Below are 144,179 nucleotides of genomic sequence, written 5' to 3'. Positions count from 1 at the left end.
GAGGAAGCATGACTAAATACATCAAAACCACATCCTAAATGTGGTTCCTCCACGATATGAAAAAAAAAAAAAACTGGGTAAAACCTATTCATCTCTAATACGTTTTGTTGCTGGACATACTTGAATTGAAATGCATGGATATTCCCTGTCTAATTCACAGATTAAAACACGCTATGGAAATGTATAACTTTTGAACTCAAAATGTTTTGTATTTTTCAGGCCTTTCTGCCTTATCAAATCAGAGGATGATGCATCATGACAACTTTTAAGTGAATTTGGAAAAGGTCTTCTTAATTATGGATGTCTGAGTTAACAATATCCAAATTCTAATGTATAAATATCTAATACCTATTGAACATTTGCAATTATGTGAATGAGGATTTGCTATTCTCACAGCTATACTGTGATATCCTATTCAGATTATAAGATCAGTATGGAATATTATTCAAGTAACTGCTTCTTAGAGCAGATATGTATTGCAAAGCAATCATTGAGACTCGTTAGTCAATGTTTCAGATTGGGCTTTGGTGCAATGGGTAGTGAATTTCAATTGTGCAGTGTCTAGTGGCGGCGAAGGAGAGCCAGAAGACATTAAACATATGATTGCTTTGATGCACATAAATGTGAGGGGAATAAAAGTAAATTTCGAGTTCTCCAGAATGGAAATAGCTATTTTCTGAAGTCTAAGAAAGTAAAGAATTTTCTTTCTTTTCCCATGGAACAAGCCAACCTAGTTGCTGAAAATTATTACAACTACATTTGGGATGTCAGGGGTAGAAAGTGAGAAAAGTTCTAATCACATACACGAGCCAAAGAAATGATTTACGTATCTAAGACTTAAAAGAAAGAAGAGAAGGCAAGTGACTGTTAACTGTGTCCTTCAGTTAACTGGATTCACCAAACAAGTCAGGATCTCTTCCTCCCCACGACGGACGATGTCCCACTAGTTGGTTTTCCACAGCAACAGCTACTTCTGTATAATGACTTCTCTAGGTCGGGTCACCGTTATTGGGATGTAGCTCATAAACCTCAATTTCGTTTTAGGAACTGAGAGAACTCAGCCACACTTCCACATATGGCAACGGCAGTGCTGACTTCCGGCATGAACTCGGACGACAAAGTCCCATTTCCTTTTAGTATGCATTGGTAGACTCCGATTCGGTATAAGAGAAATGTGTGAATATTCAGTAGAGGAATAATGTGAATGGATGTGTCACACTTTTCATCTTCACAGCAACTACTGATTCTACACATTCTATGTTCTATAAACCCACAATAAATCAATCTTTAGGTATTATTTTTTCTTGTTTAGTTTCTTTAGTCATCAATAATTTTATTAAGAGTTTCACAACAAAGACCCTCCTAGAACTTAATCATCTTATGACAAAAACGTTCTTTAGTCTTCCTTGCAATTTCTCTTTACGTCATCTTTTGAAGAAAATGTTTTAAAAACAGAGACACAAAATAACAACAGAAAAAAAAAACTGATTATGGTATTCAAATGCCCTTTTGATCTGAATGAAATAGAGGCAGCTTTACCACATATGACTATTATTGCATTGTGAGATTTTGTTCTTTTTAAGTTTTCCAAGGAAATTAGTGTTCCCTAATTGATACTGAAAATATGAGCAGGACATAAAAAGTTGATACAAACAATATACTGTTTGACATTAAACTGTAATAATTATGAAATGTTGTCGACCAAACTGTAACAGATGGATGATCTTCTTTTCTATTATCAAAGATAGAATTTGATACATGCAGAAAAATCAAAGTCTTTTGACCAGAAGTATAATGTTAACTTCATATTTATTACTATTCACAATGACTTAATCCCCTCAAAAGTTGTTGTCAAATGCATTATGATTTGAAATAAAAAAAACAAATGTAATGAAACGAGAAGATTAAATTCTGGTTTCGAAAAGAATGTGCCCTAAGGCAAATAGACAAAAATAAACCAATACCCCACTTTCATTATAGTTCAATGTGCATCCAAAAGTAGGTGCACCTTATCAACTTCATTGTATGCAGTAATTCATTCAACTGGTAAGAAAATAAAAAGAATAATTACAGTTAGTTTTATAATTTGGATTCATAGTGGGCTAAGAACTAATGAGGGACTTTGCTTAGTATACCGTTGTTTTGTGTGGTGTGGGTACCTGGATGTGCCACTTGACCACAGTTGTATTGAGGTGTAGAATATTTTCTAAAATTTATGAATTTCACTCTATAGTATAACTATATGTATAACTAGGTTCAATAGATTTTTAACAAATCACCTATTTTAAAATTTGACATGTGTTCTCCCTATCTGTAGGTTTTATTTTGCTATGAGTAACTACTGCAATCTAAAGGTATCATACAATTTTCACCCACTTACTCAGTGGTAACCTGTGATAGAATGATTATATCAAAGCTCTAGCAGTAGAGTATTCATGTTTAAAAAATGTGTTAAAAGTACTCATTACAATATCAGTGTGCATCCTTGAGTGGAGAATACATATACACATTAAATTTGTGTTGAACATTAACTTTTTAATGATTTATTTGGTACTAAAAACAGTAAGTAAATGGAAGAATACTATTTATGTTTACAAAACCATATTAATATATGATTTCTGCAAAAGACCTTTCTATGCCGTCTGTAATCTGGAAATATTTTTTTTAATTCTTTTTTTTTTAATTTTATTTTATTTTACATGAGAACATACTGTACAGAGGGGCTACAATTACATGGGCAGGATACTGCATACATTTCTTACCAAGCATTGCATCCTCCTCCTTTGTTTACCTTTCACCTCCCTTCCCAGCCTCCCCCCTCCACCCACCTAATTATACCCCCTTCCCCCCACACACACCGACATTGTATAGTTGGTTTTGACATGACATTTTTTACTTCTCATTGTTGCAACAGGTCCACCTGAATCCTTAAACGACTTGTTTGTCCCCATCTCCTCCACATGTTATACTGACATTAAATATAGTGAAATCGGGGGTTACACTGTGGTGGAGGGACATACAAAGCAACAAAGAAATAATCTTATAAATGCGTTAGAAACACATGCATGAAAGAAAGGAAAACATTAAAATACATATTTAAGGGTTCATTTTCCTAACATCACATTATCTGACCTTTTCCGCTTGACTCATACATATACTTGATATTGCAAATAAGGGAAACCATGGGACCAATGCTTCTTTGGGCCTGGCTTACTTCACTTAATATAATTTTTTCCAAACCTTTCATTTTCTATCAAATGGGGAAATGTCATTCTTTCTGATGGAGGCATAAAATTCCATTGTGTATATATAGCACATTTTCTTGATCCATTCATCTACTGAGGGGCATCCTGGTTGGTTCCATATCTTAGCGATGGTAAATAATGCTGCAATAAACATAGTTGTGCTGGTAGCTTTAGTGTGGTCTTGTTTGTAAACATTTAGGTAAATGCCAAAAAGTGGGATTGCTGGATCATAGGGGAGATCTATGTGAAGTCTTTTGAGGAACCTCCATACTGCTTTCCAAAGTGGTTGAACAAGTTTACATTCCCACCAACAATGAAGTAAGGTTCCTTTCTGTCCACATCCCCTCCATCATTTGTTGTTGTTAGAGTTCTTGATTTTTGCTGTTCTAACTGGAGTGAGGTGATATCTCAATGTTGTTTTGATTTGCATTTCTTTTATGGCTAGGGATGTTGAACATTTCTTCATGTGTCTATTGGCCATCCTTCTTTCTTCTTCAGAGAAGCTTCTCTTTAAGTCTTTCGCCCACTTATTTATTGGGCAGTTGTTTCTTTGAGGATTTGTTGTTGGGTGGTTTAATTTTTTGAGTTCCAAGTATATTTTAGATATGAGACCCTTGTCCGTTGTATGGCTAGTAAAGATCTTCTCCCAATCTGTGGGCTTTCCATTGATCTTGCTAGCTATGTCATTTGCCCTGCAGAAACTCTGCATCCTTATGCAATCCCATTTGTCCAAACTTCCTTTGATTTGTTGTGCTTCCGGGTCTCTATTCAGAAAATTTCAGCATGAGCCAAGGAGACCTAGGGTTTCTCCTATTCCATCCTCTAATGTTTTCAGAGTGTCTGCTTTGAGATCAAGGTCTTTGATCCATTTGGAGTTGATTCTGGTGCAGGGTGATATATAAGGATCTAGCTTTAGTTTTCTACATGTAGTTCACCAATTTTGCCAGCACCATTTACTGAAGAGGCTTTCTTTCTTCCATTCTATTGTTTTAGCTTCCTTATCGAAGATTAGATGGCTATACGTCTGTAGGTTTATTTCTGGGTTTTCACTTCTATTCCATTGGTCCTGAGGTCTGTTCTTATGCCAATACCAAGCTGTTTTGAGTACTATGGCTTTATAGTAGAGTTTGAAATTTGGTATTGATATTCCTCCAGCAGTGTTCTTTCTGTTGAGGAACGTTTTTGCTATTCGGGGTCTTTCATTGTTCCATATGAATTTTTGGATTGCCTCTTCTATTTCCTTGAAGAATGAGGGGGAATTTTGATAGGTATCGCGTTGAATTTGGAGATAGCCTTGGGAAGTATTGCCATTTTCACGATGTTAATCTTGCCAATCCAGGAGCATGGGAGGTTGTGCCATTTTTTAAGTTCTGTGTTGATTTCCTTTTTCAAGATTTTAAAGTTTTCATCATAGAGGTCCTTCACTTCTTTGGTTAAGTTAATTCCTAGGTATTTTATTTTTTGAGGGGCTATTACAAATGGAGTTGCTTTCCTAATTTCAGCCACAATTTTCTCATTGTTGGCATATAGAAAAGCCATTGATTTTTGCGGGTTAATTTTATAACCTGCTACTTTGGCAAAGTTTTGAATCAGCTTGAGTAATCTGGGAGTGGAGTCTATGGGATTCTTTAAATAGAAGATCATGTCATCTGCAAAGAGGGAGAGTTTTATTTCTTCTTTGCCTATTTGGATCCCCTTTATGTCTTCATCTTGTCTTATTGCTGTAGCTAGGCATTCTAATACTAGATTGAAGAGAAGTGGAGAGAGTCGGCATCCTTGTCTTGTTCCTGAGTTAAGAGGAAATGGCTTTAGTTTTTCACCATTGAGTATAATGCTGGCTGTAGGTTTGTCATTTACAGCCTTTATTGTATTGAGGAAAGATCCATGGATTCCTAATTTTTCCAGAACCTTCATCATAAAGGGGTGTTGGATCTTGTCAAATGCTTTTTCTGCATCTATTGAGATAACCATGTGGTTCTTATTCTTGCTCCTGTTGATGTGATGAATAATATTAATTGATTTGCGTATATTGAACCAGCTTTGCATCCCTGAAATGAATCCTATTTGATCATGGTATATGATTTTTTGGATGAATTGTTGAAGTCGATTGGCCAAAATTTTGTTGAGAAGTTTTGCATCAATGTTCATCAAAGAAATGGGTCTATAGTTCTCTTTCTTGATGAGTCCCTGCCTGGTTTTGGGATGAGGGTAATGATGGCTTCATAGAAAGTGTTCAGTAGTGAGCTTTTTCTTTCAATTTCATTGAAGAGTTGGCGGAGTATTGGTGTGAGCTCTGTTTTGAAGGCCTTGTAAAATTCCTCTGTAAAACCATCTGGTCCTGGACTTTTCTTAGCTGGAAGGTCTCTTATTGCTGTTTCTATTTCAATGCTTGATATGGGCCTGTGAAGCTGGTTTAACTCATCATGGTTTAGTTTTGGCATGTCAATATTTGCTAGGAAAAGGTCCATTTCTGTCAAGTTGTCATTTTTATTAGCATAAAGTTTTGAGAAATATTCCCTTATAATGTTCTGAATGTTGGTTTTTTCCGTGGTGATGTTTCCATTCTCATCTCTGAGTTTATTAATTTGGGTGTGTTACCTCCTTTTTCTGATAAGGTTTGCTACGGGTCTGTCAATTTTGTTAAGTTTTTCGAAGAACCAAGTCTTTGTTTTGTTGATTCTTTGTATAGTTTTTTTGGATTCTAATTCATTTATTTCTGATTTAATTTTGATTATTTCTTTCCGTCTACTGGATTGGGGTTTATCTTGCTGCTCTTTTTCAAGCAGGTTTAGATGTGTCATTAAATTGTTAGTTTCAGATCTCTCCAATTTGTTGATGTAGGAGCTCAGAGCTATAAACTTGCCTCTGAGGACTCCCTTTGCTGTGTCCCAAAGGAGGTGGTAATTCGTGTGTTCATTTTTGTTGAATTGCATGAACATTTGAATTTCTTTCTAATCTCTTCCATGACCCACTCTTGATTCCGCATTGTGTTGTTCAGCCTCCATGTGATACCGGACTTTCTTTGGTGGATTTTGGTGTTAAGTTCTAATTTTATTCCCTTGTGGTCAGAGAGAATGCAACGTATAAATTCAATGTTTCTGAATTTAGACAAGTTTGCTTTGTGGCCTAAAATGTGGTCTATTTTAGAAAACGTTCCATGTGCTGCTGAGAAGAACGTGTATTCTGATGCTGCTGGGTGAAATGTTCGGTAAATGTCTGTTAAGTCTACTTGATCTATGCAGCTGTTTAGATCTGCGGATTCTCTGTTGAGTTTTTGCCGAGTTGATCTATCTAGTGGGGAGAGTGGTGTGTTAAAATGACTGACAATTAATGTCTTTGGATCTATATGGGATTTGAGGGAAAGTAGTGTTTCTTTGATAAATTTGGGTGCTCCATTGTTTGGCGAATAGATATTAAGAATTGTAATATCCTCCTGAAGGAGAGATCCTTTAATTAGTATGTAGCGACTTTTTTTATCTCTTCTCACGATTTTTAATTTGAAGTCTATTTTATCTGATATTAGGATTGCAACTCCCGCCTGTTTACGAGGGATGTTTGCTTGGTAGATTTTGTTACAGCCTTTAACATTGAAAATGTGTTTGTTTTTATGGGCAAGATTTGACTCCGGCAGGCAGCAGATAGAAGGGTCTTGTTTTTTAATCCAACTAGACAGTGTATGTCGCTTAATTGGAGAGTTCAGTCCGTTAACGTTAAGAGATAGGACTGAGAGGTACTTGAGAGTTCCTGCCATATTATCCACCTTTTTGGGGGCTGCGAAAACTGGGTTCTTCATAAGGTTCTTGGATTCTCAGTTTGGGTGCAGTTTCTTGGCCTTTGTTGCGGTCTTGTTCGTTTTCTATGTATACGAATTCTTTAAGAATCTTTGTAGGGCTGGTTTGGTGGAGATGTATTGTTTCAATTTTTCTTTGCTATGGAAGGTTTTTATTTGGCCTACAGTTATTAAGGAGAGTTTAGCTGGGTACAGTATTCTTGGTTGATAGTTGTTTGTTTTTAGGGCATGGCATACGTCATTCCAGGCTCTTCTTGCCTTGATTGTCTCTGCTGAGTAATCTGAGGTAATTCTAATTGCTTTCCCTATATAGGTGATTAACCTTTTCTCCTTGACAGCTTTAAGGATCTTTTCCTTGGTCTGGGTTGATCCTGTTTGGATTATAATGTGACAGTGGGATGTCCTATTCTGGTCTGGTCTATTTGGGGTTCTAAAAGCTTCTTGTATCTGAATAGGCCTATCTTTTTGTATGTTTGGAAGTTTTCTGCTAGGATCCTGTAAAAGAGATTTCCTAGAACATTAACTTCTGTTTCTAGGTGCTCCTCTACACCCATTATCCTTAGATTGGGCCTTCTGATGGTGTCTTCCAGGTATTGGATAGACCTATCATGTTTCTTGGACTTGTCTTGCATGTTTGTATGTTCTTTCTCTATCATATCTAGGCTGTCTGCAATCCCTGAGTTTCGATCTTCTGCATGGTCTAACCTGCTGTCAAGACTATCTACTTTGTTTTTTTATCTCTTTTCCTTCTAATTGGTCAACTTTGATGACTTCAAGTTCTTTGTTGAAGCTCTGTTTTAGGTCTTGTATGAATTTCTCTACTTCCTTAATTTGGTGTTCAATGTTTGTTCTCAATTCACTTAGTTGATTGGTTATGGTTTCTTTGGACTCCCATTCCTTCTGTTGGGTTCCATTCAGCATTCCCTTTGTGGTCTCCCTGACTTCCTTCAGCTCTTTTTTAATGGATTCCATGAATGCCTTTAGTGATCTTTGTGTATTCTCTACCTGGTCTCTCAATTCCTGAATTACTCTTTGATTAGCTTCCTCCTGTCTGTGGGATTCCTGCAGTTCTCTTTCTTCCCGTTCGTGGGATTTCTGCAGTTCTCTTTGAGTGTTCTCTGCCTGCTTACCCCATTCCTGTCTTTCTCTTTGAGTTTTCTCAAGTTGTTCACGCAAATCCTGTATCAGTTTTTGAGTAGCTTCCTCACGCTTATGATATTCCTGTATAAACTTCTGGGATGCCTCCTCTCTCTCCCTATCATACAGAATCCTTTGTACATTGTCAAACTTCTCATTTATCATTTTTGCTATTAGTGTTTGTAGAGCTATTTGGGAACTATCCTCTGGATTATTCTTTGTCTGTTCTAATCCCTGATTATCAAGATTGGGAATTGAGATACCCGAATTTGCCATTTTTCTTGTGTTTTTCCGGCTTGCTCGGCCCTTTTGAGATGACGATTGCACCAGATTTGTGCTAGAACACTATCTTAAGGCAACCATCAACCAAAGTTTGCGTTTGTACAGTCAATAGTCTACAGATACAATCTAGTTCAACGGATACATCTATTCAACATCAAAGAACTATATGTTAAAGGACTTCCAACCGCAGAAAAGAATTTGGAAAACCAGAAATTATTAGGATTAGGGAGAGATGTGTGTAAAAAATAGGGATAGATTGGTGTGGGGAGGCACAGGGAGAGTTAACTATGTCCTAATCACAAAGCAGGAAATGGGTTGATTAGGATGCAAGTAGAGCGAGAGAGAAAAGAAGAGACGGAATGGGGAATGAAGAGAGACCAGAAAAAGAATAGAAACGTAAAAATTAATGTTATTATAGAGGTTAAAAGACCGTCTATTTAGAGAGGAATGTGAATATGTTCAGAGAAGGGGAGGGAAATAGAGGAGATGTGAAAAACTTTAAGGATGGGAAAGGGAGAAGAAAAGATCAGAAGTTCAGTAGAGCTAGACAAAAAACAAAAAGATAATTAAGAAAGAAAGAAAAAGAGAAAGAAGACAATAAAAGAAAGGAAAACGCTCATTCACATATTCCTAAAATAAAAATTATAAGATGAGAAAAAAAAAGTTACTGGAAAACAATTATTTTTTCAGAAGAGGCAAAAATTAAAGATTAATAAAAGTTTTAGAAGGGAAAAAATTTATATATATATGTATATATGTATATATATATATATATGTATATAAGGTAACAAAAAACAATAAACAAGCAAAAAAAAGGAAAGAAGAAGAAGAAAAAAAGAAAAAAGAAAAAAAAGTCTTTTGATATTTTTTTTGGGGGGTGGAGGAGTGGGAAGAATCCTGTATCCCTTTTGTCTGTAACCAGTCTCTTGTTGGAGTCTCTGGTCAACTTGAGGTCCTGTGGCTTGATTGGTTTCTTAAGTCTGTTGGTTGGAAGAGGCAGAAAAATGCTCTGCTTTAGCCAAGATTTTGAGATTCCCCCTCCCAGGTTAGTTTTCTGGGAGGGTGATCTGCTTTGAGAATCACAAAAGAGGGGGATGTGGTCATGAGGCTAGGTTCTGAGTAGAGTTGAGGCCTTTCAACAAACAGTAGCTTTTCCCTGGGGCTATTTTGTGATAAAGCTCACAGCACCAAGCCTGGAGCCATTTTCAGGGTTTCTGTTTTTTCAATTGATTGTGGTGGCTGCTAGAGGGAGGGGCAGCCTCTGGCTCTGGTTACCCAGTGAGGCAAGGCACTCCAATGGTTGGCGCCTGAGCTGGGTGACTTTTCCCTGGATGGAGCTGAGTCTGGCAGGTCACTTTCCCCTTAAGTTCTTGTGACCTGCTAAATGACTCGTTTTATTCCAAGGCCTGAGCTGGAGCTAGCAGCTCCTCCAAGCTTTGTCGGTATCCAACATGGAGATCACCGGTGCTGGGGGGGAGGGGTGGGTTTCCCTCCTCTGCTCCCTGAGAAGTAGTGAGGATGTCGGGCTTGTACTCACGCCGAGTCTTGGATCCTGGTTCGTCTCATGTCTGCAAACAGCAGGATGAAGATGTCTGTTCCTTGTCGGTTCTTGTTGGTGTTGAGTAGAATCTGCTTGTCCGCTGCCTCTGGCTCCTTTGTCCCGTACTCTCTGTGTCTCAGGTATGACCCCGCGGCAGTGGTCTCCGTCATGACCCTGCCGCCGCAGCGGCAGCTGATGTGTTTCCTTGGCTTCCCCTCTCTTGTCTAACCCTCTGTCCTGTGATGGCACACTTGGTGTGATTCTCTGGCTTAGGACTGTTCACTGGAACTCTAAAACTGCTTTCTATGCGAGAGCTTGTTCAGATTCCAGCTTCTCCTCCCCCATCTCCCCGGAACTCCTAATCTGGAAATAATTAACAAGCATATTCATAGGATTGTTTTAGATACAACAATTCTAAAATAATAATTGTCTACTGAGCCTAAAATTCTTTTCTGTTGTGTTTGTCTTGAATATGCAAAAAGAAGCTAATTGCAAAATTAGAATTCAAAGAATTAATAGATATTTTCATTACTATGTTTGAATAAGAGTTGAAGATGTACACTTGTGTTCCCATTTTTGCTATAATTTACGTCTAATATTTTCTTTCTTATTTAAATTTTATTGTCATAGTGACCTACATAGGGGTATAGTTATACAAGCTATGAGTTCAATGCTTCTTGAAATTGTTACATACTTCTTCATTTTTCTCTCTTTTTACCATTATCCATTAACCCCAGTGTTGTACAGATCATATCCAACATATTGTCTTATGAGTATTGTGTTACATAGGTTTCCCCATTGTCATTTGTCATGCAATATTATTTTCACACTAGTCATTGCATAAGTTCTATGGTGTAGATCTAACTTCTCACATTTTGTGTCCTGGTGAATACATAAGCCTCCACAGAGTTTACAAAGCTCTTGGAAATACATCACATTGATAAAATAAAATGGACTATCAGGAATTACAGACTGTCAAAAATCAGGATGAAATGAAGAATTACAATACAACTTTACTATCTTTGGAAGTATTGTATTTATGATTTTATGTGACTTCTGTACTCATTTGCTCATTTCCTAAGCTGTTGCAGATCACACTATGACGTGATCTGTGTTCTTGGCTGAGAAGAGTAAGAGGAATTCATTCAACAAGTATATGAATATTCAAAAAATTGGAAGTATAATGATCCAAAATCTTCCACATAATTACCATCAAAGCTGACCAATTAGAAGGAAAAGAGATAAAAAAAACAAAGTAGAGAGTCTTGACAGCAGGTTAGACCATGCAGAAGATCGAATCTCAGGGATTGAAGACAGCCTAGATATGATAGAGAAAGAACATACAACCATCCAAGTCAAGTCCAAGAAATATGATAGGTCTACCCAACACCTGGAAGACACCACCAGAAGGCCCAATCTAAGGATAATGGGTGTAGAGGAGCACCTAGAAACAGAAGTTAACGGTCTAGGAAATTTGTTTAACAGGATCCTAGCAGAGAACTTCCCAAACATACAAAAAGATAGGAATATTCAGATACAAGAAGCTTTTAGAACCCCAAATAGACCAGACCAGAATAGGACATCCCACTGTCACATTATAATCCACACAGGATCAACCCAGACCAAGGAAAAGATCCTTAATGCTGTCAAGGAGAAAAGGTTAATCACCTATAAAGGGAAACAAATTAGAATTACCTCAGATTTCCAAGCAGAGACAATCAAAGCAAGAAGAGCCTGGAATGACATATGCCATGCCCTAAAAATAAACAACTATCAACCAAGAATACTGTACCCAGCTATACTCTCCTTCATAACTGAAGGCCAAACAAAAAACTTCCATAGCAAAGAAAACATAAAACAATACATCTCCACCAAACCAGCCCTACAAAAGATTCTTAAAGATGTCCTATACATAGAAAACCAACAAGACTGCAACAAAGGCCAAGAAACTGCACCCAAACTGAGCATCCAAGAACCTTAGGAAGAACACAGTTTTCGCAGCCCCCAAGAAGGTGGATAACATGGCAGGAACTCCCAAATACCTCTCAGTCCTATCTCTTAACGTTAACGGACTGAACTCTCCAATTAAACGACATAGACTGTCGAGTTGGAATAAAAAAACAAGACCCTTCCATCTGCTGCATGCCGGAGTCACATCTTGCCCATAAAAACAAACACATTTTCAATGTTAAAGGCTGGAACAAAATCTACCAAGCAAACGGCCCTCATAAACAGGTGGGAGTTGCAATCCTAATATCAGATAAAATAGACTTCAAATTAAAATTTATGAGAAGAGATAAAGAAGGTCGCTACATACTAATTAAAGGATCTCTCCTTCAGGAGGATATTACAATTCTAAATATCTATTCGCCAAACAATGGAGCACCCAAATTTATCAAAGAAACACTACTTTCCCTCAAATCCCATATACATCCAAAGACATTAATTGTTGGGGATTTTAAAACACCACTCTCCCCACTAGATAGATCCACTCGGCAAAAACTGAACAGAGAAACCGCAGATCTAAACAGCTGCATAGATCAACTAGACTTAACAGACATTTACCTAACGTTTCACCCAGCAGCATCAGAATACACGTTCTTCTCAGCAGCACATGGAACGTTTGCTAAAATATACCACATTTTAGACCACAAAGCAAACTTGTCTAAATTCAAAAACATTGAATTTATACGTTGCATTCTCTCTGACCACAAGGGAATCAAATTAGAACTCAACACCAAAAGCCACCAAAGAAAGTTCGGTATCACATGGAGGCTGAACAACACACTGCGGAATCATGAGTGGGTCATGGAAGAGATTAGAAAGGAAATTCAAATGTTCATGCTATTCAACAAAAATGAACACACAAATTACCAGCTCCTCTGGGACACAGCAAGGCAGTCCTCAGAGGCAAGTTTATAGCTCTGAGCTCCTACATCAACAAATTGGACATATCTGAAACTAACAATTTAATGACACATCCAAACCTCCTTGAAAAAGAGCAGCAAGATAAACCCCATTCCAGTAGACTGAAAGAAAAAAATCAAAATTAAATGAATTAGAATCCAAAAAAACTATGGAAAGAATCAACAAAACAAAGAGATGGTTCTTCGAAAAACATAAAAAAATTGACAGACCTTTAGCAAACCTTATCAGAAAAAGGAGAGAACACACCCAAATTAATAAACTCAGAGATGAGAACGGAAACATCACCACGGAAACAACCAAGATTCACAATATTATAAGGGAATACTTCTCAAAACTTTATGTTAATATATTTAATTCAGTTCTTTTTAAAAATACTTTTTTATTCTAAAAATTGTGTAGAGAGGTGTTAGAATTACATGATTAAGGTAATGAGTACATTTTTATCCAGCATTGTTACTTTCCCTACCTCCCCTCGTTCCCCACACCCTAAAATTGTGAAATTTAAAGTCTTGTACATCTCATTGTTACAATACATCAAGTAGTATTCTGTTTCAGCATTTTATTATTGCCCTTCCCTACACAATGTAGAAAAAATGTATATGTAAGAGGCAGGCCACTGTCAGCAAATACAATGAAAACAGGGATAAAACTTGTGGAAGAACATTGAAGAAAAACAAATCACATAGAAGAGTTTAGAATCATGAAAAACAATAGCAAGAATGTAGAAATAAATTGTGTCCCTATCTAGTGGTTCATTTCATTTATCATCTTCTTGTATGGTCATGTTTGCACATGCCTAATTCTTATCAAATTACATGAAATACAGTATGTACCAAAATCCAATACAGTGGCAACATTGTATAAAACATAAACTAAAGGAAAAAGGCAAGTAAAGGGAAATAGATTCACATAACACAATTTAAAAAATCAAGAAAGTGAAACCAACAGCTTTTGTATTTCACAGCTTGTTTTGTTTAACCTAATATTCTATGGTCGTATGTATATTACTATTAAGCTATTGTGATCCTATTCTAGGACTAAAATGGGCATATACAAGTTTTTAGAAATAAGAGAATCTATGGAGTCTATGTTCGTTGGTTCTGGCACACATTAATTCATGTTTGTTTGTTTTTTTTTTTTTTACAGTTTTTCATTTCTTTACAAAGTTATCAGATGTCTTCGTTCTAAGTTTCTTAAGCGACCTGTACTAGGCTTCTTCTTTTTTTGTCATCCAAAATGTGCAAGTGATTTTTGAGTTTGTATCTTCCCAAGAATCGTGTACACTACAGGTCTCTGAGTAAACATGGCTTTTCTTAAGGATAAGATTCTCTATAGTATTTGATTTTGAGGAGATGATTTCCAGAAATGAATCTGAAAAAAATTCTTCTCTTTATTAATTTGTAATTAGATCCTTATATGTCAAATGCATGAGATGCTAGAATTAACAACATTTTCACCTGGTCAGACTCAAGTGTGATTTTTTACCCCAAATTAATTTCACATGACATAATCTTTTTCCCCTGCATTACAGCAGATGACAAACTCCCTACCCACAAGAATAAATGTATCCTGTTGTTCAATTACTAAATTGATCTGTTCAGTTTGTAAACATGATGAGTTTGAGTCATTTCCATAATCTTCCTGAATTAGAAAATTGTCACCAGATGCAAACGGAATGTATTTATTCCCATTATATTTCCACAGCACTTTTTCATTATATAAACTGCCCAATCATCCTTCACATAATACTGTAATACATTTGACATAGAACAGACGTTTGAATATAAGTTCTTAGTGTGCTTACTGCCTTTTGAGAGAAAAATATATGAGGCCCTCTTGTGTTGACAGACGCACATAAATTCAGCTAGGTCTAATGTTGAATAATCTTGTTTTTTATGTACTGAACAGAAGAAAATACTTAACAATATCAATACAATTTGAAATTATTACCTCATTTATAAAAAGCATGAGGTCACATATTTGCCAGGAAGAAAATAACATGATTTCGAGTTAAATAAATGCTTATGAAAAATTCCAAGCAAAATCATTACTATTCAATATTTCTTGTATTTTTTCCTTAGGATATCAGAGAAAAAATGTTTTCACATTCCATACAATAAAATGTACTATCTATTTTGTGTATCTAGAAGGACGTTTATGCTAGCAATTACAATTCTTTAAACCATCTCATAAGTACTAAGAGAGCAAAACCTTTGTAATTATACATCTAATTTTGAATTTCCAATCTAACACATATCCAATATATTCAAACTTTATTCAGGAATAAGAAATTTGAAATCAATGTACAAATTATTGTGGAAAAAATAGCTCTGAATACATTTTATTAAATGTATCTTTGCAAAGTGCAAATTGTAAATCATCTGAAGAATTTCAAATATTTTATACTAAGTCATGGAGTAAATTTAAATCCTATAGTCAATCCTAAAATATTCATTAATCAATTTCAGTAGGAAGACAGGGTAACCAACCAAACAGTCTGTACATTTATCAATTATCAGGTGAAGATACTGCCATTCACGCTATCATAATTGATGTGATGAGTGAATGTTAAAACCAGGATACAAGTACAAAAACTATTGGGCCAACATAATATGGTTATCTATGGCTATACTGATTTAAATTGATTATAAGAGAATAAGAAGAACATTCATATAAAGCAATTCAGATATGATGTAAGTTGGGTGATTTTCTTATTGGATCTAGTGAAACTATCCTTGAATTTGCCACCAATCACCGGATCACAAGTCAAAGAGCAATACAAACTTTATTTGAACTGAGCAAAATACTTGGGTATATAGTTAGTTATTCATTTCTCCAATTTCTTCACTTTGAATTTTAACAGACAATAGTGTGTCATTAAAAAACAGCATTTCCTTTACCTGTTGTCGCCAGAGGGTTTGATTGTGCCCCAAACAAAACTTGGGCTAGGATCTTCCAAGGATTCTGCCAAAGATAGAAATACATACTCGATTGAGGTGCTAGATTAGATGGGCTCTAACATTGTACCATTATTGATATAGAAAAACAACAAGCTTAACGGCCTTAAGATTCTTATGAGAAACATTTACCTGGATAATAAACATGGAAAAGAATGAGTTCTTAGCCAGGTGCAAAAACAAATCATGTAAATGTTTGACAAGGTTTTGAAACATTTATGACTGCATATGATCATATATGTTGTTGATATTAGCAGACAAGGAAATGCAAGTTGAACATAGATTTTAATTTCACTCCTAAAGTAAGATATCATACAATATCATAAGGTAAGGTTTAATTCAATCATGGAAATTGGAGAAAAATCTACAAGCTTTTTGGGGGGTGGCGAGGAATCCGTATGTGGGGCCTGAACTCTAGGCCTGGGCGCAGTGCCTCAGCTCTTCAGCTCAAGGCTAGCGCTCTACCATTTGAGCTATAGCAACACTTCCAGCTTTTGTTTTCTGCTTATATGGTGCTGAGGAATTGAACCCAGAGCCTCATGCATGCAAGGTAAGCCCTCTACCACTGAGCCACCTTCCCAGCCACCAAATCAACGAGCTTTGTACCTTTATCCCAGTCTTCCTCAGAGGAAACATATGGCTATGAATTTTTATAACTCTTGTTTTGTTTCCCGTTCCATTTTTTGTTATCTACAAATAAACAGAAATCAACCATCTGAGTAGGTGAAAATGGTCTAAATTGATTTAGTTTCTGTTTTCGTTTTAAGGCTTACCTACACTAACTACCACAGTTTTGTCCATACAAGTTGCAATATGTTCACTGAGTTGATCTCGTGGAATCAGGTGGCGAGCATTAGTGGGAAGAGTAGTGTGTTAAAATCCCCAACTATTAATGTCTTAGGATCTATATGGGATTTGAGGGAAAGTAGTGTTTCTTTGATAAATTTGGGTGCTCCATTGTTTGGCGAATAGATATTTAGAATTGTAATATCCTCCTGAAGTAGAGATCCTTGAATTAGTATGTAGCTACGTTCCTTATCTCTTCTCACGAATTTTAATTTGAAATCTATTTTATCTGATATTACGATTGGAACTACCTCCTGTTTATGAGGGCCGTTTGATTGGTAGATTTTTTCCAGCCTTTAACATTGAAAATGTGTTTGTTTTTACGGGTAAGATGTGACTCCGGCAGGCAGCAGATAGAAGGGTCTCGTTTTTTAATCCAACTAGACAGTCTATGTCGCTTAATTGGAGAGTTCAGTCCGTTAACGTTAAGAGATAGGAGTGTGAGGTACTTGGGAGTTCCTGCCATGTTATCCACCTTCTTGGGGGCTGCGAAAACTGGGTTCTTCCTAAGGTTCTTGGATTCTCAGTTTGGGTGCAGTTTCTTATCCTTTGTTGCAGTCTTGTCGGTTTTCTATGTGTAGGACATCTTTAAGAATCTTTTGTAGGGCTGGTTGGGTGGAGATGTATTGTTTCAATATTTCTTTGCTATGGAAGGTTTTTATTTGGCCTTCAGTTATGAAGGAGAGTTTAGCTGGGTACAGTATTCTTGTTTGATTGTTGTTGGTTTTTAGGGCATGGCATACGTCATTCCAGGCTCTTCTTGATTTGATTGTCTCTGCTGAGAAATCTGAGGTAATTCTAATTGGTTTCCCTTTATAGGTGATTAACCTTTTCTCCTTGACAGCTTTACGGATCTTTTCCTTGGTCTGGATTGATCCTGTGTGGATTATAATGTGACAGTGGGATGTCCTATTCTGGTCTGGTCTATTTGGGGTTCTAAAAGCTTCTTGTATCTGAATAGGCCTATCTTTTTGTATGTTTGGGAAGTTCTCTGCCAGGATCCTGTTAAACAAATTTCCTAGACCATTAATTTCTGTGTCTAGCTGCTCCTCTACACGCAATATCCTTAGATTGGGCCTTCTGATTGTGTCTTCCAGTTGTTGGATTGACCTATCATATTTCTTGGACTTGTCTTGGATGGTTGTATGTTCTTTCTCTATAATATCTAGGCTGTCTTCTATCGCTGAGATTCGATCTTCTGCATGGTCTAACCTGCTGTCAAGACTCTCTACTTTGTATTTTTTTTTTTAATCTCTTTTCCTTCAAATTGTTCAGCTTTGATGTTAATTATGTTGAAGATTTTGGATCATATTATTTCCAATTTTTTTAATATTCAACTCTTTTTCAAACGTAATAATGAAAATACTATTAATTCTTTGAATACTAATTTTGCAATTAGCTTTTTTTTCCATATACAAGACAAACACAACAGAAAATAATTTTAGGCTCATTAGACAATTATTATTTTAGAATTGTTGTATGTATAACAATCCTATGAATATCCTTGTTAATTATTTCCAATTACAGAAGGCATAGAAAAGTCTTTTGCACAGATCATATATTAATATGGTTTTGTTAACTGAATAGTATTCTTCCATATATTTACTATATTTAGTACCAAATAAATCATTAAAAAGTTAATATTCAACACAAATTTAATGTGGATATTTATTCTCCACTCAAGGATGCACACTGAGATTTTAATGAGAACTTTCAACACATTTTTTAGACATGAAAACACTACTGCTAGAGCTTTGATATAATCATTCTAACACAGGTGAGCACTGAGTAAGTGGGTGAAAATTGTATGATACATTTAGATTGCAGTAGTTACTCATAGCAAAATAAAACCTACAGATATGGAGAACACATGTCAAATTTTTAAAATACGTGATTTGTTAAAAACTCTATTGAATCTATTTATACATATAATTATACTATATGGTGAAATTCATAAATTTTTGAAAATATTCTACTCCTCAATACAACTGTGGTCAAGTGGCACTTCCACCTACCCACAGCACACAAAACAACGGTATACTAACCAAAGTTCCTCAGAAATTCTTTGCCCACTATGAATCCCAATTTTAACACTATCTGTAATTACTTCTTTTTATTTTCTGACCACTTGAATGAATTACTGCTTACATTGAAGTTGATAAGCTGCACCTACTTTTGGATGCACATTGAACTATAATGAAAGTGGGGTTTTTGTTTATTTTTTTTCTGTTTGCCTTAGGGCACACACGTTTCGAAACCAGAATTTACTCTTCTCCTTTCATTACATTTATTTTTTTTTTTTATTTCAAATCAGAATGCATTGACAACAACTTTTGAGGGGATTAAGTCATTGTGAATATTAATAAAAGTGAAGTTAACATTATACTTGTGGTCAATAGGCTTTCATTTTTCTGCATGTATCAAATTCTATCTTTGATAATAGAAAAGAAGATCATCAATCTGTTACAGTTTGGTAGACAACATTTCATAATTATTACAGTTTAATGTCAAACAGTATATTGTTTTTATCAACTTTTTATGTCCTTCTCATATTTTCAGTATCGATCAGGGAACACTAATTTCCTTGGAAAACTTAAGAAGAACAAAATCTCACAATCCAATAATAGTCACGTGTTGTAAAGCTGCCTCTATTTCATTCAGATCAATAGGGTATTTGAATACATAATCAGTTTTTTTTACTGTTGTTATTTTTTGTCTCTGTTTTTAAATCATTTGCTTCAAAAGATGACGAAAAAGAAAAAATGCAAGGAAGACTAAAGAACTTTTTTGTCAAAAGATGATTAAGCTCTAGAAGGGTCATTTTTGTGAAACTCTTCATAAAATTATTGAGGACTAAAGAAACTAAACAAGAAAAAATAATACCTTGCACTTGATTTATTGTGAGTTTATAGAACATAGAATTTGTAGAGATGTCTAGTCAGAACCATTTACAAAGAATCAGTAGTTGCTGTGAAGATGAAAAGTGTGACACATCCATTCACATTATTGCTCTACTGAATATTCACACATTTGTCTTATACCGAATCGGGGTCTACATATGCATACTAAAAGGAAATGGGACTTTGTGGTCCGAGTTCTGGCCGGAAGTCAGATCTTCCGTTGCCATATGCGGAAGTGTGGCTGAGTTCTGTCAGTTCCTAAAACGGAAGTGAGGTTTATGAGCTACATCACAATAACGGTGACCCCACCTGGAGAAGTCATTATACAGAAGTAGCTGTTGCTGTGGAAAACCAACTAGTGGGACAACGTCCGTCGTGGGGAGGAGGAGATCCTGACTTGTTTGGTGAATCCAGTTAACTGAAGGACACAGGTAACAGTCCCTTGCCTTCTCTTCTTTCTTTTAAGTCTTAGATATGTAAATCATCCCTTTGGCTCGTGTATGTGATTAGAACTTTTCTCAGTTTCTACCCCTGACATCCCAAATTTAGTTCTAATAATTTTCTCCAACTAAGCCGGCTTGTTCCATGGGAAAAAAATGAAAATTCTTTACTTTCTTAGACTTCAGAAAATAGCTATTTCCATTCTGGAGAACTCGAAATTTACTTTTATTCCCCTCACATTTATGTGCATCAAAGCAATCATATCTTTAATGTTTTCTGGCTCTACTTCACGGCCACTAGACACTGCACAACTGAAATTCACTACCCATTGAACCAAAGCCGAATCTGAAACCTAGACTAACGAGTCTCAATGATTCCTTTGCTTTGCAATACATATCTGCTCTAACAAGCAGTTACTTGAATAATATTCCATACTGATCTTATAATCTGAATAGGATATCACAGTATATCTCTGAGAATAGCAAATCCTCATTCACATAAGTTCATATGTTCAATAGGTATTAGATATTTATACATTGGAAGTTGGATATTGTTAACTCAGACATCCATAATTAAGAAGACCTTTTCCAAATTCACTTAAAAGTTGTCATGATGCATCATCCTCTGATTTGATAAGGTAGAAAGGCCTGAAAAAACAAAATATTTTGAGTTCAAAAGTTGTACCTTTCCATAGAGTGTTATAATGTGTGTATTAGACAGGGAATATCCATGCATTTCAATTCAAGTGTGTCCAGCAACAAAACGTATTAGAGATGAATAGGTTTTACCGAGGTTTTTTTTTTTGTTAATATCGCGGAGGAACCACATTTATGATGTGGGTTTGATGTATTTAGTCATGTTTCCTCTTAGAATTTTTTTTTATCCGCAGGACTGGCTAATATTTATCTGCCTGTCACAATGGAAAAAGGTAAAAATTGTTTACACATTTGTTTGGGGAAATTATCTTAAATGGTCTTGTTCACACTCTTTTTTGGAACAAGAGAAAGTATATTGATCTGAGAGAATGGGATAATGAGATTTCTCCTGATTGAATCTGAAACTTTAGACATTTTGATAATTATTACTGTGACTTTTGATGTTCTAGAGTGAAAAGTGAAAAGGAATGTAAATGATGGGCATATTGGAGTTTGAAATGTAAGAAAGCAATTAAATAAGGGGAGCTCAGTGGATGTATGCTCTCAGAAGATAAAACAAGCTAACTGTTCCACTTGACCTCATTGAATAATTTTCAACTAGAATAAATATTTTTCATAATGCTAAAAAGTAAAAACTCCCTATTAGAAAAAGAATACATAAGAAATTAAATTCCAGAGTAATACACTTTGTCAAATTTTGAATCTATATTCTCCAAATACACATTCCTAAGTTAAGCTAGAATTCATAAGGGGAATAAGATTGCAGACTTGGCGTGTTCCAAATGCATTGATTTTCCCGAGGTATTTTTCTCTTTCAGAGGAATGTGTGGATGCTGAGAAGTTACTGCAGTGTCCCTATGTTAAAAATCCAAAAATCAGATCATGCAGGTTCCCATACCATATTGTGAAATGTAGAAAGATAATGTTTCATTAGAACATGTTGATATTATGTAATTAATTTAGTGCATACATCAATTTGCATATTGTTTTTAAGAAAAATTGTGGGAAATGTACGTGAAAGATATGAAAGATTGTGAGCACAAATGTAATAGATTTTTGTATTTCTTTTGAAATCTCTTCAGCATGTAATGGAAAGTAAGACAATCGAAGCCCAGCTCGGTTATTTCTGGAGATGTATATCTCAATCTCTATTCAAAACAGAACAAAGGCAAGATGTGTGAAATTATGTTAAACTGTGTGTGCCATATTTCACAAAACATAGAGGTGGTTTCCTGTTCCTCCACATTGCCTAATGGTCGAAATATAAATTCATTTTATTATTAAACATTATTTTGCTAAAACAGCCATTGTATTATCATATGGCCTAGAATTCAGTTTGGATAATTAAGTTATGATGCCATGGTTATAAACTGTTAACATGGGAGATGCATTGTGTCTCTTCTTTATTTAGGGTATTGATTAAAAACTTGCTTTTAGTTTCATCCAAATTTCACCAAATTTGAAGGTTCTCAGAACTGTGGGGAGAACATTATGTTTTTCTTCTTGTAACCCTGCTATACTAAGTTCCAGATCAAATGGGGCAATGTCATTCTTTCTGATGGAGGCATAGTATTCCAATGAGTATAAATCCATTTTCTTGGTCCATTAATTTAGGGAGGGGTATCTGGGTTGTTTCCATATCTTAGCTAGGATAAATACTGCTGCAATATATCTAGCTGTGCTGGTAGCTTTAGTGTGGTCTTGTTTGTTATCATTTGGGTAAATGCACCAAAGTGGGATTGCTGGGTCATAGGAGAGCTGTATGTGGAGTCTTTTCATGAAACACCATGCTACTTTCCAAAGTGGTTGAACAAGTTCACACTCCCAATGACAATGCAGTAGGATTCCCTTCTGGCCACATGCCCTCCTGCATCTGATGTTAGGAGAATTCTTGAGTATAGCCATTCTATCTGGGATGAGGAGGAATGTCAATGTTCTTTTGATTTGCATTTATTTAATGGCTAGATGTGTTGAGCATTTCTTCCATCTTTTCTCTCCAGGTAGGTTTCTCTTTAATCTTTAGCCTAATGAATTATTGGTCAGTTGTTTTTTGAGTATTTGTTGTTGGGGGATATAAATTTTTGAGTTCAAGGTATATTTTAGATATGAGTCCCTTGTCAGTTGTACGGCTAGTGAAGACCTTCTCATAATCTGTGGGCTTTCTGTTGATATTGCTAGGTATGTCCTTTCCCATGCAGAAGCTCTGCAGCTTCATACAATCCTATTTTCCAAACTTTCTTTGATTGTGTTTCTGAATCTGTATTTCTCAAATTTTGGCCTGTGCCATGGAGACCTATATTTTCTCCTATTCCATCCTGTATGGTGTCAGGGTGTCTGTTTTAACTCAAAGGAATTTAATCTATTTGGAGTTGATTATGATGCAGGTTGCTACATGAGGATCTAGCTTTAGTTTTCTACAGGTGATGAATCAGTTTTGTCAGCACCACTTACTGAAAAGGCTAACTTTCTTCCATTCTATTTTTTACCTCTTTTATGGAAGTTTATGTAGCTATAGGACTGTGGGTTGATTTCTAATTTTTCAATTCTATTCCGTTGTTCCTGTTGTCTCTTGTTCCAGGAGCAAGCTGCTTTAATATGCTATGTTTCTGTAGTAGAGTTGGAAATTTGCTATTGATATTCCTCCAGGACAATTCTTTCTGTTGAGGATTGTTTGTGCCATTTGGGATCTTTATTGTTCCATATGAATTTTTGGATTGTTTCTTCCATTTCCTTGAAAAATGAGTTTGGAATATTGATATCCATCTTATTGAATTTCTAGATCGCTTTGGGAAGTATTGCCATTTTCTGGATGTGATCCTTCCTATTCAGGAACATGGCCGGCTTTTCCAATTTCTAAGTTCTGTTTGATTTCCCTTTTTAGATTGTTAAATATTTAATCATAGAGATACTTCACTTCTTTGGTTAAGTTAATTCTTTGGTATTTTAATTTTTGTGGGGCAATTAGGAATGGAGTTGCTTTCCTGATTTCAGGCACACCTTTCTCATTATTGGTATTCATAAAAGCCATTTACATTTAAGTGTGAATTTCATACGCTGCGACATTGCCAAAGTTTCTAATGAGCTCGAATCATTTGGGAGTGGAGTCCATGGGAATTTGTAAATACAAGATCATGTCCTCTGCAAAGAGGGAGCTTTTTTACTTCATTTTATGGTATTTGGATCCCCTTTATGTTTCCATCTTGTCTTAGTGCTGTTGTTGAGCATTCTAGTGCTAAATTGAAGAGAACTGGAGAGAGTGGACATCCTTGTCTGCTTCCTGAGTTAGACGGAATGGCTTTAAATTTTCATCATTGTGTAAAATGCTGGCTGTAGCTTTGTCTTTATTGTATTGAAGAATGTTCCATGGATTCCTATTTTTTTCCAGAGCCTTCATCATAAAGGAGTGTTGGATCTTGTCATTGGCTTTTCTGCATCTTTAGAAGTAACCATGTGTTACATATCCTAGCTCTTGTTGATGTGGTGAATTATAGCAATTGATTTGTGTATATTGAACTAATTAATTTGTGTATATTTGAATCCCTGAAATGCACCCAGTTTGATGTAAATGTATGATTATTTTTGTATGAATTGTTGAATTTTATTGACCAAAATATTGTTAAGTAGTTTTAGTTCGATGTTTTTGAAAGTAATGGGTCCTTAATTTCCTTTCTTTAATGAAACCAGGCCACATTTTGGGATTGAGGGTTATGATGGCTTCATACAAAGAGCATAGAAATCAAATTTTCCTTCAATTTCATTGAAGATTTCGAGGAGTACTGGTTTAATTCTGCTTTGAAGGCCTTGTAGAATTCCATTGAAAATCCATCCTGTCCTGGGCTTTTCTTACTTGTGTGGTCTGTTATTGCTGTTTCTATTTAGATTCTTGATATGGGTCTGTGAAGTTGGTTTAACTCACTATGGTTTAGGTTTTGCATGTCGAAATTTGATAGGAAATAGTCCATTTCTATACTCCATTTCTTCGAGAAACCAAAAATTATTAGCATAACGGTTTGAGATGTATTCCCTTATAATGTTCTGAATCCTGGTTCTTCCTGTGGTAATGTTTCCATTTTCCTCTCTGTTTACTTGGTGTGGTCCCTTCTTTTTCTGATAAGATTTGCTAAGACTGTCAATTCTTTAAAGTTATTCAAACAAACAACCCTGTATATTTTATTCTTTCTATTTTTAATTTTTTTTATGCTGGTAGTCTTGCTATTTTCTAAAAAAATTCTAATTCATTTAACTCTGATTTAATTTTAATGACTTCTTTCCATCTATGGATTGGGTTTATATTGCCACTCTTTTTCAGTTAGGTTCAGATGTCTCCATTAATATTCGTTTCAGATATCTTCAATTGTTCTTGATGGAACTCAGAGTTGTAAACTTGCCTCTGAGTACTGCTTTTACTGTGTGTCAGAGGAGCTGGGAATTTGTATGATAATTTTTGTTGAATATCATGAGTAATTGAAAATCTTTTCTAATCTCTTCCATGACCCACTTGTGATAGAGCAGTGTGTTGTTTAGCCTCCATGTGTTCTAGCGTTTTCTTTGGTGGCTTTTGATATTGAGTTCTAATTTTATCCCCTTGTGGTCTAAGGGAATACAGGGTGTAATTTTTACCTCTTCTCAATTTTAAATTGTAGTCTACTTTATTCTGACATTAGGATTGCAACTTCTGCCTGTTGATGTGGGCTTTGTGCTTGATAAATTTTAATCCAGCCTCTCCCTTCCAAATATGTTTATCCTTATGGGCAATGTGTTATTTATTCTTGGAGGCAGCAGATAGAATGATCTTGCTTTTTCATCGATCTAGACAGTCTATGTGGCTTAATTGGAAAGTTAAGTCCATTAATATTAAGAGTTAGGACTGAGAGATGTAAATGTACTCATTATCTTGCCCAGGTAATAGTAACCCCTCTGAACAATATTTTCACAACAACAGATAAAATAAAATAAAAATAAAAAAATAAAAAATGATAGCTAAAGAGTCCTTTGAATTTTGGGGATGGGGGGCGAGGAATCTTGTATATCGCCTGTGCTATAACCAGTCTCTTCATAGTGTCTCTAGTCTGCTTATGATGTTCGCCTTTCTGTTGCTTCATTGCTTCCTGAAGTCATTTTGTTTGATTAGGCAGAAAAATGCTCTGAATATTGATGGGATTTATTGCTTTCCTCCCAGGATAGTTGAATGGCAGGGAGATTGGCTTGAGTATCTCAAATGACTGAGATGCCTGTTTCCGGTAGCTTGTAGTTTATGTGATAAGGCTAGTTTCTGGGTAGTGTTAAGACCTATGACCAATGATAACTTTTCCGTGAGGACCTAGCTCCTAAAAAATTCACAGAGCCCAGCCTGGAGCCATTCTCAGTGTTTACGTTTACTGAGTTTCAATTCTCTGTCTAGGATGCAATGGGGAGGGGCATAATCTGACTCTGTTTACCCAGTGAAAAAGGTCAATTTTCATGGGATGGAGCTTCTCTGCCTGGGCAGGGTGACTTTCCCCTGGGTGGAGCTGAGCCTAGCAGTTCAGGTCAGATACCTGTAACCTGCTAAATGGCTCTTTGTTTAAAGATTTTCCAAAGCCTAGTGCTAGCTGCTCAGCCAGGCCTTTGTCAGTATCAGAGATGGAGAGCTATGGTGGTGGGGAGGGGCAGTCTTTCCACAGAAGCACTCTGGGAATGAATGACATGTCATGGTTCTACTTATACCATATTCTTGGTTTCTGGGCCATCCCTGGTTTGTGATCCTTAGGATGAAGATTTCTGCTCCCTGTCAGTTCTGACTGATTGTGAGAAGGGCCTGTCACCTATGTCTCATACTCTGTCTATTAGTATGTTGGCCATGGCCACCACATCCACCACAACCTCTGCACCCACACCTACCTGCAAGTGCTCAGATGTGTCTCCTTGATGGATTTCCCTCTCTGGCCAAAATCTCTATACTGTGATGGCTCACTTAGTGCAATTCTCTAGCCTAGAAAATTTCTCTGGAACACTAAAACCGCTTTCTCATCGAGAGATTTTCCTCCAGCTTCTCTTCTGTGATCTTCCTCAGCTCTTCCAAAAATAGGGGTTATTCTGTGGGGGAGGTATATACAATGGAACAAAAACCTCATGTGGTACTTTTGAAGCAATATGTTTGAACTGTAGCAAAAAAGAAAAATAAACTTCTTTCCTTATCTTGGGGTTCCTTTTAATTAATATTTACTGCTTGTCTCAGACATATACTAGTTATTGCAAATAAGGAAACCATGGGACATATGTTTCTTTGGGCCTGGCTTACTTCACTTGATATTAATTTTCCCTGTCTTCGGATTTGCTAACAAAATTGCCAATACCATTTATTCTGATGGAGACATCAAGCACCTTTGCCTCCTCCTTTGTTTCACTCTACCATCCCCTCGATCCAACCTCCTCAACTACACTCCCAACTTCGCATCACCACTCCTGAAATTGTAACATGCATTTTTTATGGTCCGATGTACATCACATTTGAACATTTTCTGATTATCCTTAACATACACTACTTATTCTAACTAATGGAAACAATGGACCTATGTTTCTTTGGGCCTGACTTGCTTCAATTAACATATTTTTTTTCTGAATCTTACCATTTACTAACAAATGGAGCAATATCATTCTTTCTGATGGAGGCACGGAATTCCATTTTACATATAATTGCCATATATTCTTAATCCATTCATCTACTGAGGGATTTCTGAGCTGATCCCTTATCTTAGGTATGGTAAACAATTGTGGTAGACTTACCATGGTCTTGTATATGATCATTCGTGTTAATGCACAAATGTGGGATTGCTGGATCATAGAGGAGCTCTATATGTAATCTTTTGAGGAAAATCTATACTGCTTTGTGATACAGGTTGACCCTTTCAACAATTATATATACAAGAAGCTATGTTGAAAACGAACTTTACAACCTTAGCTATGATTTCAGGAAAGGGCAGCATGAGTTGGGATGATAGGGAACGAAGGGATCATAGGGGAAAACAAAGGAGGCAGTAACAATGATCTATAGAAAATGTACTTATTCACAAAATTCTAACTCTTCTGAACAGTATCTTTACAAAAAATATGTATTTATTACAAACAGGATGAACTATCAGAGTACCCATACCGTGGTGTCAAGCCCATGGTAGGCATCCTGCCCAAAGTAATCTGAAAAGAGAAAAATTGAAAATATTTTTTCATATTTGAACTTGTCTTACACAGAATCACCCTGATATTGCTGCCAGATTGGCTATTTGTCCCTTTAATGCTCGCCACCTGATTCCACGAGATCACCTCAGTGAACATATTGCAACTTGTATGGACAAAACTCTTTTAGTGGATGTAGGTAAGCCTTAAAACGAAAAGAGAAACTAAATAAATTTAGGCCATTTTCACCTACTCAGATGGTTGATTTCTGTTTATTTGTAGATAACATCAAATGGAACGGGAAACAAGACAAGAGTTCTAAAAATACATGGCCATATGTTTCCTCTGAGGAAGACTGGGATAAAGGTAAAAAGCTTGTTGATTTGGGTGCTGGGAAGGTGGCTCTGTGGTAGAGGGCTTTCCTTGCATGCATGAGGCTCTGGGTTCAATTCCTCAGCACCATATAAGCAGAAAACAAAAGCTGGAAGTGGTGCGATAGCTCAAATGGTAGAGCGCTAGCCTTGAGCTGAAGAGCTGAGGTACAGCGCCCAGGTCTAGAGTTCAGGCCCCACGAACGGATTCCTCCCCACCCCACAAAAAAACTTGTAGATTTTTCTGCATTATCCATTATTGAATTACACCTTACCTTATATATTGAATGATTTCTTCCTTTAGGAGTGAAATTAAAATCTATGTTCATCTTGCATTTTCTTGTCTGCGAATATCAATAACATATATGATCATATGCAGTCATAAATGATTAAAAACCTTGTCAAACATTTAAATGATTTGTTTTTGCACTTGTCTAAGAACTCATTCTTTTCCATGTTTTTTATCCAGGTAAATGTTTCTCATAAGACTCTTAAGGCAGTTAAGCTTGTTGTTTTTCTATATCATTAATGGTATAATGTTAGAACCCATCTAATCTAGCACCTCAATCGAGTATGTATTTCTATCTCTGGCAGAATCCATTGAAGATCCTAGCCCAAGTTTTGTTTGGCGCACAATCAAACCCTCTGTCTACAACAAGTAAAGAAAATGCTGTTTTTTAATGACACACTATTGTCTGTCAAAATTCAAAGTGAAGAAATAGGATAAATGAATAACTAACTATATACCCAAGTATTTTGCTCAGTACAAATAAAGTTTGTATTGCTCTTTGACTGGTGATCCTTTGATTGGTGGCAAATTCAAGGATAGATTCACTAGAACCAAGAAGAAAATCTCCCAACTTACATCATATCTGAATTACTTTATATGAATGTTCTTCTCATTCTCTTATAATCAATTTACATCAGTAAAGCCATAGATAACCGTATTATGTTGTACCAATACTTTTTGTCCTTATTTCCTGGTTTCAACATTCACTTACCACATCAATTATGATAGTGTGAATGGCAGTATCTTCAACTGTTAATTGATAAATGTACGGACTGATTGGTGGGTTACCCTGTCTTCCTACTGAAATTGATTAATGAATATTTTCGGATTGACTATAGGATTTAAATTTACTCCATGAATTAGTATAAAATATTTGAAATTCTTGAGATGATTAACAATTTGCACTTTGCAAAGATACATTTTAATAAAATGTGTTCAGAGCTATTTTTACGCAATAATTTGTACATGGATTTCAAATGTCTCATTCCTGATTAACTTTGAATATATTGGATATGTTTTAGATTGGAAATTCAAAAATAGATGTGTAATATCAAAATTTTGCTCTCTTAGTACTTATGAGATTGTTTAAAGTATTGTAATTGCTAGCATAAACGTACTTGTAGATTCACAAAATAGTACATTTTATTGTATGGAATGTGAAAACATTTCTCTCTGATACCCTTAGGTGGAAAATACAAGAAAAATTGAACAGTAATGGTTTTGCTTGGAATTTTTCATAAGCATTTATTTAACTCGAAATCATGTAATTTTCTTCCTGGCAAATATGTGTCCTCATGCTTTTTATAAATGAGGTAATAAATTCAAATTGTATTGATATTGTCTAATATTTTCTTCTGTTCAGTACCTAAAAAACAAGCTTATTCAACATTAGACCTAGGTGAATTTATGTGCGACTGTCATAGCAAGTGGGCCTCATATATTTTTCTCTCAAAAGGCAGTAAGCACACTAAGAACTTATATTCAAACGTATGTTGTATGTCAAATGTATTACAATATGATGTGTAGGATGAATGGGCAGTTTATATAATGAAAAAGTGCTGTGGAAATGTAATGGGAATAGATAAATTCACGTTTGCATCTGGTGACAATTTTCTAATTCAGGAAGATTATGGAAATGAATTAAACTCATCATGTTTACAAAATGAACAGATCAATTTAGTAATTGAACAACAGGATACATTAATTTTTTTGTTTAGGGAGTTTTTCATCTGTTGTAATGCAGGGGAAAAAGATTATGTCATGTGAAATTAATTTGAGGTAGAAAATCACACTTGAGACCGACCAGGTGAAAATGTTGTTAATTCTAGCATCTCATGCATTTGACATGTAAGGATCTAATTACAAATTAAAAAAGAGAAGAATTTTTTTCAGATTCATTTCTGGAAATCATCTCCTCAAAATCAAATACTATAGAGAATCTTATCCTTAAGGAAAACCATGGTTATTCATAGACCTGCAGTGTGCACGATTGTTGGGAACATACAAACTCAAAAATCATTTGCACATTTTGGATAACAAAAAAAAGAAGAAGCCTGGTACAGGTCGCTTAAGAAACTTAGAACGATGAAATCTGAGAATCAGTTTTCAAAGTAGCCTAACAGGAATAGTTTTTCCACTCTCATCACAAATTAACCATCTCAAAAATGGATGTGGCACTGTAGATCAAGTGGTAGAACATTAGAGTGGTGAAGAAATCAGGGACTCTGCCCAAGCCCAAAGTTGAAGGCTAGCGACCCACAAGAAGATTAACCAAAGACAGGAACGTAATGACATATTCATCAACAATGCCACATATTTACTGGTTTTTCGGAAATCGCTGTGTTTTTTCTTCTACATAAGAGCCACTTCTATTTTATGAACACCCTACACTTACTATCATGTATTTTCTCTCCAAATTTCATACAAAAATATTTGATGGGGCAGTGATATTTATTTATTTCATTGGTTATTAGAACACATAATGTGAACCCATGGGATTACTAATTTTATTCCCTTGTGATAGTATTTCTTACTTATTTAATCAGAGTGTTTCTGGCATCTAAAACGTAGATCATAATAAAGGCCCTGAGAGAATCTGTGACAAAGTAGGAGGTCATGTTACATGCTGACTTTTCTCAAAGATTGATTCAAACCTACTTTGTCATTATATATATTTGAGCTGATTTGTGTATGTGATCTTATATTTCTATTGCCCGTCCATTTGTAGGTGCAAGTTTTGTGTCTGTGTGTGTACAAACTGAAAAGGAGTACAGTTTTTCCTACTGTTTCAACACCCATTCGTTGATACAGGACATATTTCTATGATTTTTGGAATTTCTCCTGCCTTCTTTTGATTTAAATAAATTATGATAAAATTATTCACAGGTTATCAAGGATTTTTATGTGTCTTCCTTGGTAATAAGTATTTAATCCTTGATTTGGCTGTTGGTATTCAAACCTCTATCCTAGGCATGATCCCTGTAATATATTCCCCATGTTGGTATCCTTCAGGGAGAGAATTCTCTGAACCATATTTATTTGAGAAAGCAATGTTAAGGTAGAAATGTTACCCTTAGTCAATGGAAATTTTCTTTGTTCATTTCAAAATCCAATATTTCAGTATTCATACTGCGAGGTGACATGCATGTCGTTTTTAATGGTCAATTATTTTTAAAAACTGCTGAATATATTTACCTGATACAACTTCACAATGGGATTGTGACTTCACAATAGCATTTGTTTTGTCCACATATAAGAATTGAAAAGCTGTTTATATATTTGAGCCACGGATTATTTCTTGTAATTGTACCAGTAGGAATTTGCATGGTATCCCTTCATATTTTACTTGCATACTCTGAAACATGTATCCTTTGGTAGATTACATCTCATGAAACAATCACTCTTTGTGAATTCATATATTCACAATTATTGAAATGGAGATCAACTTATCATGTTCATTTACATTCATTGCAATAACATTGTAAGGTAAAACACTATGGATTTTGTTTTCTATAAAATCACATGAATTATTTCTTCCTTTTTTCTGGATGCATGATACATCCATGAATATTTAACAAGAGACCCGTTTCAGAAATTGTGCGAAGACATGGGTGAGCCTGTATTGGTGGTATTAGAAAACTTTTGATGAACTGGACAATAATCACTCAAGTAATACAATAATTAGCATCACACTTCAAATGTTCAATGAAGTTTGAATGTTCTGAGACAGCGTGTCCACGTGTAATTTCTGAGATTTGTTTCCAATGATCAAATTACTGTAGAAATGGAAATGGAAGCAACCATGAAAATTTTTGAAAATAAGTGGGGATGTGCTCTCACTAGTTTTTGAGTATTTATCCAACTACTAGTGAAGTTATTGTTCATATGGAGAATACAGGAATATATATTCAAGTAATTTCCATTGAAAGTAAAATAATATTTTTTCTTTATTTCTATGCAGGAGTCAATCTATGAGCAAACCATGAGTTCAAACCATTTCTCATTGTACCATCTACAACTTACATTTATTACTATATTCTGATGCTCACTCAACCAAATGAATTAATTTTGATTTCTACTAACTATTCACTCCCTATCTCCCCTTACCTTGAATCCAGAAGTAAACCCTGGTGTTTATGTCCTATTTGGAATTCACCATGTCCCAATCCCCATAGACATAGTAAGGTTTGAATATAGAAGCTTCAATAATCAAATCGAAATCTAATTTGTTTCCCAATGGAGAATAAATCATACTTCATTTTTCACTGTCGTTGTTTGCCTGTGAAAATCATCTTCCATTTCATACATTGTTATAATTGCATAACCTAATACAAAACAAAAATGTAATGACATTAGACCTCTTACAAAAATCTTACACCAATTATATATTCCATACAGAATGGTCATTAAAATTTCAATGGGATTTTTCAACCAACATTCAGAAGTATAATCCTTACTATAAAATCTTCTCATCCATCTCAATGATTTCCACATGTAAACTCATCTAAAGAAGGATTCTGGGAGTTCCTCCTAAAAGCTGTGACATAATAAAACAGATTCATGGATGTGTACACAAACTTCTATTCAAACCATATTCTTTTTAGGGGCCAAATTGCAACTTGTGAAGAAGCCATGATTCTGTGCTAGAAGTGTGACATTTTGAGTGTGAGACGGTGTGCATCTATTGGTAATTTCCCAATGTATTTCCAAAGTGTTCCAAGAAGAGTGGACTGTATCTGTCGAGTGTAATACAATATTATGGAAACATATTTGATGGCTATCTTCATATGCAACTTGTGTGGGATTTGCTCCACATATATAAGGCCCTACATATTTACACTGGACTTGGCAGTGATGTCCAAAACCTTTCTGATGCAAAATGGAATAGTTTTTGAAACATAATTTAGGAAAACATATTGGTAGGACTCCTGTGAAATAAATAGAGTTGAATCTTTTGGGTACAGATGCAGAAGTTAAAGATGTGTGAATGTTGCTCATATTTATCATGGTGTTGAAAAGGGAGCATTTCTGATTATGGCCATCATTTGCAATTAGTGTATAATTTTAAATGTTTCTTGTTTTTCCTTCACATATTGTGAGCAGGAATGCATTAAACACTAATTTGTGAAGGATAGTTTGGAACCTGTATACTCATGGAAACCTGGGCCTTTTCTAGTCTGGTAGGGATATGAAGAGGTCAGGGTTATCTACACATGTCTGTGTATAGACTGCAACCCAATCTACATACGTATCCATTTGTAAACTTATGACAACTAAAATCAATATATGTACAAATACCCTTCTTTTTCGTTAAACTTATTGTCAATATTATGTACAGAGGGATTATAATTATGAAGGTAAGGTAGTGAATTTTTTTCTTGTCAAATGATATCCTATTCCTCATTTTTATTACACTTTATTCAGCTTAACATCACTCCCTGATGTAACTGATGTAAACGTAATTTTCTACATGAGGCCTTGTAATGAATTTTATGGCAGTGGGTCCCCCATTGTCCTCTATGAAAAAATTGAGATTCCCCTTCTTTGCCCTATTCAAAGTTTCTACAATCCACCGGTTACTGAACTCAAATATAGTGACAAGGAGAGAGAAATCCTATGAAAATTAAAGGAAATAAAGCACGAAAAAAATTGTGGTTGCTTTTTTTTAAAAAAAAAACAACATCAAATATAAAACTTACGTTTCTTGGAGTTCATTTTGTTCACCATGAACTTCTTGTTCCTATATATCTATCAATTAAGCACTTGCATTCCTCTTCCAGGATGAAATTGGATATAAACCAATTAAGACAAAAAGAGAAAGAAGGGCACCTATGTTTTAAAAGTCACTCCTAAAGGAAACAAATATGACTTCATTGGGTAAGTTTAAATAGAAGCATGATAGACCCATTGAAAGGAAATAGCAATATTCAATAAATAGTCTTGTAATGCTTGTTAAATGCCTATAACAAGGTTAGATTATACACCACGCTGTGTCATAACATTTTCCAAAGGAATCAGACCTCTAGGTTTAAAAAAAATACTCAGAATTTAAACAATAGAGAAATACGAGCTTTCTTAGGACAGGTTGAAACTTTCCATTACATATGCACAAATGCATTAAGCCAAAGAAAGTTTAGACAAAGTCTATAAATTGAACCTGCCAGCTTCTTTTTACCAAAGGACATAGTTATGTAGGAAAAAAGGAAGCCAAAAATACTGGGAGAAAATCTTCACTAGCTAAGAAAGTGAAAAGTGTCTTAGCGCTGAAATATAATCAACATTCAACAAGTCAAATCCCTCAGCCCCAAAGAATCCTGAACTATAAGACCGCTCTATGAAAGAAGAGTATTTAAAGGGAGACTTCAATGATGGCTAATTAAGAATTGCCTAAGGACATATGAAGAAATGCTGAAAAACTCTGATAATAAAAAAAAAAAGATAAATCAATTCAACATTGAAATTCCACCACATTCCATTAGTATGGCAAAGTTATGTTCATTGCAGAGGGAAAATCAGGAACCACTCCAGATGCCTGAATGTAGATTAATGGATCAATAAATGTGGGGTATAAACACCTCAGAATTCTACTTTCCATTAGAAAGAATGGCACAATGCCCTTTGTAAGGAAATGCAAAAATTGTAAAAAAAAAACAAACAAACATGAATTAAAGTGTGCCAGACCCAACGAACCTAGACTCCATAGATTCTCTTTTTTCTAAAAACTTGTTTATGCCCATTTTCGTCCTAGAATAGGACCACAATAGCTTAATAGTAATATACATACGACAATAGAATATTAGGTTAAACAAAACAAGCTGTGAAATACAAAACTATTTGGTTCCACTTTCTTGATTTTTTAAAATGTGCTATGTGAATCTCTTTCTTTTACTTGCCTTTTTCCTTGAGTTTATGTTTTATACAATGTTGCCACTGTATTGGATTTTGGTACATACTGAATTTCATGAAATTTGATGAGAATTAGGCATGTGTAAAAATGACCATACAAGAAGATGTTAAATGAAATGAACCCCTGTATAGGGACACAACTTATTTCTACTTACTTGCTATTGTTTTTCATGATTCTAAACTCTTCTATGTGATTTGTTTTTCTTCAATGTTCTTCTCAAATTTTATCCCTGTTTTCATTGTATTTGATGGCAGTGGCCTGCCTCTTACATATATTTTTTTCTACATTGTGGAGGGAAGGGAAATAATAAAATGCTGAAACAGAATACTAGTTGATGTATTGTAACGAGATGTACAAGACTTTAAATTTCACAATTTTAGGGTGTGGGGGATGAGGGGAGGTAGGGGAAGTAACAATGCTCTATAAAAAATTTACTCATTATTTTAATCATGTAATTCTATCCCCTTCTCTACACAATTTTTAGAATAAAAAGTATTTTTAAAAATAACTGAATTAAACTTATTATCATAAAATTTTGAGAAGTATTCCCTGATAATGTTCTGAATCTTGGTTTTTTCCATGGTGATGCTTCCGTTCTCATCTCTGAGTTTATTAATTTGGGTGTGTTCTCTCCTTTTTTCTGATAAGATTTGCTAAGGGTCTGTCAATTTTGTTAAGTTTTTCGAAGAACCAACTCTTTATTTTGTTGATTCTTTCTATAGTTAATTTGGACTCTAATTCATTTAATTTTGATTTACTTTTGATTATTTCTTTACTTCTACTGGATTGGGGTTTATTTTGCTGCGCTTTTTCAAGGAGGTTTAGATATGTCATTAAATTGTTAGTTTCAGATCTCTCCAATTTGTTGATGTAGGAGCTCAGAGCTATAAACTTGCCTCTGAGTACTGCCTTTGCTGTGTCCCAGAGGAGCTGGTAATTTGTGTGTTCATTTTTGTGGAATAGCATGAACATTTAAATTTCCTTTCTAATCTCTTCCATGACACACTGATGATTCAGCAGTGTGTTGTTCAGCCTCCATGTGATACCGGATTTTCTTTGGTGGCTTTTGTTGTTGAATTCTAATTTTAATCCCTTGTGGTCAGAGAGAATGCAAGGTATAACTTCAATGTTTGTGAATTTAGACAAGTTTGCTTTGTGGCCTAAAATGTGGTCTATTTTAGAAAACGTTCCATGTGCTGCTGAGAAGAACGTGTATTCTGATGCTGCTGGGTGAAATATTCGGTAAATGTCTGTTAAGTCTAGTTGATCTATGCAGCTGTTTAGATCTGGGGTTTCTCTGTGGGTTTTTTGCCAAGTTGTTCTATTTAATGGGGAGAGTGGTGTGTTAAAATCCCCAACAATTAATGTCTTTGGATGTATATGGGATTTGAGGGAAAGTAGTGTTTCTTTGATAAATTTGGGTGCTCCATTGTTTGGCGAATAGATATTTAGAATTGTAATATCCTGCTGAAGGAGAGATCCTTTAATTAGTATGTAGCAACCTTCTTTATCTCTTCTTACGAATTTTAATTTGACGTCTATTTTATCTGATATTAGGATTGCGACTCCCGGCTGTTTATGAGGGACTTTTTCTTGGTAGATTTTGTTCCAGCCTTTAACATTGAAAATGTGTTTGTTTTTACCGGCAAGATGTGACTCTGGTAGGCAGCAGATAGAAGGGTCTTGTTTTTTAACCCAACTAGACAGTCTATGTTGCTTAATTGTATAGTTCAGTCCGTTAACGTTAAGAGATAGGACTAAGAAGTATTTGGGAGGAATCCGTAAGTGGGGCTTGAACTATAGGCCTGGGCGCTCTCCCTCACCTCTTCAGCTCAAGGCTAGCGCTCTACCATTTGAACTATCCCACAACTTCCAGCTTTTGTTTTCTGCTTATATGGTGCTGAAGAATTGAACTCAGAGCCTCATGCATGCAAGGTAAGCCCTCTACCACTGAGCCACCTTCCCAGCCCCAAATCAACAAGCTTTGTACCTTTATCCCAGTCTTCCTCAGAGGAAACAAATGGCCACGTATTTTTAGAACACTTGTCTTGTTTCCCGTTACATTTGATGTTATCTACAAATAAACAGAAATCAACCATCTGAGTAGGTGAAAATGGCGTAAATTGATTTAATTTCTCTTTTCGTTTTAAGGCTTACCTACATCAACTACAAGAGTTTTGACCATACAAGTAGAGTTAGAATTTATGAATAAGTACAGTTCCTATAGATCATTGTTAATGCCTCCTTTGTTATTCCCTATGATCACTTCCTTCCTTATCATCCCAACTCCTCCTGCCCTTTCCTGAACTCATAGCTAAGGTTGTAAAGCTCATTTTCAACATAGCTTCTTGTATACATAATTGTTGAATGGGTCAACCTGTATCCCAAAGCAGTATAGAGATTCCTCAAAAGATTACATGTAGAGCTACTCTATGATCCAGCAATCCCACTTTTGCGCACTAACATGAATGATAATATACAAGACCATGGCAAATCTACCACAATTGTTTACCATAGCTAAGATATGGGACCAACTCAGAAGTCCCTCAGTAGACGAATGGATTAAGAAATATGGTAATTATATGTAAAATGGAATTCCATGCCTCCATCAGAAAGAATGATACTGCTCCATTTGTTAGTAAATGGTAAGATTCAGAAAAAAGTATGTTAATTGAAGCAAGTCAGGCCCAAAGATAATAGGTCCATTTTTTCCCTTAGTTAGAATACGTAGTGTATGTTAAGGATAAGCAGAAATATTCAGAAGTGATGTACATGGGACCATAAAAATGCACTTTACAATTTCTGGAGGGGTGATGGGAAGTTGGGAGTGTAGTTGAGGAGGTTGGAGGGAGGGGATTGTAGATTGAAACAAAGGAGGAGGCAAAAGTGCTTGATGTCTCCATCAGAATGAATGGTATTGGCAATTTTGTTAGCAAATCGGAAGACAGGGAAAATTTATATCAAGTGAAGTAAGCCAGGCCCAAAGAAACATAGGTCCCATGGTTCCCTTATTTGCAATAACTAGTATATGTCTGAGACAATCAGTAAATATTAATTAAAAGGAAACCCAAGATAAGGACAGAAGTGTACTTTTCCTTCTTGCTACAGTTCAAACATATTGCTTCAAAAGTACCACATGAGGTTTTTGTTCCATTGTATATACCTCCCCCACAGAATATCCTCTATTTTTGGAAGAGCTGAGGAAGATCACAGAAGAGAAGCTGGAGGAAAATTTCTCGATGAGAAAGCGGTTTTAGTGTTCCAGAGAAATTTTCTGGGCTAGAGAATTGCACTAAGTGAGACATCACAATATAGAGATTTTGGCCAGAGAGGGAAATCCATCAAGGAGACACATCTGAACACTTGCAGGTAGGTGTGGTGCAGAGGTTGTGGTGGATGTGGTGGCCATGGCCAACACACTAACAGACAGAGTCTCAGACATAGGTGACAGAGCCTTCTCACAATCAGTCAGAACAGACAGGGAGCAGAAATCTTCATCCTAAGGATCACAAACCAGGGATGGCCCAGAAACCAAGAATATGGTATAAGAACCATGACATGTCATTCATTCTCAGAGAGCAGCTGTGGAAAGTGTGCCCCTCCCCACGACCAGAGCTCTCCATCTCTGATAGTGACAAAGGCCTGGCTGAGCAGCTAGCTCTAGGCTTTGGAAGAACTTTAAACAACGAGACATTTAGCAGGTTACAGTTACCTGACCTGAACGGCCAGGCTCAGCTCCACCCAGGGGAAAGTCACCCTGCCCAGGCAGAGAAGCTCCATCCCATGAAAAGTGACCTTTTTCACTGGGTAAACAGAGTCAGATTATGCCCCTCCCCATTGCATCATATACACAGAATTGAAACTCAGTAAAACTAAACACTGAGAAGGTCTCCAGGCTGGGCTCTGTGAATTTTTTAGGAGCTAGGTCCTCACAGAAAATCTATCAATGGTCATAGGTCTTAACAGTACACAGAACCTAGCCTTATCACATAAACTACAAGCTAGAGGAAACAGGCATCTCACTCATTTGAGATACTCAAGCCAATCTCCCTGCCATTCAACTATCCTGGGAGTAAACCAATAAATTTCATCAACATTCAGAGCATTTTTCTGCCTAATCAAACAAAATGACTTAAGGAAGTAATTAAGCTACAGAAAAGCAAACATCATAAGCAGACTAGAGACTCTATGAAGAGACTGGTTACAGACACAGGCGACATACAAGATTCCCCGCCCCCCATCCCCCAAAATCATAGGGCTCTTTACATACCATTTTTTATTTTTTATTTTTATTTTATTTTATCTTTTGCTGTGAAAATATTGTTCAGAGGGGTTACTATTACCTGGGCAAGATAATGAGTACATTTACATCTCTCAGTCCTAATTCTTAATATTAATGGACTTAACTTTCCAATTAAGCCACATAGACTGTCTAGATCGATGAAAAAGCAAGATCATTCTATCTGCTGCCTCCAAGAATACATAACTCATTGCCCATAAGTATAGACATATTTGGAAGGGAGAGGCTGGATTAAAATTTACTAAGCACAGAGCCCACATCAACAGGCAGAAGTTGCAATCCTAATTTCAGATAAAATAGACTACAATTTAAAATTGAGAAGAGGTAAAAATTACACCCTGCAATCCCTTAGACCACAAGGGGATAAAATTAGAACTCAATATCAAAAGCCACCAAAGAAAACCCCAGAACACATGGAGGATAAACAACACATTGCTCTCTCACAAGTGGGTCATGCAAAAGATTAGAAAAGATTTTCAATTACTCAAGATATTCAACAAAAATGATCATACAAATTCCCAGCTCCTTGACACACGGTAAAAGCAGTACTCAGAGGCAAGTTTACAGCTCTGAATTCCATCCAGAACAATTGAAGATATCTGAAACCAATATTAATGGAGACATCTGAACCTAACTGAAAAAGAGTGGCAAGATAAAACCAATCCGTAGATGGAAAGAAGTCATTAAAATTAAATTAGAATTAAATAAATTAGATTTTTTTTAAAATAGAAAGAATAAAATATACAGGGTTTTTTCTTTGAAAAAATTTAAAGAATTGACAGTCTTAGCAAATCTTATCAGAAAAAGAAGAGACCACACCAAGTAAACAGAGAGGAAATTGGAATCATTACCATAGGAAGAACCAGGATTCAGAACATTATAAGGGAATACATCTCAAACCGTTATTCTAATAATTTTTGGTTTCTCGAAGAAATGGAGTATAGAAATGGACTATTTCCTATCAAATTTCGACATGCCAAAACTAAACCAAAGTGAGTTAAACCAACTTCACAGACCCATATCAAGAATCTAAATAGAAACAGCAGTAACAGACCACCCAACTCACAAAAACCAAGGACAGAGTGGATTTTCAATGGAATTCTACAAGGCCTTCAAAGCAGAATTAAACCAGTACTCCTCGAAATCTTTAATGAAATTGAAGGATAATTTGATTTCTATGCTCTTTGTATGCTCTTTGTATTTCCTTTCTTTAATGAAACCAGGCCACATTTTGGGATTGAGGGTTATGATCCCAAAATGTGGCCTGGTTTCATTGAAGAAAGGAAATTAAGGACCTATTACTTTTAAAACATCGAACTAAAACTACTCAACAATATTTTTGTCAATCAAATTCAACAATTCATACAAAAAATCATACATCAACATCAAACTGGGTGCAATTCAGGAATGCAAATATACACAAATTAATTAGTTCAATATACACAAATCAATTGCTATAATTCACCACATCAACAAGAGCAATGATATGTACCACATGGTTACTTCAATAGATGCAGAAAAGCCAATGACAAGATCCAACACTCCTTTATCATGAATGCTCTGGAAAAAAATAGGAATCCATGGAACATTCTTCAATACAATAAAGACAAACCTACAGCCAGCATTTTACACAAATATGAAAATTTAAAGCCATTCCGTCTAACTCAGGAAGCAGACAAGGATGTCCACTCTCTCCCGTTCTCTTCAATTTAGCACTAGAATGCTCAACAACAGCACTAAGACAAGATGGAAACATAAAGGTCATCCAAATACGATAAAATGAAGTAAAAAAGCTCCCTCTTTGCTGAGGACATGATCTTGTATTTACAAACTCCCATGGACTCCACTCCCAAATGACTCGAGCTCATTAGAAACTTTGGCAATGTCGCAGCATATAAAATTCACACTTAAAAGTAAATGGCTTTTATGAATACCAATAATGAGAAAGGTGTGCCTGAAATCAGGAAAGCAACTCCATTCCTAATTGCCCCACAATAATTAAAATACTGAAGAATAAACTTAACCAAAGAAGTGAAGGACCTCTATGATTAAATCTTTAACAATCTGAAAAGGGAAATCTAAACAGAACTTAGAAATTGGAAAAACCGCACATGTTCCTGGATAGGAAGGATTAAATCCTGAAAATGGCAATACTTCCCAAAGCGATCTAGGAATTCAATAAATGGATATCAATATTCCAAACTCATTTTTGAAGGAAATGGAAGAAACAATGCAAAAATTCATATGGAACAACAAAAGATCCCAAATGGCAAAAACAATTCTCAACAGAAAGAATTGTCCTGGAGGAATATCAATAGCAAATTTCAAACTCTACTACAAAAACCTAGTAATTAAAACGGCTTGCTACTGGAACAAGAGATCACAGGACCAATGGAATAGAATTGAAAACCTAGAAATCAACCCACAGTCCTATAGCTACATAAACTTCCATAAAAGAGGTAAAAAATAGAATGGAAGAAAGTTAGCCTTTTCAGTAAGTGGTGCTGACAAAACTGATTCATCACCTGTAGAAAACTAAAGCTAGATCCTCATGTATCAACCTGCATCAGAATCAACTCCAAATAGATTAAAGTCCTTTGAGTTAAAACAGACACCCTGACACCATACAGGATGGAATAGGAGAAACCATAGGTCTCCTTGGCACAGGCCAAAATTTGAGTAATAGAGATTCAGAAACACAATCAATGAAAGTTTGGAAAATAGGATTGTATGAAGCTGCAGAGCTTTTTCAAGGGAAAGGACATACCTAGCAATATCAATAGAAAGCCCACATATTAGGGGAAGGTCTTCACCAGCCATACAACTGACAAGGGTCTCATATCTAAAATATACCTTGAACTTAAAAAATTAAATCCCCCAACAACAAATACTCAAAAAACAACTGACCAATAATTAAGTCAGCTAAAGATTAAAGAGAAACCTCTGTGGAGAGGAAAGATGGAAGAAATGCTCAACACATCTAGCCATAAAACTAATGCAAATCAAAAGAACATTGACATTCCACCTCACCCCAGATAGAATGGCTATACTCAAGAATTCTCCTAACATCAGATGCAGGAGGGCATGTGGCCAGAAGGGAATCCTACTCCATTGTCATTGGGAGTGTGAACTTGTTCAGCCACTTTGGAAAATAGCATGGTGTTTCATGAAAAGACTCCACATACACCTCTCCTAAGACCCAGCAATCCCACTTTGGGGCATTTACCCAAATGATAACAAACAAGACCACACTAAAGCTACCAGCATAGCTAGATTTATTGCAGCATAATTTATCCTTGCTAAGATATGGAAGCAACCCAGATGCCCCTCCGTAAATTAATGGATCAAGAAAATGGATTTATAATCAGTGGAATTCTATGCCTCCATCAGAAAGAATGACATTGCCCCATTTGATCTGGAATTTAGTATAGCAGTGTTATAAGAAGAAAAACATAATGTTCTCCCAACAGTTCTATGAACCTTCAAATTTGGTGAAATATGGATGAAAATAAAAGCAAGTTTTTAATCAATACCCTAAATAAAGAAAAGAGTCACAATGCATCTCCCATGATAACAGTTTATAACCATTGCATCATAACTTAATTATCCAAACTGAATTCTAGGCCATATGATAATACAGTGGCTGTTTTAAAAAAATAATGTTTAATAATAAAATTAATTTACATTTCGGCCATTAGGCACTGGGGAGGAATAGGAAAACACCTCTACGTTTTGTGACATATGGCACACACAGTTTAACATAATTGCACACATCTTGCCTTTGTTCTGTTTTGAATAGAGATTGAGATATACAACTCCAGAAATAACCGAGCTGGGCTTCGATTGCCTTACTTTCCATTACATGCTGAAGAGATTTCAATAGAAATAAAAAATCTATTCCATTTGTGCCCACAATCTTTCATATCTTTCACGTACATTTCCCACAATTTATCTTAAAAACAATATGCAAATTGATCTATGTACAAAAATAATTACATAATATCAACATGTTCCAATGAAACATTACCTTTCTACATTTCACAAGATGGTATGGCAACCTGCATGATCTGATTTTGTGATATTTATCATAGGGACAATGCAATAACCTCTCAGGATCCACACATTCCTCTGAAAGACAAAAATACCTCGGGAAAATCAATGCATTGGGAACATGCCAAGTCTTCATTCTTATTTCCCTTATGAACTCTAGTTTAACTTAGGAATCTGTATTTGGAGAATATAGATTCAAAATTTGACAAAGAGTATTACTCTGGAATTTAATTTCTTATGTATTCTGTTTCTAATTAGGAGTTGTTACTTTTTAGCATTATGAAAAATATTTATTCTAGTTAAAAATTATTCAATGAGGTCAAGTGGAACTGTTAGCTTGTTTTATCTTGTGAGAGCATACATCCACTGAGCTCCCCTTATTTAATTGCTTTCTTACATTTCAATCTCCAATATGCCCATCATTTACATTCATTTTCACTTTTCAATCTAGAACATCAAAAGTCATAGTAATAATTATCTACAAATGTGTAAAGTTTCAGATTCAATCAGGAGAAATCTCATTATCCCATTCTCTCAGCTCCTATCAATATATTTTCAGTTATTCCAAAAAATAGTGTGAACAAGACCAATTAAAATAATTTCCCCAAACAAATGTGTAAACATTTCTACCTTTTTCCATTGTGACAGGCAGATAAACATTAGCAAGTCCTGCGGATAAAAAAAAAATTCTGGGAGGAAGCATGACTCAATACATCAAAACCACATCTTAAATGTGGTTCCTCTGCGATATGAAAAAAAAAATCTGGGTAAAACCTATTCATCTCTAATACGTTTAGTTGCTGGACACACTTGAATTGAAATACATGGATATTCCCTGTCTAATTCACAGATGATAACAAGCTAAGGAAATGTATAACTTTTGAACTCAAAATTTTTTGTATTTTTCAAGCCTTTCTACCTTATCAAATCAGAGAATGATGCATCATGACAACTTTTAAGTGAATTTGGAAAAGGTCTTCTTAATTATGGATGTCTGAGTTAACAATATCCAAATTCCAATGTATATATATCTAATACTTATTGAACATATGCAATTATGTGAATGAGGACTTGCTATTCTCACAGATATACTGATATCCTATTCAGATTATAAGATCAGTATGGAATATTATTCAAGTAACTACTTTTTAGAGCAGATATGTATTACAAAGCAAAGGAACATTGAGACTCGTTAGTCAATGTTTCAGATTGGGCTTTGGTTCAATGGGTAGTGAATTTCAGTTGTGCAGTGTCTAGTGGCGGCGAAGTAGAGCCAGAAGACATTAAACATATGATTGCTTTGATGCACATAAATGAGAGGGGAATAAAAGTAAATTTCGAGTTCTCCAGAATGGAAATAGCTATTTTCTGAAGTCTAAGAAAGTAAAGAATTTTCAATCTTTTCCCATGGAACAAGGTGGCCTAGTTGGAGAAAATTATTAGAACTACATTTGGGATGTCAGGGGTAGAAAGTGAGAAAAGTTCTAATCACATACACGAGCCAAAGAGATGATTTACATATCTAAGAATTAAAAGAAAGAAGAGAAGGCAAGGGACTGTTACCTGTGTCCTTCAGTTAACTAGATTCACCAAACAAATCAGGATCTCCTCCTCCCCACGACGGACGTTGTCCCACTAGTTGGTTTTCCACAGCAACAGCTACTTCTGTATAATGACTTCTCCATGTGGGCTCACCATTATTGTGATGTAGCTCATAAACCTCACTTCCGTTTTAGGAACTGACAGAACTCAGCCACACTTCCGCATATGGCAACGGAAGTGCTGACTTCCGGCCTGATCTAGGACGACAAAGTCCCATTTCCTTTTAGTATGAATTGGTAGACTCCCATTCGGTATAAGAGAAATTTGTGAATATTCAGTAGAGAAATAATGTGAATGGATGTGTCACACTTTTCATCTTCACAGCAACTACTGATTCTTTGTAAATGGTTCTGCCTAGACATCTCTACACATTCTTTGTTGTATAAACCCACAATAAATCAATCTTTTGGTATTATTTTTTCTTGTTTAGTTTCTTTAGTCATCAATAATTTTATTAAGAGTTTCACAAAAAAGACCCTTCTAGAACTTAATCATCTTTTGACAAAAACGTTCTTTATCCTTCCTTGCATTTTCTCTTTGCGTCATCTTTTGAAGAAAATGTTTTAAAAACAGAGACAAAAAATAACAACAGAAAAAAAAATGTGATTATGGTATTCAAATGTCCTATTGAAGCCGGCGCTGGTGGCTCTCGCCTGTAATCCTAGCTACTCAGGAGGCAAAGTTCTGAGGATCGAGGTTCAAAGCCAGCCCGGGCAGGAGAGACCGTGAGACTCCTTCTCCAATAAACCACCAGAAAACAGGAAGTGGCGCTGTAGCTCAAGTGGTAGAGCGCTGGCCTTGAGCTTAAGAGGTGAGGGACAGCGATCAGGCCCAGAGTTCAAGCCCCACGACCGACAAAACAAAACAAAACAAAAGCAAATGTGCTATTGATCTGAATGAAATAGAGGCAGCTTTACCACATGTGACTGTTTTTGCATTGTGAGATTTTGTTCTTTTTAAATTTTCCAAGGAAATTAGTGTTCCCTGATCGATACTGAAAATATGAGCAGGACATAAAAAGTTGATACGAACAATATACTGTTTGACATTAAACTGTAATAATTATGAAATGTTGTCGACCAAACTGTAAAAGACTGATGATCTTCTTTTCTATTATCAAAGATAGAATTTGATACATGCATAAAAATTAAAGCCTATTGACCTCAAGTATAATGTTAACTTCACATTTATTACTATTGACAATGACTTAATCCCCTCAAAAGTTCTTGTCAAATGCATTCTGATTTGAAATAAAAAAAAAACAAATGTTTGAAACGAGAAGATTAAATTCTGGTTTCGAAGCGAATGTGCCCTAAGGCAAACAGAAAAAAAATAAACAAAAACCCCACTTTCATTATATTTTAATATGCATCCAAAAGTAGGTGCAGCTTATCAACTTCAATGTAAGCAGTAATTCATTCAAGTGGTAAGAAAATAAAAAGAAGTAATTACCGATAGGTTTAAAATTGGGATTCACAGTGGGCAAAGAACTTCTGAGGAACTTTGCTTAGTATACCGTTGTTTTGTGTGGTGTGGGTAGGGGTAAGTGCCACTTGACCACAGTTGTATTGAGGTGTAGAATATTTTCTAAAATTTTTGAATTTCACCCTATAGTATAATTATATATAAAACTAGGTTCAATAGAGTTTTTCACAAATCACGTATTTTAAAAATTTGACATGTGTTCTCCCTATCTGTAGGTTTTATTTTGCTATGAGTAACTACTGCAATCTAAAGGAATCATACAATTTTCACCCACATACTCAGTGGTCACCTGTGATAGAATGATTATATCAAAGCTCTAGCAGTAGTATATTCATGTCTAAAAAATGGGTTGAAAGTTCTCATTACAATATCAGTTTGCATCCTTGAGTGGAGAATACATATCCACTTTAAATTTGTGTTGAACATTAACTTTTCAATGATTTATTTGGTACTAAAAATAGTAAATAAATGGAAGAATACTATTCACTGTTAACAAAACCATATTAATACATGATCTGTGCAAAAGACCTTTCTATGCTTTTGTAATCTGGAAATAATTAACAAGGATATTTATAGGATTGTTATAGATACACAAATTCTAAAATAATAATTGTCTAAGGAGCCTAAAATTCTTTTCTGTTGTGTTTGTCTTGTATATGCAAAAAGAAGCTAATTGCAAAATTAGAATTCAAAGAATTAATAGATATTTTCATTATTATGTTTGAAAAAGTGTTGAAGATATACAGTTGTGTTCCCATCAATGCTATCATTTACGTCTAATATTTTCTTTCTTATTTAAATTTTATTGTCATAATGACCTACATAGGGGTATAGTTATACAAGCTATGAGTTCAATGCTTGTTGAAATTGTTACACTCTTCCTCATTTTTCTCTCGATTTGCCTTTATACATTAACCCCAGTGTTGTACAGATCATATCCAACATATTGTTTTATGAGTATTGTGTTACATAGGTTCCCACATTGTCATTTGTCATGCAATATTATTTTCACACTAGTCATTGCATAAGTTCTATCATGTAGATATAACTTCTCACACTTTGTGTCCTGGTGAATACATAAGCCTCCACAGAGTTTACAAAACTCTTGGAAATACATCACGTTGATAAAATAAAATAGACTATCAAGAATTACAGACATTCAAAAATCAGGATGTAATGAAGAAATACAATACAACTTTACTATCTTTGGAAGTATTGTATTTATGATGTTATGTGACCTCTGTACTCATTTGCTCATTTCCTAAGCTCTTGCAGATCACACTGTGAATCGATCTGTGTTCTTGGATGAGAAGACTAAGAGGAATTCATTCAACAAGTATATGAATATTCAAAAAATTGGAAGTAATATGATCCAAAATCTTCACCATAATTACCATCAAAGCTGACCAATTACAAGGAAAAGAGATACAAAAAAAAAGTAGAGAGTCTTGACAGCAGGTTAGACCATGCAGAAGGTCGAATCTCAGGGATTGAAGACAGCCTGGATATTATAGAGAAAGAACATACAACCATCCAAGACAAGTCCAAGAAATATGATAGGTCTATCCAACACCTGGAAGACACCACCAGAAGGCCCAATCTAAGGATAATGGGTGTAGACGAGCACCTAGAAACAGAAGTTAATGGTCTAGGAAATTTGTTTAACAGGATCCTAGCAGAGAACTTCCCAAACATACCAAAAGATAGGCCTATTCAGATACAAGAAGCTTTTAGAACCTCAAATAGACCAGAAAAGAGTCGGACATCCCACCATCACATTATAATCCACACAGCATCAACCCAGACCAAGGAAAAGATCCTTAAAGCTGTCAAGGAGAAAAGGTTAATCACCTATAAAGGGAAACCAATTAGAATTACCTCAGATTTCTCAGCAGAGACAATCAAAGCAAGGAGAGCCAGGAATGACGTATGCCATGCCCTAAAAACAAACAACTATCAACCAAGAATACTGTACCCAGGTAAACTCTCCTTCATAACGGAAGGCCAAATAAAAACCTTCCAGAGCAAAGAAAAATTGAAACAATACATCTCCACCAAACCAGCCCTACAAAAGATTCTTAAAGCTGTCCTATACATAGAAAACCGACAAGACTGCAACAAAGGCCAAGTAACTGCACCCAAACTGAGAAACCAAGAACTTTAAGAAGAACCCAGTTGTCGCAGCCCCCAAGAAGGTGGATTACATGGCAGGAACTCCCAAATACCTCTCAGTCCTATCTCTTAACGTTAACGGACTGAACTCTCCAATTAAGCGACATAGACTGTCTAGTTGGATTAAAAAACAAGACCCTTCTACCTGCTGCCTACCAGAGTCACATCTTGCCAGTAAAAACAAACACATATTCAATGATAAGACTGGAACAAAATCTACCAAGCAAACGGCCCTCATAAACAGGCAAGAATTGCAATCCTAATATCAGATAAAATAGACTTCAAATTAAAATTCATGAGAAGAGATAAAGAAGGGCGCTACATACTAATTAAAGGATCTCTCCTTCAGGAGGATATTACAATTCTAAATATCTATTCACCAAACAATGGAGCACCCAAATTTATCAAAGAAACACTACTTTCCCTCAAATCCCATAGAGATCCAAAGACATTAATTGTTGGGGATTTTAACACACCACTTTCCCCACTAGGTAGATCAACTCGGCAGAAACTCAACAGAGAAACCGCAGGTCTAAACAGCTGCATAGATCAACTAGGCTTAACAGACATTTACCTAACATTTCACCCAGAATCATCAGAATACACGTTCTTCTCTGCAGCACATGGAACGTTTTCTAAAATAGACCACATTTTAGGCCACAAACCAAACTTTCTAAATTTAGAAACTTTGAAGTTATACCTTGCATTCTGTCTGACTACAAGTGAGTAAAATTAGAACTCAACACCAAAAGCCACCAAAGAAAGTCTGGTATCACCTGGAGGCTGAACAACATACTGCTGAATCATGAGTGGCTCATGGAAGAGATTAGAAAGGAAATGCAAATGTTCATGCTATTCAACAAAAATGAACACACAAATTACCAGCTCCTCTGGGACACAGCAAAGGCAGTACTCAGAGGCAAGTTTATACTCTGAGCTCCTACATCAACAAATTGGAGATATCTGAAACTAACAATTTAATGACACATCCAAACCTCCTAGAAAAAGAGCAGCAAGATAAACCCCAATCCAGTAGATGGAAAGAAATAATCACAATTAAATCAGAATTAAATGAATTAGAATCCAAATGAACTATAGAAAGAATCAACAAAACAAAGAGTTGGTTCTTCGAAAAACTTAACAAAATTGAGAGACCCTTAGCAAAACTTATCAGAAAAAGGAGAGAACACACCCAAATTAACAAACTCAGAGATGAGAACGGAAACATCACCATGGAAACAATCAAGATTCACAACATTATAAGGGAATACATCTCAAAACTTTATGCTAATAAGTTTAATTCAGTTCTTTTTAAAAATACTTTTTATTCTAAAAATTGTGTAGAGAGGGATTACAATTACATGATTAAGGTAATGAGTACATTTTTTAACGAGCATTGTTAATTCCCCTCTCTCCCCTAGTCCCCAACACCCTAAAATTGTGAAATTTAAAGTCTTGTACATCTCATTGTTACAATACATCAACTAGTATTCTGTTTCAGCATTTTATTATTTCCCTTCCCTCCACAATGTAAAATATATATATATATATATATATATATATGTAAGAGGCAGGCCATTGTCAGCAAATACAATGAAAACAGGGATAAAAGTTGGGGAAGAATATTGAAGAAAAACAAATAACATAGAAGAGTTTAGAATCATGAAAAACAATAGCAAGAAAGTAGAAATAAGTTGTGTCCCATCTAGGGGTTCATTTCATTTAACATCTTCTTGTATGGTCATTTTTGCACATGCCTAATTCTTATCAATTACATGAAATACAGTTTGTACCAAAATCCAATACAGTGGCAACATTTTATAAAACAAAACTAAAGGAAAAAGTCATGTAAGGAGAAATAGATTCACATAGCACATTTTAAAAATCAAGAAAGTGAAACCAACTGATTTTGTATTTCACAACTTTTTTTGTTTAACCTAATATTCTATGGTCGTATGTATATTACTATTAAGCTATTGTGATCCTATTCTAGGCCTAAAATGGGCATATACAAGTTTTTACAAATAAGAGAATCTATGTAGTCTATGTTCGTTGGTTCTGGCACACTTTAATTCATGTTTGTTTGTTTTTTTACAATTTTTGCATTTCCTTACAAAGGGCACTGTGCCATTCTTTCTAATGGAAAGTAGAATTCTGAGTTTTTTATACCCCACTTTTACTAATCGATTAATCTACATTCAGGCATCTGGAGTGGTTCCTGATTTTCCCTCTGCAATGAACATAACTTTGCTATTCTAATGGAATGTTGTGGAATTTCAATGTTGAATTGATGTCTTTTTTTTTTTTTATTGTGAGAGGTTTTGAGCATTTCTTCATATGTCCTTAGGCCATTCTCAATTAGCCATCATTGAAGTCTCTCTTTAAATAGACTTCTTTCATAGAGTGGGCTTATAGTTCAGGATTCTTTTGTGGCTGAATATTGTTGAATGTTGATTATATTTCAGCACTAACACACTTTTCTCTTTCTTAGCTAGTGAAGATATTCTCCCAGTGCATTTGTCTTCCTTTTTTCCTACATAGCTATGTCCTTTGCTATGAAGAAGCTTGTAGGTTCAATTTATAGACTTTGTCTAACCTTTCTTTGGCTTGATGAATTTGTGTATCTGTAATGGAAAGTTTCAACCTGTTCTAAGAGACCTCGTATTTCTCTACTGTTTCCATTCTGAGTATTATTTTTAACATGGAGGTCTGACTCCTTTGGAAAGTGTTATGACACAGGGTGGTGTATAATCAAACTTTGTTATAGGCATTTAATGAACATTACAAGACTATTTATTGAATATTGCTATTTCTTTAAATGCGTCTATCCTGCTTCTATTTAAACTTACCCAATGAAGTCATAATTTTTCTTTAGCAGTGACTTTTAAAACAAAGGTGACGTACTTTCTCTTTTTGTCTTAATTGGTGTATATCCAATTTCATCCTGGAAGAGGAATGCAAGTGCTTAATTGCTAGATATATAGAAAAAAGAAGTTCATGGTGAGCAAAATGAACTCCAAGAAACAAAAGTTTTATCTTTGATGGTGTTTTTTTTTTAAAAAAAAAACAACCACAATTTTTTTTTTTGCTTTATTTCCTTTAGTTTTCATAGGATTTCTCTCTCCTTGTCAATATATTTCAGCATGGTAACCGGTGGATTGTAGAAACTTTAATTTGAATAGGGCAAAGAAGGGGAATCAAAATTTTTTCATAGAGGACAATTGGGGACCCACTGCCATAAAATTCTTGGAAAATAGGATTGTATGAAGCTGCAGAGCTTCTGCATGGGAAAGGACATACCTAGCAATATCTGTAGAAAGCCCACAGATTAGGAGAAGATCTTCACTAGCCATACAACTGACAAGGGTCTCATATCTAAAATATACCTTGAACTCAAAAAATTAAATCCCCCAACAACAAATACTCAAAAAACAACTGACCAATAATTAAGTCAGCTAAAGATTAAAGAGAAACCTCTTTGGAGAGAAAAGATGGAAGAAATGCTCAACACATCTAGCCATAAAATAAATCCAAATCAAAAGACCATTGACATTTCACCTCACCCCAGATAGAAGGGCTATACTCAAGAACTCTCATAACATCAGATGCAGGAGGGCATGTGGCCAGAAGGGAATCCTACTGCATTGTCATTGGGAGTGTGAACTTGTTCAACCACTTTGGAAAGTAGCATGGTGTTTCATGAAAAGACTCCACATACAGCTCTCCTATGACCCAGCAGTCCCACTTGGGGGCATTTACCCAAATGATAACAAACAGACCACACTAAAGGTACCAGCACAGCTAGATTTATTGCAGCATTATTTATCCTAGCTAAGATATGGAACCAACCCAGATGCCCCTCCGTAAATTAATGGACCAAGAAAATGGATTTATACTCAGTGGAATTCTATGCCTCCATCAGAATGACATTGCCCCTTTGATCTGGAACTTAGTACAGCAGTGTCATAAGAAGAAAAACATAAGGTTCTCCCCACAGTTCTGTGAATCTTCAAATTTGGTGAAATTTGGATGAAACTAAAAGCTAGTTTTTAATCAATCCCCTAAAAAAAGAAAAGAGACACAATGCATCTCCCATGTAAACAATTTATAAGCATTCCATCATAACTAAATTATCCAAACTGAATTCTAGGCCATATGATAATACAGTGGCTGTTTTAATAAAATAATGTTTAATAATAAAATTAATTTACATTTCGGCCATTAGGCACTGGGGAGGAAAAGGAAACCACCTCTACGTTTTGTGACATATGGCACACACAGTTTAACATAATTGCACTCATCTTGCCTTTGTTCTGTTTTGAATAGAGATTGAGATATACATCTCCAGAAATAACCGAGCTGGGCTTCAATTGTCTTAATTTCCATTACATGGTGAAGAAATTTCAAAAGAAATACAAAAATCTATTCCATTTGTGTCCACAATGTTTCATATCTTTCACGTACATTTCCCACAATTTATCTTAAAAACAATATGCAAATTGATCTAGGAACTATAGTAATTACATAATATCAACATGTTCTAATGAAACATTATCTTTCTCCATTTCACAATATGGTATGGGAACCTGCATGAACTGATTTGGTGATTTTTAACATAGGGACACTGCAATAACCTCTCAGGATCCACACATTCGTCTGAAAGAGAAACATACCTCGGGAAAATCAATGCATTGGGAACATGCCAAGTCTTCAAACTTATTTCCCTTATGAACTCTAGCTTAATTTAGGAATCTGTATTTGGAGAATATAGATTCAAAATTTGACAAAGAGTATTACTCTGGAATTTAATTTCTTATGTATTCTGTTTCTAATAGGGAGTTGTTACTTTTAAGCATTATGAAAAATATTTATTTTAGTTAAAAATTATTCAATGAGGTCAAGTGGAACTGTTAGCTTGTTTTATCTTCTGAGAGCATACATCCACTGAGCTCCCCTTATTTAATTGCTTTCTTACATTTCAATCTCCAATATGCCCATCCTTTACATTCGTTTTTACTTTTCAATCTAGAATATCAAAAGTCACAGATATAATTATCAAAATGTCTAAAGTTTCAGATTCAATCAGGAGAAATCTCATTATCCCATTCTCTCAGCTCCCATCAATATGCTTTCTGTTATTCCAAAAAATGGTGTGAACAAGACAATTTAAGATAACTTCCCCAAACAAATGTGTAAACATTTTTACCTTTTTCCATTGTGACAGGCAGATAAATTTTAGCAAGTCCTGCGGATAAAAAAAAAATTCCGAGAGGAAACATGACTAATTACCTCAAAACCACATTATAAATATGGTTCCTCCGGGATAAGAAAAAAAGTAAACCTGGGTAAAACCTATTCATTTCTAATACGTTTGGTTGCTGAACAAACTTGAATTGAAATTCATGGATATTCCCTGTCTAATTCACAGATTATAACACGCTAAGGAAATGTATAACTATTGAACTCAAAATATTTTGTATTTTTCAAGCCTTTCTACCTTATTAAATCAGAGGATGATGCATCATGACAACTTTTAAGTGAATTTGGAAAAGGTCTTCTTAATTATGGATGTCTGAGTTAACCATATCCAACTTCCAATGTATAAATATCTAATACCTATTGAACGTATGCACTTAAGTGAATGAGGATTTGCTATTCTCACAGATATACATGGATATCCTATTCGGATTATAAGATCCGTATGGAATATTATTCAAGTAACTGCTTCTAAGAGCAGATATGTATTGCAAAGCAAAGGAATCATTGAGACACGTTAGTCAATGTTTCAGATTGGGCTTTGGTTCAATGGGTAGTGAATTTCAGTTGTGCAGTGTCTAGTGGCCGTGAAGTAGAGCCAGAAGACATTAAACATATGATTGCTTTGATGCACATAAATATGAGGGGAATAAAAGTAAATTTCGAGTTCTCCAGAATGGAAATAGCTATTTTCTGAAGTCTAAGAAAGTAAGGAATTTTCATTCTTTTCCCATGGAACAAGCCAGCCTAGTAGGAGAAAATTACTAGAACTACATTTGGGATGTCAGGGGTAGAAAGTGAGAAAAATTCTAATCACATACACGAGCCAAAGAGATGATTTACATATCTAAGAATTAAAAGAAAGAAGAGAAGGCAAGGGACTGTTACCTGTGTCCTTCAGTTAACTGGATTCACCAAACAAGTCAGGATCTCCTCCTCCCAAGACGGACGGTGTCCCACTAGTTGGTTTTCCACAGCAACAGCTACTTCTGTATAATGACTTCTCTAGGTGGGCTCACCGTTATTGTGATGTAGCTCATAAACCTCACTTCCGTTTTAGGAACTTACAGAACTCAGCCATACTTCGGCATAAGGTAACGGAAGTGCTGACTTCCGGCCTGAACTCCGACGACAAAGTCCCATTTCCTTTTAGTATGAATTGGTAGACTCCAATTCGGTATAAGAGAAATGTGTGAATATTCAGTAGAGGAATAATGTGAATGGATGTGTCACACTTTTCATCATCACAGCAACTAATGATTCTTTGTAAATGTTTCTGCCTAGACATCTCTACACATTCTATGTTCTATAAACCAAAAATAAATCAATCTTTTGGTATTATTTTTTCTTGTTTAGTTTCTTTAGTCATCAATAATTTTATTAAGAGTTTGACAAAAAAAACCCTTCTAAAACTTAATCATCTTTTGACAAAAACGTTCTTTAGTCTTCCTTGCATTTTTGCTTACGTCATTTTTGAAGAAAATGATTTAAAAACAGAGACAAAAAATAACAACAGAAAAAAAATCTGGTTATGGTATTCAAATGCCCTCTTGATCTGAATGCATTAGAGGCAGCTTTACCACATGTGACTATTATTGCATTGTGAGATTTTGTTCTTTTTAAGTTTTCCAAGGAAATTAGTGTTCCTAGATCGATACTGAAAATATTAGCAGGACATCAAAAGTTGATACAAACAATATACTGTTTGACATTCAACTGTAATAATTATGAAATGATGTCGACCAAACTGTAACAGATTGATGATCTTCTTTTCTATTATCAAAGATAGAATTTGATACATGCAGAAAAATGAAAGGCTATTGACCTCAAGTATAATGTTAACTTCACATTTATTACTATTCACAATGACTTAATCCCCTCAAAAATTGTTGTCAAATGCATTCTGATTTGAAATAAAAAAAAAACAAATGTTATGAAACGAGAAGATTAATTTCTGGTTTCGAAACGCATGTATACTAAGGCAAACAGAAAAAAATAACAAAAACCCCACTTTCATTATAGTTCAATGTGCATCCAAAAGTAGGTGCAGCTTATCAACTTCAACTTCAACTTCATTCAAGTGGGAAGAAAATAAAAAGAAGTAATTACAGATAGTGTTAAAATTGGGATTCATAGTGGGCAAAGAACTTCTGAGGAACTTTGCTTAGTGTACCGTTGTTTTGTGTGGTGTGGGTAGGTGGAAGTGCCACTTGACCACAGTTGTATTGAGGTGTAGAATATTTTCTAAAATTTATGAATTTCACCCTATAGTATAATTATATGTATAACTAGGTTCAATAGAGTTTTTAACAAATCACGTAGTTTAAAAATTTGACATGTGTTCTCCGTATCTGTAGTTGTTATTTTGCTATGAGTAACTACTGCAATCTAAAGGTATCATACAATTTTCACCCACTTACTCAGTGGTCACCTCTGATAGAATGTTTATATCAAAGCTCTAGCAGTAGAGTATTCATGTCTAAAAAATGTGTTGAAAGTGCTCATTACAATATCAGTGTTCATCCTTGAGTGGAGAATACATATCCACATTAAATTTGTGTTGAACATTAATTTTTAATGATTTATTTGGTACTAAAATAGTAAATAAATGGAAGAATACTATTCACTGTTAACAAAATCATATTAATATGTGATTTGTGCAAAAGACCTTTCTATGCCTTCTGTAATCTGGAAATAATTTTTTTAATTCTTTTTTTTAATTTAATTTTATTTTATTTGAGAACATACTGTACAGAGGGGCTACAATTACATGGGCAGGATAATGCATACATTTCTTACGAAGCATTGCAGCCTCCTCCTTTGTTTACCCTTCACCTCCCTTTCCAGACTCACTCCTCTCCCCCACCCAATCATACCTCCCTCCCCCCCCACACCGACATTGAAAAGCTTGCTTTGACATGACATTTTGTACTTCTCATTGTTGCAACAGCTCCACCTGAATCCTTAAACGACTTGTTTGTCCCCATCTCCTCCACATGTTATACTGACATCAAATATAGTGAAAGCGGGGGTTACACTGTGGGGGAGGGACATACAAAGCAACAAAGAAATAATCTTATAAATGCGTTAGAAACACATGCATGAAAGAAACGAATACATTAAAATATATATTTAAGGGTTCATTTTCCTAACATCACATTATCTGACCTTTTTCGTTTGAATCATACCTATACTAGATATTGCAAATAAGGGAAACCATGGAACCATGCTACTTTGGGCCTGGCTTACTTCACTTAATATAATTTTTTCCAAGCCTTTCCATTTCCTAAAAAATGGGGAAATGTCATTCTTTCTGATGGAGGCATAGAATTTCATTGTGTATATATACCACATTTTCTTGATCCATTCATCTACTGAGGGGCATCTGGGTTGGTTCCATATCTTAGCTATGGTATATAATGCTGCAATAAACATAGTTGTGCTGGTAGCTTTAATGTGGTCTTGTTTGTAAACATTTGGATAAATGCCCAAAAGTGGGATTGCTGGATCATAGGGGAGATCTATGTGAAGTCTTTTGAGGAACTTCCATACTGCTTTCCAAAGTGGTTGAACAAGTTTACATTCCCACCAACAATGAAGTAAGGTTCCTTTCTGTCCACATCCCCTCCATCATTTGTTGGTGTTAGAGTTCTTGATTTTTGCTGTTCTAACTGGAGTGAGGTGATATCTCAATGTTGTTTTGATTTGCATTTCTTTTATGGCTAGGGATGTTGAACATTTCTTCATGTGTCTATTGGCCATCCTTCTTTCTTCTTCAGAGAAGCTTCTCTTTAAATCTTTCGCCCACTTATTTATTGGGCAGATGTTTCTTTGAGGATTTGTTGTTGGGTGGTTTAATTTTTTGAGTTCCAAGTATATTTTAGATATGAGACCCTTGTCCGTTTTATGGCTAGTAAAGATCTTCTCCCAATCAGTGGGCTTTCTATTGATCTTGCTAGCTATGTCATTTGCCCTGCAAAAACTCTGCAACCTTATGCAATCCCATTTGTCCAACCTTTCTTTGATTTGTTGTGCTTCCGGGTCTCTATTCAGAAAATTTCGGCCTGAGACAAGGAGACCTAGGGTTTCTCCTATTCCATCCTGTAATGTTTTCAGAGTGTCTGCTTTGAGATCAAGGTCTTTGATCCATTTGGAGTTGATTCTGGTGCAGGGTGATATACAAGGATCTAGCTTTAGTTTTCTACATGTAGCTAATCAAGTATGACAGCACCATTTACTAAAGAGGCTGTCCTTCTTCCATTCTATTTTTTTAGCTTCCTTATCGAAAATTAGATGGCTATAGGTCTGTAGGTTCATTTCTGGGTTTTCAATTCTATTCCATTGGTCCTGAGGTCTGTTCTTATGCCAATACCAAGCTGTTTTGTGTACTATGGCTTTATAGTATACTTTGAAATTTTGTATTGATATTCCTCCAGCAGTGTTCTTTCCGTTGAGGAGCGTTTTTGCTATTCGGGGTCTTTTATTGTTCCATATGAATTTTTGGATAGCCTCTTACATTTCCTTGAAGAATGAGGGTGCAATTTTGATAGGTATGGCGTTGAATTTGTAGATAGCCTTGGGAAGTATTGCCATTTTCACGATGTTAATCTTGCCAATCCAGGAGCATGGGAGGTTGTGCGATTTTTTAAGTTCTGTGTTGATTTCCTTTTTCAAGATTTTAAAGTTTTCATCATAGGGGTCCTTCACTTCTTTGGTTAAGTTAATTCCTAGGTATTTTATTTTTTGTGGGGCTATTACAAATGGAGTTGCTTTCCTACTTTCAGCCACGCTTTTCTCATTGTTGGCATATAGAAAAGCCATTGATTTTGGGGGGTTAATTTTATAACCTGCTACTTTGGCAAAGTTTTGAATCAGCTTGAATAATTTGGGAGTTTAGTCTATGGAATTCTTTAAATACAAGATCATGTCATCTGCAAAGAGGGAGAGTTTTATTTCTTCTTCCCCTATTTGGATCCCCTTTATGTCTGCATCTTGTCTTATTGCTGTAGCTAGGCATTCTAATACTAGATTGAAGAAAAGTGGATTGATTGGGCATCCTTGTCTTGTTCCTGAGTTAAGAGGAAATGGCTTTAGTTTTTCACCATTGAGTATAATGCTGGCTGTAGGTTTGTCTTATACAACCTTTTTTGTATTGAGGAATGTTCCATGGATTCCTAATTTTTCCAGAACCTTCATCATAAAGGGGTGTTGGATCTTGTCAAATGCTTTTTCTGCATCTATTGAGATAACCATGTGGTTCTTATTCTTGCTCCTGTTGATGTGATGAATAATATTAATTGATTTGCGTATATTGAACCAGCTTTGCATCACTGAAATGAATCCTGTTTGATCATGGTGTATGATTTTTTGGATGAATTGTTGAAGTCGATTGGCCAAAATTTTGTTGATAAGTTTTGCATCAATGTTCATCAAAGAAATGTGTCTATAGTTCTCTTTCTTTGATGAGTCCCTGCCTGGTTTTGGGATGAGGGTTATGATGGCTTCATAGAATGTGTTCGGTAGTGAGCTTTCTCTTTCAATTTCATTGAAGAGTTGTAGGAGTATTGGTGTGAGCTCTGCTTTGAAGGCCTTGTAAAATTCCGCTGTAAAACCATCTGGTCCTGGACTTTTCTTAGCTGGGAGGACTCTTATTGCTGTTTCTATTTCAATGCTTGATATGGGCCTGTTAAGCTGGTTTAACTCATCATGGTTTAGTTTTGTCATGTCAATATTTGCTAGGAAAAGGTCCATTTCTGTCAAGTTCTCAAACTTATTAGCATAAAGTTTTGAGAAGTATTCCCTTATAATGTTCTGAACCTTGGTTGTTTCCGTGGACATGTTTCCATTCTCATCTCTGAGTTTATTAATTTGGGTGTGTTCTCTCCTTTTTCTGATAAAGTTTGCTAAGTGTTTGTCAATTTTGTTAAGTTTTTCGAAGAACCAACTCTTTGTTTTGTTGAATCTTTCTATAGTTTTTTTGCATTCTAATTCATTTAATTCTGATTTAATTTTGATCATTTCTTTCCGTCTACTAGATTGTGGTCAATCTTGCTGCTCTTTTTTAGGTGTGTCATTAAATTGTTAGTTTCAGATCTCTCCAATTTGTTCATGTAGGAGCTCAGAGCTATAAACTTGACTCTGAGTACTGCCTTTGCTGTGTCCCAGAGGAGCTGGTAATTTGTGTGTTCATTTTTGTTGAATAGCATGAACATTTGAATTTTCTATCTAATCTCCTCCATGACAAACTCATGATTCAGCAGTGTGTTGTTCAGCCTCCATTTGATACCAGACTTTCTTTGGTGGCTTTTGGTGTTGAGTTCTAAATTTATTCCCTTCTGGTCAGAGAGAATGCAAGGTATAACATCAATGTTTCTGAATTTAGACAAGTTTGCTTTGTGGCCTAAAAGGTGGTCTATTTTAGAAAACGTTCCATGTGCTGCTGAGAAGATCGTGTATTCTGATGCTGCTGGGTGAAATGTTCGGTAAATGTCTGTAAAGTCTAGTTGATCTATGCAGCTGTTTAGATCTGCGGTTTCTCTGTTGAGTTTTTGCCGAGTTGATCTATCTAGTGGGGAGCGTGGTGTGTTAAAATCCCCAACAATTAATGTCTTTGGATCTATATGGGATTTGAGGGAAAGTAGTGTTTCTTTGATAAATTTGGGTGCTCCATTGTTTGGCGAATAGATATTTAGAATTGTAATATCCTCCTGAAGGAGAGATCCTTTAATTAGTATGTAGCGGCCTTCTTTATCTCTTCTCACGAATTTTAATTTGAAGTCTATTTTATCTGATATTAGGATTGCAACTCCCGCCTGTTTATGAGGGCCGTTTGCTCGGGAGATTTTGTTCCAGCCTTTAACATTGAAAATGTGTTTGTTTTTAAGGGTAAGATGTGACTCCTGCAGGCAGCAGATAGATGGGTCTTGTTTTTAAATCCAACTAGACAGTCTATGTCGCTTAATTGGAGAGTTCAGTCCGTTAACGTTAAGAGATAGGACTGAGAGGTATTTGTGTGTTCCTGCCAAGTTATCCACCTTCTTGGGGGCTGCGAAAACTCGGTTCTTCCTACGGGTGCAGTTTCTTGGCCTTTGTTGCAGTCTTGTTGGTTTTCTATGTGTAGGACATCTTAAGAATCTTTTCTTGGGCTGGTTTGGTGGAGATGTATTTTTTCAATTTTTCTTTGCTATGGAAGGTTTTTATATGGCCTTCAGTTATGAAGGAGAGTTTAGCTGGGTACAGTATTCTTGGTTGATAGTTGTTTGTTTTTAGGGCATGGCATACATCATTCCAGGCTCTTCTTGCTTTGATTGTCTCTGCTGAGAAATCGGAGGTAATTCTAATTGGTTTCCCTTTATATGTGATTAACCTTTTCTCCTTGACAGCTTTAAGGATCTTTTCCTTGGTCTGGGTTGATCCTGTGTGGATTATAATGTGACAGTGGCATGTCCTATTCTGGTGTGGTCTATTAGGGCTTCTAAAAGCTTCTTGTATCTAAATAGGCTCATCTTTTTGTATGTTTGGGAAGTTCTCTGAGATGATCCTGTAAAACAAATTTCCTAGACCATTAACTTCTGTTTCTAGGTGCTCCTCTACACCATTATCCTTAGATTGGGCCTTCTGATGGTGCCTTCTAGGTGTAGGACAGTCCTATAATATTTCTTGGACTTGTCTTGGATGGTTGTATGTTCTTTCCCTATAATATCTAGGCTGTCTTCAATCCCTGAGATTCGATCTTCTGCATGGTCTAACCTGCTGTCAAGACTCTCTAATTTGTATTTTTTTTTATCTCTTTTCCTTCTACTTGGTCAGCTTTGGTGGTAATTATGTTGAAGATTTTGGATCATATTACTTCCTATTCTTTGAATATTCATATACTTATTGAATGAATTCCTCTTAATCTTCTCATCCAAGAACACAGATCGCATCACAGTGTGATTTGCAAGAGCTTAGGAAATCAGCAAATGAGTACAGAAGTCATATAAAATCATAAATACAATACTTCCAAAGATAGTAAATTTGTATTGTATTTCTTCATTAAATCCTGATTTTTGAAAGTCTGTAATTCCTGATAGTCCATTTTACTTTATCAATGTGATGTATTAACAAGAGTTTTGTAAACTCTGTGGAGGCTTATGTATTCACCAGGACACAAAGTGTGAGAAGTGAGATCTACTCCATAGAATTTATGCAATGACTAGTGTGAAAATAATATTGCATGACAAATCACAATGGGGAAACATATGTAACACAATACTCATGAGACAATATGTTAGATATGATCTGTACAACACTGTAGTTAATGGATAATGGCAAAAAGAGAGAAAAATGAGGAAGAGGGTAACAATTTCAACAAGCACTGAACTCATAGCTTGTATAATTATATCCTAAAGTAGGTCACTATGACAATAAAATTTAAATAAGAAAGAAAATATTACACATAAATGATAGCATTGATGGGAACACAAGTGTACATCTTCAACTCTTTTTCAAACCTAATAATGAAAATATCTATTAATTCTTTGAATTCTAATTTTGCAAATAGCTTCTTTTTGCATATACAAGACAAACACAACAGAAAAGAATTATAGGCTCATTAGACAATTATTATTTTAGAATTGTTGTATCTATAACAATCCTATGAATATCCTTGTTAATTATTTCCAGATTACAGAAGGCACAGAAAGGTCTTTTGACAGATCATATATTAATATGGTTTTGTTAACAGTGCATAGTATTCTTCCATTTATTTACTATTTTTAGTACCAAATAAATCATTAAAAAGTTAATGTTCAACACAAATTTAATATGGATATGTATTCTCCACTCAAGGATGCACACTGATATTGTAATGAGAACTTTCAACACCGTTTTTGGACATGAATACACTACTGCTAGAGCTTTGATATAATCATTCTATCACAGGTGACCACTAAGTAAGTGGGTGAAATTGTATGATAAATTTAGATTGCAGTAGTTACTCATAGCAAAATAAAACCTACAGTTAGGGAGAACACATGTCAAATTTTTAAAATACGTGATTTGTTAAAAACTCTATTGAACCTAGTTATACATATAATTATACTATAGGGTGAAATTCATAAATTTTAGAAAATATTCTACACCTCAATACAACTGTGGGCAAGTGGTACTTCCACCTACCCACACCACACAAAACAACGGTATACTAAGCAAAGTTCCTCAGAAGTTCTTTGCCCACTATGAATCCCAATTTTAACACTATCTGTAATTACTTCTTTTTATTTTCTTACCATTTTAATAAATTACTGCTTACATTGAAGTTGCTAAGCTGCACCTACTTTGGATGCACATTGAACAATAATGAAAGTGGGGTTTTTCATTACTTTTTTCTGTTTGCCTTTGGGCACATTCGTTTCGAAACCAGAATTTAATCTTCTCGTTTCATTACATTTGTTTTTTTATTTCAAATCAGAATGCATTTGACAACAACTTTTGAGGGGATTAAGTCATTGTGAATATTAATAAATGTGAAGTTATCATTATACTTGAGGTCAATATCCTTTCATTTTTCTGCATGTATCAAATTCTATCTTTGGTAATAGAAAAGAACATCATCAATCTGTTACAGTTTGGTCGACATCATTTCATAATTATTACAGTTTAATGTCAAACAGTATATTGTTTGTATCAACTTTTTATGTCCTGCTCATATTTTCAGTATCGATCAGGGAACACTAATTTCCTTGGAAAACTTAAAAAGAACAAAATCTCACAATGCAAAAATAGTCACATGTGGTAAAGCTGCCTCTATTTCATTCGGATCAATAGGGCATATGAATACCATAATCAGTTTGATTTTTCTGTTGTTATTTTTTGTCTCTGTTTTTAAAACATTTTCTTCAAAAGATGACGCAAAGAGAAAATGCAAGGAAGACTAAAGAACGTTTTTGTCAAAAGATGATTAAGGTCTAGAAGGGTCTTTTTTGTGAAACTCTTAATAAAATTATTGATGACTAAAGAAACTAAACAAGAAAAAATAATACCTAAAGATTGATTTATTGTGGGTGTATAGAACATAGAATGTGTAGAGATGTCTAGGCACAACCCTTTAGAAAGAATCAGTAGTTGCTGTGAAGATGAAAAGTTTGACACATCCATTCACATTATTCCTCTACTGAATATTCACACATTTCTCTTATACCGAATCGGAATCTACCAATGCATACTAAAAGGAAATGGGACTTTGTCGTCCGAGTTCAGGCCGGAAGTCAGCACTTCCATTGCCATATGCGGCAGTGTGGCTGAGTTCTGTCAGTTCCTAAAACGGAAGTGAGGTTTATGAGGTACATCACAATAACGGTGACCCCACCTAGAGAAGTCATTACACAGAAGTAGCTGTTGCTGTGGAAAACCAACTAGTGGGACATCGTCCATCGTGGGGAGGAGCAGATCCTGACTTGTTTGGTGAATCCAGTTAACTAATGGACACAGGTAACAGTCCCTTGCCTTCTCTTCTTTCTTTTAAGTCTTAGACATGTAAATCATCTCTTTGGCCCGTGTATGTGATTAGAACTTTTCTCACTTTCTACACCTGACATCCCAAATATAGTTCTAATAATTTTCTCCAACTAGGCTGGCTTGTTCCATGGGAAAAGAATGAAAATTCTTTACTTTTTTAGACTTCAGAAAATAGCTATTTCCATTCTGGAGAACTCGAAATTTACTTTTATTCCCCTCACATTTATGTGCATCAAATCAATCATCTTTAATGACTTCTGGCTATACTTCACGGCCACTAGACACTGCACAACTGAAATTCACAACCCATTGAACCAAAGCCCAATCTGAAACATTGACTAACGAGTCTCAATGATTCCTTTGCTTTGCAATACATATCTTCTGTAAGAAGCAGTTACTTGAATAATATTCCATACTGATTTTATAATCTGAATAGGATATCACAGTATATCTGTGAGAATAACAAATCCTCATTCACTTACGTGCATATGTTCAATAGGTATTAGATATTTATACATAGGAATTTGGATATTGTTAACTCAGACATCCATAATTAAGAAGACCTTTTCCAAATTCACTTAAAAGTTGTCATGATGCATCATCCTCTTATTTGATAAGGTAGAAAGGCCTGAAATTTTAAAATAATTTGATTTCAAAAGTTATACATTTCCATAGTGTGTTATAGTCTGTGAATTAGACAGGGAATATCCATGCATATCAATTCAATTGTGTACTGCAACAAAACGTATTAGAGATGAATAGGTTTTACCCAGTTATTTTTTTTTCATATCGCTGAGGAACCACATTTATGATGTGGTTTTGATGTATTTAGTCATGCTTCCTCTCAGATTTTTTTGTTTATCCGCAGGACTTGCTAATATTTATCTGCCTGTCACAATGGAAAAAGGTAAAAATGTTTATACATTTGTTTGGGGAAATTATCTTTAATGGTCTTGTTCACACTATTTTTTGGAATAACAGAAAGTATATTGATGGGAGCTGAGAGAAAGGGATAATGAGATTTCTCCTGATTGAATCTGAAACTTTAGAAATTTGATAATTATTACTGTGACTTTTGATGTTCTACATTGAAAAGTGAAAAGGAATGTAAATGATGGGCATATTGGAGATTGAAATGTAAGAAAGCAATTAAATAAGGGGAGCTCAGTGGATGTATGCTCTCAGAAGATAAATCAAGCTAACAGTTCCACTTGACCTCATTGAATAATTTTTAACTAGAATAAATATTTTTCATAATGCTAAAAAGGAACAACTCCCTATTAGAAACAGAATACATAAGAAATTAAATTCCAGAGTAATACTCTTTGTCAAAATTTGAATCTATATTCTCCAAATACAGATTCCTAAGTTAAGCTAGAGTTCATAAGGGAAATAAGATTGAAGATTTGTCATGTTCCCAATGCATTGATTTTCCCGAGGTATTTTTCTCTTTCAGAGGAATGTGTGGATCCTGAGAGGTTACTGCAATGTCCCTATGTTAAAAATCACAAAATCAGATCATGCAGGTTGCCATACCATCTTGTGAAATGTAGAAAGGTAATGTTTCATTAGAACATGTGATATTATATAATTACTTTAGTTCTCAGGTCAATTTCCATATTGTTTTTATGATAAATTGTGGGAAATGTTCGTGAAAGATATGAAAGATTGTGGGCACAAAAGTAATAGATTTTTGTATTTTTTTTGAAATCTCTTCAGCATATAATGGAAAGTAAGACAATCGAAGCCCAACTCGGTTATTTCTGGAGATGTATATCTCAATCTCTATTCAAAACAGAACAAAGGCAAGATGTGTGCAATTATGTTAAACTGTGTGTGCCATATTTTACAAAACATAGAGGTGGTTTCCTTTTCCTCCCCAGTGCCTAATGGCCGAAATGTAAATTAATTTTGTTATTAAATATTATTTTGTTAAAACAGCCACTGTATTATCATATATCCTAGAATTCAGTTTGGATAATTTAGTTATGATGCCATGGTTATAAACTGTTAACATGGGAGATGCATTGTGCCTCTTTTCTTTATTTAGGATATTGATTAAAACCTTGCTTTTTTTTTCATCCAATTTTCAAGAATTTGAAAGTTCACAGAATTGTAGGTAGAAAATATGTTTTTCTTCTTGTAATATTGTTATAATAAGTTCCAGATCAAATGCGGCAATGTCATTCTTTCTGATAGAGGCATAGAATTACACTGAGTATAAATTCATTTTCTTGGTACATTAATTTACGGAGGGGCATCTGGGTTGCTTCCATATCTTAGCTACGATAACTAATGCTGCAATAAATCTAGCTTTGCTGGTAGCTTTAGTGTGGTCTTGTTTGTTATCATTTGGGTAAATGCCCCAAAGTGGGATTGTTGGGTCATAGGAGAGCTGTATGTAGAATCTTTTCATGAAACACCATACTACTTTCCACAGTGGTTGAACAAGTTCACACTCCCAATGACAATGCAGTAGGATTCCCTTCTGGCCATATGCCATCCTGCATCTGATGTTATGAGAGTTCTTGAATATAGCCATTCTATCTAGGGTGAGGTGGAATGTCAATGTTCTTTTGATTTGCATTTATTTTATGGCTAGTTGTGTTAAGCATTTCTTCCATCTTTTCTCTACAGAGAGGTTTCTCCTTAATCTTTAGCTGACTTAATTATTGGTCAGTTGTTTTTTGAGTATTTGTTGTTTGGGGATATAATTTTATGAGTTCAAGGTATATTTTAGATATAAGACTCTAGTCAGTTTTATGGGTAGTGAAGACCTTTTCCTAATCTGTGGGCTTTCTATTGATATTGCCAAGTATGTCCTTTCCCATGCAGAAGCTCTGTAGCTTCATACTATCATATTTTCCAAACTTTCATTGATTGTGTTTCTGAATCACTATTACTCAAATTTTGGCCTGTGCCAAGGAGACCTATGGTTTCTCCTATTCCATCCTGTATGGTGTCAGGGTGTCTGTTTTAACTCAAAGGACATTAATCTATTTGGAGTTGATACCGATGCAGGTTCATACATGAGGATCTAGCTTTAGTTTTCTACAGGTGATGAATTAGTTTTGTCAGCAACATTACTAAAAAGGCTAACTTTCTTCCATTCTATTTTTTACCTCTTTTATGGAAGTTTATGTAGCTATAGGACTGTGGGTTGATTTCTAAGTTTTCAATTCTATTCCATTGGTCCTGTGGTCTCTTGTTCCAGTAGCAAGCTTTTTTAATATACTATGTTTTTGTAGTAGAGTTTGAAATTTGCTATTGATATTCCTCCAGGACAATTCTTTCTGTTGAGAATTGTTTTTGCCATTTGGGATCTTTTGTTGTTCCATATGAATTTTTGCATTGTTTCTTCCATTTCCTTGAAAAATGAGTTTGGAATATTGATATACATCTTATTGAATTTCGAGATCGCTTTGGAACGTATTGCCATTTTCAGGATTTGATCCTTCCTATCCAGGAACATGGGCGGTTTTTCCAATTTCTAAGTTCTGTTTAGATTTCCCTTTTCAGATTGTTAAAGATTTAATCATAGAGGTCTTTCATTTCTTTGGTTAAGTTAATTCTTTGGTATTTTAATTTTTGTGGGGCAATTAGGAATGGAGTTGCTTTCCTGATTTCAGGCACACCTTTCTCATTATTGGTATTCATAAAAGCCATTTACATTTAAGTGTGAATTTCATACGCTGCGACATTGCCAAAGTTTCTAATGAGCTCGACTCATTTGGGAGTGGAGTCCATGGGAATTTGTAAATACAAGATCATGTCCTCTGCAAAGAGGGAGCTTTTTTACTTCATTTTATTGTGTTTGGATCCCCTTTATGTTTCCAACTTTTCTTAATGCTGTTCTTGAGCATTCTAGTGATAAATTGAAGAGAACTGGAGAGAGTGTACATCTTTGTCTGCTTCCTGAGTTAGATGGAATAACTTTAAATTTTCATCACTATGGAAAATGCTGGCTGTAGCTTTGTCTTTATTGTATTGAAGAATGTTCCATGGATTCCTATTTTTTTCCGGAGCCTCCATCATAAAGGAGTGTTGGATCTTGTCATTGGCTTTTCTGCATCTATTGAAGTAAACATGTGGTACATATCCCTGCTCTTATTGATGTGAATTATAGCAATTGATTTGTGTATATTGATCTAATTAATTTGTGTATATTTGCATCCCTGAAATGCACCCAGTTTGATGTTGATGTATGATTTTTTTGGTATGAATTGTTGAATTTGATTGACCAAAATATTGTTGAGCAGTTTTAGTTCGATGTTTTTGAAAGTAATGGGTCCTTAATTTCCTTTCTTTAATGAAACCAGGCCACATTTTGGGATTGAGGGTTATGATGGCTTCATACGAAGAGCATAGAAATCAAATTTTCCTTCAATTTCATTGAGATTTCGAGGAGTACTGGTTTAATTCTGCTTTGAAGGCCTTGTAGAATTCCATTGAAAATCCATTCTATCCTGGGCTTTTCTTAGATGGGTGGCTGTTATTGCTGTTTCTATTTAGATACTTGATATGGGTCTGTGAAGTTGGATTAACTCACTTTGGTTTATTTTTGGCATGTCGAAATTTGATAGGAAATAGTCCATTTCTACAGTCCATTTCTTCCAGATACCAAAAATTATTAGCATAACGGTTTGAGATGTATTCCCTTATAATGTTCGGAATCCTGGTTATTCCTGTGGTAATGTTTCCATTTTCCTCTCTGTTTTCTTGGTGTGGTCTCTTCTTTTTCTGATAAGATTTGCGAAGGCAGTCAATTTTTTAAACTTTTTCAAAGAAACAACCCTGTATATTTTATTCTTTCTCTTTTTTAAAAAATTTCTAATTCATTTAATTCTGATTTAATTTTAATGACTTCTTGCCATCTACGGATTGGGTTTATCTTGCCACTCTATTTCAGTTAGGTTCAGATGTCTCCATTAATATTGGTTTCAGATATTTTCAATTGTTCTGGATGGAACTCAGAGCTGTAAATTTGTGTCTGAGTACTGCTTTTACTGTGTGTCAGAGTAGCTGGGAATTTGTATGATCATTTTTGTTGAATATCATGAGTAATTGAAAATCTTTTCTAGTCTCTTCCATGACCCACTTGTGATAGAGCAGTGTGTTGTTTAGCCTCCAGGTATTATAGGGTTTTCTTTGGTGGCTTTTGATATTGAGTTCTAATTTTATCCCTTTGTGGTCTAAGGGAATGCAGCGTGGAATATTTACCTCTTCGCAATTTTAAATTGTAGTCTATTTTATCTGACATTAGGATTGCAACTTCTGCCTGTTGTTGTGGGATCTGTGATTGGTAAATTTTAATCCAGCCTCTCCCTTCCAAATATGTTTATCCTTATGGGCAATGTGTTATGTATTCTTGGAGGCAGCAGATAGACTGATCTTGCTTTTTCATCGATTTAGACAGTGTATGTTGCTTAATTGGAAAGTTAAGTCCATTAATATTAAGAGTTAGGACTGAGAGATGTAAATGTACTCATTATATTGCCCAGGTGATTGTAACTCCTCTGAACAATGTTTTGACAACAAAAGATAAAATAAAATAAAAATAAAAAAATAAAAAATGATAGATAAAGAGTCCTTTGAATTTTTGGGATGGGGGGCGGGGAATCTTGTATGTCGCCTGTGTCTTTAACCAGTCTCTTCATAGAGTCTCTATTATGCTAATGATGTTTGCTTTTCTGTTGCTTGATTGCTTCCTTAAGTCATTTTGTTTGATTAGGCAGAAAAATGCTCTGAATGTTGATGGAATTTATTGCTTTCCTCCCAGGATAGTTGAATGGCGGGGAGATTGGCTTGAGTATCTCAAATGAGTGAGATGCCTGTTTCCTCTAGCTTGGAGTTTATGTGATAAGGCTAGGTTCTGGGTAGTGTTAAGACCTATGACCAATGATAGATTTTCCGTGAGGACCTAGCTCCTAAAAATTTCACAGAGCCCAGCCTGGAGCGATTCTCAGTGTTTAGGTTTACTGAGTTTCAATTCTGTGTCTAGGATGCAATGGGGAGGGGCATATTCTGACTCTGTTTACCCAGTGAAAAAGTTCACTTTTCATGTGATGGAGCTTCTTTGCCTGGGCAGGGTGACTTTCCCCTGGGTGGAACTGAGCCTGGCAGTTCAAGTTAGGTAACTGTAACCTGCTCAATGTCTCGTTGTTTAAAGTTCTTCCAAAGCCTAGAGCTAGCTGCTCAGCCAGGCCTTTGTCAGTATCAGAGATGGAGAGCTCTGGTGGTGGGGAAGACCAGTCTTTCCACAGCTGCACTCTGGGAATGAATGAAATGTTATGGTTCTACTTATACCATATTCTTGGTTTCTGTGCCTTCCCTGGTTTGTGATCCTTAGGATGAAGATTTCTGCTCCCTGTCAGTTCTGACTGATTGTGAGAAGGGTCTGTCACCTATGTCTCAGACTCTGTCTGTTAGTATGTTGGCCATGGCCACCACATCCACCACAACCTCTGCACCCACACCTACCAGCAAGTTCTCAGATGTGTCTCCTTGATGGATTTCCCTCTCTGGCCAAAATCTTTATAGTGTGATGGCTCACTTAGTGCAATTCTTTAGCCCAGAAAATTTCTCTGGAACACTAAACTGCTTTCTCATCGAGAGATTTTCCTCCAGCTTCTCTTCTGTGATCTTCCTCAGCTCTTCCAAAAATAGGGGTCATTCTGTGGGGGAGGTATATATAATGGAACAAAAAACTCATGTGGTACTTTTGAAGCAATATGTTTGAACTGTAGCAAGAAAGAAAAATACACTTCTGTCCTAGTCTTGGGGTTCCTGTTAATTAATATTTACTGCTTGTCTCAGACATATACTAGTTATTGCAAATAAGGAAACCATGGGACCTATGTTTCTTTGGGCCTCGCTTACTTCACTTGATAGAAATTTTCGCTCTCTTCCGATTTGCTAACAAAATTGCCAATACCTTTCGATCTGATGGAGACATCTAGCACTTTTGCCTCCTCATTTGTTTCACCCTACCATCCACTCGCTTCAACCTCCTCAACTACACTCCTAACTTCCCATCACCCCTCCTGAAATTGTAAAGTGCAGTTTTTATGATCCCATGTACAACACTTTGGAACATTTCTGCTTATCCTTAACATACACTACTTATTCTAACTAAGGGAAACAATGGACCTATATTTCTTTGGGCCTGACTTGCTTCAATTAACATATTTTTTCTGTATCTTAGCATTTACTAACAAATGGAGCAATATCATTCTTTCTGATGGAGGCATGGAATTCCATTTTACATATAATTATATTTTCTTAATCCATTCATCTATTGAGGGACTTCTGAGTTGGTCCCATATCTTAGCTATGGTAAAAAATTTTGGTAGATTTACCATGGTCTTGTATATGATCATTCATGTTAATGCACAAAAGTGGGATTGCTGGATCATAGACGATCTCTAAATGTACCCTTCTGAGGAAACTCTATAGTGCTTTGGGATACAGGTTGACCCATTCAACAATTATATATACAAGAAGCTATGTTGAATATGAGCTTTACAACCTTAGCTATGAGTTCAGGAAAGGGCAGTAGGAGTTGGGATGATAGGGAAGGAAGTGATCATAGGGGAAAACAAAGGAGGCAGTAACAATGATCTATAGGAAATGTTCTTATTCACAAAATTCTAATTCTTCTCTACAGTATCTTTCCAATAAAAATATGTATTTATAAAAAACAGGATGAACTAGCAGAGTACCCATACCGTGGTGTCAAGCCCATGGTAGGCATCCTGACCAAGCAAAACTGAAAAGAGAAAAATTGAAAATATTTCTTCATATTTGAACTTTTGATACACAGAATCACCCTGATATTGCTGCCAGATTGGCTACTGGTCCCTTTAATGCTCGCCACTTGATTCCACGAGATCAACTCAGTGAACATATTGCAACTTGTATGGACAAAACTCTTGTAGTTGATGTAGGTAAGCCTTAAAACGAAAACAGAAACTAAATCAATTTAGGCCATTTTCACCTACTCAGATGGTTGATTTCTGTTTATTTGTAGATAACATCAAATGGAACGGGAAACAAGACAAGAGGTCTAAATATACATGGCCATATGTTTCCTCTGAGGAAGACTGGGATAAAGGTACAAAGCTTGTTGATTTGGGGGCTGGGAAGTTGGCTCAGTGGTAGAGGGCTTACCTTGCATGCATGAGGCTCTGGGTTAAATTCCTCAGCACCATATAAGCAGAAAAGAAAAGCTGGAAGTGGTGCTATAGCTCTAATGGTAGAGCGCTAGTCTTGAGCTGAAGAGCTGAGGTAGAGCGCCCAGGCCTAGAGTTCATGCACCACGAACGGATTCCTCCTCATCCCCCAAAAAAGCGTGTAGATTTTTCTGCATTTTCCATCATTGAATTACACCTTACCTTATGATATTGTATGATTTCTTACTTTAGGAGTGAAATTAAAATCTATGTTCAACTTGCATATTCTTGTCTGCTAATATCAATAAAATATATTATCATATGTAGTCATAAATGATTGAAAAAACTTGTCAAACATTTAAATGATTTGTTTTTGCACCTGGCTAAGAACTCATTCTTTTCCATGTTTATTCCCCAGGTAAATGTTTCTCATAAGACTCTTAAGGCCGTTAAGCTTGTTGTTTTTCTATATCAATAATGGTATAATGTTAGAGCCCATCTAATCTAGCATCTCAATCGAGTATGTATTTCTATCTTTGGCAGAATCCTTGGAAGATCCTAGCTCAAGTTTTGTTTGGGGCACAATCAAACCCTCTGGCGACAACAGGTAAAGAAAATGCTGTTTTTTAATGACACACTATTGTCTGTCAAAATTCAAAGTGAAGAAATAGGAGAAATGAATAACTAACTATATACCCAAGTATTTTGCTCAGTACAAATAAAGTTTGTATTGCTCTTTGACTGGTGATCCTGTGATTGGTGGCAAATTCAAGGATAGATTCACTAGAACCAAGAAGAAAATCACCCAACTTACATCATATCTGAATTACTTTATATGAAGGTTCTTCTCATTCTCTTATAATCAATTTAAATCAGTAAAGCCATAGATAACCGTATTATGTTGGACGAATAGTTTTTGTCCTTATTTCCTGGTTTCAAGATTCACTCCTCACATCAATTATGATAGTGTGAATGGCAGTATCTTCACCTGTTAATTGATAAATGTACGGACTGATTGGTGGGTTACCCTGTCTTCCTACTGAAATTGATTAATGAATATTTTAGGATTGACTATAGGATTTAAATTTACTCCATGAATTATTATAAAATATTTGAGATTCTTGAGATGATTTACAATTTGCACTTTGCAAAGATACTTTTTAATAAAATGTGTTCAGAGCAATTTTTACGCAATAATTTGTACATGGATTTCAAATTTCTCATTCCTGAATAAAGTTTGAATATATTGGATATGTTTTAGATTGGAAATTCAAAATTAGATGTGTAATTACAAAGGTTTTGCTCTCTTAGTACTTATGAGATGGTTTAAAGAATTGTAATTGCTAGCATAAACGTCCTTCTAGATTCACAAGGTAGATAGTACATTTGATTGTATGGAATGTGAAAACATTTTCACTCTGATATCCTAAGGTGGAAAATACAAGAAAAACTGAACAGTAATGGTTTTGGTTGGAATTTTTTATAAGCATTTATTTAACTCGAAATCATGTAATTTGTCTTTTTGGCAAATATGTGACCTCATGATTTTTATAAATGTGGTAATAAATTCAAATTGTATTGATATTGTCAATTATTTTCTTCTGTTCAGTATATAAAAAACAAGTTCATTCAACATTAGACCTAGGTGAATTTATGTGCGTCTGTCAACACAAGAGGGCCTCATATATTTTTATCTAAAAAGGCAGTAAGCAAACTAAGAACTTAATTTCTTTTTTTTTTTAATAAATTCTTAACTTTTTATTAGGAAAGTTGTCAAAATAATGTAAAACTAGCAAATATATACAATAATCTTCCTACCATACATTCAAGCTCCACATACAAACTCAGATCCCAGCTTAGTTCACCTGTTTTCCTATTTCTTCTGCAATCACTGGACTGTTTGGAAGCAAATTCAAGACTTCCTATATTAACCATTTCATTATGTATGGCTGAAAGAAACTTATTTTGCTTAAATCATTTATGTAGTTAAAAAGCAGATCAGCTTACTAATCCCATTAAATATTTGTCAGAGTTCACAATTAATTTGTGCTTTTAACCCAAAGCATTCTAGTTCTTTGTTTACCAAATAGACCCAAGTGTTTATTTTGGCATCCAAAAAGGGAACACATTATTCATGAAATACCTTTGCTCTTAACTCTCAAAAGCTCCTTTTTGTTCCAGTGAAAACTGTTAAGATTTTCATACAAACTAATTGATGTCTTTTTTCTTCTTGTTCTTTCCACTTTAAATACTGCCCCTTCACTTGGCGTATATATTCCTCATTTTAAAAACTAACAACAGGTTAAGAACTTATTTTCAAACGTCTGTTCTATGTCCAATGTATTACAATATTATGTGAAGGATGAATGGGCAGTTTATATAATGAAAAATTGCTGTGGAAATGTAATGGGAATAGATAAATTCACGTTTGCATCTGGTGACAATTTTCTAATTCATGTAGAATATAGAAATGACTTAAACTCATCATGTATACAAACTGAACAGATCAATTTAGTAATTGAACAACAGGATACATTTATTCTTTGGTTAGGGAGTTTGTCATCTGCTGTAATCGGGGGAAAAATATTGTGTCATGTGAAATTAATTTGGGGTAGAAAATCACACTTGAGCCCGACCAGATGAAAATGTTGTTAATTCTAGCATCTCATGCATTTGACATATAAGGATCTAATTACAAATTAATAAAGAGAAGAATTTTTTTCAGATTCATTTCTGGAAATCATCTCCTCAAAATCAAATACTATAGAGAATCTTATCCTTAAGCAAAACCATGGTAACTCATAGATCTGCAGTATGCACGATTGTTGAGAACATACAAACTCAAAAATCATTTGCACATTTTGGATAACACAAAAAAGAAGAAGCCTGGTACAGGTCGCTTAAGAAACTTCGAACGAAGAAATCTGAGAATCATTTTTCAAAGTAGGCTAACAGGAATAGTTTTCCCACTGTCATCACAAATTAACCATCTCAAAAATGGATGTGGCATTGTAGATCAAGTGGTAGAACATTAGAGTGGTGAAGAAATCAGGAACTCTGCCCAAGCCCAAAGTTGAAGGCCAGCGACCAACAAGAAGATTAACCAAAGACAGGAACGTAATGACATATTCATCAACAATGCCACATATTTACTGGTTTTTCGGAAATCTCTGATTTTTTTCCTTCCACATAAGAGCCACTTCGATTTTATGAACACCCTTCCCTTACTATCATGTATTTTCTCTCCAAATTTCATACTAAAATATTTGATGGGGCAGTGATATTTATTTATTTCATTGGTTATTAGAACACATAATATGACCCCATGGGATTACTAATTCTATTCCCTTGTGATAGTATTTCTAACTTATTTAATCATAGTTTTTCTGGCATCTAAAAAGTAGATCATACTAAAGACCCTGAGAAAATCTGTGACATTTAGGAGGCCATGTTACTTGCTGATTTTTCTCAAAGATTTTTTCAAACCTAGTTTGTCATTATATATATTTGAGCTGATTTGTGTATGTGATCAGATATTTCTGTTGTCCGTCCATTTGTAGGTGCAAGTTTCGTGTCTGTGTTTGTACAAACTGAAATGGAGTACAGTTTTTCCTACTGTTTCAACACCCATACGTGGATACAGGACATATTTCTATGATTTTTGGAATTTTTCCTGCCTTCTTTTGATTTAAATCAATTATGATAAAATTAATCACAGGTTATCAAGGATTTTTATGTGTCTTCCTTGGTAATAAGTATTGAATCCTTGATTAGGCCGTAGGTATTCAAGCCTCTTACCTGGGCTTGATCCCAGTGATATATTCCCCATGTTGGTGTCATTCCGGCATAGTATTCTCAGAACCATTTTATTTGAGAAAGCAATTTAAAGTAGAAATGTTACCCTTAGTCAATGGAAACTTTCTATGTTCATTTCAAAGTCCAATATTTCAGTATTCATACTGAGAGGTGACATGCATGTCTTTTTGAAAGGTCAATTATTTATACAATCTGCTGAATATATTTAACTGATACCACTTCACAATGTGATTGTGACTTCACAATAGCATTTGTTTTGTCCACATATAAGAATGGAAAAGCTGTTTATATGTTTGAGCCACGGATTATTTCTTGTAATTGTACCTGTAGGTATTTGCATGGTATTCCTTCATATTTTACTTGCATACCCCAAAGCATGTATCCTTTGGTAGATTACATCTCATGAAGCAATCACTCTTTGTAAATTCATATATTCACAATTATTGAAATTGAGATCAATTTATCATGTTGATTTACATTCATTGCAATAACATTGTATAGTAAAAACACTATGGATTTTGTTTTCTATACAATCACATGAATTATTTCTTCCTTATTTCCTGGATGCATGATATATCCATGAATATTTAACAAGAGACCCGTTTGAGAAACTGTGCGAAGACCTGGGTGAGCCTGAATTGGTGGTATTAGAAAAATTTTGATGAAGTGGACAATAAGCATTCAAGTAATACAATAATTAGCATCACACTTCAAATGTTCAATGAAGTTTGAATGTTCTGAGACAGCGTGTCCACGCATAATTTGTGAGGTTTGTTTACAATGATCAAATTTCTGTAGAAATGGACGTGGAAAAAACCATGAAATTTTTTGAAAATAACTGGGGATGTGCTCTCACTAATTTTTGAGTATTTCTCCAAGTACTAGTGAAGTTATTGTTCATATGGAGAAAACAGGAATATATAATCAAGTATTTTCCATTGAAAGTAAAATAATACTTTTTCTTTATTTCTTTGCAGGAGTCATTCTATGAGCAAACCATGAGTTCAAACCATTTCTCATTGTACCATCTACAACTTACATTTATTACTATATTCTGATGCTCACTCAACCAAATGAATTAATTTTGATTTCTACTACCTAGTCACTCCCTATTGCCCCTTACCTTGAATCCAGAAGTAAACCCTGGTGTTTATGTCCTATTTGGAATTCACCATGACCCTCTCACCATAGACATGGTAAGGTTCGAATATAGAAACTTCAATAAACAAATCGAAATCTAATTTGTTTCCCAATGGAGAATAAATCATACTTCATTTTTCACTGTCGTTGTTTGCCTGTGAAAATCATCTTCCATTTCATACATTGTTATAATTGCAGAGCCTAATACATAACAAAACTGTAATGACATTAGACCTCTTTCAAAAATCTTACACCAATTATATATTCCATACAGAATGGTCATTAAAATTTCAATGGGATTTTTCAACTAACTTTCTGAAGTATATTCCTTACTATACAATCTTCTCGTCCATCTCAATCATTTCCACATGTAAACTCATCTAAAGAAGGATTCTGGGAGTTCCTCCTAAAAGCTGTGGCAGAAAAAAACAGATTCATGGATGTGTACACAAACTACTATTCAAACCATATTCTTTTGAGGGGCCAAATTGCAACTTGTGAAGATGCCATGATTCTGTGCTAGAAGTGTGACATTTTGAGTGCGAGAGGGTGTGCCTATTTTGGCAATTTCCCAATGTATTTCCAAAGTGTTCCAAGAAGAGTGGTCTGTATCTGTCGTGTTTAACACAATATTATGGAAACATATTTGATGGCTATCTTCATATTCAACTTGTGTAGGATTTGCTCCACATATATAAGGCCCTACATATTTATACTGGACTTGGCAGTGTGGTCTAAAACCTTTCTGATGCAAAATGGGATAGTTTTTGAAACATACTTTAGGAAAATTATTGGTAGGACTCCTGCGAAATAAATAGAGTTGAATCTTTTGGGTACAGATGCAGAAGTTAAAGATGTGTGAATGTTGCTCATATTTATCATGGTGTTGAAAAGGGAACATTTCTGATTATGGCCACAATTTGCAAATATTGTATAATTTTAAATGTTTCTTGGTTTTCCTTCAGATAGTGTGAGCAGGAATGCATTAAACAGTAATTTGTGAAGGATAGTTTGGAACCTGTATACTCATGGAAACCTGGGCCTTTTCTAGTCTGGTAGGGATATGAAGAGGACAGGGTTATCTACACATGTCTGTGTATAGACTGCAACCCAATCTACATACGTATCCATTTGTAAACTTAGGTCAACTAAAATCAATATATGTACCAATACCCTTATTTTTCGTTAAACTTATTGTCAAAGTGATGTAAAGAGGATTTATAATTATGAAGGTAAGGCAGTGAATCTTTTTCTTGTCATATGATATCCTATTCCTCATTTTTCTTACAATTTATTCAGCTTAAAATCGCTCCTTGATGTAACTGATGTAAAGGTCATTTTCTACATGTCGCCTTGTAAAGAATTTTATGGCAGTGGGTCATAAGTTTACAAATGGATACGTATGTTTAAAAAACTTATTCCATTTTTGCATCAGAAAGTCCAGTATAAATATGTAGGGCCTTATATATGTTGAGCAAATTCCACACAAGGTGAATATGAAGATAGCCATCAAATATGTTTCCATAATATTGTGTTACACTCGACAGATACAGTCCACTCTTCTTGGAACACTTCAGAATGTTGGATGTATCATGCATCCAGGAAAAAAGGAAGAAATAATTCATGTGATTGTATAGAAAACAAAATCCATAGTGTTTTTACTATACAATGTTATTGCAATGAATGTAAATCAACATGATAAATCGATCTCCATTTCAATAATTGTGAATATATGCATTCACAAAGAGTGATTGTTTCATGAGATGTAATCTAGCAAACGATACATGCTTTAGGGAATGCAAGTAAAATATGATGGCATACAATGCAAATACCTACAGGTACAATTACAAGAAATAATCCGTGGCTCAAACATATAAACAGCTTTTCCATTCTTATATGTGGACAAAACAAATGCTATTGTGAAGTCACAATCATATTGTGAAGTGGTATCAGGTAAATATATTCAGCAGTTTGTAAAAATAATTGACTTTTAATAACGACATGCATGTCACCTCTCAGTATGAATACTGAAATATTAGACTTTGAAATGAACATAGAAAATTTCCATTGACTAAGGGTAACAATTCTATCTTAACATTGCTTACTCAAATAAATATTGTTCTGAGAATTCTATGCCTGAAAGATACCAACACGGGGAATATATCAATGGGATCAAGCCCAGGTAAGAGGCTTGAATACCAACGGCCCAATCAAGGATTCAATACTTATTACCAAGGAAGACACATAAAAATCCTTGATAACCTGTGAATAATTTTATCATAATTGTTTTAAATCAAAGGAAGGCAGGAGAAATTCAAAAATCTTAGAAATATATCCTGTATCAACGTATGGCTGTTGAAACAGTAGGAAAAAATGTTCTCCTTTTCATTTTGCACACAAAGAGACACAAAACTTGCACCTACAAATGGACGGGCAACAGAAATATCTGATCACATAAACACATCAGCTCAAATATATATCATGACAAACTAGGGTGGAATAAATCTTTGAGAAAAATCAGCAAGAAACATGGCCTCCTACTTTGTCACAGATTCTCTCAGGGTCTTTAGTATGATCTAGTTTTTAGATGCCAGAAAAACTATGATTAAGTAAGTTAGAAATACTATCATAAGGGAATAGAATTATTAATCCCATGGGATCACATTATGTGTTCTAATAACCAATGAAATAAATAAATATCACTGGCCCATCAAATATTTTTGTATGAAATTTGGAGAAATAATACATGATAGTAAGTGTAGGGTGTTCATAAAATCTAAGTGGCTCTTATACGGAAGGAAAAAAATCAGAGATTTCGGAAAAACCAGTAAATATGTGGCATTGTTGATGAATATGTCATTACGTTCCTGTCTTTGGTTAATCTTCTTGTTGGTCGCTGGCCTTGCACTTTGGGATTGAGCAGAGTCCCGATTTCTTCACCACTCTAATGTTCTACCACTTGATCTACACTGCCACATGCATTTTTGAGATGGTTAATTTGTGATGAGTGTGGGAAAACTATTCCTGTTAGACTACTTTGAAAACTGATTCTCAGATTTCATCGTTCTAAGTTTCTTAAGCGACCTGTACTAGGCTTTTGTGTTTTTTTTTTTTTTTGTTATCCAAAATGTGCAAATGATTTTTGAGTTTGTATGTTCCCAACAATCGTGCACACTGCAGGTGTATGAGTAACCATGGTTTTCCTTAAGGATAAGATTCTCTATAGTATTTGATTTTGAGGAGATGATTTCCAGAAATGAATCTGAAAAAAATTCTTCTCTTTATTAATTTGTAATTAGATCCTTATATGTCAAATGCATGAGATGCTAGAATTAACAACATTTTCACATGGTTGGTCAAAAGTGTGATTTTCTACCCCAAATTAATTTCACATGACATAATCTTTTTCCCCTGCATTACAGCAGATGACAAACTCCCTAACCAAAGAATAAATGTATCCTGTTGTTCAATTACTAAATTGATCTGTTCAGTTTGTAAACATGCTGTGTTTGAGTGATTTCCATAATTTGCCTGAATTAGAATATTTTCACCAGATGCAAACCTGAATTTATCTATTCCCATTACATTTCCACAGCACTTTTTCATTATATAAACTGACCATTCATCCTTCACATAATATTGTAATACATTTGACATAGAACAGACGTTTGAAAATAAGTTCTTAGTGTGCTTACTGCCTTATAAGAGAAAAAATATGAGGCCCTATTCTGAGGAGAGGTGCACATAAATTCACCTAGGTCTAATGTTGAATAAGCTTGTTTTTTTTATGTACTGAACAGAAGAAAATACTTGACAATATCAATACAATTTGAATTTATTACCTCATTTATAAAAAGCATGAGGTCACATATTTGCCAGGAAGACAAATTACATGATTTCGAGTTAAATAAATGCTTATGAAAAATTCCAAGCAAACCCATTACTCTTCAATATTTCTTGTGTTTTCCACCTTAGGATATCAGAGTGAAAATGTTTTCACATTCCATACAATAAAATGTACTATCTACCTTGTGAATCTAGATGGACGTTTATGCTAGCAATTACAATTCTTTAAACCATCTCATAAGTACTAAGAGAGCAAAAGTTTTTAATTACACATCTAATTTTGAATTTCCAATCTAAAACATATCCAATATATTCAACCTTTATTCGGGAAAGAGAAATTTGAATTCCATGTACAAATTACTGCGTAAAAATAGCTCTGAACACATTTTATTAAAATGTATCTTTGAAAAGTGCAAATTGTAAATCATCTCAAGAATCTCAAATATGTTATACTAATTCATGGAGTAAATTTAAATCCTATAGTCAATCCTAAAATATTCATTAATCAATTTCAGTAGGAAGACAGGGTAACCCACCAATCAGTCCGTACATTGATCAATTAACTGGTGAAGATACTGCCATTCACACTATCATAATTGATGTGATGAGTGAATCTTGAAACTAGGAAATAAGGACAAAAAATATTCGTCCAACATAATACGGTTATCTATGGCTTTACTGATTTAAATTGATTATAAGAGAATGAGAAGAACATTCATATAAAGTAATTCAGATATGATGTAAGTTGGGTGATTTTCTTCTTGGTTCTAGTGAATCTATCCTTGAATTTGCCACCAATCACAGGATCACCAGTCAAAGAGCAATACAAACTTTATTTGTACTGAGCAAAATACTTGGGTATATAGTTATTCATTTCTCCTATTTCTTCACTTTGAATTTTAACAGACAATAGTGTGTCATTAAAAAACAGCATTTTCTTTACCTGTTGTCGCCAGAGGGTTTGATTGCTCCGCAAACAAAACTTGGTTTAGGTATCTTCCAAAGATTCTGCCAAAGATAGAAATACATACTCGATTGAGGTGCTAGATTAGATGAGTTCTAACATTATACCACGTTTGATATAGAAAAACATCAAGCTTAACGGCCTTAAGAGTCTTATGAGAAACATTTACCTGGATAATAAACATGGAAAAGAATGAGTTCTTAGCCAGGTGCAAAAACAAATCATTTAAATGTTTAACAAGGTTTTTAATCATTTATGACTGCATATGATCATATATGTTATTGATATTAACAGACAAGAAAATGCAAGTTGAACATAGATTTTAATTTCACTCCTAAAGGAAGAAATCATACAATATCATAAGGTACGGTGTAATTCAATAATGGAAAATGCAGAAAAATCTACACGCTTTTTTGGGGGGTGGGGAGGAATCCGTTCGTGGGGCCTGAACTCTAGGCCTGGGTGCTGTACCTCAGCTCTTCAGCTCAAGGCTAGCGCTCTACCATTTGAGCTATAGCACCACTTCCAGCTTTTGTTTTCTGCTTATATAGTGCTGAGGAATTTAAGCCAGAGCCTCATGCATGCAAGCTAAGCCCTCTACCACTGAGCCACCATCCCATCCCCCAAATCAACAAGCTTTGTGCCTTTATCCTAGTCTTCCTCAGAGGAAACATATGGCCATGTATTTTTAGAACTCTTGTCTTGTTTCCCGTTCCATTTGATGTTATCTACAAATAAACAGAAATCAAACATCTGAGTAGGTGAAAATGGTCTAAAGTGATTTAGTTTCTGTTTTCATTTTAAGGCTTACCTACATCAACTACAAGACTTTTGTCCATACAAGTTGCAATATGTTCAATGAGTTGATCTCGTGGAATGAGGTGGCAAGCATTAAAGGGACAAATAGTTAATCTGGCAGCAATATCAGGGTGATTCTCTGTAACAAAAGCTCAAATATGAAGAAATATTTTCAATTTTTCTCTTTTTAGATTTCTTTGGGCATGATGCCTACCATGGGCTTGACACCACGGTTGGGTACTCTGCTAGTTCATCCTGTTTGTTATAAATACATATTTTTATTGTAAAGATACTGTACATAAGAGTTAGAATTTTGTGAATAAGTACATTTCCTATAGATCATTGTTACTGCCTCCTTTGTTTTCCCCTATGATCCCTTCCTTTCCTATCAGCCCAAATCCTCCGGCCCTTTCCTGAACTCATAGTTAAGGTTGTAAAGCTCATTTTCAATATAGCTTCTTGTATATATAATTGTTGAATGGGTCAACTTGTATCCCAAAGCACTATAGAATTTCCTCAAAAGATTACGTGTAGAGCTCCTCTATGATCCAGCAATCACACTTTTGTGCTTTAACACGAATGATCATATACAAGACAATGGTAAATCTACCACAATTGTTTACCATAGCTAAGATATGGGAGCAACTCAGAAGTCCCTCAGTAGATGTATTTATTTAGCAAATATGGAAATTATATGTAAATTGTAATTCTATGCCTCCATCAGAAAGAATGATATTGCTCCATTTGTCAGTAAATGGTAAGATTCAGAAAAAATATGTTAATTGAAGCAAGTCAGGCCAAAAGAAACATAAGTCCATTGTTTCCCTTAGTTAGAATAAGTAGTGTATGTTAAGGATAAGCAGAAATGTTCAAAAGTGATGTACATGGGACCATAAAAACTGCACTTTACAAATTCAGGAGGGGTGATGGGAAGTTGGGAGTGTAGTTGAGGAGGTTGGAGCGAGGGGATGGTAGGGTGAAACAAAGGAGGAGGCAAAAGTGCTTGATGTCTCCATCAGAATGAATGGTATTGGCAATTTTGTTAGCAAATGGGAAGACAGGGAAAATTTATATCAAGTGAAATAATCCAGGCCCAAGAAACATAGGTCCCATGGTTTCCTTATTTGCAATAACTAGTATATGTCTGAGACAAGCAATAAATATTAATTAAAAGGAACCCGAAGATAACCACAGAAGTGTATTTATCTTTGTTCCTACAGTTCAAACATATTGCTTCAAACATATTGCTTCAAAAGTACCACATGAGGTTTTTGTTCCATTGTATATAACTCCCCCACAGAATAACCCATATTTTTGGAAGAGCTGAGGAAGATCACAGAAGAGAAGCTGGAGGAAAATCTCTCGATGAGAAAGCAGTTTAGTGTTCCAGAGAAATTTTCTGGGCTAAAGAATTGCACTAAGTGCGCCATCACAGTATAGAGATTTTGGCCAGAGAGGGAAATCCATCAAGGAGACACATCTGAGCACTTGCTGGTAGGTGTGGGAGCAGAGGTTGTGGTGGATGTGGTGGCCATGGCCAACATACTAACAGACAGAGTCTGAGACATAGGTGACAGACCCTTCTCACAATCAGTCAGAACTGACAGGGAGCAGAAATCTTCATCCTAAGGATCACAAACCAGGGAAGGCACAGAAACCAAGAATATGGTATAAGTAGAACCATGACATTTCATTCATTCCCAGAGTGCAGCTGTGGAAAGACTGCCCTTCCCCACCACCAGAGCTCTCCATCTCTGATACTGACAAAGGCCTGGCTGAGCAGCTAGCTCTAGGCTTTGGAAGAACTTTAAACAATGAGACATTTAGCAGGTTACAGGTACTTGACCTGAACTGCCAGGCTCAGTTCCACCCAGGGGAAAGTCACCCTGCCCAGGCAAAGAAGCTCCATCCCATGAAAAGTGACCTTTTTCACTGGGTAAACTGAGTCAGAATATGCCCCTCCCCATTGCATCCTAGACACAGAATTGAAACTCAATAAACCTAAACACTGAGAATGGCTCCAGGCTGGGCTCTGTGAATTTTTTAGGAGCTAGGTCCTCACGGAAAAGCTATCATTGGTCATAGGTCTTAACACTACCCAGAACCTAGCCTTATCACATAAACTCCAAGCTAGAGGAAACAGGCATCTCACTCATTTGAGATACTCAAGCCAATCTCCCCGCTATTCAACTATCCTGGGAGGAAAGCAATAAATTCCATCAACATTCAGAGCATTTTTCTGCCTAATCAAACAAAATGACTTAAGGAAGCAATCAAGCAACAGAAAAGCAAATATCATTAGCAGACTAGAGACTCTATGAAGAGACTGGTTACAGACACAGGCGACATACAAGATTCCCCGCCCCCCATCCCCAAAATTCAAAGGACTCTTTATCTATCATTTTTTACTTTTTTATTTTTATTTTATTTTATCTTTTGTTGTCAAAACATTGTTCAGAGGAGTGACAATTACCTGGGCAAGATAATGAGTACTTTTACATCTCTCAGTCCTAACTTTTAATATTAATGGACTTAACTTTCCAATTAAGCAACATACACTGTCTAAATCGATGAAAAAGCAAGATCAGTCTATCTGCTGCCTCCAAGAATACATAACACATTGCCCATAAGGATAAACATATTTGGAAGGGAGAGGCTGGATTAAAATTTACCAATCACAGATCCCACATCAACAGGCAGAAGTTGCAATCCTAATGTCAGATAAAATAGACTACAATTTAAAATAGCGAGGAGGTAAAAATTACACCCTGCATTCCCTTAGACCACAAGGGGATAAAATTAGAACTCAATATCAAAAGCCACCAAAGAAAACCCTATAATACCTGGAGGCTAAACAACACACTGCTCTATCACAAGTGGGTCATGGAAGAGATTAGAAAAGATTTTCTATTACTCATGATATTCAACAAAAATGATCATACAAATTCCCAGCACCTCTGACACACAGTAAAAGCAGTACTCAGAGGCAAGTTTACAGCTCTGAGTTCCATCCAGAACAATTGAAGATATCTGAAACGAATATTAATGGAGACATCTGAACCTAACTGAAAAAGAATGGCAAGATAAACCCAATCCGTAGATGGAAAGAAGTAATTGAAATTAAATCAGAATTCAATGAATTAGAATTATTTTTAAAAATAGAAAGAATAAAATATACAGGGTTGTTTCTTTGAAAAAATTTAAAGAATTGACAGTCTTAGCAAATCTTATCAGAAAAAGAAGAGACCACACCAAGTAATCAGAGAGGAAAATGGAAACATTACCACAGGAAGAACCAGGATTCAGAACATTATAAGGGAATACATCTCAAACCGTTATGTTAATAATTTTTGGTATCTGGAAGAAATGGACTATAGAAATGGACTATTTCCTATCAAATTTCGTCATGCCAAAACTAAACCAAAGTGAGTTAAACCAACTTCACAGACCCGTATAAAGAATCTAAATAGAAACAGCAATAACAGACCACTCAACTAAGAAAATCCCAGGACAGAATGGATTTTCAATGGAATTCTACAAGGCCTTCAAAGCAGAATTAAACCAGTACTCCTCGAAATCTTCAATGAAATTGAAGGAAAATTTGATTTCTATGCTCTTTGTATGAAGCCATCATAACCCTCAATCCCAAAATGTGGCCTGGTTTCATTAAAGAAAGGAAATTAAGGACCCATTACTTTCAAAAACATCGAACTAAAACTACTCAATAATATTTTGGACAATCAAATTCAACAATTCATACAAAAAATCATACATCAACATCAAACTGGGTGCATTTCAGGGATGCAAATATACACAAGTTAATTAGTTCAATATACACAAATCAATTGCTATAATTCACCACATCAACAAGAGCAAGGATATGTACCACATGGTTACTTCAATAGATGCAGAAAAGCCAATGACAAGATCCAACACTCCTTTATGATGAAGGCTCTGGAAAAAAATAGGAATCCATGGAACATTCTTCAATACAATAAAGACAAACCTACAGCCAGCATTTTACACAATGATGAAAATTTAAAGCCATTCCGTCTAACTCAGGAAGCAGACAAGGATGTCCACTCTCTCCAGTTTTCTTCAATTTAGCACTAGAATGCTCAACAAGAGCACTAAGACTAGATGGAAACATAAAAGGGATCCAAATACCATAAAATGATGTAAAAAATCTCCCTCTTTGCAGAGGACATGATCTTGTATTTACAAATTCCCATGGACTCCACTCCCAAATGATTCGAGCTCATTAGAAATTTGGTAAAGTCGCAGCATATAAAATTCACACTTAAAAGTAAATGGCTTTTATGAATACCAATATGAGAAAGGTGTGCCTGAAATCAGTAAAGCAACTCCATTCCTAAATGCCCCACAAAAATTAAAATACCTGAGAATTAACATAACCAAAGAAGTAAAGGAACTCTATGATTAAATCTTTAACAATCTGAAAAGGGAAATCTAAACAAAACTTAGAAATTGGAAAAACCGCCCATGTTCCTGGATAGGAAGGATCACATCCTGAAAATGGCAATACTTCCCAAAGCGATCTAGAAATTCAATAAGATATATATCAATATTCCAAACTAATTTTTCAAGGAAATGGAAGAAACAATCCAAAAATTAATATGGAACAATAAAGATCCCAAATGGCAAAAGCAATCCTGGAGGAATATCAATAGCAAATTTCCAACTCTACTACAAAAACATAGTATATTAAAACAGCTTGCTACTGGAACAAGAGACCACAGGACCAACGGAATAGAATTGAAAATCTAGAAATCAACCTACAGTCCTATAGCTACATAAACTTCCATAAAAGAGGTAAAAAATAGAATGGAAGAAAGTTAGCCTTTTCAGTAAGTGGTGCTGACAAAAACTGATTCATCACCTGTAGAAAACTAAAGCTAGATCCTCATGTATCAACCTGCATCAGAAGCAACTCCAAATAGATTAAATTCCTTTGAGTTAAAACAGACATCCTTACACCGTCCAGGATGGAATAGGAGAAACCATAGGTCTCCATGGCACAGGCCAAAATTTGAGTAATAGAGATTCAGAAACACAATCAAAGAAAGTTTGGAAAATAGGATTGTATGAAGCTGCAGAGCTTCTTCATGGGAAAGGACATACCTAGCAATATCAATAGAAAGCCCACAGATTAGGAGAAGGTCTTCACTAGCCATACAACTGAAAAGGGACTCATATCTAAAATATGCCTTGAACTCAAAAATTTAAATCCCCCAACAACAAATACTCAAAAAAAAACTGACCAATAAGGAAGTAAGCTAAAGACTAAAGAGAAACCAATCTGGAGAGAAAAGTTGGAAGATATGCTCAACACATCTAGCCATAAAATAAATGCAAAACAAAAGAATATTGACATTCCACCTCACCCCAGATAGAATGGCTATACTCAAGAACGCTCCTAACATCAGACGCAGGAGGGCATGTAGCCAGAAGTGAATCCTACTGTATTGTCATTGGGAGTGTGAACTTGTTCAACCTCTTTTGAAAGTAGCATGGTGTTTCATGAAAAGACTCCACATACCGCTCTCCTATGACCCAGCAATCCCACTTTGGGGCATTTACCCAAATGATAACAAACAAGACCACACTAAAGCTACCAGCACAGCTAGATTTATTGCAGCATTATTTATCATAGCTAAGATTTGGAAGCAACCCAGATGCCCCTACATAAATTAATGGACCAAGAAAATGGATTTATACTCATTGGAATACTATGCCTCCATCAGAAAGAATGACATTGCCCCATTTGATCTGGAACTTAATATAGCAGTGTTACAAGAAGAAAAACATAATGTTCTCCCCACAGTTCTGTGAAACTTCAAATTTGGTGAAAATTGGATGAAACTAAAAGCAAGTTTTTAATCAATACCCTGAATAAAGAAAAGAGGCACAATGCATCTCCCATGTTAACAATTTATAACCATGCCATCATAACTTAATTATCCAAACTGAATTCTAGGCCATATGATAATACAGTGGCTGTTTTAACAAAATAATGCTTAATAATAAAATTAATTTACATTTCGGCCATTAGGCACTGGGGAGGAAAAGGAAACCACTTCTACGATTTGTGAAATATGGCACACACAGTTTAACATAATTGCACACATCTTGCCTTTGTTCTGTTTTGAATAGAGATTGAGATATACATCTCCAGAAATAACCGAGCTGGGCTTCGATTGTCTTACTTTCCATTACATGCTGAAGAGATTTCCAAAGAAATAGAAAAATCTATTACATTTGTGCCCACAATCTTTCATATCTTTCACGTACATTTCCCACAATTTATCTTAAAAACAATATGCAAATTGATCTAGGAACTAAAGTAATTACATAATATCAACATGTTCTAATGAAACATTACCTTTCTACATTTCACAAGATGGTATGGGAACCTGCATGATCTGATTTTGTGATTTTTAACATAGGGACACTGCAATAACCTCTCAGGTTCCAAACATTCCTCTGAAAGAGAAAAATACCTCGGGAAAATCAATGCATTGGGAACATGCCAAGTCATCAATCTTATTTCCCTTATGAACTCTAGCTTAACTTAGGAATCTGTATTTGGAGAATGTAGATTCAAAATTTGACAAAGAGTAATACTCTGGAATTTAATTTCTTATGTATTCTGTTTCTAATAGGGAGTTGTTACATTTTAGCAACATAAAAAATATTTATTCTAGTTAAAACTTATTCAATGAGGTCAAGTGGAACTGTTAGCTTGATTTATCTTCTGAGAGCATACATCCACTGAGCTAACCTTATTTAATTGCGTTCATACATTTCAATCTCCAATATGCCCATCATTTACATTCGTTTTCACTTTTCAATCTAGAACCTCAAAAGTCACAGTAATAATTATCAAAATGTCTAAAGTTTCAGATTCAATCAGGAGAAATCTCATTATCCCATTCTCTCAGCTCCCATCAATATACTTTCTGTTATTCCAAAAAATATTGTGAACAAGACCATTTAAGATAATTTCCCCAAACAAATGTGTAAACATTTTTACCTTTTTCCATTGTGACAGGCAGATAAATATTAGCAAGTCCTGCGGATAAAAAAAAAATCACAGAGGAAGCATGACGAAATACATCAAAACCACATCATAAATGTGGTTCCTCCACGATATAAAAAAAAAAAAAACTGGGTAAAACCTATTCATCTCTAATACGTTTTGTTGCTGGACACACTTGAATTGAAATGCTTGGATATTCCCTGTCTAATTCACAGATTATAACATTCTATGAAAATATATAACTTTTGAACTCAAAATATTTTGTATTTTTCAGGCCTTTCTACCTTACCAAATCAGAGGATGATGCATCATGAAAACTTTTAAGTGAATTTGGAAAAGGTCTTCTTAATTATGGACGTCTGAGTTAACAATATCCAAATTCCAATGTATATATATCTAATACCTATTGAACATATGAAATTATGTGAATGAGGCCTTGCTATTCTCACAGATATACTGATATCCTATTCAGATTATAAGATCAATATGGAATATTATTCAAGTAACGGCTTCTTAGAGCAGATATGTATTGCAAAGGAAAGAATCACTGAGACTCATTAGTCAATGTTTCAGATTGGGCTTTGGTTCAATGGGTAGTGAAATTCAGTTGTGCAGTGTCTAGTGGCAGCGAAGTAGAGACAGAAGACATTAAACATATGATTGCTTTGATGCACATAAATGTGAAGGGAATAAAAGTAAATTTCGAGTTCTCCAGAATGGAAATAGCTATTTTCTGAAGTCTAAGAAAGTAAAGAAATTTCATTCTTTTCCCATGGAACAAGCCGGCCTAGTTGTAGAAAATTATTACAACTACATTTGGATGTCAGGGGTAGAAAGTGAGAAAATTTCTAATCACATACACAAGCCAAAGAGATGATTTATATGTCTAAGACTTAAAAGAAACCAGAGAAGGCATGGGACTGTTACCTGTGTCCTTCAGTTAACTGGATTCACCAAACAAGTCAGGATCTCCTCCTCCCCACGACGGAAGATGTCCCACTAGTTGGTTTTCCACAGCAACAGCTACTTCTGTGTAATGACTTCTCTAGGTGGGGTCACCGTTATTGTGATGTAGCTCATAAACCTCACTTCCGTTTTAGGAACTGACAGAACTCAGGCACACTTCCGCATATGGCAACGGAAGTGCTGACTTCTGGCCTGAACTCGGACGACAAAGTCCCATTTCCTCTTAGTATGCATTGGTAGACTCTGATTCTGTATAAGAGAAATGTGTGAATATTCAGTAGAGGAATAATGTGAATGGATGTGTCACACTTTTCATCTTCACAGCAACTACTGATTCTTTGTAAATGGTTCTGCCTAAACATCTCTACACATTCTATGTTCTATAAACCCACAATAAATCAATCTTTAGGTATTATTTTTTCTTGTTTAGTTTCTTTAGTCATCAATAATTATATAAAGTGTTTCACAAAAATGACCCTTCTAGAACTTAATCATCTTTTGACAAAAACGTTCTTTAGTCTTCCTTGCATTTTTGCTTACGTCATATTTTGAAGAAAATGATTTAAAAACAGGGAAAAAAATAACAACAGAAAAAAAAAAACAGATTATGGTATTCAAATGTCCTATTGATCTGAATGCAGTAGTGGCAGCTTTACCACATGTGACTATTATTGCATTGTGAAATTTTGTTCTTTTTAAGTTTTCCAAGGATATTAGTGTTCCCTGATCCATACTGAAAATATGAGCAGGACATAAAAAGTTGATACAAACAATATACTGTTTGACATTATACTGTAATAATTACGAAATATTGTCGACCAAACTGTAACAGATTAATGATCTTCTTTTCTATTATCAAAGATAGAATTTGATACATGCAGAAAAATGAAAGGATATTGACCTCAAGTATAATGTTAACTTGACATTTATTACTATTCACAATGACTTAATCCCCTCAAAAGTTGTTGTCAAATGCATTCTGATTTGAAATAAAAAAAAAACAAATGTTATGAAACGAGAAGATTAAATTCTGGTTTCGAAACGAATGTGCCCAAAGGCAAACAGAAAAAAGTAATGAAAAACCCCACTTTCATTATAGTTCAATGTGCATTCAAAAGTAGGTGCAGCTTAGCAACTTCAATGTAAGCAGTAATTCATTCAAGTGGTAAGAAAATGAAAAGAAGTAATTACAGATAGTGTTAAAATTGGGATTCATAGTGAGCAAACAACTTCTGAGGAACTTTGCTTAGTATAACGTTGTTTTGTGTGGTGTGGGTAGGTGGAAGTGCCACTTGACCACAGTTGTATTGAGATTTAGAATATTTTCTAAAATTTATGAATTTCACCCTATAGTATAATTATATGTATAACTAGGTTCAATAGAGTTTTTAACAAATCACGCATTTTAAAAATTTGAAATGTGTTCTCGCTATCTGTAGGTTTTACTTTGCTATGAGTAACTACTGCAATCTAAAGGTATCATACAATTTTCACCCACTTACTCAGTGGTCACCTGTGATAGAATGATTATATCAAAGCTCTAGCAGTAGTGTATTCATGTCTAAAAAATGTGTTGAAAGTTCTCATTACAAAATCAGTGTGCATCCTTGAGCGGAGAATACATATCCACATTAAATTTGTGTTGAACATTAACTTTTTAATGATTTATTTGGTACTAAATACAGTAAATAAGTGGAAGAATAGTATTCACTGTTAACAAAACCATAATAATATATGATCTGTGCAAAATACCTTTCTATGCCTTCTGTAATCTGGAAATAAATAACAAGGATATTCATAGGATTGTTATAGATACAAGAATTCTAAAATAATAATTGCTAATGAGCCTAAAATTCTTTTCTGTTGTGTTTGTCTTGTATATGCAAAAAGAAGCTAATTGCAAAATTGAAATTCAAAGAATTAATAGATATTTTCATTATTATGTTTGAAAAAGTGTTGAAGATATACACTAGTGTTCCCCACAAGGCTATCATATACGTCTAATATTTTCTTTCTTATTTAAATTTTATTGTCATAGTGACTTACATAGGGATATAATTATACAAACTATGAGTTCAGTGCTTGTTGAAATTGTTACAATCTTCCTCATTTTTCTCTCTTTTTGCCATTATCCATTAACCCCAGTGTTGTACAGATCATATCCAACATATTGTCTCATGAGTATTGTGTTACATAGGTTTCCCCATTGTCATTTGTCATGCAATATTATTTTCACACTAGTCATTGCATAAGTTCTATGGTGTAGATCTAACTTCTCACACTTTGTGTCCTGGTGGATACATAAGCCTACACAGAGTTTACAAAATTCTTGGAAATACATCACATTGATAAAATAAAATGGACTATAAGGAATTACAGACTTTCAAAAAATCAGGATGTAAAGAAGAAATACAATACAACTTTACTATCTATGGAAGTATTGTATTTATGATTTTATATGACTTCTGTACTCATTTGCTCATTTCCTAAACTCTTGCAGATCACATTGGAAGCGATCTGTGTTCTTGGATGAGAAGACTAAGAGGAATTCATTCAACAAGTATATTAATATTCAAAAAATTGGAAGTAATATGATCCAAAATCTTCAACATAATTAACATCAAAACTGACCAATTAAAAGGAAAAGTGATAAAAAAAAAAAAAACATAGTAGAGAGTCTTGACAGCAGGTTAAACCATGCAGAAGATCGAATCTAAGGGAATGAAGACAGCCTAGATATTATAGAGAAAGAACATACAACCATCCAAGACAAGTCCAAGAAATATGATAGGTCTATCCAACACGTGGAAGACACCACCAGAAGGAGCATTCTAAGGATAATGGGTGTAGAGCAGCACCCAGAAACAGAAGTTAATGGTCAGGAAATTTGTTTTACAGGATCCTAGCAGAGAACTTCCCAAACATACCAAAAGATAGGCCTATTCAGATACAAGAAGCTTTTAGAACCCCAAATAGACCAGACCAGAATAGGACATCCCACTGTCACATTATAATCCATACAGGATAAACTCAGACCAAGGAAAAGATCCTTAATGCTGTCAAGGAGAAAAGGTTAATCAGCTATAAAGGGAAACCAATTAGAATTACCTCAGATTTCTCAGCAGAGACAATCAAAGCAAGAAGAGCCTGGAATGACGTATGCCATGACCTAAAAACAAACAACTATCATCCAAGAACACTGTAACCAGCTAAACTCTCCTTCGTAACTGAAGGCCAAATAAAAACCTTCCATAGCAAAGAAAAATTGAAACAATACATCTCCACCATACCATCCCTACAAAAGATTCTTAAAGATGTCCTATACATATAAACCAACCAGAATGCAATAAAGGCCAAGAAACTGCACCCAAACTGAGAATCCAAGAACCTTAGGAAGAACCCAGTTTTCGCAGCCCCCAAGAAGGTGGATAACATGGCCGGAACTCCCAAATACCTCTCATTCCTATCCTTTACGTTAAGGGACTGGACTCTCCAATTAAGCGACATAGACTGTCTAGTTGGATTAAAAAACAATACACTTCTATCTGCTGCCTTAAGGAGTCAAATCTTGCCCGTAAAAACAAACACATTTTCAATGTTAAAGGCTGGAGCAAAATCTACCAAGCAAACGGCCCTCATAAACAGGCGGGAGTTGCAATCCTAATATCAGATAAAATAGACTTCAAATTAAAAATCATGTGAAGAGACAAAGAAGGTCCCTACATAATAATGAAAGGATCTCTCCTTCAGGAGGATATTACAATTCTAAATATCAATTTGCCAAACAATGAAGCACACAAATTTATCAAAGAAACACTACTTTCCCTCAAATCCCATATAGATCCAAAGACATTAATTGTTGGGGATTTTAACACACCACTCTCCCCACTAGATAGATCAATTCGGCAAAAACTCAACAGAGAAACCGCAGATCTAAACAGCTGCATAGATCAACTAGACTTAACATTTACCGAACATTTCACCCAGCAGCATCAGAATACACGTTCTTCTCAGCAGCACATGGAACGTTTTCTAAAATAGACCACATTTTAGGCCACAAACCAAACTTGTCTAAATTCAGAAGCATTGAAGTTATACCTTGCATTCTCTCTGACCACAAGGGAATAAAATTAGAACTCAACACCAAAAGCCACCAAAGAAAGTCCGGTATCACATGGAGGCTGAACAACACACTGCTGAATCATGAGTGTGTCATGGAAGGGATTAGAAAGGAAATTCAAATGTTCATGCTATTCAACAAAAATGAACACACAAATTACCAGCTCCTCTGGGACACAGCAAGGCAGTACTCAGAGGCAAGTTTATAGCTCTGAGCTCCTACACCAACAAATTGGAGAGATCTGAAAGTAACAATTTAATGACACATCCAAACCCCCTTGAAAAAGAGCAGCAAGATAAACCCCAATCCAGTAGACGGAAAGAAATAATCAAAATTAAATCAGAATTAAATGAATTAGAATCCAAATAAACTATAGAAAGAATCAACAAAAAAAAGAGTTGGTTCTTCGAAAATCTTATCAAAATTGACAGACCCTTAGCAAACCTTATCAGAAAAAGGAGAGAACACACCCAAATTAATAAACTCAGAGATGAGAACGGAAACATCACCACGGAAACAACCAAGATTCAGAACATTATAAGGGAATTTTTCTCAAAATTTTACCCTAAAAAGTTTAATTAAATTCTTTTTAAAAATACTTTTTATTCTAAAATGTTTGTAGATAGGGATTAGAATTATATGATTAAGGTAATGAGTACATTTTTTATTGAGCATTGTTACTTCCCCTAACTCCCCTCATTCCCCACACCCTAAAATTGTGAAATTTAAAGTCTTGTACATCTCATTGTTACAATACATCAACTAGTATTCTGTTTCAGCGTTTTGTTATTTCCCTTCCCTCCACAATGTAGAAAAAAATATATGTAACAGGCAGGACACTGTCAGCAAATACAATGAAAACAGGGATAAAACTTGGGGAAGAACATTGAAGAAAAACAAATCACATAGAAGAGTTTAGAATCATGAAAAACAAAAGCAAGAAAGTAGAAATAAATTGTGTCCCTATGTAGGGGTTCATTTCATTTAACATCTTGTATGGTCATTTTTGCACATGCCTAATTCTCATCAAATTACATGAAATACAGTATGTACCAAAATCCAATACAGTGGCAACATTGTATAAAACATAAACTAAACGAAAAAGGCAAGTAAAGAGAAATAGATTCACATAGCACATTTTAAAAAATGAAGAAAGTGAAACCAACTGCTTTTGTATTTCACAGCTTGTTTTGTTTAACCTAATATTCTATGGTCGTATGTATATTACTATTAAGCTATTGTGATCCTATTCTAGGACTAAAATGGGCATATACAAGTTTTTAGAAATAAGAGAATCTATGGAGTCTATGTTCGTTGGGTCTGGCACACTTTAATTCATGTTTGTTTGTTTTTTTACAATTTTTGCATTTCCTTACAAAGGCCACTGTGCCATTCTTTGCAATGGAAATTAGAATTCTGAGGTGTTTATACCCCACATTTATTGATTCATTAATCTACATTGAGGCAACTGGAGTGGTTCCTGATTTTCCCTCTGCAATGAACATAACTTTGCCATTCTAATGGAATGTGGTTGAATTTCAATGTTGAATTGATTTGTCTTCTTTTTTTTAATGTCAGAGTTTTTGAGCATTTCTTCATATGTCCTTAGGCCATTCTCAATTAGCCATCATTGAAGTCTCTCTTTAAATAGACTTCTTTCATAGAGCGGGCTTATAGTTCAGGATTCTTTGGGGCTGAGCGATTTGACTTGTTGAATGTTGATTATATTTCAGCGCTAAGACATTTTTCTCTTTCTTAACTAGTGAAGATTTTCTCCCAGAATTTTTGGCTTCCTTATTTCCTACATAGCTATGTCCTTTGCTATGAAGAAGCTGGTAGGTTCAATTTATAGACTTTGTCTAAACTTTCTTTGGCTTGATGCATTTGTGCATCTGTAATGGAATGTTTCCACCTGTTCTAAGAGACCGTATTTTTCTTTTGTTTCCATTCTGAGTATTTTTTTTAACCTAGATGTCTGACTCCTTTGGAAAGTGTTATGAGACAGGATGGTGTATAATCCAGCTTTGTTATAGGCATTTAACGAGCATTACAAGACTATTTATTGAATATTGCTATTTCCTTTCAATGCATCTATCCTGCTTCTATTTAAACTTACATAATGAAATAATATTTTTTCTCTTTAGCAGTGACTTTTAAAACATAGGTGCCCTTCTTTCTCTTTTTGTCTTAATTGGTGCATATCCAATTTCATCCTGGAAGAGGAATGCAAGTGCTTAATTGCTAGATATATAGGAACCAGAAGTTCATTGTGAGCAAAATGAACTCCAAGAAACATAAGTTTTAACTTTGATGGTATTTTTTTAAAAAAAAAACAACCCCAATTTTTTTCGTGCTTTATTTCCTTTAGTTTTCATAGGATTTCTGTCTCCTTGTCACTATATTTGAGTTTAGTAACCGGTGGATTGTAGAAACATTAATTTGAATAGGGCAAAGAAGGGGAATCAAAATTTTTTATAAGAGGACAATTGGGGACCCACTGCCATAAAATTCTTTACAAGGCCACATGTAGAAAATTACCTTTACATCAGTTACATCAAGGAGCGATTTTAAGCTGAACAAACTGTAAGAATAATGAGGAATAGGATATCATTTGACAAGAAAAAGATTCACTGCTGTACCTTCATTATTATAATCCCTCTGTACATCACATTGATAATAAGTTTAACGAAAAAGAAGGGTATTGGTACATACATTGATTTTAGTTGTCATAAGTTTACAAATGGATACGTATGTAGATTGGGTTGCTGTCTATACACAGACATGTGTAGATAACCCTGTCCTCTTCATATCCCTACCTGACTAGAAAAGGCCCACTTTTCCATGAGTATACACGTTCCAAATTATCCTTCACAAATTAGTGTTTAATGCATTCCTGCTCACAATATCTGAAGGAAAACCAAGAAACATTTAAAATTATACACTATTTGCAAATTGTGGCCATAATAAGAAATGCTCCCTTTTCAACACCGTGATAAATATGAGCAACATTCACACATCTTTAACTGCTGCATTTGTACCCAAAAGATTCAACTCTTTTTATTTCACAGTAGTCCTACCAATAAGTTTTCCTAAAGTATGTTTCAAAAATTATTCCATTTTGCAACAGAAAAATTTTGGACCACACTGCCTAGTCCAGTACAAATATGTAGGGCCTTATATATGTGGAGCAAATCCCACACAAGTTGAATATGAAGATAGCCATCAAATATGTTTCCATAATATTGTGTTACACTAGACAGATACAGTCCACTCTTCTTGGAACACTTTGGAAATACATTGGGAAATTGCCAAAATATGCACACCCTCTCGCACTCAAAATGTCACACTTCTAGCACAAAATTATGGCATCTCCACAAGTTGCAATTTGGACCCTCAAAAGAATATGGTTTGAATAGTAGTTTGTGTACACATCCATGAATCTGTTTTTTTCTACCACACCTTTTAGGAGGAACTCCCAGAATCCTTCTTTAGATGAGTTTACATGTGAAAATCATTGAGATGGATGAGAAGATTGTATAGTAAGGAATATACTTCAGGATGTTGGTTGAAAAATCCCATTGAAATTTTAATGACCATTCTGTATGGAATATATAATTGGTGTAAGATTTTTGTAATAGGTCAAATGTCATTACAGTTTTGTTATGTATTAGACTCTGCAAATATAACAATGTATGAAATGGAAGATGATTTTCACAGACAAACAACGACAGTGAAAAATGAAGTATGATTTATTCTCCATTGGGAAACAAATTAGATTTCGATTTGATTATTGAAGTTTCTATATTCGAACCTTACCATGTCTATGGGGAGAAAGGACATGGTGAATTCCAAATAGGACATAAACACCAGGGTTTACTTCTGGATTCATGGTAAAGGGCAATAGGGAGTGACTAGATAGTAGAAATCAAAATTAATTCATTTGGTTGAGTGAGCATCCGAATATTGTAAAAAATGTAATATGTATATGGTACAATGAGAAATGGTTTGAACTCATGGTTTGCTCATAGAATGACTCCTGCAAAGAAATAAAGAAAAAATATTATTTTACTTTCAATGGAAATTACTTGAATATATATTCCTGTATTCTCCCTATGAACAATAACTTCACTAGTAGTTGGAGAAATTCTCAGAAACTAGTGAGAGCACATCCCCAGTTATTTTCAAAAAATTTCATGGTTGCTTCCACTTCCTTTTCTACAGAAATTTGATCATTGTAAAAAAACCTCACAAATTACACGTGGACACGCTGTATCAGAATATTCAAACATCATTGAACATTTGAAGTGTGATGCTAATTATTGTATTACTAGAGTGATTATTGTCCAGTTCATCAAAATATTTCTAATACCACCAATTCAGGCTCACCGAGGTCTTTGCACACTTTCTCAAACGGGTCTCTTGTTAAATATTCATGGATGTATCATGTATCCAGGAAAAAAGGAAGAAATAATTCATGTGATTGTATAGAAAACAAAATCCATAGTGTTTTTACTATACAATGTTATTGCAATGAATGTAAATCAACATGATAAATTGATCTCCATTTCAATAATTGTGAATATATGCATTCACAAAGAGTGATTGTTTCATGAGATGTAATCTACCAAAGGATGCATGTTTTAGGGTATGCAAGTAAAATATGAAGGGATACCATGCAAATACCTACAGGTACAGTTACAAGAAATAATCCGTGGCTCAAATATGTAAACAGCTTTTCCATTCTTATATGTGGAAATAACAAATGCTATTGTGAAGTCACAATCACATTGTGAAGTGGTATGAGGTAAATATATTCAGCAGATTGTAAAAAATAATTGACCTTTAAAAACGACATGCATGTCACCTCTCAGTATGAATACTGAAATATTGGACTTTGAAATGAACATAGAAAATTTCCATTGAATAAGGGTAACATTTTATCAAAATTGACTTAAATCAAAAGAAGGCAGGGGAAATTCCAAAAATCATAGAAATATGACCTGTATCAACTTATGGGTGTTGAAACAGTAGGGAAAACTGTACTCCTTTTCAGTTTGTATACACACAGACACAACCCTTGCACCTACAAGTAGACGGGCAAAAGAAATATCTGATCACATACACAAATCAGCTCAAATATATATAATGCCAAACTAGGTTTGAATAAACCTTTGAGAAAAATCAGCAAATAACTTGGCCTCCTACTTTGTCACAGATTCTCTCAGGTTCTTTAGTATGATCTCCTTTTTAGATGCCAGAAAAAGTATGATTAAATAAGTAAGAAACACTATCATAAGGGAATAGAATTAGTAATCCCATGGGGTCACAATATGTGTTCTAATAACCAATGAAATAAATAAATGTCACTGCCCCATCAAATATTTTAGTATGAAATTTGGAGAGACAATACATGATAGTAAGGGTAGGGTGTTCATATAATCTAAGTGGCTCTTATGTGGAAGGAAAAAAATCAGAGATTTCGGAAAAACCTGTTAATATGTGGCATTGTTGATGAATATGTCATTACGTTCCTGTCTTTGGTTAAACTTCTTGTTGGTCGCTGGCCTTCAACTTTGGGCTTGGGCAGAGTCCCTGATTTCTTCACCACTCTAATGTTCTACCATTTGATCTACAGTGCCACTTCCATTTTTGAGATGGTTAATTTGTGATGAGAGGTGGAAAACTATTCCTTTTAGGCTACTTTGAAAACTGATTCTCAGATTTCATCGTTTTAGGTTTCTTAAGCGACCTCTACCTGGCTTCTTCTTTTTTTTGTTATCCAAAATGTGCAAATGATTTTTGAGTTTGTATGTTCCCAAAAATCGTGCACACTGCAGGTCTATGAGTAACCATGGTTTTCCTTAAGGATAAGATTCTCTATAGTATTTGATTTTAAGGAGATGATTTCCAGAAATGAATCTGAAAAAAATTCTTCTCTTTATTAATTTGTAATTAGATCCTTATATGTCAAACACATGAGATGCTAGAATTAACATTTTCACTTGGTTGGTCTCAAGTGTGATTTTCTACCCCAAATTAAATTCACATGACATAATCTTTTTCCCCTGCATTACAGCAGATGACAAACTCCCTAACCACAAGAATAAATGTATCCTGTTGTTCAATTACTAAATTGATCTCTTCAGTTTGTAAACATGATGAGAAGTCATATCTATAATCTTAGTGAATTAGAAAATTGTCACCAGATGCAAACGTGAATTTATCTATTCCCATTACAATTCTACAGCACTTTTTCACTATATAAACTACCCATTCATCCTTCACATAATAATGTAATACATTTGACATAGAACAGACGTTTGAATATAAGTTCTTAGTGTGCTTACTGCCTTTTGAGAGAAAAATATATGAGGCCCTCTTGTGATGACAGGCGCACATAAATTCACCTAGGTCTAATATTGAATAAGCTTGTTTTTTATGTACTGAACAGCAGAAAATACTTGACAATATCAATACAATTTGAATTTATTACCTCATTTATAAAAAGCATGAGATCACATATTTGCCAGGAAGACAAATTACATGATTTCGAGTTCAATAAATGCTTATGAAAAATTCCACGCAAAACCATTACTGTTCAATTATTCTCGTATTTTCCACCTAAGGGTATCAGAGAGAAAATGTTTTCACATTCCATACAATAAAATGTACTATCTATTTTGTGAATCTACAAGTACGTTTATGCTAGCAATTACAATTCTTTAAATAATCTCATAAGTACTAAGAGAGCAAAACCTTTGATATTACACATCTAATTTTGAATTTCCAATCTAAAATATATCCAATGTATTCAAGGTTTATTCAGGAATGAGAAATTTGAAATCCATGTACAAATTATTGCGTAAAAAATAGCTCTGAACACATTTTATTAAAATGTATCTTTGCAAAGTGCAAATTGTAAATCATCTCAAGAATCTCAAATATTTTATACTAATTCATGGAGTAAATTTAAATCGTATAGTCAATCCTAAAATATTCATTAATCAATTTCAGTAGGAAGACAGGGTAACCCACCAATCAGTCCGTACATTTATCAATTAACAGGTGAAGATACTGCCATTCACACTATCATAATTGATGTGATGAGTAAATCTTGAAACCAGGAAATAAGGACAAAAACTATTGGTCCAACATAATATGGTTATCTATGGCTTTACTGATTTAAATTGATTAAAAGAGAATGAGAAGAACATGCATATAAAGTAATTCAGATATGTTGTATGTTGGGTGATATTCTTCTTGGTTCTAGTGAATCTATCCTTGAATTTGCCACCAATCACAGCATCACCAGTCAAAGAGCAATACAAACTTTATTTGTACTGAGCAAAATACTTGGGTATATATTTAGTTATTCATTTATCCTATTTCTTCACTTTGAATTTTGACAGACAATAGTGTGTCATTAAAAAACAGCATTTTCTTTACCTGTTGTCGCCAGAGGGTTTGATTGTGCCCCAAACAAAACTTGGGCTAGGATCTTCCAAGGATTCTGCCAAGGATAGAAATACATAATCGCTGGAGTTGCCAGATTAGATGGGCTCGAACATTATACCATTATTGATATAGAAAAAAACAAGCTTAACGGCCTTAAGAGTCTTATGAGAAACATTTACCTGGACAATAATCATGGAAAAGAATGAGTTCTTAGCCAGGTGCAAAAACAAATCATGTAAATGTTTGACAAGGTTTTTAATCATTTATGACTGCATATGATCATATATGTTATTGATATTAGCAGACAAGAAAATGCAAGTTGAACATAGATTTTAATTTCACTCCTAAAGGAAGAAATCATACAATATCATAAGGTACGGTGTAATTCAATAATGGAAAATGCAGAAAAATCTACACGCTTTTTTGGGGGGTGGGGAGGAATCCGTTCGTGGGGCCAGAACTCTAGGCCTGGGCGCTGTACCTCAGCTCTTCAGCACAAGGTTAGCACTCTACCATTTCAGCTATCACACCACTTCCAGCTTTGTTTTTCTGCTTATATGGTGCTGAGGAATTGAACCCAGAGCCTCATGCATGCAAGGTAAGCCCTCTACCACTGAGCCATCTTCCCAGCCCCCAAATCAACAAGCTTTGTACATTTATCCCAGTCTTCCTCAGAGGAGACATATGGCCATGTTTTTTTAGAACTCTTGTCTTGTTTCCCTTCCATTTCATGTTATCTACAAATAAACAGAATTCAACCATCTGAGTAGGTGAAAATGGCCTAAGTTGATTTAGTTTCTCTTTTCGTTTTAAGGCTTACATACATCAACTGCAAGACTTTTGTCAATACAAGTTGCAATAAGTTCACTGATTTAATCTCGCGGAATCAGTTGGTGAGCATTAAAGGGACAAATAGCCAATCTGGCAGCAATATCAGGGTAATTCTGTGTAACAAAAGTTCAAATATGAAGAAATATTTTCAATTTTTCTCTTTTCAGATTACATTGGGCAGGATGCCTACCATGGGCTTGACACCACGGTATGGGTACTCTGCTAGTTCATCCTGTTTTTTATAAATACATATTTTTATTGTAAAGATACTGTACAGAAGATTTAGAATTTTGTGAATAAGTACATTTCCTATAGATCATTGTTACTGCCTCCTTTGTTTTCCCCTATGATCCCTCCCTTCCCTATCATCCCAACTCCTCCTGCCCTTTCCTGAACTCATAGCTAAGGTTGTAAAGCTCATATTCAACATGGCTTCTTGTATATATAATTGTTGAATGGGTCAACCTGTATCCCAAAGCAGTATAGAGTTTCCTCAAATGATTATATGTAGAGCTCCTCTATGATCCTGCAATCCCACTTTTGTGAACTAACACGAATGGTCATATACAAGACCATGGTAAATCTACCACAATTGTTTACCATAGCTAAGATATGGGATCAGCTCAGAAGTCCCTCAGTAGATGAATGGATTAAGAAAATATGATAATTATATGTAAAATGAAATTCAATGCCTCCATCAGAAAGAATGATATTTTTCCATTTGTTAGTAAATGGTAAGATTCAGAAAAAATATGTTAATTGAAGCAAGTCAGGCCCAAAGAAACATAGGTCCATTGTTTCCCTTAGTTAGAATAAGTAGTGTATGTTAAGGATAAGCAAAATGTTCAAAAGTGATGTACATGGGATGATAAAAACTGCACTTTACAATCTCAGGAGGGGTGATGGGAAGTTGGGAGTGTAGTTGAGGAGGTTGGAGGGAGGGGATTGTAGGGTGAAACAAAGGAAGAGGCAAAAGTTCTTGATGTCTCCATCAGAATGAATGGTATTAGCAATTTTGATAGCAAATCGGAACACAGGGAAAATTTTTATCAAGTGAAGTAAGCCAGGCCCAAAGAAACATAGGTCCCATGGTTTCCTTATTTGCAAAAACTAGTATATGTCTGAGACATGCAGTAAATATTAATTAACTGGAACCCCAAGACTAGGACAGAAGTGTATTTTTCTTTCTTGCTACAGTTCAAACATATTGCTTCAAAAGTACCACATGAATTTTTTGTTCCATTGTATATACCTCCCCCACAGAATGACCCCTATTTTTGGAAGAGCTGAGGAAGATCACAGAAGAGAAGCTGGAGGAAAATATCTCGATGAGAAAGCAGATTTAGTGTTCCAGAGAAATTTTCTGGGCTAGAAAATTGCACTAAGTGAGCCATCACAGTATAGAGATTTTGGCCAGAGAGGGAAATCCATCAAGGAGACATATCTGAGCACTTGCTGGTAGGTGTGGGTGCAGAGTTTGTGGTGGATGTGGTGGCCATGGCCAACATACTAACAGACAGATTCTGAGACATAGGTGACAGACCCTTCTCACAATCAGTCAGAATTGACAGGGAGCAGAAATCTTCATCCTAAGGATCACAAACCAGGGATGGCCCAGAAACCAAGAATATGGTATAAGTAAAACCATGACATGTCATTCATTTTCAGAGAGTAGCTGTGAAAAGAATGAGCCTCCCCACCACCAGAGCTCTCCATCTCTGATACTGACAAAGGCCTGGCTGAGCAGCTAGCTCTAGGCTTTGGAAGAACTTTAAACAAAGAGCCATTTAGCAGGTTACAGTTACCTGACCTGAACTGCCAGGCTCAGTTCCACCCAGGGGAAAGTCACCCTGCCCAGGCAAAGAAGCTCCATCCCATGAAAAGTTACCTTTTTTACTGGGTAAACAGAGTCAGATTATGCCCCTCCCCATTGCATCCAAGACACAGAATTGAAACTCAGGAACCTAAACACTGAGAATGGCTCCAGGCTGGGCTCTGTGAATTTTTTAGGAGCTAGGTCCTCACGGAAAATCTATCATTGGTCAAAGGTCTTAACACTACCCAGAACCTAGCCTTCTCACATAAACTACAAGCTAGAGGGAACAGGCATCTCACTCATTTGAGATACTCAAGCCAATCTCCCTGACAATCACCTATCCTGGGAGGAAAGCAATAAATTCCATCAATATTCAGAGCATTTTTCTGCCTAATCAAACAAAATGACTAAAGGAAGCAATCAAGCAACAGAAAAGTAAACATCATAAGCAGAATAGAGACTCTATGAAGAGACTGGTTAAAGACACAGGTGACATACAAGATTCCCCTTCGCCCATCCCCAAAATTCAAAGGACGCTTTATCTATCAATTTTTATTTTTTATTTTTATTTTATTTTATCTGTTGTAGTGAAAATATTGTTCAGAGTGGTTACTATTACCTGGGCAAGATAATGAGTACATTTATATCTCTCAGTCCTAACTCTTAATATTAATGGACTTAACTGTCCAATTAAGCAACATAGACTGTCTAGATCGATGAAAAAGCAAGATCATTCTATCTGCTGCCTCCAAGAATACATAACACATTTCCCATAAGGATAAACATATTTGTAAGTGAGAGGTTGGATTAAAATTTACCAAGCACAGAACCCACATCAACAGGCAGAAGTTGTAATCCTAATTTCAGATAAAATAGAGTACAATTTAAAATTTAGAAGAGGTAAAAATTACACCCTGCATTCCCTTAGACCACAAGGGGATAAAATTAGAACTCAATATCAAAAGCCTCCAAAGAAAACACTATAACACATGGAGGGTAAACAACACACTGCTCTATCACAAGTGGGTCATGGTAGAGATTAGAAAAGATTTTCAATTACTCATGATATTCAACAAAAATGATCATACAAATTCCCAGCTCCTCTGACACACAGTAAAAGCAGTACTCAGAGGCAAGTTTACAGCTCTGAGTTCCATCCAGAACAATTGAAGATATCTGAATCCAATATTAATGGAGACATCTGAACCTAACTGAAAAAGAGTGGCAAGATAAACCCAATCCGTAGATGGAAAGAAGTCATTAAAATTAAATCAGAATTAAATGAATTAGTATTTTTTTAAATAGACAGAATAAAATATACAGGGTTGTTTCTTTGAAAAAATTTAAAGAATTGACAGTCTTAGCAAATCTTATCAGAAAAAGAAGAGACCACACCAAGTAAACAGAGAGGAAAATGGAAACATTACCACAGGAAGAACCAGGATTCAGAACATTATAAGAGAATACATCTCAAACCGTTATGCTAATAATTTTTGGTATCTGGAAGAAATGGACTATAGAAATGGACTATTTCCTATGAAATTTTGACATGACAAAACTAAACCAAAGTGAGTTAAACCAACTTCACAGACCCATATCAAGAATCTAAATAGAAACAGCAATAACATACCACCCATCTAAGAAAGGCCCAGGAGAGAATGGTTTTTCAATGGAATTCTACAAGGCCTTCAAAGCAGAATTAAACCAGTACTCCTCGAAATCTTCAATGAAATTGAAGGAAAATTTGATTTCTATGCTCTTTGTATGAAGCCATCATAACCCTCAATCCCAAAATGTGGCCGGGTTTCATTAAAGAAAGGAAATTAAGGACCCATTACTTTCAAAAACATCGCACTAAAACTACTCAAGAATATTTTGGTCAATCACATTCAACAATTCATAGAAAAAAATTCATACATCAACATCAAACTGGGTGCATTTCAGGATTGCAAATATACACTAATTAGTTCAATATACACAAATCAACTGCTATAATTCACCACATCAACAAGAGCAAGGATATGTACCACATCGTTACTTCAATAGATGCAGAAAAGCCAATGACAAGATCCAACACTCCTTTATGATGAAGGCTCTAGAAAAAAATAGGAATCCATGGAACATTCTTCAATACAATAAAGACAAACCTACAGCCAGCATTTTACACAATGATGAAAAGTTAAAGCCATTCAGTCTAACTCAGGAAGCAGACAAGGATGTCGACTCTCTTCAGTTCTCTTCAATTGAGCATGAGAATGCTCAACAACAGCACTAAGAAAAGATGGCAACATAAAGGGGATCCAAATACCTAAAATGAAGTAAAAAAGCTCCCTCTTTGGAGAGGACATGATCTTGTATTTACAAATTCCCATGGACTCCACTCCCAAATGACTCGAGCTCATTAGAAATTTTGGCAAAGTCGAAGCATATAAAGTTCACACTTAAAAGTAAAAGGCTTTTAAGAATACCAATAATGAGAAAAGTGTGCCTGAAATCAGGAATGCAACTCCATTCCTAATTGCCCCACAAAAGTTGAAATACCTCAGATTAACTTAACCAAAGAAGTGAAGGACCTCTATGATTAAATCTTTAACAATCTGAAAAGGGAAATCTAAACAGAACTTAGAAATTAGAAAAACCGCCCATTTTCCTGGATAGGAAGGATCAAATCCGGAAATTGGCAATACTTCCCAAAGCGATCTAGAAATTCAATGAGATGGATATCAATATTCCAAACTCATTTTTCAAGGAAATGGAAGAAACAATCCAAAAATTCATATGGAACAACAAAAGATCCCAAATGGCAAAAACAATCCTCAACAGAAAGAATTGTCCTGGAGGAATATCAATAGCAAATTTCCAACTCTACTACAAAAACATAGTAATTAAAATAGCTTGCTACTGGAACAAGAGACCACAGGACCAAGGGAATAGAATTGAAAACCTAGAAATCAACCCACAGTCCTATAGCTACAAAAACTTCCAGAAAAGACGTAAAAAATAGAATGGAAGAAAGTTAGCCTTTTCAGTAAGTGGTGCTGACAAAACTGATTCATCACCTGTAGAAAACTAAAGCTAGATCCTCATGTATCAACCTACAACAGAATCAAATCCAAATAAATTAAAGTCCTTTGAGTTACAACAGACACCCTGACACCATACAGGATGGAATAGGAGAAACCATAGGTCTCCTAGGCACAGTTCAAAATTGAGTAATAGAGATTCAGAAACACATTCAAAGAAAATTTGGAAAATAGGATTGTATGATGCTGCAGAGCTTCTGCATGAGAAAGGACATACCTAACAATATCAATAGAAAGCCCACAGATTAGGAGAAGGTCTTCACTAGGCATACAACTGACAAGGGTCTCATATCTAAAATATACCTTGAACTAAAAAAAATAAATCCCCCAACGAAAAATACTCAAAAACAACTGACCAATAAGTCTGTCAGCTAAAGATTAAAGAGAAACCAATCTGGAGAGAAAAGTTGGAAGAAATGCTCAACACATCTAGCCATAAAATCAGTGCAAAATAAAAGAATATTGACATTTCACCTCACCCCAGATAGAAAGGCTATACTCAAGAACTCTCATAACATCAGATGCAGGACGGCATGTGGCCAGAAGTGAATCCTACTGTATTGTCATTGGGAGTGTGAACTTGTTCAACCTCTTTGGAAAGTAGCATGGTGTTTCATGAAAAGACTACACATACAGCTCTCCTATGACCCAGCAATCCCACTTTGGGGCATTTACCCAAATGATAACAAAAAAGACCACATTAAACTACCAGCACAGCTAGATTTATTGCAGCATTATTTATCATAGCTAAGATTTGGAAGCAACCCAGGTGCCCCTCCCTAAATTAATGGACCAAGAAAATGGATTTATACTCAGTGGAATTCTATGCCTCCATCAGAAAGATTGACATTGCCCCATTTGATCTGGAACCTAATATAGCAGTGTTATAAGAAGAAAAACGTAATGTTCTCCCCACAGTTCTGTGAACCTTCAAATTTGGTGAAATTTGGATGAAACTAAAAGCAAGTTTTTAATCAATACCATAAATAAAGAATAGAGACACAATGCATCGCCCATGTTAACAGTTTTTAACCATGGCATCATAACTTAATTATCCAAACTGAATTCTAGGCCATATGATAATACATTGGCTGTTTTAACAAAATAATGTTTAATAATAAAATTAATTTACATTTCGGCCATTAGGCACTGGGGAAGAAAAGGAAACCACCTCTACGATTTGTGAAATATGGCACACAGAGTTTAACATAATTGCACACATCTTGCCTTTGTTCTGTTTTGAATAGAGATTGAGATATACATCTCCAGAAATAACCGAGCTGGGCTTCGATTGTCTTACTTTCCATTACATGCTGAAGAGATTTCAAAAGAAATACAAACATCTATTACATTTGTGCCCACAATCTTTCATATCTTTCACGTACATTTCCCACAATTTATCTTAAAAACGATATCCAAATTTATCTATGAACTAAAGGAATTACATAATATGAACATGTTCTAATGAAACATTAACTTTCTACATTTCACAAGATGGTATGGGAACCTGCATGATCTGATATTGTGAATTTTAACATAGGGACACTGAAATAGCCTCTCATGATCCACACATTCCTCTGAAAGAGAAAAATACCTCGGGAAAATCAATGCATTGGGAACATGCCAAGTCTGTAATGTTATTTCCCTTATGAACTCTAGCTTAACTTAGGAATCTGTATTTGGAGAATATAGATTCAAAATTTGACAAAGAATATTACTCTGGAAATTAATTTCTTATGTATTCTGTTTCTAATAGGGAGTTGTTACTTTTTAGCATTATGAAAATATTTTTTCTAGTTAAAAATTATTCAATGAGGTCAAGTGGAACTGTTAGCTTGATTTATCTTATGAGAGCATACATCCACTGAGCTAACCTTGTTTAATTGCTTTCTTACATTTCAATCTCCAATATGCCCATCATTTACATTCGTTTTCACTTTTCGCTCTAGAACATCAAAAGTCACAGTAATAATTATCAAAATGTCTAAAGTTTCAGATTCAATCAGGAGAAATCTCATTATCCCATTCTCTCAGCTCCCATCAATATATTTTCTGTTATTCCAAAAAATACTGTGAACATGACCATTAAAGATAATTTCCCCAAACAAATGTGTAAATATTTTTACCTTTTTCCATTGTGACAGGCAGATAAATATTAGCAAGTCCTGCGGATAAAAAAAATTCTGAGAGGAAGCATGACTAAATACATCAAAACCACATCATAAATGTGGTTCCTCCACGATATAAAAAAAAAAAAAAACTCGGTAAAACCTATTCACCTCTAATACGTTTTGTTGCTGGACACACTTGATTTGAAATGCATGGATATTCCCTGTCTAATTCACAGATTATAACACTCTATGGAAATGTATAACTTTTGAACTCAAAATATTTTGTATTTTTCAGGCCGTTCTACCTTACTAAATCAGAGGATAATGCATCATGACAACTTTTAAGTGAATTTGGAAAAGGTCTTCTTAATTATGGATTTCTGAGTTAACAATATCCAATTCCAATGTATATATATCTAATACCTATTGAACATATGCAATTATGGGACTGAGGATTTCCTATTCTCACAGATTTACTTTGATATCCTATTCAGATAATAAGATCAGTATGGAATATTATTCAAGTAACTGCTTCTTAGAGCAGACATTTATTGCAAAGCAAAGGAATCATTGAGACTCGTTAGTCAATGTTTCAGATTGGGCTTTGGTTCAATGGGTAGTGAATTTCAGTTGTGCAGTGTCTAGTGGCCATGAAGTAGAGCCAGAAGACATTAAACATATGATTGCTTTGATGCACATAAATGTGAGGGGAATAAAAGTAAATTTCGAGTTCTCCAGAATGGAAATAGCTACTTACTGAAGTCTAAGAAAGTAAAGAATTTTCATTCTTTTCCCATGGAACAAGCCAGCCTAGTTGGAGAAAATTATTAGAACTACATTTGGGATGTCATGGGTAGAAAGTGAGAAAAGTTCTAATCACATACACGAGCCAAAGAGATGATTTACATATCTAAGACTTAAAAGAAAGAAGAGAAGGCAAGGGACTGTTACCTGTGTCCTTCAGTTAACTGGATTCACCAAATAATTCAGGATCTCCCCTCCCCACGACGGACGATGTCCCACTAGTTGGTTTTCCTCAGCAACAGCTACTTCTGTATAATGACTTCTCTAGGTGGGGTCACCGTTATTGTGATGTAGCTCATAAACTTCACTTCTGTTTTAGGAACTGACAGAACTTAGCCACACTTCCGCATATGGCAACGGAAGTGCTGACTTCCGGCCTGAACTCGGACTACAAAGTCCCATTTCTTTTTGTAGGCATTGGTAGACTCCGATTCGTTGGGAGGGGCAGTCTTTCCACAGTTGCTCCCTGAGAATGAATGACATGTCATGGTTCTACTTATACCATATTCTTGGTTTCTGGGCCATCCCTGGTTTGTGATCCTTAGGATGAAGATTTCTGCTCCCTCTCAGTTCTGACTGATTGTGAGAAGTGTGTGTCAGCTGTGTCTCACACTCTGTCTGTTAGTATGTTGGCCATGGCCACCACATCCACCACAACCTCTGCACCCACACCTACCAGCAAGTGCTCAGATGTGTCTCCTTGATGGATTTCCCTCTCTGGCCAAAATCTCGATACTGTGATGGCTCACTTAGTGCAATTCTCTAGCCCAGAAAATTTCTCTGGAACACTAAATCTACTTTCTCATCGAGAGATTTTCCTCCAGCTTCTCTTCTGTGATCTTCCTCAGCTCTTCCAAAAATAGGGGTTATTCTGTGGGGAGGTATATACAATGGAACAAAAAACTCATGTGGTACTTTTGAAGCAATATGTTTGAACTGTAGCAAGAAAGTAAAATACACTTCTGTCCTTATCTTTTGGTTCCTTTAAAGTAATATTTACTGCTTGTCTCAGACAAATACTAGTTATTGCAAATAAGGAAACCATGGGACCTATGTTTCTTTAAGCCTGGCTTACTTCACTTGATATAAATTTTCCCTGTCTTCCGATTTGCTAACAAAATTGCCAATACCATTCATTCTGATGGAGACATCAAGCACCTTTGCCTCCTCCTTTGTTTCACCCTACCATCCCCTCCCTCCACACTAATCAACTACACTCCCAACTTCCCATCACCCCTCCTGAAATTGTAAAGTGCAGTTTTTCTGATCCCATTTACATCACTTTTGAACATTTCTGCTTATCCTTAACATACACTACTTATTCTAACTAAGGGAAACAATGAACCTATGTTTCTTTGGGCCTGACTTGCTTCAATTAACATATTTTTTCTGTATCTTACTATTTACTAACAAATGAAACAATATCATTCTTTCTGATGGAGGCATGGAATTCAATTTTACATATAATTACCCTATTTTCTTAATCCATTCATCTATTGAGGGACTTCTGATTTGGTCCCATATCTTAGCTATGGTAAACAATTGTGTTAGATTTACCATGGTCTTGTGTATGATCATTCCTGTTAATGCACAAAAGTGGGATTGCTGGATCATAGAGGAGCTCTACATGTATTCTTCTGAGGAAACTCTATACTGCTTTGGGATACAGGTTGACCCATTCAACAATTATATATACAAGAAGCCATGTTGAATATGAGCTTTACAACCTTAGCTATGAGGGCAGGAAAGGGCAGGAGGAGATGGGATGATAGGGAAGGAAGAGATAATAGGGGAAAACAAAGGAGGCAGTAACAATGATCTATAGGAAATGTTCTTCTTCACAAAATTCTAATTCTTCTGTACAGTATCTTTACAATAAAAATATGTATTTATAAAAAACAGGATGAACTAGCAGAGTACCCATTCCGTGGTGTCAAGCCCCTGGTAGTCACCCTGCCCAAAGAAATCTTAAAAGAGAAAAGCTGAAAATATTTCTTCATAATTGAACTTTTGTTACACAGAATCACCCTGACATTGCTGCCTGATTGGCTACTTGTCCCTTTAATGCTCGCCACTTGATTCCACGAGATCAACTCAGTGAACATATTGCAACTTGTATGGACAAAAGTCTTGTAGTTGACGTAGGTAAGCCTAAAAACGAAAACAGAAACTAAATCAATTTAGGCCATTTACACCTACTCAGATGGTTGATTTCTGTTTATTTGTGGATAACATCAAATGGAACGGGAAACAAACAAGAGGTCTAAAAATACATGGCCATATTTTTCCTCTGAGGAAGACTGGGATAAAGGTACAAAGGTTGTTGATTTGGGGGCCGGGAAGTTGGCTCAGTGGTAGAGGGCTTACCTTGCATGCATGAGGCTCTGGGTTAAATTACTCAGCACCATATAAGCAGAAAAGAAAAGCTGGAAGTGGTGCTATAGCTCTAATGGTAGAGCGCTAGTCTTGAGCTGAAGAGCTGAGGTACAGCGCCCAGGCCTAGAGTTCATGCCCCACGAACGGATTCCTCCCCACCCCCCAAAAAAGCGTGTAGATTTTTCTGCATTTTCCATTATTGAATTACACCTTACCTTATGATATTGTATGATTTCTTCCTTTAGGAGTGAAATTAAAATCTATGTTCAACTTGCATTTTCTTGTCTGCTAATATCAATAACATATATGATCATATGCAGTCATAAATGATTAAAAACCTTATCAAACATTTACATGATTTGTTTTTGCACCTGGCTAAGAACTCATTATTTTCCATGTTTATTATCCAGGTAAATGTTTCTCATAAGACTCTTAAGGCCGTTAAGCTTGTTGTTTTTCTATATCAATAATGGTATAATGTTAGAGCCCATCTAATCTAGCACCTCCAGCGATTATGTATTTCTATCCTTGGCAGAATCCTTGGAAGATCCTAGCCCAAGTTTTGTTTGGGGCACAATCAAACCCTCTGGCGACAACAGGTAAAGAAAATGCTGTTTTTTAATGACACACTATTGTCTGTCAAAATTCAAAGTGAAGAAATAGGATAAATGAATAACTAACTATATACCCAAGTATTTTGCTCAGTACAAATAAAGTTTCTATTGCTCTTTGACTGGTGATCCTGTGATTGGTGGCAATTCAAGGATAGTTTCACTAGAACCAAGAAGAAAATCACCCAACATACATCATATCTGAATTACTTTATATGAATGTTCTTCTCCTTCTCTTATAATCAATTTAAATCAGTAAAGCCATAGATAACCGTATTATGTTGGACCAATACATTTTGTCCTTATTTCCTGGTTTCAAGATTCACTCATCACATCAATTATGATAGTGTGAATGGCAGTATCTTCACGTGTTCACTGATAAATGTACGGACTGTTTGGTGGGTTACCCTTTCTTCCTACTTAAATTGATTAATGAATATTTTAGGATTGACTATAGCATTTAAATTTACTCCATGAATTAGTATAACATATTTGAGATTCTTGAGATGATTTACAATTTGCACTTTGCAAAGATACATTTTAATAAAATGTGTTCAGAGCTATTTTTTACACAATAATTTGTACATGGATTTCAAATTTCTCGTTCCTGAATAAAGTTTGAATATATTGGATATGTTTTAGATTGGAAATTCAAAATTAGATGTGTAATTAAAAAGTTTTTGCTCTCTTAGTACTTATGAGATTTTTTAAAGAATTGTAATTGCTAGCATAAACGTCCTTCTAGATTCACAAAATAGATAGTACATTTTATTGTATGGAATGTGAAAACATTTTCTCTCTGATATCCTAAGGTGGAAAATACAAGAAAAATTCAACAGTAATGGTTTTGCTTGGAATTTTTCATAAGCATTTATTGAACTCGAAATCATGTAATTTGTCTTCCTGGCAAATATGTGAACTCATGCTTTTTATAAATGAGGTAATAAATTCAAATTGTATTGATATTGTCAAGTATTTTCTTCTGTTCAGTACATAAAAAAACAAGCTTATTCAACATTAGACCTAGGTGAATTTCTGTGCACCTGTCCTCACAATAGGGCCTCATATATTTTTCTCTCAAAAGGCAGTAAGCACAGTAAGAAATTATATTTAAACATCTGTTCTATGTCAAATGTATTACAATATTATGTGAAGGATGAATGGGCAGCTTATATAATGAAAAAGTGCTGTGGAAATGTAATGGGAATAGATAAATTTAGGTTTGCATCTTGTGACAATTTTCTAATTCAGGAAGATTATGGAAATGATTCAAACTCATCATGTTTACAAACTGAACAGATCAATTTAGTAATTGAACAACAGGATACATTTATTCTTGTGGTTAGGGAGTTTCTCATCTGCTGTAATGCAGAGGAAAAGATTATGTCATGTGAAAATAATTTGGGGTAGAAAATCACAATTGAGTATGACCAGGTGAAAATGTTGTTAATTCTAGCATCTCATGCATTTGACTATAAGGATCTAATTTCAAATTAATAAAGATAAGAATTTTTTTCAGATGTATTGTAACAATGAGATGTGCAAGACTTTAAATTTCACAATTTTAGGGTATGGGTAGGAGGGGTCGTAGGGGAAGTATCAATGCTCAATAAATAATGTACTCATTACCTTAATCATGTAATTCTAACCCCTCTCTACACAATTTTTAGAATAAAAAGTATTTTTAAAAAGAACTGAATTAAACTTAATAGCATAAATTTTTGAGAAGTATTACCTTATAATGTCCTGAATCTTGGTTGTTTCCGTGGTGATGTTTCCGTTCTCATCTCTGAGTTTATTAAATTGGGTGTGTTCTTTCCTTTTTCTGATAATGTTTGCTAAAGGTATGTCAGGTTTGTTAAGTTTTTCGAAGAACCAACTCTTTGTTTTGTTGATTCTTTCTATAGTTTTTTTTTTGGATTCTAATTCATTTAATTCTGATTTAATTTTGATTATTTCTTTCCATCTACTGGATTGGGGTTTATCTTGCTGCTCTTTTTCAAGGAGGTTTAGATGTGTCATTAATTGTTAGTTTCAGATCTGTCCAATTTGTTGATGTAGGAGCTCAGAGCTATAAACTTGCCTCTCAGTACTGCCTTTGCTGTGTCCCAGAGGAGCTGGTAATTTGTGTGTTCATTTTTGTTGAATAGCATGAACATTTGAATTTCCTTTCTAATCTCTTCCATGAGACACTTATGATTCAGCAGTGTGTTGTTCAGCCTCCATGTGATACCGGACTTTCTTTGGTGGCTTTTGGTGTTGAGTTGTAATTTTATTCCTTTGTGGTCAGAGAGAATGCAAGGTATAACGTCAATGTTTCTGAATTTAGACAAGTTTGCTTTGTGTCCTAAAATGTGGTCTATTTTGGAAAACGTTCCATGTGCTGCTGAGAAGAATGTGTATTCTGATGCTGCTGGGTGAAATGTTCGGTAAATGTCTGGCAAGGCTAGTTGATCTATTCAGCTGTTTAGATCTGCGGTTTCTCTGTTGAGTTTTTGTCGAGTTGATCTATCTAGTGGGGAGAGTGGTGTGTTAAAATTCCCAACAATTAATGTCTTTGGATCTATATGGAATTTGAGGGAAAGTAGTGTTTCTTTGATAAATTTGGGTGCTCCATTGTTTGGCGAATAGATATTTAGAATTGTAATATCCTCCTGAAGGAGAGATACTTTAATTAGTATGTAGCGACCTTCTTTATCTCTTCTCACGAATTTTAGTTTTAAGTCTATTTTATCTGATATTAGGATTGCAACTCCCGCCTGTTTATGAGGGCTGTTTGCTTGGTAGATTTTGTTCCAGCCTTTAACATTGAAGATGTGTTTGTTTTTATGGGCAAGATGTGACTCCTGCAGGCAGCAGATAGAAGGGTCTTGTTTTTTAATCCAACTAGACAGTCTATGTCGCTTAATTGGAGATTTCAGTCCGTTAACGTTAAGAGATAGGACTGAGAGGTATTTGGGAGTTCCTGCCATGTTATCCACCTTCTTGGGGGCTGCGAAAACTGGGTTCTTCCTAAGGTTCTTGGATTCTCAGTTTGGTTGCAGTTTCTTGGCCTTTGTTGCGGTCTTGTTGGTTTTCTATGTGTAGGACATCTTTAAGAATTTTTTGTAGGGCTGGTTGGTGGAGATGTATTGTTTCAATTTTTCTTTGCTATGGAAGGTTTTTATTTGGCCTTCAGTTATGAAGGAGAGTTTAGCTGAGTACAGTATTCTTGGTTGATAATTATTTGATTTTAGGGCATGGCATACGTCATTCCAGGCTCTTCTTGCTTTGATAGTCTCTGCTGAGAAATCTGAGGTAATTCTAATTGGTTTCCCTTTGTAGGTGATTACCCTTTTCTCCCTTACAGCTTTAAGGATCTATTCCTTGGTCTGGGTTTATCGTGTGTGGATTATAATGTGACAGTGGGATGTCCTATTCTGGTCTGGTCTATTTGGGGTTCTAAAAGCTTCTTGTATCTGAATAGGTCTATCTTTTTGTATGTTTGGAAAGTTCTCTGCTAGGATCCTGTTAAACAAATTTCCTAGACCATTAACTTCTGTTTCTAGGTGCTCCTCTACACCCATTATCCTTAGATTGGGCCTTCTGATGGTGTCTTCCAGGTGTTGGATAGACCTATCATATTTCTTGGACTTGTCGTGGATGGTTGTATGTTCTTTCTCTATAATATCTAGGCGGTCTTCAATCCCTGAGATTCGATCTTCTGCATGGTCTAACCTGCTGTCAAGACTCTCTACATTGTTTTTTATCTCTTTTCCTTCTAATTGGTCAGCTTTGATGGCTTCAAGTTCTTTGTTGAAGCTCTGTTTTAGGTCTTGTATGAATTTCTTTACTTCCTTAATTTAGTGTTCAGTGTTTGTTCTCAAATCACTTAGTTGATTGGTTATGGTTTCTTTGGACTCCCATTCCTTCTGTTGGGTTCCATTCAGCATTCCCTTTGTGGTCTCCCTGACTTCCTTCAGCTCTTTGTTAAAGGATTCCATGAATGCCTTTAGTGATCTTTGTGTATTCTCTACCTGGTCTCTCAATTCCTGAATTACTCTTTGATTTGCTTTTTCCCGTCTGTGGGATTCTTGCAGTTCTTTTTGTTCCCGTTCGTGGGAATCCTGCAGGTCTCTTTGAGTGTTCTCTGCCTGCTCACGCCATTCCTCCCTTTCTCTTTGAGCATTCTCAAGTTGTTCACGCAAATCCTATATCAGTTTTTGAGTAGCTTCCTCACGCTTATGATATTCCTGTATAAACTTCTGGGATGCCTCCTCTCTCTCCCTATCACGCACATACAGAGTCCTTTGTACATTGTCAAACTTCTCATTTATCATGTTTGCTATTAGTGTTTGTAGAGCTATTTGGCAACTCTCCTCTGGATTATTCTTTATCTGTTCTAATCCCTAATTATCAAGTTTGGGAATTGAGATACCCGAATTTGCCATTTTTCTTGTGATTTTCCGGCTTACTCGGCCCATTTGAGATGAAGATTGCACCAGATTTATGCTAGAACACTATCTTAAGGCAACCATCAACCAAAGTTTGCGTTTGTACAGTCAATAGTCTACAGATACAATCTAGTTCAACAGATACATCTATTCAACATCAAACAACTATATGTTAAAGGACTTCGAACCGCAGAAAAGAATTTGGAAAACCAGAAATTATTAGCATTAGGGAGAGATGTGTGTAAAAAATAGGAATAGTTTGGTGTGGGGCGGCACAGGGAGAGTTAACTATGTCCTAATCACAATGCAGGAAATGGGTTGGGTAGGATGCAAGTAGAGAGAGAGAGAGACCAGAAAAAAAAGAAACGTAAAAATTAATGTTATTATAGAAGTTAAAATACCGTCTATTTAGAGAGGAATGTGAATATGTTCCGAGAAGGGGAGGGACATAGAGGAGATGTTTAAAACTTTAAGGATGGGAAAGGGAGAAGAAAAGATCAGAAGTTCAGTAGAGCTAGACAAAAACAAAAAGATAATTAAGAAAGAAAGAAAAAGAGAAAGAAGACAAGAAAAAAAGGGAAAACGCTCATTCACATATTCCTAAAATAAAAATTATAAGATGAGGAAAAAAAAAAGTTACTGGAAAACAATTATTTTTTCAGAAGAGGAAAAAATTAAAGATTAATAAAAGTTTTAGAAGGGAAAAAAATATATAAAGGTAGCAAAAAAAAACAAGCAAAAAAAGAAAAGAAGAAGAAGAAAAAAAAAGAAAAAAAAGTTTTTTGATTTTTTTTTTGGGGGGGGAGGAGTGGGAAGAATCCTGTATCTCCTTTTGTCTGTAACCAGTCTCTTGTTGGATTCTCTGGTCAGCTTGAGGTCCTGTGGCTTGATTGGTTTCTTAAGTCGGTTGGTTGGAAGATGCAGAAAAATGCTCTGCTTTACCCAAGATTTTGAGGTCCCCTTCCCAGGTTAGTTTTCTGGGAGGGTGATCTGCTTTGAGAGTCACAAAAGAGAGGGATGTGGTGATGGGGATAGGTTCTGAGTAGAGTTGAGGCCTTTCAACAAACAGTAGCTTTTCCCTGGGGCTATTTTGTGATAAAGCTCTCAGCGCCCAGCCTGGAGCCATTCTCAGGGTTTCTGTTTTTCAATTGATTGTGGTGGCTGCTAGAGGGAGGGGCAGCCTCTGGCTCTGGTTACCCAGTGAGGCAAGGCACTCCAAAGGCTGGCAACTGAGCTCAAACCATATTCTTTTAAGTGCCAAATTGAAACTTGTGAAGATGCCATGATTTTGTGCTTTAAGTGTGACATTTTGAGTGCGGAGGGTGTGCCTGTTTTGGCAATTTCCCAATGTATTTCCAAAGTGTTCCAACAAGAGTGGACTGTATCTGTGGAGTGTAACACAATATTATGGAAACATATTTGATGGCTATCTTCATATTCACCTTGTGTAGAATTTGCTCCACATGTATAAGGCCCTACATATTTATACTGGACTTGGCAGTGTGGTCCAAAATATTTCCGATGCAAAATGGAATAATTTTTGAAACATAATTGAGAAAAACTTATTGGTAGGACTGCTGTGAAATAAATAGAGTTGAATCTTTTGGGTACAGATGCAGAAGATAAAGATGTGTGAATGTTGCTCATATTTATCATCGTGTTGAAAAGGAAGCATTTCTGATTATGGCCATCATTTGCAAATAGTGTATAATTTTAAATGTTTCTTGGTTTTCCTTAAGATATTGAGAGCAGGAATGCATTAAACACTAATTTGTGAAGGATAGTATGGTACCTGTACACAGATGGAAACCTGGGCCTTTTCTAGTCTGGTAGGGATATGAAGAGGACAGGGTTATCTACACATGTCTGTGTATAGACTGTAACCCAATCTACATACGTATCCATTTGTAAACTTATGACAACTAAAATCAATATATGTACCAATACCCTTCTTTCTCCTTAAACTTATCGTCAATGTGATGTACAGAGGGATTATAATTATGAAGGTAAGGCAATGAATCTTTTTCTTGTCATACGATATCCTATTCCTCATTTTTCTTACGTTTTGTTCAGCTTAAAATCGCTCCCTGATGTAAATGATGTAAAGGTAATTTTCTACATGTGGCCTTGTAAAGAAATTTATGGCAGTGGGACCCCCATTGTCCTCTAGGAATAAATTTTGATTCCCCTTCTTTGCCCTATTCAAATTAAAGTTTCTACAATCCACAGGTTATCAAACTAAAATATAATGACAAGGAGAGAGACATAATATCAGAACTAAAGGAAATAAAGCAAGAAAAAGAAATTGTGCTTTAAAAAAAAAACACCATCAAAGATATAACATGTTTTTTGGAGTTCATTTTGCTCACCATGAACTTCTTGTTCTTATATATCTAGCAATAAAGCACTTGCATTCCTCTTCCAGGATGAAATTGGATATACATCAATTAAGACAAAAAGAGAAAGTAGGGCACCTATGTTTTAAATGTCACTGCTAAAGAAAAAAAATATGACTTCATTGGGTAAGTTTAAATAGAAGCAGGATAGACGCATTGAAAGGAAATAGCAATATTCAATAAATAGTCTTGTAATGATCGTTAAATGCCTATAACAAAGTTAGATTATACACCACCCTGTCATAACACTTTCCAAAGGAATCAGACCTCTAGGTTAAAAAAATACTCAGAATGGAAACAATAGAGAAATACGAGGTCTCTTAGACAGGTTGAAACTTTCCATTACAGAAGCCCAAATGCATCAAGCCAAAGAAATGTTAGAAAAACTCTATAAATTGAACCTGTCAGCTTCTTTATACCAAAGGACATAGCTGTGTAGGAAAAAAGGAAGTCAAAAATACTGGGAGAAAATCTTCACTAGCTAAGAAAGAGAAAAGTGTCTTAGTGCTGAAATATAATCAACATTCAACAAGTCAAATCCCTCAGCCCCAAAGAATCCTGAATTATAAGCCTGCTCTATGCAAGAAGTCTATTTAAAGAGAGACTTCAATGATGGCTAATTGAGAATGGCCTAAGGACATATGATGAAATGCACAAAAACTCTGACAATTAAAAAAAAAAGACAAATAAATTCAACATTGAAATTCCACCACATTCCATTAGAATGGCAAAGTTGTGTTCATTGCAGAGGGAAAATCAGGAACCACTCCAGATGCCTGAATGTAGATTAATGGATCAGTAAATGTGGAGTATAAACACCTCAGAATTCTACTTTCCATTAGAAAGAATGGCACAGTGCCCTTTGTAAGGAAATGCAAAAAATGTAAAAAAACAAACAAACATGAATGAAAGTGTGCCGGACGCAATGAACATAGACTCCATAGATTCTCTTATTTCTAAAAACTTGTATATGACCATTTTAGTCCTAGAATAGAATCACAATAGCTTAATAGTAATATACATACGACCACAGAATATTAGGTTAAACAAAACAAGCTGTGAAATACAAAAGCATTGCTTTCACTTTCTTGATTTTTTAAAATGTGCTATGTGAATCTATTTCTCTTTACTTTCCTTTTTCCTTTAGTTTATGTTTTATACAATGTTGCCACTGTATTGGATTTTGGTACATACTGTATTTCATGTAATTTGATGAGAATTAGGCGTGTGCAAAAATGACCATACAAGAAGATGTTAAATGAAATGAACACCTAGATAGGGACACAACTTATTTCTACTTTCTTGCTATTGTTTTTCATGATTCTAAAATCTTCTATGCTATTTGTTTTTCTTCAATGTTCTTCCCCAAGCTTTATCCCTGTTTTCATTGTATTTGATGACTTTGGCCTGCCTCTTACATATATTTTTTTTTTCTACATTGTGGAGGGAAGGGAAATAATAAAATGCTTAAACAGAATAGTAGTTAATGTAACAATGAGATGTACAAGACTTTAAATTTCACAATTTTAGGGTGTGGGGAAGAGGGGAGGTAATGGAAGTAACAATGCTCGATAAAATATGTACTCACTACCTTAATCATGTAATTCTAACCCCTCTCTACACAATTTTTAGAATAAAAAGTATTTTTAAAAAGAACTGAATTAAACTTATTAGCATAAACTTTTGAGAAGTATTCCCTTATAATGTTGTGAATCTTGATTGTTTCCGTGGTGATGTTTCCGTTCTCATCTCTGAGTTTATTAATTTGGTTGTGTTCTCTCCTGTTTCTGATAAGGTTAGCTAAGCGTCTGTTAATTTTGTTAAGTTTTTGGAAGAAGAATCTCTTTGTTTTGTTGACTCTTTCTATAGTTTTTTTTTTTGATTCTAATTCATTTAATTCTGATTTAATTTTGATTATTTCTTTCATTCTACTAGATTGGGGTTTATCTTGCTGCTCTTTTTCAAGGAGGTTTAGATGTGTCATTAATTGTTAGTTTCAGATCTCTCCAATTTGTTGATGTAGGGGCTTAGAGCTATAAACTTGCCTCTGAGTACTGCCTTTGCTGGGTCCCAGAGGAGCTGGTAATATGTGTGTTCATTTTTGTTGAATAGCATGAACATTTGAATTTCCTTTCTAATCTCTTCCATGACACACTCATGATTCAGCAGTGTGTTGTTCAGCCTCCATGAGATACCGGACTTTCTTTGGTGGGTTTCAGTGTTGTGTTCAAATTTAATTCCCTTGTGGTCAGAGAGAATGCAAGGTATAACTTCAATGTTTCTTAATTTAGACAAGTTTGCTTTTTGGCCTAAAATGTGGTCTATTTTAGAAAACGTTCCATGTGCTGCTGAGAAGAACGTGTATTCTGATGCTGCTGGGTGAAATATTAGGTAAATGTCTGTTAAGTCTAGTTGATCTATGCAACTGTTTAGATATGCGGTTTTTCTGTTGAGTTTTTGCCGAGTTGATCTATCTAGTGGGAAGAGTGGTGTGTTAAAATCCCCAACAATTAATGTCTTTGGATGTATATGGGATTTGAGGGAAAGTAGTGTTTCTTTGATAAATTTGCGTGCTCCATTGTTTGGCGAATAGATATTTAGAATTGTAATATCCTGCTGAAGGAGAGATCCTTTAATTAGTATGTAGCATCCTTCTTTATCTCTTCTCACGAATTTTAATTTGAAGTCTATTTTATCTGATATTAGGATTGCAACTCCCGCCTGTTTATGAGGGCCGTTTGCTTAATAGATTTTGTTCCAGCCTTTAACATTGAAAATGTGTTTGTTTTTACGGGCAAGATGTGACTCCGGCAGGCAGCAGATAGATGGGTCTTGTTTTTTAATCCAACTAGACAGTGTATTTCGCTTAATTGGAGAATTCAGTCCATTAACCTTAAGAGATAGGACTGAGAGTTTTTTGTGAGTTCCTGCCATGTTATCCACCTTCTTGGGGGCTGCGAAAACTGGGTTCTTCCTAAGGTTCTTGGATTCTCAGTTTGGGTACAGTTTCTTCGCCTTTGTTGAAGTCTTGTTGGTTGTCAATGTGTAGGACAACTTTAAGAAACTTTTGTAGGGCTGGTTGGGTGGAGATGTATTGTTTCAATTTTTCTTTGCTATGGAAGTTTTTTATTTGGCCTTCAGTTATGAAGGAGAGTTTAGCTGGGTACAGTATTCTTGGTTCATAGTTGTTTGTTTTTAGGTCAAGACATACGTCATTCCAGGCTCTTCTTGCTTTGATTGTCTCTGCTGAGAAATCTGAGGTGATTCTAATTGGTTTCCCTTTATAGGTGATTAACCTTTTCTCGTTGACAGCTTTAAGGATCTTTTCCTTGGTCTGGGTTTATCGTGTGTGGATTATAATGTGACAGTGGGATGTCCTATTCTGGTCTGGTCTATTTGGGGTTCTAAAAGATTCTTGTATCTGAATAGGCCTATCTTTTTGTATGTTTGGGAAGTTCTCTGCTAGGATCCTGTTAAACAAATTTCCTAGACCATTAACTTCTGCTTCTAGGTGTTCCTCTACACCCATTATCCTTAGATTGGGCCTTTTGATGGTGTCTTCCAGGTGTTGGATGGACCTATCATATTTCTTGGACTTGTATTGGATGGTTATATCTTCTTTCTCTATAATATCTAGGCTGTCTTCAAAACCTGAGATTCGATCTTCTGCATGGTCTAACCTCCTGTCAAGGCTCTCTACTTTTTTTTTTTATCTCTTTTCCTTCTAATTGGTCAACTTTGATGGTAATTATGCTGAAGATTTTGGATCATATTACTTCCAAATTTTTGAATATTCATATACTTGTTGAATGAATTCCTCTTAGTCTTCTCATCCAAGAACACAGATCGCTTCACAGTGTGATCTGCAAGAATTTAAGAAATGAGCAAAAGAGTACAGAAGTCACATAAAATCATAAATACAATTCTTCCAAAGATAGTAAAGTTGCATTGTATTTCTTCATTACATCCTGATTTTTGAAAGTCTGTAATTCCTGATAGTCCATTTTATTTTATCAATGTGATGTATTTCCAAGAGTTTTGTAAACTCTGTGGAGGCTTATGTATTCACCAGGACACAAAATGTGACAAGTTAGATCTACACCATAGAACTTATGCAATGACTAGTGTGAAAAAAATATTGCATGACAAATGACAATGGGGAAACCTATGTAACACAATACTCATGAGACAATATGTTGGATATGATCTGTACAACACTGGGTTTAATGGATAATGGCAAAAAGAGAGAAAAATGAGGAAGAGGGTAAAAATTTCAACAAGCATTGAACTCATAGCTTGTATAACTATACCCATATGTAGGTCACTATGACAATAAAATTTAAATAAGAAAGAAAATATTACACATAAATGATAGCATTGATGGGAACACAAGTGTATATCTTCAACTCTTTTTCAAACATAATGAAAATAACTATTAATTTTTTGAATTCTAATTTTGCAATTAGCTTTTTTTTGCCTACACAAGACAAACACAACAGAAAAGAATTTTAGGCTCCATAGACAATGATTACTTTGGAATTGTTGTATGTATAACAATCCTATGAATATCCTTGTTAATTATTTCCAGATTACAGAAGGCATAGAAAGGTCTTTTGCACAGATCATATATTAATATTGTTTTGTTAACAGTGAATAGTATTCTTCCATTTATTTACTATTTTTAGTACCAAATAAATCATTAAAAAGTTAATATTCAACACAACTTTTATGTAGATATGTATTCTACACTCAAGGATGCACACTGATATTTTAATGAGAACTTTCAACACATTTTTTAGACATGAATACTCTACTGCTAGAGATTTCATATAATCATTCTATCACAGGTGACCACTGAGTAAATGGGTGAAAATTGTATGATACCTTTAGATTGCAGTAGTTACTCATAGCTAAATAAAACCTACATATAGGGAGAACACATGTCAAATTTTAAAATACATGATTTGTTAAAAACTCTCTTGAACCTAGTTATACATATAATTATACTATAAGGTGAAATTCATAAATTTTAGAAAATATTCTACACCTCAATAGAAATGTGGTCAAGTGGCACTTCCACCTACCCACACCACACAAAACAACGGTATACTAAGCAAAGTTCCTCAGAAGTTCTTTGCCCAGTATGAATCCCAATTTTAACACTGTCTGTAATTACTTCTTTTTATTTTCATACCACTTGAATGAATTACTGCTTACATTGAAGTTGATAAGCTGCACCTACTTTTGGATGCACATTGAACTATAATGAAAGTGGGGTTTTTGTTTATTTCGTTCTGTTTGCCTTAGGGCACATTCATTTCGAAACCAGAGTTTAATCTTCTCGTTTCATAACATTTGTTTTATTTATTTCAAATCCGAATGCATTTGACAACAAATTTTGAGGGGATTAAGTCATTGTGAATAGTAATAAATGTGAAGTTAACATTATACTTGAGGTCAATATCCTTTCATTTTTCTGCATGTATCAAATTCTATCTTTGATAATAGAAAAGAAGATCATCAATCTGTTACAGTTTGGTCGATAACATTTCATAATTAGTACAGTTTAATGTCAAAAAGTATTTTGTTTGTATCAACTTTTTATGTCCTGCTCATATTTTCAGTATCATTCACGGAACACTAATTTCCTTGGAAAACTTAAAAAGAACAAAATCTCACAATGCAATAATAGTCACATGTGGTAAAGCTGCCTCTGTTTCATTCAGATCATATGGCTTTTGAATAATTAGTTTTTTTCTGTTGTTATTTTTTTTCTCTGTTTTTAAATCTTTTTCTTCAAAAGATGACGTAAAGAGAAAATGCACGGAAGACTAAAGAATTTTTTGTCAAAAGATGATTAAGTTCTAGAGGGTCTTTCTTGTGAAACTCTTAATAAAATTATTGATGACTAAAGAAACTAAACAAGAAAAAATAATACCTAAAGATGGATTTATTGTGGGTTTATACAACATAGAATGTGTAGAGATGTCTAGGCAGAACCATTTACAAAGAATCAGTAGTTGCTGTGAAGATGAAAAGTGTGACATATCCTTTCACATTATTCCTCTACTGAATATTCACACATTTCTCTTATACCGAATCGGAGTCTACCAATGCATACTAAAAGAAATGGGACTTTGTTGTCCGAGTTCAGGCCGGAAGTCAGCACTTCCATTGCCATATGCGGAAGTGTGTCTGAGTTCTGTCAGTTCCTAAAACGGAAGTGAGGTTTATGAGCTACATCACAATAACGGTGACCCCACCTAGAGAAGTCATTATACAGAAGTAGCTGTTGCTGTGGAAAACCAACTAGTGGGACATCGTCCGTCGTGGGGAGGAGGAGATCCTGACTTGTTTGGTGAATCCAGTTAACTGAAGGACACAGGTAAGAGTCCCTGGCCTTCTCTTCTTTCTTTTAAGTCTTAGACATGTAAATCATCTCTTTGGCTCGTGTATGTGGTTAGAACTTTTCTCACTTTCTACCCCTGACATCCCAAATGTAGTTCTAATAATTTTCTCCAACTAGGCTGGCTTGTTCCATGGGAAAAGAATGAAAATTCTTTACGTTCTTAGACTTCAGAAAATAGCTATTTCCATTCTGGAGAACTCGAAATTTACTTTTATTCCCCTCACATTTATATGCATCAATGCAATCATATGTTTAATGTATTCTGGCTCTACTTCACGGCCACTAGACACTGCACAACTGAAATTCACTACCCATTGAACCAAAGCCCAATCTGAAACATTGACTAACGAGTCTCAATGATTCCTTTGCTTTCCAATACATATCTGCTCTAAGAAGCAGTTACTTGAATAATATTCCATACTGATCTTATAATCTGAATAGGATATCCAAGTATATCTGTGAGAATAGCAAATCCTCATTCACATAAGTGCATGTGTTCAATAGGTATTAGAAATTTATAAAATGGAATTTGGATATTGTTAACTCAGACATCCATAATTAAGAAGACCTTTTCCAAATTCACTTAAAAGTTGTCACGATGAATCATCTTCTGATTTGATAAGGTAGAACTGAAAAATACAAAATATTTTGATTTCAAAGATATACATTTCCTTAGCGTGTTATAATCTGTGAATTAGACAGGGAATATCCATGCATTTCAAATCAAGTGTGTCCAGCAACAAAACGTATTAGAGATGTATAGGTTTTACCCAGGTTTTCTTTTTTTCATATTGTGGAGGAACCACATTTATGATGTGGTTTTGATGTATTTAGTCATGTTTCTCTCAGAATTTTTTTTGTATCCGCAGGACTTGCTAATATTTATCTGCCTGTCACAATGGAAAAAGGTAAAAATGTTTACACATTTGTTTGGGGAAGTTATATTAAATGGTCTTGTTCACACTATTTTTTGGAATAACAGAAAGTATATTGATGAGAGCTGAGAGAATGGGATAATGAGATTTCTCCTGATTGAATCTGAAACTTTAGACATTTTAATAATTATTACTGTGACTTTTGATGTTCTAGAGTGAAAAGTGAAAACGAATGTAAATGATGGGCATATTGGAGATTGAAATGTAAGAAATCATTTTAATAAGGGGAGCTCAGTGGATGTATGTTCTCAGAAGATAACACAAGCTAACAGTTCCACTTGTCCTCATTGAATAATTTTTAACTAGAATAAATATTTTTCATAATGCTAAAATCTTACAACTCCCTATTAGAAACAGAATACATAAGAACTTAAATGCCAGAGTAATACTCTTTGTCAAATTTTGAATCTATATTCTCCAAATACATATTCCTAAATTAAGCTAGAGTTCCTAAAGGAAATAAGATTGAAGACTTGGCATGTTCAGAATGCATTGATTTTCCCGAGGTATTTTTCTCTTTCAGAGGAATGTGTGGATCCTGAGAGGTTATTGAAGTGTCCCTATGTTAAAAATCACAAAATCAGATCATGCAGATTCCCATACCATATTGTGAAATGCAGAAAGGTAATGTTTCATTAGAAAATGTTGATATTATGTAATTACTTTAGTTCACAGATCAATTTGCATATTGTTTTTAAGATAAATTGTGGGAAATGTACGTGAAAGATATGAAAGATTGTGGGCACATAAGTAATAGATTTTTGTATTTCTTTTGAAATCTCTTCAGCATGTAATGGAAAGTAAGACAATCGAAGCCCAACTCGGTTATTTCTGGAGATGTATATCTCAATCTCTATTCAAAACAGAACAAAGGGAAGATTTGTCCAATTATGTTAAACTGTATGTGCCATATTTCACAAAACGTAGATATGGTTTCATTTACCTCCCCAGTGCCCAAAGGCCGAAATATAAATTAATTTTATTATTAAACATTATTTTGTTAAAACAGCCACTGTATTATCATATGTCCTAGAATTCAGTTTGGATAGATAAGTTATGATGCCATGGTTATAAACTGTTAACATGGGAGATGCAATGTGTCTCTTTTCTTTATTTAGGGTATTGATTAAAACTTGTTTTAGTTTCATCCAAATTTCACCAAATTTGAAGGTGCACAGAACTGTGAAGAAAATTTTTTTTCTCCTTGTAACATTGCTGTACTAAGTTCCAGATCAAATGGGGCAATGTCATTCTTTCTGATGGAGGCATAGAATTCCACTGAGTATAAATCCATTTTCTTGATCCATTAATTTAAGGAGGAGCATCTGGGTTGCTTCCATATCTTAGCTAGGATAAATTATGCTGCAATAAATCTAGCTGTTCTGGTAGCTTTAGTGTGGTCTTGTTTGTTATCATTTGGGTAAATGCCCCAAAGTGGGACTGCTGGGTCATAGGAGTGCTGTATGTGGAGTCTTTTCATGAAACACCATGCTACTTTCCAAAGTGGTTGAACAAGTTCACACTCCCAATGACAATGCAGTAGTATTCCCTTCTGTCCACATGCCCTCCTTCATCTGATGTTATGAGAGTTCTTGAGTATAGCCATTCTATCTGAGGTGAGGTGGAATGTCAATGTTCTTTTGATTTGCATTTATTTTATGGCTAGATGTGTTGAGCATTTCTTCCATCTTTTTTCTCCAGAGAGGTTTCTCTTTAATCTTTAGCTGACTTAATTATTGGTCAGTTGTTTTTTGAGTATTTGTTGTTGGAGGATTTAATTTTTTGAGTTCAAGGTATATTTTAGATATGAGACCCTTGTAAGTTGTATGGCTAGTGAAGACCTTCTCCTACTCTGTGGGCTTTCTATTGATATTGCTAGGTATGTCCTTTCTCATGCAGAAGCTCTGCAGCTTCATACAATCCTATTTTCCAAACTTTCTTTGATTGTGTTTCTGAATCTCTATTTCTCAAATTTTGGCCTGTTGGTTTCTCCTATTCCATCCTCTATGTTGTCAGGATGTCTGTTTTTACTCAAAGGACTTTAATCTATTTGGAGTTGATTTTGATGCAGGTTGATACCTGAGGATCTAGCTTTAGTTTTCTACAGGTGATGAATCAGTTTTTTCAGCACCACTTATTGAAAAGGCTAACTTTCTTCCATTCTATTTTTTACCTCTTTTATGGAAATTTATGTAGCTATATGACTGTGGGTTGATTTCTAGGTTTTCAATTCTATTCCATTGGTCCTGTGGTCCCTTGTTGCAGTAGCAAGCTGTTTTTATTACTATGTTTTTGTAGTAGAGTTGGAAATTTGATATTGCTATTCCTCCAGGACAATTCTTTCTGTTGAGGATTGGTTTTGCCATTTGGGATCTTTTGTTGTTCCATGTGATTTTTTGGATTGTTTCTTCCATTTTCTTGAAAAATGAGTTTGGAATATTGATATCCATCTTATTGAATTTCTAGATCGCTTTGGGAAGTATTGCCATTTTCAGGATTTGATCCTTTCTATCCTGGAACATGGGCGGTTTTCCCAATTTCTAAGTTCTGTTTAGATTTCCCTTTTCAGATTGTTAAAGATTTAATCATAGAGTTCCTTCACTTCTTTGGTTAAGTTAATTCTTAGGTATTTTAATTTTTGTGGGGCAATTAGGAATGTAGTTGCTTTCCTGATTTCAGGCACACCTTTCTCATTATTGGTATTCATAAAAGCCATTAACTTTTAAGTGTGAATTTTATACGCTGCGACTTTTCCAAAGTTTCTAATGAGCTTGAGTCATTTGGGATTGGAGTCCATGGGAATTTGTAAATACAAGATCATGTCCTCTGCAAAGAGGGAGTTTTTTACTTCATTTTATGGTATTTGGATCCCCTTTATGTTTCCATCTTGTCTTAGTGCTGTTGTTGAGCATTCTAGTGCTAATTTGAATAGAACTGGAGAGAGTGGACATCCTTGTCTGCTTCCTGAGTTAGACGGAATGGCTTTAAATTTTCATCATTGTGTAAAATGCTGGCTGTAGGTTTGTCTTTATTGTATTGAAGAATGTTCCATGGATTCCTATTTTTTTCCAGAGCCTTCATCATAAAGGAGTGTTGGATCTTGTCATTGGCTTTTCTGCATCTATTGAAGTAACCATGTGGTACATATCCTTGCTCTTGTTGATATGGTGAATTATAGCAATTGATTTGTGTATATTGAACTAATTAATTTGTGTATATTTTCATCCCTGAAATGCACCCAGTTTGATGTTGATGTATGATTTTTTTTTGTATGAATTGCTGAATTTGATTGACCAAAATATTGTTGAGTAGTTTTAGTTTGATGTTTTTGAAAGTAATGGGTCCTTAATTTCCTTTCTTTAATGAAACCCGGCCACATTTTCGGATTGAGGGTTATGATGGCTTCATACAAAGAGCATAGAAATCAAATTTTCCTTCAATTTCATTGAAGATTTCGAGGAGTACTGGTTTAATTCTGCTTTGAAGGCCTTGTAGAATTCCATTGAAAATCCATTCTGTCCTGGGCTTTTCTTAGTTGGGTGGTCTGTTATTGCAGTTTCTATTTAGATTCTTGATATGGGTCTGTGAAGTTGGTTTAACTCACTTTGGTTAAGTTTTGGCATGTCGAAATTTGATAGGAAATAGTCCATTTCTATACTCCATTTCTTCGAGAAACCAAAAATTATTAGAATAACGGTTTGAGATGTATTCCCTTATAATGTTCTGAATCCTGGTTCTTCCTGTGGTAATGTTTCCATTTTCCTCTCTGTTTACTTGGTGTGGTCTCTTCTTTTTCTGATAAGATTTGCTAAGACTGTCAATTCTTTAAATTTTTTCAAAGAAACAACCCTGTATATTTTATTCTTTCTATTTTTTAAAAAATTCTAATTCGTTTAATTCTGATTTAATTTTAATGACTTCTTTCCATCTACGGATTGTGTTTATCTTGCCACTCTTTTTCAGTTAGGTTCAGATGTCTCCATTAATATTGGTTTCAAATATCTTCAATTGTTCTAGATGGAACTCAGAGCTGTAAACTTGCCTCTGAGTACTGCTTTTACTGTGTGTCAGAGGAGCTGGGAATTTGTTTGATCATTTTTGTTGAATATCATGAATAATTGAAAATTTTCTCTAATCTCTTCCATGACCTACTTGTGAGAGAGCAGTGTGTTGTTTAGCCTCCATGTGTTCTAGGGTTTTCTTTGGTGGCTTTTGATATTGAGTTTTAATTTTATCCCCTTGTGGTCTAATGGAATGCAAGGTGTAATTTTTACCTCTTCTCAATTTTAAATTGCCGTCTATTTTATCTGACATTAGGATTGCAACTTCTGCCTGTTGATGTGGGCTCTGTGCTTGGTAAATTTTAATCCAGCCTCCCCCTTCCAAATATGTTTATCCTAATGGGCAATGTGTTATGTATTTTTGGAGGCAGCAGATAGAATGATCTTGCTTTTTCATCGATCTAGACAGTCTATGTTGCTTAATTGGAAAGTTAAGTACATTAATATTAAGAGTTAGGACTGAGAGATGTAAATGTACTCAATATCTTCCCCAGGAAATAGAAACCCCTCTGAACAAGATTTTCACAACAAAAGATAAAATAAAATTAAAATTAAAAAAAAAGTATAGATAAAGTGTCCTTTGAAATTTGGGGATTGGGGGGGGGGGAATCTTGTATGTCGCCTGTGTCTGTAACCAGTCTCTTCATAGAGTCTGTAGTCTGCTTATGATGTTTGCTTTTCTGTTGCTTGATTGCTTTCTTAAGTCATTTTTTTTGATTAGGCAGAAACATGCTCTGAAAGTTGATGGAATTTATTGCTTTCTTCCCAGGAAAGTGGAATAGCAGGGAGATTGGCTTGAGTATCTCAAATGAGTGAGATGCCTGTTTCCTCTAGCTTGGAGTTTATGTGAAAAGGCTAGGTTCTGGGTAGTGGTAAGACCTATGACCAATGATAGCTTTTCCGTGAGGACCTAGCTCCTAAAAAATTCACAGAGCCCATTCTGGAGCCATTCTCAGTGTTTAGGTTTACTGAGTTTCAATTCTGTATCAAGGATGCAATGGGGAGGGGCATAATCTGACTCTGTTTACCCAGTGAAAAAGGTCACTTTTCATGGAATGGAGCTTCTCTGCCTGGGCAGGGTGACATTCCCCTGGGTGGAACTGAGCCTGGCAGTTCAGGTCAGGTAACTGTAACCTGCTAAATGGCTCTTTGTTTAAAGTTCTTCCAAAGCCTAGAGCTAGCTGCTCAGCCAGGCCTTTGTCAGTATCAGAGATGGAGAGCTCTGGTGGTGAGGAGGGGCAGTCTTTCCACAGCTGCTTTCTGAGAATGAATGACATTTCATGTTTCTACTTATACCATATTCTTGGTTTCTGGGACATCCCTGGTTTGTGATCCTTAGGATGAAGATTTCTGCTCCCTGTGAGTTCTGACTGATTGTGAGAAGGGTCTGTCACCTATGTGTCAGACTCTGTCTGTTAGTATGTTGGCTATGGCCACCACATCCACCACAACCTCTGCAACCACACCTACCTGCAAGTGCTCAGATGTGTCTCCTTGATGGATTTCCCTCTCTGGCCAAAATCTCTATACTGTGATGGCTCACTTAGTGCAATTCTCTAGCCCAGAAAATTTCTCTGGAACACTAAATCTACTTTCTCATCGAGAGATTTTCCTCCAGCTTCTCTTCTGTGATCTTCCTCAGCTCTTCCAAAAATAGGGGTTATTCTCCGGGGGAGGTATATACAATGGAACAAAAAACTCATGTCGTACTTTTGAAGCAATATGTTTGAACTGTAGGAAGAAAGAAAATTACACTTCTGTCCTTATCTTGGGGTTCCTTTTAATTAATATTTACTGCTTGTCTCAGACATATACTAGTTTTTGCAAATAAGGAAACCATGGGACCTATGTTTCTTTGGGCCTGGCTTACTTCACTTGATATAAATTTTCCCTGTCTTCCGATGTGCTAACAAAATTGCCAATACCATTCATTTTGATGGAGACATCAAGCACTTTTGCCTCCTCCTTTGTTTCACCCTACCATCCCCTCGCTCCACCTCCTCAACTACACTCAAAACTTCCCATCAACCCTCCTGAAATTGTAAAGTGCATTTTTTATGGTCCCATGTACATCACTTTTGAACATGTCTGCTTTTCCTTAACATACTCCACTTATTCTAACTAAGGGAAACAATGGACCTAAGTTCCTTTGGGCCTTACTTGCTTCAATTAACATATTTTTTCTGAGTCTTACCATTTACTAACAAATGAAACAATATCATTCTTTCTGATGGAGGCATGGTATTTCGTTTTACATAAAATTACCATATTTTCTTAATCCATTCGTCTACTGAGGGAATTCTTAGTTGGTCCCATATCTTAGCTATGGTAAACAATTGTGGTAGATTTACCATGGTCTTGTCTATAATCATTGGTGTTAATGCACAAAAGTGGGATTGCAGGATCACAGAGTAGCTCTACATGTAATCTTTTGAGGAAACTCTATACTGCTTTGGGATACAGGTTGACCCATTCAACAATTATATATACAAGAAGCTATGTTGAAAATGAGCTTTACAACCTTAGCTATGAGGGCAGGAAAGGGCAGGAGGAGTTAGGATGATAGGGAAGGAAGGGATCATAGAGGAAAACAAAGGAGGCAGTAACAATGATCTATAGGAAATGTACTTATTCACAAACTTCTAACTCTTCTGTACTGTATCTTTACAATAAAAATATGTATTTATAACAAACAGGATGAAGTAGCAGAGTACCCATACAGTGGTGTCGAGCCCATGGAAGGCATCCTGCCCAGAGAAATCTGAAAAGAGAAATATTGAAAATATTTCTTCATATTTGAACTTTGTTACACAGAATCACCCTGATATTGCTGCCAAATTGGCTACTTGTCCCTTTAATGCTCGCCACCTGACTCCACGAGATCAACTCAGTGAACATATTGCAACTTGTATGGACAAAAGTCTTGTAGTTTATGTATGTAAGCCTTAAAACGAAAAGAGAAACTAAATCAATTTAGGCCATTTTCACCTACTCAGATGTTTGATTTCTGTTTATTTGTAGATAACATCAAATGGAAAGGGAAACAAGACCACAGGTCTAAAAATACATGCCCATATGTTTCCTCTGAGGAAGACTGGGATAAAGGTACAAAGCTTGTTGATTTGGGTGCTGGGAAGGTGGCTCAGTGGTATAGGGCTTACCTTGCATGCATTAGGCTCTGGGTTCAATTACTTAGCACCATATAAGCAGAAAACAAAAGCTGGAAATGGTGAGATAGCTCAAATGGTAGAGCGCTAGCCTTGCGCTGAAGAGCTGAGGTACAGCGCCCAGGCCTAGAGTTCAGGCCCCACGAACGGATTCCTCCCCACCCCCCAAAAAAGCTTGTAGATTTTTCTGCATTTTCCATTATTGAATTACACCTTACCTTATGATATTGAATGATTTCTTCCTTTAGGAGTGAAATTATAATCTATGTTCACCTTGCATTTCCTTGTCTGCTAATATCAATAACATATATGACCATATGCAGTCATAAATGATTCAAAACCTTGTCAAACATTTAAATGATTTGTTTTTGCACCTGGCTAAGAACTCATTCTTTTTCATGTTTATTATCCAGGTAAATGTTTCTCATAAGACTCTTAAGGCCGTTAAGCTTGTTTTTGTTTTTTTATCAATAAGGGAATAATGTTGGAGCCCATCTAATCTAGCACCGCAATCGAGTATGTATTTCTATATATGTATTTCTATCCTTGAAAGATCCTAGCCCAAGGTTTGTTTGGGGCACAATCAAACCCTCTGGCGACAACAGGTAAAGAAAATGCTGTTTTTAAATGACACACTATTTTATGTGAAAATTCAATGACTAATTAACTATAAACCCAAGTATTTTTCTTAATACAAATAAAGTTTATATTGCTCTTTGACTGGTGATCCTGTGATTGGTGGCAAATTCAAGCATAGTTTCACTGGAACCAAGAAGAAAATCACCCAACTTACATCATATCCGAATTATTTTATATGAATTCTCTTCTCATTCACTTATAATCAATTTAAATCAGTAAAGCCATATATAACCGTCTTATGTTGGACCACTAATTTTTGTACTTATTTCCTGGTTTCAAGATTCACTCATCACATCAATTATGATAGTGTGAATGGCAGTATCTTCACCTGTTAATTAATAAATGTACGCACTGATTGGTGGGTTACCCTGTCTTCCTACTGAAATTGATTAATGAATATTTTAGGATTGACTATAGGATTTAAATTTACTCCATGAATTAGTATAAAATATTTGAGATTCTTGAGATGATTTACAATTTGCACTTTGCAAAGATACATTTTAATAAATTGTGTCCAGAGCTATTTTTTACGCAATAATTTGTACATGGATTTCAAATTTCTCATTCCTGAATAAAGTTTGAATATATTGGATATGTTTTAGATTCGAAATTCAAAATTAGATGTTTAATATCAAAGGTTTTGCTCTCTTAGTACTTACGAGATTATTTAAAGAATTGTAATTGCTAGCATAAACGTCCTTCTAGATTCACAAAATAGATAGTACATTTTATTGTATGGAATGTGAAAACATTTTCTCTCTGATATCCTAAGGTGGAAAATACAAGAGAAATTGAACAGTAATGGTTTTGCTTGGAATTTTTCATAAGCATTAATTTAACTCGAAATCATGTAATTTGTCTTCCTGCAAATATGTGACCTCATGCTTTTTATAAATGAGGTAATAAATTCAAATTGTATTGATATTGTCAAGTATTTTCTTCTGTTCAGTACATAAAAATCAAGCTTATTCAACATTAGACCTAGGTGAATTTATGTGCGCCTGTCATCACAAGAGGGCCTCATATATTTTTCCCTCAAAAGGCAGTAAGCACATTAAGAACTTATATTCAAAAGTCTGTTCTATGTCAAATGTATTACAATATTATGTGAAGGATGAATGGGCAGTTTATATAATGAAAAAGTGCTCTGGAAATGTAATGGGAATAGATAAATTCACGTTTGCATCTGGTGACAATTTTCTAATTCAGGAAGATTATGGAAATGACTTAAACTCATCATGTTTACAAACTGAACAGATAAATTTAGTAATTGAAAAACAGGATACATTTATACTTGTGGTTAGGGAGTTTGTCATCTGCTGTAATGCAGGGGAAAAAGATTATGTCATGTGAAATTAATTTGGAGTAGAAAATCAGACTTGAGACCAACCAGGTGAAAATGTTAATTCTATCATCTCATGCATTTGACATATAAGGATCTAATTACAAATTAATAAAAAGAAGAATTTTTTTCAGATTCATTTCTGGAAATCATCTCCTCAAAATCAATTCTTATAGAGAATCTTATCTTTAAAGAAAACCATGGTTTCTCATAGAGCTGCAGTGTGCACGATTGTTGGGAACTTACAAACTCAAAAATAATTTGCACATTTTGGATAACAAAAAAAAGAATAAGCCAGGTACAGGTCGCTTAAGAAATATAGAACGATGAAATCTGAGAATCAGTTTTCAAAGTAGCCTAACAGGAATAGTTTTGCACTCTCATCACAAATAAACCATCTCAAAAATTGAAGTGACACTGTAGATCAAGTGGTAGAGCATTCGAGTGTTGAAGAAATCAGGGACTCTGCCCAAGCAAAAAGTTGAAGGCGAGCGACCAAGAAGAAGAATAACCAAAGACAGGAACATAATGACATAGTCATCAACAATGCCACATATTTACTGGTTTTTCCAAAATCTATGAGTTTTCTCCTTCCACATAAGAGCCACTTAGTTTTTATGAACAACCTACACTTACTATCATGTATTTTCTCTCCAAATTTCATGCAAAAATATTTGATGGGGCAGTGATATTTATTTATTTCATTGGGTATTAGAACACATAATGTGACCGCATGGGATTACTAATTCTATTCCCTTATGATAGTGTTTCTTACTTATTTAATCATAGTTTTCCTGGCATCTAAAAATTAGATCATACTAAAGACCCTGAGAAAATCTGTGACAAAGTAGGAGGCCATGTTACTTGCTGATTTTTCTCAAAGATTTATTCAAACCTACTTTGTCATTATATATATTTGAGCTGATTTGTGTATGTGATCTGATATTTCTGTTGCCCGTCCATTTGTAAGTGCAAGATTTGTGTCTCTGTGTATACAAACTGAAAAGGAGTACAGTTTTTCCTACTGTTTCCACACCCATACGTTGATACAGGACATATTTCTATGATTTTTGGAATTTCTCCTGCCTTCTTTTGATTTAAATCAATTATGATAAAATTATTCACAGGTTATCAAGGATTTGAATATTCTGAGACAGCGTGTCCACGTGTAATTTGTGACGTTTGTTTACAATGATCAAATTTCTGTAGAAATGGAAGTGGAAGCAACAATGAAAATTTTTGAAAATTACTGGGGATGTGCTCTCACTAATGTTTGAGTATTTCTCCAAATACTAGTGAAGTTATTCTTCATATTGAGAATACAGAAATAATGTTTTCTCTTTATTTCTTTGCAGGAGTCATTCTATGAGCAAACGATGAGTTCAAACCATTTCTCATTGTACCATCTACATCTTATATTTATTACTATATTCTGATGCTCACTCAACCAAATGAATTAATTTTGATTTCTACTAACTATTCACTCCCTTTTGCCCCTTACCTTGAATCCAGAAGTAAACCCTGGTATTTATGTTCTATTTGGAATTCACCATGTCCCTCTCCCCATAGACATGGTAAGGTTCGAATATAGAAACTTCAATAATCAAATCGGAATCTAATTTTTTTCCCAATGGAGAATAAATCATACTTCATTTTTCACTGTCGTTGTTTGCCTGTGAAAATCATCTTCCGTTTCATATATTTTTATACTTGGAGAGCCTAATACATAACAAAACTGTAATGACATTAGACCTCTTACAAAAATCTTACACCAATTTTATATTCCATACAGAATGGTCATTAAAATTTCAATGGGATTTTTTAACCAACATTCTGAAGTATATTAGTTACTATACAATCTTCTCGTCCATCTCAATCATTTCCACATGTAAACTCATCTAAAGAAGGATTCTGGGAGTTCCTCCTAAAAGCTGTGGCAGAAAAAAACAGATTCATGGATGTGTACACAAACTACTATTCAAACCATATTCTTTTGAGGTGCCAAATTGCAACTTGTGAAGATGCCATGATTTTGTGCTATAAGTGTGACATTTTGAGTGCGAGAGTGTGTGCATATTTTGGCAATTTCCCAATGTATTTCCAAAGTGTTCCAAGAAGAGTTGACTGTATCTGTCGAGTGTAACACAATTTTATGGACACATATTTGATGGCTATCTGCATATTCAACTTGTGTGGGATTTGGTCCTCATATATAAGGCCCTACATATTTATACTGGACTTGGCAGTGTGATCCAAAACGATGCAAAATGGAATAATTTTTGAAACATACTTTAGGAAAACTCATTGGTAGGACTCGGGTGAAGTAAATAGAGTTGAAGCTTTTGGGTACAGATGCAGAAGTTAAAGATGTGTGAATGTTGCTCATATTTATCATGGTGTTGAAAAGCGAGCATTTCTGATTATGGCCACAATTTGCAAATAGTGTATAATTTTAAATGTTTCTTGGTTTTCCTTCAGAACATGTGAGCAGGAATGCATTAAACAGTATTTTGTGAATGATAATTTGGAACGTGTATACTCATGGAAACCTGGGCCTTTTCTAGTCAGGTATGGATATGCAGAAGATCGAATCACAGGGATTGAAGACAACCTAGATATTATAGAGAAGGAACATACAACCGTCCAAGACAGGAATATTCAGATTCAAGAAGCTTTTAGCACCCCAAATAGACCGGACCAGAATAGGACATTCCACTGTCACATTATAACCCACACAGGATCAACCAAGACCAAGGAAAAGATCCTTAAAGCTGTCAAGGAGAAAAGGTTAATCACCTATAAAGGGAAACCAAATAAAATTACCTCAGATTTCTCAGCAGAGACAATCAAAGCAAGAAGAGCCTGGAATGACGTATGCCATTCCCTAAAAACAAACAACTATCAACCAAGAATACTGTACCCAGCTAAACTCTCCTTCATAACTGAAGGCCAAATAAAAACCTTCCGTAGCAAAGAAAATTTGAAACAATATATCTCCACCAAACCAGCCCTACAAAAGTTTCTTAAAGATGTCCTACACATAGAAAACCAACAAGATTGCAACAAAGGCCAAGAAACTGCACCCAAACTGAGAATCCAAGAACCTTAGGAAGAACCCAGTTTTCGCAGCCCCCAAGAAGGTGGATAACATGGCAGGAACTCCCAAACACCTCTCAGTCCTCTTAACGTTAACGGACTGAACTCTCCAATTAAGTGACATAGACTGTCTAGTTGGATTAAAAAACAAGACCCTTCTATCTGCTGCCTGCCGGAGTCACATCTTGCCAGTAAAAACCAACACATTTTCTATGTTAAAGGCTGGAACAAAATCTACCAAGCAAACGGACCTCATAAACAAGCGGGAGTTGCAATCCTAATATCAGATAAAATAGACTTCAAATTCAAATTCGTGAGATGAGATAAAGAAGTTCGCTACATACTAATTAAAGGATCTCTCCTTCAGGAGGATATTACAATTCTAAATATCTATTCGCCAAACAATGGAGCACCCAAATTTATCAAAGAAACACTACTTTCCCTCAAATCCCATATAGATTCAAAGACATTAATTGTTGGGGATTTTAACACACCACTCGCCCCACTACATAGATCAACTCGGCAAAAACTCAAGAGAGAAATCTCAGATCTAAACAGCTGCATAGATCAACAAGACTTAACAGACATTTACCGAACATTTCACCCAGCAGCATCAGAATACACGTTCTTCTCAGCAGCACATGGAACGTTATCTAAAATAGACCACATTTTAGGCCACAAAGCAAACTTGTCTAAATATAGAAACATGGAAGTTATACCTTGCATTCTATCTCTCCACAAGGGAATAAAATTAGGACTCAACACCAAAAGCCACCAAAGAACGTCTGGTATCACATGGAGCCTGAACAACACACTGCTGAATTATGAGTGGGTCATGGAAGAGATTAGAAAGGAAATGCAAATGTTCATGCTATTCAACAAAAATGAACACACAAATTACCAGCTCTTCTGGGACACAGCAAAGGCAGTACTCTGAGGCAAGTTTATAGCTCTGAGCTCCTACATCAACAAATTGGAGAGATCTGAAACTAACAATTTAATGACACATCTAAACCTCCTTGAAAAAGAGCAGCAAGATGAACCCCAATCCAGTAGACGGAAAGAAATAATCAAAATTAAATCAGAATTAAATGAATTAGAATCCAAAAAAACTATAGAAAGAATGAACAAAACAAAGAGTTGGTTCTTCGAAAAACTTAACAAAATTGACAGACCCTTAGCAAACCTTATCACAAAAAGGAGAGAACACACCCAAATTAATAAAGTTAGAGATGAGAACATAAACATCACCACGGAAACAATCAAGATTCACAACATTATAAGGGAATACTCCTCAAAACTTTATGCTAATAAGTTTAATTCAGTTTTTTTAAATAAATTTCATTCTAAAAATTGTGTAGAGAGGGGTTAGAATTAAATGATTAAGGTAATGAGTACATTTTTATCGAGCATTGTTACTTCCCCTATCCCCCCTCGTCCCCCACACCCTAAAATTGTGCAATTTAAAGTCTTGTACATCTCATTGTTACAATACATCAACTAGTATTCTGTTTCAGCATTTTATTATTTCCCTTCCCTACACAATGTAGAAAAAAAATGCATGTAAGAGGCAAGCCACTGTCAGCAAATACAATGAAAACAGGGATCAAAATTGGGGAAGAACATTGAAGAAAACAAATCACATAGAAGTGTTTAGCATCATGAAAAACAATAGCAAGAAAGTAGAAATAAGTTGTGTCCCTATCTAGGTGTTCATTTCATTTAACATCTTCTTGTATGGTCATTTTTGCACATGCCTAATTCTCATCAAATTACATGAAATACAGTATGTACCAAAATCCAATACAGTGGCAACATTGTATAAAACATAAACTAAAGGAAAATTGCAAGTAAAGAGAAATAGATTCACATAGCACATTTTAAAAAATCAAGAAAGTGAAACCAACTCCTTTTTAATTTCACAGCTTGTTTTGTTTAACCTAATATTCTATGGTCGTATGTATATTACTATTAAGCTATTGTGATCCTATTCTAGGACTAAAATGGGCATATACAAGTTTTTAGAAATAAGAGAATCTATGGAGTCTATGTTCGTTGGGTCTGGCACACTTTGATTCATGTTTGTTTGTTTTTTTACAATTTTTGCATTTCCTTACAAAGGCCACTGTGCCATTCTTTCTAATCGAAAGTAGAATTCTGAGGTGTTTATACCCCACATTTATTGATCCATTAATCTACATTCAGACATCTGGAGTGGTTCCTGATTGTCCCTCTGCAATGAACATAACTTTGCCATTCTAATGGAATATGGTGGAATTTCAATGTTGAATTGATTTCTCTTTTTTTTTTTTTTAATTTCAGGGTTTTTGAACATTTCTTCATATGTCGTTAGGCCATTCTCAATTAGCCATCATTGAAGTCTCTCTTTAAATAGACTTCTTTCATAGAGCGTGCTTATAGTTAAGGATTCTTTGGGGCTGAGGGATTTGACTTGTTGAATGTTGATTATATTTCAGCGCTAAGACACTTTTCTCTTTCTTAGCGAGTGAAGAATTTCTCCCAGCATTTTTGGCTTCTTTTTCCCTACATAGCTATGTCCTTTGGTATAAAGAAGCTGGCAGGTTCAATTTATGGACTTTGTCTAACCTTTCTTTGGCTTGAAGCATTTGTGCATCTGTAATGGAAAGTTTCAACCTGTTCTGAGACCTCGTATTTCTCTATTGTGACCATTCTGAGTATTTTTTTAAACTAGAGGTCTGATTCCTTTGGAAAGTGTTATGACACAGGGTCGTATATAATCTAACTTTGTTGTAGGCATTTAACGAGCATTACAAGACTATTTATTGAATATTGCTATTTCCTTTCAATGCGTCTATCCTGCTTCTATTTAAACTTACCCAATGAAGTCATACATTTTTTCTTTAGCAGTGACATTTAAAACATAGGTGCCCTACTTTCTCTTTTTGTCT

This window comes from Dipodomys merriami, unplaced genomic scaffold (assembly GCF_024711535.1).
Source record: "Dipodomys merriami isolate MVZ:Mamm:240054 unplaced genomic scaffold, mDipMer1.0.p SCAF_18, whole genome shotgun sequence".
NCBI classification, from domain to species: Eukaryota; Metazoa; Chordata; class Mammalia; order Rodentia; family Heteromyidae; genus Dipodomys; species Dipodomys merriami.
This window is presented reverse-complemented; position numbering follows the sequence as displayed.